Below are 144,179 nucleotides of genomic sequence, written 5' to 3'. Positions count from 1 at the left end.
TTTGAAACCATAAATCTATCTGTAAACCAAGTTACAAAAAAATCCTCATCATTTATGGCTGATATAGATTCTAGCTAGATTTATAGTCATTCTCCAGAACTTAATATGAATGACACATTTGTTAGGAAACAATCTCAGGTATACATATTTCAGGATAGGTGAGTCTTTTCTGTTTTCCTACAAAACCTGGCTTATCTTTCTCCTTACTATATCATAATCAATTTTACTCACTGTTCTTCTCACTCATTAGACTGCCAGCTCTTGTGCGGCATCAGAAATGCTGTCCTGTCACTAGTTAGGACCAAGTCACAACTTAAGAGCACAATGAATAACTCTTTAATGAATGCATAATGGAACGAGTGGTTGAAGGAAAATATTTGAAATTCTATTTGAAAGGGAATATAATATCTTCTTGTATGATTTGGAGACAATAGAAGTGTCCATGTTCTGAGAGGATTTGGAAGGATAGGGAGTGAGAAAATTGTATTCATTTATGCTGGTGAATAATTTGATGTCTTACAGACCTCTGGCTGTTATCCCAGACTGTTAAAAAACAAGTTTTTTTTTTCCTTTTCTTTTTCCAGTTTGCTAATGTGTTTTCAATGGTAGCATTGCTTTTATACTTAGTATTTAGAATCTGAAAAAATATTTTATAAAAATAATCTATTTAAAAATAATCCCCTAAATTGAGATAATATAGTAGAAGAAATAAGAAAGGAAAAAAACTTCATAATAAAAAATACTCTGTCCAGTCACACAACTAGATATCTTACAGTAAGACTTCTTACACCCCTGACAGGATGATTCTATCATTGCATTTTTATTTATTTATTTTATTTTGTTTTAGTTTAGTTTCCTGTGGTTTTGTATTGATTGTAAAATGAGGTCTCTGAGTAAGTGCCTGCATGCAGACGAGGGACACAGAAAAATAACATGAAGTCTGCAGATGCAGATACAAAATCTTGCAATTTCTGTAGAAATTTTGCTTTTTCCCAGTTATTGTATGATACTTAAAATGTGTCACTTCTCTCCCTACAGTAATGTGTGAGGAAGGAAAACATAGCTCTTCATGTTTTAAAGATACGGAAACAGGGGTTAAGTGAATTGTCCAAATTCATGTAGTTAGCATAGAGTAAAAACTTCTACAACCGTAGTGCTTTTCACTTCATCGCCTGCCTCTTCCCTCTGGTTCCCGCCAATCCAACTTGATTAACCTGGATGCGCGTCTCCTCTTCCCTGTTATCGTTCGGATGAATGCGTAGCTGCCTTTGTGGATCTTCTTGTATGATGAGGCATCTGGTGGTGGCCCTGAAGCTTCTGGCACTCTGGTGAGTTTGCCCCACAGCTCCGTGCAGATGGCCGAATTATTGATGGAAATGATGGCCTCCTGTGTGAGTGGCTGCCGCAAGGACAGCTTCTGCCCTTGTGTTTCTAGCACCAAACCCCACTCTTACTCATGGGAACAGTGGTTGTTTACGAGGCAGCCACTGGGTGGGGCAAAAGTGCATCCTTTGTAAGAGGACATTGACTCAATGGACAAGGATGATAGAGATAAATTAAAAGTGTTTCCCCCAGTTCATCTTTTGAAGCACATTGGAAGGTTCAAATTCAGATTCTAAGTGAAGGTCTGAGTTCTCATTATCTAGCATACCTTCTCTACAATGTTGTGTTAAGAGAATATAGCTTTGGTCACATTACAGAGAATGTGTCACACCCGTGCATACACGCTACACAGTCCAAGGACTAAACATAATCATTAATTCATATAACAGAAGGTAGAATACCAAGTCATCATGGACATTGATGATAAAATTTTCTTTCTAATGGATCTTATTTGCTGGGCATTTTCGGTCTGAGTATGTATGTGATAATTCTGCTTCAGCGTGGCAATTTTTTAAAAATGATAGTTTATTGCATTTTTCTCCTAGCTTCTGTTGCTTTGTGATTGTTGGAGTTACATTCATCAAACAGCACATTCATATGCAGCAACGTAATTGTGGCCGTTTAGTATCTATAATCACTTAAAGAGAATGAGTGGGGATTAGCCCTTAGCTGGAGTGTTTAAAGAGGGAAAGAGGGAGCTTTAGTGTGTAAAAACAGATGAGCCATTTTCTACCTCCAGATTTCTTGCAGGATTTGTGCCTAGTCTGATTTTCTTTAGATTGAGGAAAATGCTTGTATCTGTGAAGAATTTAAATGAGTACCTTATACAAATGTTATATTCAGGTGGAATGTAGTAGTGTATGGTAGTCTATGTTAGGGAGTCAATGCCTGGAAATCCAGCACAATGAAAAGTTCCATTCGCTCAGACTTTTGTGTTTTATAGATGTGAAAAAATTGCTTTAAACATGCATTCCACGTATAAGAGGAGGCTCCGCCTTTTTCATGGATGTTTGGAAAAGTGTGGAAATAACAAGTAAAAATGATAATACCACAAACATGTCAACATCGGATTATAATTAGATGACATTCTAATGAAGAAACATCAGTTAGTGATATTTCTAAATTTTTTAGTGTGTGTGTGTGTGTGTGTGGTTTTTTTTTTTTTTTTTTTTTTTTTTTTTCCATCAGAGAGGCAAGACTCTCTTTTCAACGTGAGGAGAGGCGTGCAGAGATATTGGAGTATCTGATTTGGAAAAAAAGAAGAGGTCAATGTTGAATGCTATTTTTTTTTCTTTTTAAATTGTTCTTCTCATTTGTTTATTGTCAAGAATGCCAGCTTTAAGATGAAGTATTTCAGGAGAAAATCCCTCTGCTTTCTTTTTTAAATTCTTTTGTTTATGGTATAGGATTTATCAATAACGATAAGCTTAGGGAGCAAATAAGATATTCAGCTTTTCCATATGTATCTCCTTTTGCTTAAGTGTGTTATAAACAGTGTTGGGAAAGAGGTGAAAATTGCATTCAGCAATCAAATGCTATATTCAACATGTCCACTATTCTACTGGGACTGAGTGGGTAAAGCAACATCATAGCTTGGTTCTTCCTCTGCCTCATTTATGGTCACTGAGTAATTCTACAGGATGGCTCCGTAATAGCTTTGTGAGTCAAGATGCCGCAATTCTAAAACAGGGACAAAATGACCCGTCCAAATATATCATGGAAATGCGGCAAGTATCAAGACATGAATAGGGGGGCGCCTGGGCGGCACAGCGGTAAACGTCTGCCTTTGGCTCAGGGCGTGATCCCGGCGTTCTGGGATCGAGCCCCACATCAGGCTCCTCTGCTATGAGCCTGCTTCTTCCTCTCCCGCTCCCCCTGCATGTGTTCCCTCTCTCGCTGACTGTCTCTCTCTCTGTCGAATAAATAAATAAAATCTTAAAAAAAAAAAAAGACATGAATAGGAAAAACCAGAAAATAAAAGAGGCTTTAGGGAAATAATAATCATCATCATCATCCTACTTATTTATTAAACTATGTGCCTGTTCCTATACTATAAGATTCATATCCCTTAACTTTACTCCCCATAATTCTGCAATAAAGTTTTATTTTTTCAGCAGATGGAAAAGCAGCATAGTGAGGAAATGCACCTTGGCTAAGATTACCCTGAAACAGAGTGACAGAAAGGAGGTTCCTGAGTGCGTTTATTATGACTATGAAATTGAACGTAAGGAAAGGTAGATATTTGTTCAATGCCCTACAGTTACCAAGTGCCATCACACCACCATTTGATCCTTTCAGGAGCTCTAGGATATACAGATATTATTACCCCAGTTGTACAGATGAATACATAAATATTAAAATAATAATAATCACATGCCTAATAAGGCACCAAGCCTAAGGTAGGAAAGGCTTTAGTGTTCTATCAAGTCGAACCAGTTGGCTTGGAGAACTGATTGAAAGTAAAGAATATAGATATATAGAGGGAAGAAAGATATACATGCTGGAGGCCAATTCAGATGAGAATTCATGGATTTTTGTATTTATTCTTGTTCTACAGGTTACTAGAAAAAATGTGCCTGGAGGGTAACCATGGGGAGAAAAAATATTTGAGGAAATAAAGGTGGCTTACAAAGGCTTTCTGTGTTGGCAGAGTTCTGGAAGGACTAAATCCACCTGCAGTTAAGGGAGGCTATGAGATATGAGGAAAAGAGCGCTGGGTCTGAAGACAGCTGCTGTGGGTTCCAGGCCAGGCTCAGACACTCAGAAGCTGAAAGATCTTGGGGGGGGGGAGGGGGTCACATAACTTCTCACGGACTTATTTTCCCCGCTTATAAGATGAGAGGTTTGAGTTACATGATGTCTAATGGACTTACCAACAAAAAAGTTTTGACCCTAGAGTTTTATTATATTTCAAGCCTCATTAGGAAGCTATCACTGATAAGCGGACAGCTCAGTGGGCTCTCCAGAGAAGGAAGAAGCCCCAGACTATCTCCCACCTGCTATCATGGTGCCTCCATCTAGACATCAGCTTCAAAACAGGCAGCAATAGGATTAGCCTGCTACTTTGTCTCTACTTGTCTTCCTTGCAATTCATTCAGGTGAAAAGGGGAAGATTCTGAGGAAGTAGAAAGATCAAAGAAAAAGAAAATAGGTTGCAAAAGACTCCCCTTGATTTTTTAACTCCCAGTTAGAGGATTATCTGCAGGACTGCTTTAATGCTAGACTATAGATTTGAAGAAACAAACAAGTAACAGCATATTCTTTAAGGCAAACGAACCACATTTTTGGACATTATGTGTTCTTCCCAAATTTTCTGATTATCCTAACTCCAGGAGACCTCCATTCTCTCTATTCAAGGGCTGATCAGCTACCTCTCTGCTCTTAAATACAACAAAAGAGAGGACACTCTGTTTTTGAGACTAATTATTAGTCACTTTGTTTCTTCTGAACGCATCACAAAAGGCCAGGGATAGATTTTCTGGGTCCCAAAAAAGACAATCCCTCCACCCTTCCAAAATGCATCTAAATCTTATCATTTTCGGTGTAGGCACTTTGGACATTGGTAAGAGCAGTTTTGCCCCACCCTAACCATTTACATACTGAAACAGACATTATTTTAGTATAAATTGCTTTTTATGTCTCATTTATTTTTCTGTTGGAACATCATATTGATTTTTTTTTAGTTATAAGTGTATAGGTTGGTTTACTATCTATGAATTTCATTTCAGGATATTAAATGACCATTATAAAGCATTTATTCTGGAAGAAATCATTGGGTCTTACAGGAGCCAGGCTCACTGGCATAAAATAACTCACATTATTAACTGGGAGGAGGCCCCTTTCCAGTTTGGGCACGTGATGCCTCCCCAGCTCCCGTGTTTCTTTAACAGCCTTGATTAGCCTGCTTTCTCATTTCCTACGTTTAGCCCGTCATCTGATTTTTTTGATTGTTCATATACAGAACAGGAGCACATGGGCAAAAAAGTCTAAAATCTGCTGCTACCTCTCCAAACCTTGTAATAATCCGCTCAGCTAATATTTACTGAAAACATACGTTGTGAGAAACTAAATGTTCAAAGGATACACATGGCCACTATCTCAAGAAGGTAATGCTTATGGTTGTTAGGGAAGAAAGAGACATGTGAGCATAAGTCGGAAAGTCATAGGTGTAGTATTAGCAAACAAATAACATGTTACAGAATTGCAGGAGAAACAATTCTTACAACAGTGTTCAGAGTAGGTTTTATGAAAGAAATAACATTTGAATAGAGGCTTAAGGGTCGAATGAGGTTTTGATATAGTAGGAGAGCAAACAGTCTGAACAAAGTTAATTGCCATAAAAATGTGGCCATGTTCAGGGAATAATAAACAGTCAATATGAGCACTGAAGTGTGCTTCCAGATGGAGCTGACGGGCAGGATATGGCCAGACCCTGGGCAGTTCTTAATACCACACTTAAGAATTTTAACCTGTCCCTTTGGACAATAAGGAGACCCTACATGTTTTGGGGAGAAGGCGCTGGCATCATCCAGATGAGTTTAAGGAAATGACTGGCAGCACCGTAAGGGATAAAAAGGGGAGCAACTAAAAAGAAAAGGGACAGGGAGACTGATGAGGAGTTTCTTCCATAATCCTATGGTGAGTTGACACGGCAGGACTGAAGTCAGGCAAGAATGGGAAGGAGGAAGGCAGATAGGAGAGAAAACGGTATTTCCTGACTGTGGGTGTAGGGGGCAAGGAACAAGGAAAATCAAAGAGGAGAAGATGGCTCCAAGCCTCCTCATATGGATGCTATTAATAAGTGAAGGAGAGGGGCGCCTGGGTGGCTCGTTTGGTTAAGCAGCTGACTCTTGATTTCAGCTCAGGTCATGATCTCAGGGTTGTGAGATCAAGCCAGGCACCAGGCTCTGTGCTGGGGTGTGGAACCTGATTAAGATTCTCTCTCTCCCTCTGCCCCTAAAATAAATAAATAAATCTTTAAAAAAATAAGTGAAGGTGAGAGCATCACTCCAGAGGACCGAATGTTTAGAGAGAGGACAATGAATTTGGTCGGAACACACTGAATAGAGGTGATATCAGCATTAAAAGCAAATCCTCCTCCCCCACCCCTGTGCCCAGTCAATACTAACTTGTTTTCATGGCACAGTTCTGGCTGGTTTAAAAGTCATTCAAAATATAAAGGTGGTTCTATTATGATTTACAGAAGAGGAAATTGAATCACAGAGGTATTAGTATTATCGGTGGAGTTTATTAGCAAATACAAAAAAAAAGTTCTTGAGTGAATGCTACCATTTAAAAAATGTATCGTGTACATCAGCTCCAGAAATCACACAGCTGTTCGCAATACTTCATGTATGATAGGGTGTGACCCTGTGTGTGACACTCTACGGAGCACTAAAACGGATTCACACCAATAGGGCAGATACTAATACGCAGGCACATTCCCACATCACTTTCAAGAAGCCACTTGTTCTGCTCACTCTGATGATAATCTGACATCAAGTTTTTCACCAAGTGTTAATATTTTCCTTTTCTACTGTGTTCCTCAGGAGCAGTCAGGTGTCCCTCACTCAGACACCAAGACTTGTTCCCGTGTGATAGCCTGATTCTAAATTCTGTAATTATTGGCTGCTTATATAACAAGTGACCTACCATTTCTTCATTGCACAATCACTGGGAAACGTTTCTGCTCAGGGTTCTGACACTGCTCTGGGTAGGGGGAGTAGGGAAAGAAGGACTTCAGAACACGGGAGACTCCCCTCCAAGTACTTGATGGCTTGAATTAGACTTCAGTGAAGCATTTTAAAGAGAAGACAAGAACAGCCAGATAAGACAGGGCTTGGGAAAACGAAACAACACTGGTTGCTCTATCTAGAAAAGTAAAGTCTTAATATGAAAAAGAGGTTAGTCAGAAATAGGAGCACAGTAATAAATAATAAGCTATTGGGTTAGATGTGCATGAGTCTCTTTTATCCAGACATCTTTATACTTTTAAATCACATAACTAACAATCCTCACTCGACTTCATGCTCACAAAGTAGCAGCCTGAGAATCATGTGGCTTCCGTGTGGCACGGCTACAGGTGGAGTGCCCGGTTGCCTCTCCAATTAGATGGCTCATTATAAATTGATAAACTGGTGTACATCATTCCTTTTGAGCTGGGATAACCCAAGCTCACTCCTGCTTCTGGTAAGCCACCTAGACTTAGAGCCAGTCCTTGAACCATAATGACCTTAATGCTGCCCCCTATGAAACTTCTTTGGAGACAGAAATGTCTTCCTTTAGGGCACCCAACATCTCATTGAGCAAAACTTTTCGGAATTAAATTTTAATAATTGTCAGTATTGGCAGATTGAAGGTCAGGATTAGAGAAACTACACAGTAGCATGGTGGACCTAGAACTGTCCTGTAGCCAGAGTGGGCATGTGATTTAGAGTTTAATAGCAGATCAAATTTGAGAATGCAAAGGAGCACTCACCAAATTTGAGAACAGAATTTTTTTAAAAAGTTTTCAAAGAGGGCTCTCCTAAGAAAACCATGGTACATGGCCACCCTACTCAACTTAAGTTGCTAGACCAATCTTGAGATTGAGCTTGAGATTTTCATTACGATTCTTTTGTGCACCTATAATGAACCAGTACCAAAAGGTTCAGCTTTTTCTCTGTCATCCAAGCATAGAACCCTCTCAGAACTTCCTGGGACAGCTCCCTTGGGTTTCTGCACTTGTCATTCCACAGCTCAAGCAAACTTTACCCTTTAGGATGACCTCCAGACCTGGTGACCTCAGTTGTGCATAGATCGTTCTCTATCTCCTGTGTTTTAGCTGAGGAAATCTATTCCCTAGGGAGGAAAAAAATGAAGTTTAGGTCTGTACAAAATTGTCAGAGATTTAAAAGTGGTTTTCTTTGGAGAGAGGGCATGGGAATCAGAACGAAGGAGAAACATTTACTTTTTACTTATAATTTTGTACTATTTGAATTTTCTTGAATTCATTTGATTTTGAATGATAGTCTTTTTTAAAAAAATCATCTTACCCCTTCTCAAATTCTTTCAGGCTTGTGTACCTGTGCAAAGAAGACCCCTATTGGAGGCCCATGTGCTTCTGAGGAAAGCAGAAATATTACATTTTTTTGAGTATCACAGGGGCTTACACAAGGTTCTAGTAGAGAGAAAAATACATGTTTTAGAAAATATGTGTAACACAATACTAATATGTGTTATATACAGAATTTTATTTATTTTATTAATTAATTATAGAAATGTATATATATCTATATATTTTATCTCTATCTATTATATATAACATATAGTGTATGTGTGTGTGTGTGTGTGTGTGTGTGTGTACACATAATCAGAGTTCCTACCTCCTACTGTGTAATTTCTACACTGGATTTCCCTTTCTCTCCTGATTGTCTTTAGTTCAGGTTTATCACTGAGAACAGTCATGCTGAAGTCCCCATGGCATGTAAAGTGAGATGTGTGGGTACAGACTTCATTTGCTGAAAAAGATTCCTCTGAGCACACTTTACAGATGCAGACAGCTGCTATAAATCATGTGGAATTAAATAGTACATTTTAAATTTCTTAAAATGAAATTAATTAAAATTAAAACATAAACATATGAGTGAATAAATATAGAAAAACAATTTAAAACTCAACAGCAAATTTTTATTGCTTAAAATCAGCTCCATGTTTAAGGTTGCTTTCTGTTACAATATCAATGATTGTATAAAATACATTATTATTAAGATTGAATCCAAAGAGAAAGCCCCAGTGTAAGTGGCTCCAACAATGTAAATCATAGACATCATAGCCAAGAAATAAGCTGCATATACGTCTTCCTGGCTTCTAATTTAGATACTACAATTTCTGTGAAACGAATGGTCTTCCAAGCTTATTGACTTTCAATATATGCCCGATCCTAGAGAGTTTGTGATGAGGTTAAGAGCACCTCAGTCTAGCAGCCGCAAAAGAAGGGGAAGGACTTTAAAAGGGATGTACTAGAAACAAAATGGGTAGGATATATTTAAATTTAACATGTTACATGTATTTAATACATTTTTTAAATATTACATTTAGCAAGTAAATAATTGTACTTGTATTATGCCAACGGTTAGAGATTCTGAATTCCTGTGACAGAAAAACAGAACATGTGAAAATGAAAATGTTAATGCATTAAGGTAGGTAAACTGATGATGGAAAGCACCCAAAAGCCATGGATCAAAAAGATAGAAGGTTATTTGTCTTTCAGGTAATGTTTAGGGAAGATAAGCAGGTTCCGAGCAACAAAACCAGCCAGCGAAATAGGCTGACAGTGGCTCGGCCATATTTACCACATAGCTTCCAATGCCACTCTGGACATAGTCCTTTCAGACAATGGGAAGGGGAAGAACAGAAGAGCAGGGGGAGGGATTTCCTCATATGCAAGAGAAATGGACGTTGCACAGATCAGTCTTACTCACCTTCCATTCAGCAGAACTTGGGCTCCTGACCTTGTGCAGTTCAAGGCAGGTTGAAAAACATACCCCATTCAAATGCTTACTATAAGAGAACGATTAGTATTGCTGAGGAATTGCCAGTCTTAGCCACATAAGCATGGTGGACGTTTTTCATCCTTCCCTGTATGATTATTATTTATTCAATAAAGACAAATAAAAATTCAGTAATAATTGGGAACTATTTCCAAAATAACCCACCATTTGTTCCTTTGGATGTTCAGCGGAAACTCAAAATTCTTTAGGCGTTGAAGAGTTGGTGGTGACATGAGAGTAAAGATTATATGACTTCAATGGGCATAAAGCAATCCTTGTGTGAGAGAAAATACGAGTTACCATCCTGAGCAGACAGAGAGTGCATCTCGTCTGGTGGCCGATACCAGATGTTTCAGGAAGAGGGATACACCTCCCATAATATACTTAATTTCACAATATTATACCATGGGGGGGGAATATCTTCCTGACCCATCTGGTGAGCAGCTTCTGCCCTCAAGCCTGAGGACTGATAGCTGGTGTAATTCTAGCCTAGCTAGCGTACCGTAACTGCAGATGCCACTCTTCCTCATATGAATCTCTAATTATCTTTAGGATCATTTTCTCTCATTCACATCCAGTTGCCTAGAGTTACACAGGTTAAAAATGTTGTTAATCCTGGAAAGTTATTCTAAAAAAAAAAAAAAAAGCCCTACTTATGAATGTTTAATACATTGTTCTGTCTTGTTTCACTAGCTACAGGTCACCTGCTTTTTTTGAAAAACTGTTCTATTTATATTTCATATTGCCCCCAGTGATTTGAGAGGTGCATTGATAAAGTAATATTTCTCAAAGTATATCATCGTCTCCATTTCTCCTATGCCAAATGTCTTTGTTTATTTTCCATGACAATTTATAGTCATGAACTAACTTCCTTGCTGCTAATTTCACTGTAAATTTCATTGTGTTACCAGATACCCTCTGCACTCAACTCTAACAGATCAATACACTGAATTTATATTTGGTATGGAGCTATTAGCACCAGTATCAGCAGGGTAATTAACTTCCCAAACAGAGATATCATTCCCCATCTTCATTATTAATAGTGTGTATATCTTGAAGAAATACTTCTATTTGCATCTAACACACATCAAGAGAACTTGTGGCTAAATTCCAATGTCCATGTGAATTCTGGACTTTAGGGACATAATTTCCTGGCATAAGATAATTTTAAGATCTATTAGGAAAGGAGCAAGCTGAAGAATATAGAAATTGCCAATCATGAAAAGAGGTACACAGAGAAACAAAATATAGAAGCCACGTGGAAGAATGAACTCAATATTAAACACTACTCAGTATCTAGATCATCCTTTCAGAAATAATGGAGTCAATCCCTATTTAAATGACCACGAAATTTACTTGAAGGTCAGCATTCACGTTAGTAAAGCAAAGACCAATGACTTCTCACTGACGAAAATAATTTGTCCCTCAATTTAAGAGGTAACTACCTTGGTTGAAAAATACGTTATATGCTTAATGACCATTAAAAAATGTGCAATGTCTTTCATATAGTTGAATTGGTTTATTTTGGTGATGTTACTGTATCCTAAAGTGGTTTACTATATAGACATAATTCATTCACTGACTGAGTGGCATATGCTATGCAAGATTCTCTACTGAGTTCTTTAAATATGAACAGGCAATATTACCCATCCTCAATAACTGTAATTCTAGTGGGGATAGGAAGAACACTATTCTGAGGTGAAAGTTCTAACATATAAAAATTTCACCACTATCTATAGATGGGAGATCTGGGATTGAATAGGGCTCATGGAATAATTACTCTGAACTTTAAACACAATAATAAATGTTGGAAACTGAAAAGTGTGGAATTGACAATATTAATTTAAGGAATATACTTCCATCAAAAAAGAAAAGAATCTCACTTATGCTTAGATAATATTTGCCTAATGAATGGATCAGGGACATTTTATTTTAAAAGTAAATATAAGATCTTTGAAACATGTCCTCTTAAAAGTTCCTTTTTTTTAACCATTTCAAAAGCCCTGATTTAAAATGATAGTGCCATTTAAATCAATTTATGCTGATTTTAGTAATTAATTTCTGTTATTATTTGACAATACTTGCCTTTACTCTCTGTTTTTAGAATAGATCCATCTTATTACTCCTATGCTTAAGTTGGGAGACAATCTGTCCAACCTTGCCTAACCGTCCCTTCGTTTAAAATCACTTCCTGCTTTATGGATTTTTTTTCTTTATAAATGTCTTCAGCCTTCTGTATGTGTCATGTGCACCTAAAGGGTTTGTTATCTATCTAGTGACGGTGAGAATTCCTTGGGTGTCATGAAGACACAGAAATACAAGGTGTTTGATAATTAGGTGTAACTTAATAAATGCCCAAGGACGGTTTTTTCCTTATTGTCATTCATATAAACATCTTGTAGTTTCTTATGTCATTATGGCCTACTTTTCAATATGACCATGTCTTAATATCCAGTGTATCAAATCTAATCCTACGGTTCATTGTGGGCAACCCTGGTTGGTCTGTTCTGAGCTTTTCCTCCCTTCTGAGTGAATGGGAGTTATACTTATGCCCTGCTGGTGGCTTGAATCACCTCAATTTGTTCTGGCAATCAGAGGCAGCTGCTTCATGTGAAAGGCGTGAGGACCACTGAACACCACATTAGGATTGACCTCAAGCTGAATGTAAAAGGCTCAGTCCTTTCTGCCGGGCCAGCAGAGCGTGTGCAAACAGATTTGCTCAAGTGCAAAATGGTCCAATGATTTAAAGCAAGGGTTGGTCTCTTTTCTCCGTCTCATTCTCTCTCTCTCTCTCTCTCTCTCTCTCTCTCTCTCATTCTTCCTTTAAAAATGAAACAAGATAGTAGACAGGCTGGTATAATCTTAGCAACATCTGTTCCTTTCACAAGGGTCTTAGCTAAGGACAATGAGTTTCCAAAGGGGACTGAGTTCCTGTTGACAGGGTAGTATAAAAGTTCTCCGGTAAAGGGAGTATGTGGACATGTTTCCCCACATAGTTGAGCCCTTTTGTACCTTCTGTCCCAATGAGTATGGAGAAACTTTTCTTCCTCTTTTTTTTTTTTTTTTCTGATGAAATTGCCAGGAAAAAAAAAAAAATCCTTCCCAAATAGTGCTTAATGGACTTAAAGAACTGTAGAAAAGTTACATTTCCCCCTCCTTGCTTTTATTCTCAATACCTCAATCTTAAACTCAGTTAATCAGGAGTGTGAAGGAATTTATGCTTTGCATTCTTTCACATCTGTTACTTCTGAGCTTTTTTTAAATTTATTTTTATACTATGTCCAGAAAGTTTAGAGAACAATTGTTAGGCTCTTTTTTTTTTTTTTTTTTTTTTGCCAAAATGAGTATTTCACACTGATTATTTTTTCCTTTGATTTTGATGTATTCATCTTACTCCAATAATGTTGGGCATTGAATTTAGATAATTTAGATAGTAACACTAACCTGATTTTTTTTTTTGCAAGGTATTTTTCATAAGCAATTTTGTTCACTCCAACCATGGCATCCTTTCATATAAGTGAGGAAAGACACAGCTGTTAGGTGTATAACTCCTGCAGCCTTCTGTTTCTTAAAACAAACAAAGCAAACAAACCAAAGTCAATTCCAAAATCTATACTTCTATTGACCTGCTGTATGTTTTAGGACCCTTCATATTAATTTTGAAAAAAAAAAAAAAGATAAAAATCGTCCTCAAGTTCAATCACACTTTATAATAAGAAATTACAGCCTAGCTTGGTCAGAATTCTGATATATAAAAGAGAAGTTGGAAATCGAGAATTGCATGCATAATCTGCCAATAACAAATACTGGAAGATACATTAAAACAAAACAAAACTAAACTAAACCAAAAAAAAACCCTCTATGTGAGCCTAACTTGTGTGGAGACTGGGTATAATCAGAGGACCACTTAGTTGGTACACCTTGGTTAAACAAATTAAAACATCTAAAACATTACTGGTCTTGCTTCTTTTTGTATTCACTCAAACAGGAGACTCGATCTAGGCAAATTTTCAAGGTCAGCTAAGGAGCTGATTTTTGGAAATTTAGAAATATATATTTTGTTTTGATCAATAGGGGAATGCTTGAATGGTTAAAGGTATCTAATAATTTTCTACAAAGTCATGAAGTGGGGCACGTGGGTGGCACAGCCGTTAGGCGTCTGCCTTTGGCTCAGGGTGTGATCCCTGTGTTGTGGGATCGAGCCCCACATCAGGCTCTTCTGCTGTGAGCCTGATTCTTCCTCTCCCACTCCCCCTGCTTGTGTTCCCTCTCTCGCTGGCTGTCTCTGTCAAATAAATAAGACTTAAAAAAAAAAAAGTCATGAAGCTATTTTTATTCATAGCTATATTTTTAATAAATTTATTTAGTTTTTTTTAAATTAGTTAACTTTTGTGTGGAAACTAGTATTTCATATGATAAAGGAACGGAATTGTGGACCAATATGGATTCTAAAAAGCAAATGGCTTCCTTGCCATGAAGTATTCCATTGCCTTTTTAGTCCTCCAAAATACAGGCATTTTACCCTAAAGCAAGTGACTCATTAAATTCTTATTCTCCTAAGAATATAAGAATTATGATTTATATTAGTATTTAAGTTAAATTTTAAGGTGCGATGGAGAGCCATGTCAACAAAATTATAACATACATTCCATTTTTATAATTATAAAGTCAATACAGTCCGAGCTGTAAAAACTATCACATTAAGGGGCACCAGGATCACTTAGTCGGTTAAGCCAGCGTCTCTTGATTTTGGCTTAGGTCATAATCTCAGGGGCATGAGATCCCACCCCACATAGGGCTCTGCATTCAGCAGGGAGTCTGCTTGAGATTCTTTCTCTCCCTCTCCGTCTGCCCCTCCCCTTGCTTGTGCAGGCTCTTGCTCTCTCTTCCTCTCTCTCTCTCAAATAAATAAATCTTTTTTTGAAATATCATATTAAACATGAGAAAGGTTACAACCAAATTATTTTTCTATTGTTTAGAAAAGCTATGAAACTTAAAAAATCCTTCTTGGTATTTGAAATGCAAAATATCAAATAATTAAGTCCGAATATCTAGGAGCTTTAACAATCTTGCTTTGGATATAGCAGTATGGAACAATCAGCATGCTTTTATTACTGGGTTTTGATTCTTATTCCCATACCTGAAATGTACCATAAGAGTATGAAGCAATCTCGTTCTCTCTCTGAATTTCAGTTTCATCATTGATAAAATAAGGGGAGTACGCTTAAATGTCTTCAAAGGTGTCTTATGTAGGTCATTTCATGCATAAGGTATTGAGTCCAATTACCCTCAGTGACTAGTGGTAATTTAGTGGCTTGCCAAGGCTCATTAACCCTTTCAGAGCAGTATTTGTATCCACAGATATATCTGCAAGGAAATCTTTAAGTTACTTACTACAACATTTTTTCTGTCACTATTAAGTGTGAAAAGCCCTAGCGAATAAAAATGGCATAATGAGTACTCATTTCAACCCCAACTATTCTCACACAAACACAAGAATGCATGAGGAAGTGGTGTGCCTTATTTTGTCGATGAAGTCTGTTTTTATTATGTTAGTCCTGAGATAATTGTGCCAGTCTGAATCGAGTTCGTTCTTTATTTGATCTTTTGCAGGAAGGGGCCCTCCCTTAAATCGGAGTTCAGAGTAACCATTTTGTTAGATGGGGGGTGAAACAAAGGAGAGATGCTCGTTCTATCCATTTTTTATCATTCAGCCCTAAAAGCGGAAAGTGGAACCATTTGCCGTTCACAAAGACAATGAGGGCTTCCGATTTCTCCTTTGTGCATGAAGTAGTTCAAGTTCATAAAAAGACTACTGCTCTTCTTAACTCTAAGTATCTTGTAGGGTGGTGGTTCTTCAATACTTTATTAAGCACGCTTGCCTTCTTAAAAATTCACCTTCGAAGAAACTGGCTCATTTCATCTCCTCTTTCTTCCTATGGTATATAGTCGCTCACATTTTCTCCTCCTGGATTTTCCTTCTGAACAGGAGTTTAGCCTCAAAGTCACGTAGCTCCATGCAGCTGCTAGAAGTAGGGTCATTCCTACATGCACATTTTATGTGTGTTAAGAGAGCACTAAATATAACTGAGTGGCACCAGCTATAAAACCTGCAGAACCCAGGGCACGCCCGCTCTCGGGATCTCCATGCAGGGAACAATCACGTTAGTGTTGCTCAGAGGAGCTCAGTGGGCACGGGAGGAGCAACAGTGTCCCAAATACAAGAGTAACAGCTGAATGCATGCTGAGGGAGCCCTCTTTCTGCCTAGGTGAACAGGGGATTATGTATAAAAATCGAATTTTATCTGAAAAAAAAATTCCCCCATTAAATCCCTTCGCTCCTGGGAGATTATTTAAAATCCTGTGAATAGTCTCCTGATTTTCTGCTATATCCTACTGTCTCTGTACTTGTCATACCCTAGACCCAAGTGAAACGTCATACTGGTTTATGCTTTTAGGACTCTCCAATAGCAACTATTATCGTCCTCCTTTCAATCTGGTACCTCACTGAGCTCTGATCTCTTACAGAGTTTAGCCTCATCTCTCCCTTTTTTATAGTTATGCGCCTGGAATATTCCGTGGGGTCGTGGCCTTACTTTCCTTTATGGCTTCTGCAATTTGTGGCATTAAACCTAGTACACAGCTCGCACTCAATAAAGATTTTTGAAATGAGTTTATTGAGAAAATCCACATTTTTCAAAAGATTCTATAGCTTATCAGAGAATGATAGTGCAATGTTCAGCAGAAATTTGCATTGTTGCTTTTTTTCTCTAAAGGTTTTAGAAAGCTTTTATGGAACAACTATAATTCAAGAGACAGCACAGGCCTAGCTATATTATTTCTGACAATTTTGATTTGAGCTGCTTTTTAAAAAGTAATTTGTGTTCCAACTATTCTGAACCCAGAGATACAATTGCACATCAGTAATATCATATGCTATTTAAATAAGTGTTCCCTTGCTTTGGCATTTAATACCAAATCCAAATCAGATGTTTATCTGTTTGAGTTTGTTCTTCAGAAAGAAAATGCTGAGAAATTTGACATGTAGAAGGAGAAAATTCTATTTCTACTTTCGAATAACGACCACTGACTCACAACAGCTCAGGTAGTCTCAAGCCTTGAGAAGAAGTCCCGAATATCTGGGGGAAGCTAGAATAATAGTCTGGACCACCTCTTTTGCTTAGATGAGGGGAAACGTGAATTCTTTACTTTTGGGTTCTGGTCCCACTATGTCATTTTGTTCCCATTTTCTTTCTGTGGGTTTCTTGTAAGTGGTTTGCTTGACGAGTTAGCTTCCTGCAATCTCAGGGCCAATGCAGAATCTTGGGCAGCACAAGCTGAGTGTCTTAGAGAAAACGTCCCTGTAGATTTTCACTCGCTTCTCTCCTGACCATGGATCACCGAGCATTCTGCATTCTTCTTTTTTTTTTAAGATTTTATTTATTTAGTTGAGAGAGACCTAGACAGCGAGAGATAGCAGAAACAGGGAGGAGAGGGAGAAGCAGACTCCTTGCCGAGCCTGGAGCCTGATGCGGGACTCGATCCTAGAACCCTGGGACCATGAGCTGAGCCAAAGGCAGACGCCTAACCGACTGAGCCACCCAGGTGCCCAGCATCCTGCATTCTTAAGGATTGAGGCTTCTGTAAGCCCCGATGCCCTCTTCTTCACACAGACAAACTTTAAGGAACGACTTCTTTGCATTTTCTAAATAATTCTGTACTGACGTAGCAGTTCTCTTGTCTGTGAATATCTTCAGGGCCCTTCAACTGAGTAGTATGCTCTGCAAGCATTCACTTTTGAACAAACTGACTTTCTGGATAATGAAACGGAGCCCTGGCGAACATCCTAAGCAACAAAATTATTGTATTAGCTCAGACTTTGGATTCTTCCAGTCCAGTACTCTGTGAGGGATACAGTCATCAATGGGATGTGGCTGGGGGGTGATTCCATGATGCTGATTGTAGGCTCGCATCCACCTTCTTTTAGTGTTCATTTACGCTCCCTTGTTGATAACTGGTGTCACAAGAAATCATCAAAGATGATAGATAGATAGATATACAGAAATAGATAGATTTTCTGATCACATCCAAGAGATTTTCACACATTAGTGCCACAAGTAGAGTTCAGGCCAAGATGTTTCTTATCTGGATTTCTGGAATAATTTCCTAAACATTTTCTCACCTCCCGTCCAAGAATGGCTTAAAAAGGCTGCCAGGTCTTCCTTTTTCTACTGAAATTATGATAATGATTCTCCTTCATAAAACTCCTTGTGAAGCCCCATTGCCCTCATGGTGCATTCCAAACATTTTCTCTCCCCGTTCAAGACTTTCTGTCATGTGGCCACTTTTATGTGCTCCCACACTTGATGTTTATTTATACTTCATCCCCATGTTTATCAAGGTGTATGGAGATGGACGCATCTCCTTATTTTCACCATAGGTTGGAAGGTTCCTAAGGATAGGAACTACATCTTAAATTCATCTTTGTAGCCCATCATCTAGAAGGGGGTCAATTAATAATTACCCAATTAGCAAATGAGTATAGTGAGCTAGAATCTCTCTTACTAAGATCTTCATTCTGTAGAAGATGGAAGCATGCCTAATTAGACAAATTGAAGAACATAGACATCCTCAGGAAAATGCTAAGCATGACATAATGAAAAAATATTTTAGGGGCACCTGGGTGGCTCATCAGTTAAGTGACTGTCTTTGGCTCAGGTCATGATCTCTGGGTCGTGGGATTGAGCCCTGAGTCAGGGTCCCCGCTTGGCAGGGAGCCTGCTTCTCCCTCCTCCTCTGTCTGCTGCTCCCCTGCTTGTGCTCTTTCTCTCTGTGTCAAATAAATAATGAAATCTTTAAAAAATATACCTTATCATCCACAAAGTTATATTGAAAAAAAAACCAACCCTATAAATGGCCCCACTTTTCGACAGTTTGCCTTATATGGATAGGTGTTTCTTATCTCCTGTCATATCTGTTTTCCTACCAAAGCCCCTGATTTTTAAAACTACTTTGTTCTCAAAGGTTAGCTCTCTTCTCTTAGCTCCAAGATCCTTGAGACTCATCTTTGGCTTTAGGGTAAGTTCAGGATGGAATGAATATGAACATAACCTAATTAGCAATCTCATCAGAACTTTCCTACTTTACCCAATCTGCTTTGAGAGTTAAAACATGTAGGGAAATACCGCCCCTGCTGACAGAAAGCACGGCAGAGTTCTACCTTTTCTAAATTTTCCTTTTCCAAAGTATAGTTCTCATACAGCTGATTTAATTGATTTAATCAAGAGTAAACAGGGATTGAAAGGAGGGTTTTTAAAAAAGACTTATTTATTTATTTGCGAGAGAGGAAGAGAGGGAGTGGGGGGGGGGGGAGAGAAGCAGACTCCTTGCTGAGTGCGGAGCCCAACACAAGGCTTGATCTCAGGACTCTGAGATCATGACCTGAGCCAAAATCAACAGTCAAATGCTTAACTGACTGAGCCACCCAGGCGTCCCAGGAGAGTTTTTTTTAACAGAGAAGAAAAGGGGACATTTATCAAATTTGTGCACAGCATTATATGACACTGAAGAAATAAAACCTTCGACTGAGGGGATTTGAAAAAGATTATTATATATAAGAATTGAAATATTAAAGCATAAATTTGAGAATTACATGGAAACCCTATGAAATTTCATAAGTGAACATATGCTGTTGTGACTTAACATTCGTATTTCACGGAATCTTAAACATTCCGCAGCACCTTAGGATTTATCTAGTATAGTAAATTTTTATTTGTGTTTCTCAGGAAACTAGGTTTTCTAATCAGCCAGAGTTATAGGAAAAGAAAGGGCGGGGGGGGGAAGAAGTATCTAAAAAAACAAGTCTTGTCCCTAGACTTGACCACAGCCTAAACCTGTGGAGCTCTTGTTATATTTGCCATTCCTAATGTTGGGCTTCCTCCTGAGAATAAAATAACAAACACCTTTCAGGGACTTAGAAGGCCCTGCAAATTTGTCCCTGGCCCAACACTCCAGCTTATTCCATCTTGACTTTCTCCTTCCTACAGCACTCCAGGTTTCTCGAACACACCCAACTCTTGCCTTCTGCAGAGATTTGTCCTTTTTTATTCTGTCCCGGTTATTTTCCCTTCGGATCTTCACAAATGCCACTCATTCTCATCATCAGCTCTCAGCTTGAGTGTCACCTCTGCAGAGAGGGCATCCTTGAAGTCCTAGGTAAACAATGTCCCTCAGTTCTTATCTGAATCACCCCATTCTTAATCTTGTCCTCCAGGTAGAGAAGCACATAGTCCCTCCTCTAGGATGAATGTCTTGTGACTGTGAGAACCAGAACTAGTATTCTGGTTAACTGAACCCATTTTACCCCTCTTAGAATCCCTGTAAAAGTTATGGTTTAAGGAAATTTTTTTAAAAAGAAGGCAATTCACGTGGAAACGTGGTTCAGGATGGAAGGCAAATTTGTGATCAATATTTATGGGGAAGCACAAGATAAGAAAAGGATAAATTGTGGAAAAACACCTTAAAAAAATGTTCTCCAATTTTTTTTTTTCTTTCTGGGTGGTCCTTTGATTAAAACAAATATGGTGCAGTACTTGTTTCCTCATAGGATCTCATAGATGAAAGAGCCAGACAGTCAATGAGCAGTTTACAAATACCATGGTGTCCTCAGATTTGTATTAATTGCTGGATGAGATACAAGCATTTGCTTCTTCATTTAACAGATATTTACTATGGCCCAAATATGTGCCGGGTCTCGATCACATGTAATATCAATCTTTGTCTTCCTGAAGCTTTTAGTCCGGAACAATTATAAGAATTGATCTCATCCCAGCAATGCGTTCATTGGACAAAGCTAGGTGACTGCATGTAAGGCCATCAGAAAAATGTAAAATTGTAGATTGTAGGATATTAGCCAGAATAACTAAGGATTTTATTTTATTTTTTTAGAGATTTTATTTATTTCAGAGAAAGAGCGTCCATGGGGGGGGGGGCAGCGAGGAGGGCTGGCACAGAGGGAGAGGGAGCAGCAACTTCCCCGCTGAGTAGGGAGTTCATGTGGGGCTGGATCCCAGGATCCCCATCAGGACTTGAGCAGAAGGCAGAGGCTTAACCAACTGAGCCACCCAGGTGCCCCCATTAAGGACTTTAATACAGAAAAACATGTTAAAGGTCTCAAAGATGAAGCTAAGGTTTAATGTCTGGGTTACCTGGAGAATGATAGTGTCCCTGACAGAAAAGAGAATACTGGGGAAATCCAAGGTGATATCCAAGAAGAGATAGGTCTGTTCTGAACGTCCTGAGTTTGGGCGATGACAGTTGAGTGCAAGCGGAATCCGATATGGCCATCCAAGCAGGCCTGGATTGGGGAGGTTTGGGGTTGGAGATAGAACTTTAAAAATGAAGCAACGTTAAGTAAACAGCGTTGCTAGATATCTGAAACTTAGCAGGAGTTCCAAAAATATTTGCTGTTAGAATTATGAGCATGCAACTCAGTTTTAAATACTAACTACATGAGAGGAAAAATGCAAGCTAAATGGGCAGGACGGACTGGATGGGGAGGGCAAGTGTGTTTGAAAGAACGGAGAAGCGGAGGTGCTGACACGGACAAGCCTCACGCCCTCATAACTGGTATACAGGGAATCGCTGTTAAGGATGGAGAAGAGAAGCAGGGCAAGTTCCACCGACAGAATAAGAAAAATGAAAACGAACGTACTTGGAATTCACCTTCCTAACCCTCACGACAGAACACCTAACCATCAGGTTAAATCAAGCACCTGAGCGGGAGGAGGGGGAAGCGTGCTCAACTCAACCGGCTGCAGCGCGTTCTCAAAGACCGGATCCCCTTCCCCACATCGCGAGGGTCTAGCACCCTGCGCGTAAATCATACACCTCAGAACTTTTGCATTAGAGAACCCAGCAGGGGAGAAAATTTTCTGCAAGTAAAGAAAGTAGAACTAGGGCAGTCCGAGGAGATTGAAAGGGCAAAACTATCACGCAAGAAAACTGTAAGTTCTGATTAGTTTTATGACTTTGCCTTCATGCCTCAGGAGCTCAATTGATCACGGCTTCTACGACAGGTTGGGGGTGGGAGGGGAGGGCGCTTGAAAAAAAATTCTCAAAACTCTCCTCCAGCTTCGCGCTTTCAGATGCAAATACCTGGCGGAGAGATGGATGGGCTGCAGCCCCTCCTACTTTCCCCGCTCCCCTTGATTTCCCTGCGAAGGACTCCATCTGTACGGATCTGTCAGGAGGGCGCTGGAGGAGGGGTGCGCGTGTGTGCGCGCGCGTGTGTGTGCGCGTGGCGGCTGAGCGGCTTCCTTTCCAAAGCCCTCACTGGGTCTCCAGGAGGTGCCCAAGTCTCGGTGGCTTCCCGGGCCGGTGTCGCCTGGCGCCAACAGCAGGCATTCGTCGCCGCCGACCACCCTCACCTTCTCCGCTCCTTCCTGCCCCAGCCCGGCGCCCTCTTTCCTTCTCTAGGGCGCTCGCCCTCTCGCCCTCGCTCCGGACGCGCGCTCCCGCTCGCTCCGGACCTGGCGTCTGAGCCGCGCGGGAGAGCCGGCCGGCCCCTTGGAGCAGGCGGAGGCGGCGGGCCGGGGGCGCCCGCGGCCGGGGCAGCGGCCCCGCGCCCCGCGCCCCGCGGAGAGGGCTGTGATTGGAGCAGGAGCCCGCGCCCGACCGGCCGCAGAGGGTGCGGAGCGAGCGCCGCCAGTCCGCCCCGAGCACCGAGCTGCGCGCACTGGGTCCCGAAGCGCCCGCGAGAGCCCGGCTGCTGAGCGCGCGCCCTTTCGGATGCAAACACCCGTGTCGCCAGCGCCGGACGCCGCCGGGAGGGCAGCGAGGCCCCAGGTGAGTGCTTCTGCCTGCTTGGGGTTGGGGCAGGCGCCGCTGGGCAGAAGCGCGCCCTCGCCGTGCGCCTCTGAGGCCGGACTCATCAGTGAGCCGAAAGCGGGCGGGGGGATCCGTGTGGAGTTTCCCTTGGTGTCCCCAAGTTTCTGCTGTGTGGCCGTGAGACGTAGCTCGGCAGGGCAGGACAGACGTGCGTACCGAGCTGAGGGCGCTCGGCCCCGAGAGACCGTGCTGGCAGACACCAGGTGCGGCGAGTGTTGGCGAGTTCAGGGAGAGAGCAGATCCCAGCACGCTCCAGATGAAGTGGGAAACCCAGACTCTGGACCGCTGTCCTCAAAGAGGAACACGAGTGGGCCCCCGTTGACCTGGGAGGGACGGGGGCAGAACTCCGCGCCGGCTGGGCCGCCAGCTTCTGCAGCGGTCTGAGACTGGAAGGGGGTGTGTGCCTGCGTGTACAGGAGTCCTTTTAACCGTCCGCACTAGACTCCTTTTACCTTTGGAGAAGGTGGAACTCATCTAAGGGTGTTTTGCTTGTTCCGGTAATTAGTATTCTGCTGCTACAGTGCATCCGCAGGGCTTGCCTCTGCTCAGCGCCCTGCTTCCCCTCAGCCTGGCTGTACCTTAGGTTTGCGTTGGGAAAAGGGCGCCCTGTTTTCTCTGAATGCACGGTGGACTTCTTCGTGGGTGCACCTGCTACATGGCTAGTTGCTGGTATTCAACCTCCGAGAGTGGATTAATGAGAAAGGACCTATTGCTGCATTGCCTTCACGTTTTAGATCGTTAACCTTACGGATTTCTTAGCTATAGTTCAGGTGAGTGAAGATTGGCAGTGAGTTCGCCCAGCAGTGGGCATTTGGGAACCTGTGAAGAAATAACCAAGGAGTGGGTGTCTCAAGGCTTTTGGAGATCTGCAAATTGAACCATGATATACTTAAAACGCCTTTTATGTTGCAAGAAATACCTTCCTTCCCTTTAGTAGATCATTTAAGTGAAATAGTTTTAAGGAGGACTCGTCCTTCATAATTCCTGTAACCAGACAGGTGTTCAGGTCACTTTCCATACAGAAATAAACAGAACTTTATGGGGGGAAAATAGAAAAATGTAAGTAACATGTGAGAATATGACTGGTACTAAGTGACAAGTATACATTTAAAAATCAGATTAACAGCACAAAAGCATACATTTTAAAAGAGTTTTGGGGCAGTAGCACCACCCCCCTTTTAAAGAAAAGTTTGCATTGATAGGCTGCCAGCAAGATCTAAATAGTTTTAAGTGTGTCTTTGTAAAGACAAGTTGACAATTGGGGGGGAGAGCTAAGGAAAGAAGTAATTACATTGGAAGCTTTCAGTAACTCACCAGAAATTACTTTTTCCCCAAAGAACTGGTTAGACTTTATATTTACCCAAGCTCTTGTTACTATATGTTAAAGGAAAATACATTCAGAATCCTTTTCTTCATTTTTAGGGATATTTGGAATAGTATGAATAAAAATGCAAAAGAATTGAGGCAAGTAGTGAAACTGACAAGTTTTGAAAGTCTTGCTTTTATGTTAACGTGTTTGATATGGGGTGCAGTGGCAGAAACAATTAGGTAGCATTCAGTGTTAATAGTCTTACCTGGTAAAGTCTGTGGTTAGAAAAATAAAACAATCAGTAGTGCGGACCATCACCCTGCTGAAAGCTATTACGGTTTGTTGCTTTAGTAAAAGGGCATTGTGCGCTTACAACGTGAGATATTATTGTAATTAAGGGCTGCAATAGGTCATTAGAATTGTGTTAACAATCAGCTGACAGACTCACAACTGTTAAGTCTACTTTTTATATAATAGCACAGAGATATTCCTTTTTTTTTTTTTTATAAAAAGGTAATTGTAAAGCATTTGTATTACTGCAGTTTACCCTTGAATTGACTCTAGTTTTTAGTGTCCAATGAAAAAGAGAGGGTAGGGAGCATACTGAGTTTTGGCTACTGTTCAGCCTTCCTAGATCTAAAAATCAACCCACTGTATCTCCTCAGGCGTGATGTCTACCTCTCATTCAGCATTTTAGTTGTTTTGATGGCAAAGCTGTTATAAACTTCTCAGAATGTATACTGATATGAGGAAATGAATACATCTTCGTGTAGAGTGAAACACTTTGTCAGATCTTTTAGAAATCTTTTATAAAGTACCGAGCCCATAAATTTTTCAGTATTGTGAATATTTATGCTTGAGTGATCTTAACCTTCCCTGATTTTGTAAGGTTTTGCATTTATTGTGTTAGTGGTTTGTAGCATATCACGGTTCTCTTTCACACATAAATGTTCTTCTTCTTCTTCTTCTTTTTTTTTAACTTGGTTAGAAAGCTTCAAAGCCTTAGTTTAAAATGGGAGTTTCAGAAACTTCTAAAATAACTAATGCACATTAGTGTATTGCAAAGGAATTGTGATGGAAGCTTTTCTCCTTGGCGTGAAGGAATCAGTTGCTTCTAAATGGGGTGATAAAGGGGAGCTGAGGACAAGGAAAAAGGACATGTGATCAGAGTCCTGCGTGTGACCATCTTCTCAGCCTCTGACAAGCAGAGCAGATCTAGCTGTAACCAGCAATACTCGAGTGCCTCCTCTGGGGATTTGCTGGTTTTGCAGAAAGCTACCCCTGCAAACATTTCCCCCTTGTCGTTCTGCAAGATCCCTCACTGACAAAATTATCAGTGCAAATGACTATGCAGACATCTGTCCACATATTCATCTCTGATGATACTCTAGATTTTCATTCTGGTAGAATTTCTTTTAGGTTCTTTTGCAGAATGTTTATTGAAACATAATTCCTTTTATTGAAGTCACATGAATCATACCTGGCTCAATGTAAAAGCTAAGGTAAATTAAAAATTAAAATTGATATAGCTGAGAGATGTAGAAGGATAAAGGAAAACACGTTAAATGTGATTTTACTAAGTGTTCATATATATGTATAGTACATATATTATATAAAATACTGCATATGATATATATAAATAGCTCAGATGGATGTGGTTTGTCATTTTTGTTTTCTTTTTCACTTACATGGGCTTCTTCCAGTTACTCTTGCTAAACTCTTGCTCCTCTTTCTTTTTCATTCCTTTTACCCATGACAGAAGTTATTTGTGCTTAGTTGAAATTGACTCTGTAATCCACCTAGAGAAGTTTTCATCCCATGTCTGATAGCCAGATGCACACTACAGGCTGTGTGATTCATTTCCAGGGCCCCTGCCTGAATATTTAGGCCAGTTAACGGTAGGAGGCTGTGGTCTGTGGTTGTAATGTTATCTGGCCCAGGGAGCTAATGGATTTGATCACAGTTTCTTTACGTGAGAAGTCACATATCACAGAGGGTCCCCAGCCTCACTAATTAAAATGTAAAAAATTATACCTTCTAAGTAAAAAAGAAGAGGGCTCTTTCATCAGTATTAACATTATTGAAGCTAATACTAAACTTTCAATGGTATACAGATAAAAGAATTTAAATGGTAGTATATTTTATAGTAGAAGCTAAAGATGGCAATATTAAATCTAGAATGATTATAGTAAGTTAGGAATCGACAGTACTTTCAAAATACAGGATTTGTAGCAACAGCCAAATAACCCTACATAAACATCCTTATGTCTTAAGATATTTTTTTGAGTTGGCACCCTGTTTCTAAAACAATGAGCTATTGTTTACATTTCAGTGGAAATAGTTACTGTAGTGTCACAGCCCAGTAGGTATTCTTTGATCACTCACCAGATTTAAAAGGGAGAGGCGATTTTAAAGTTGGATCCTCTCACAGTGCTTTTTGTGTAACATACAAATTACAATCCTAAACAACCGATCACTTCACCCCCATTCTCACTCTGCACTCCTGACCCTTCTGGAGAGGAATCCTGATGATCTAATTGGAGAATTCAAACTCATGGTCTTATAGAAATTTGAAGTAGGAGTAAATTTACTTTTCTTGGCTTTTGGACACTATGATAAATTAAAAAAAAGATCTTTAGTGTCAGAATGAGAAGTGTTAACAAACATTTTCAGTTTTCTGTTATAACCAGTGATGCCCAGTGCCATCAGTAACTTGCTGTGTGTCCTTGGGCATTTCACTAGAATTCTGTAGATTTTGGTTTTCTTGGCAGAGAAAGAAGAGACTGCCTTACCTTAGATTTTTCTTATGTCTGTTCCAGTTCTGTGGTTCTACCACTCAAGGAATCTTCAAACATCAGAAGCAGCGGGTTTAGGGACTTCTTTACATTGTTTTGGTTTTTTTTGTTTTTTTTTTGTTTTTTTTGTTTTTTTGTTTTTTTCTTTTCCCAACATGAACCCTCAGGAGAACCAAGTGATTACGTTCTTCAGCACTGACGTGACATTTCTCTATCCCATAAACATTATTCTTTTAAAAGCTCTGCTTGTATGTGGTGGTTGGAAAAAAAAAAAAAAAAAAAGTGTGGCCACAGCTCTTGAAATACTCCTTGTCCTGGATTACTTCTTCTCTATTGTGGAGTTATGACATCTGCTCATTCATGAATGGGAGATTAGAATATCTTTTCTCTCTTTTGCATTGCCCAAATGTATTAAGTGGGTCTACTTTAAAAATAAATAAAAGCAACAATGGACAAGTATTATCCTTGTTACAAAGCAGACTCCTCTAACTTTGTGTACAGGGATAAATCACAGTGAGGACCTCAGTGGTGACAGGTGGCTGCTGTCCTGGGGAAAACAAGGACAAATGAAAGTCTTTAAAGAAGGCATTGGATGAAGCAGGAGGAGTCTTTCCATTGACTTTAAATAATGCTATTAAATACTCAAGGAGTATTCTAAAAAGGCATCTTTTGTCAAACTGTACAAAAGAACTAATACATGGAAGGTTGTTCTTAAAGCAATGGTAATATTGTCATTGTGCCCTCTAGCTACTGCTGTGAAATGGTATCATTTCCACTTTTGAACATGTATATTGTTCTCCCTTCAAAGGGTCCATTAAAAATGCGTTGCTTGTCAAAATGTAGTTCAACTTTAAAGCAGTCTTAGAAATGACAGTCTCTTCCCAAAAGGCCAACAGCAAGATTTTTTGTTTTGTCTTGCTTTTGTTACAACTGTGATTTTTTGGTACTATTATGTTTTATAAATTAGTGAGCAAAACATCTTAGGGAGTATCAGTTAGATGCTAGACATGTTTGGCAGTCATCCATTATGGATTTTCACATTCCTCATTGATTATTTTCTATCAAGTACACTGACTCCTCATGTCATTCTTACAGTTGTTTTTCTAGAAAATGCAAATGACGGAATGTATTTTGGGGATATCACGTTCCACATGATTGTGAATTGTACTTATTTTTTAAAAGGCGAGGCACAACTTCTTCAAATCTTCTTTAAATTGCCAGTAGATAATAAACCATGTGTTAGTGTGGTACACATTAAGTATATTTCAGAACAGTTTCAGTCCTGTATCTGATGCAACTCCAGACACAGAGAGCATAAGCATCTGTCCCTTGCCTGTCATTTAGAGAAACTGTGTTGATAGTCTTTAACTGAGATAAGTCACCGGTTATTTCTATTGGACTGCAAAGAAAATGCTCTGCTTTACCTTTGCCACAAGATCTAAAATAGCAATATATTTCCTTTTAACATAATCGATAATCATATTTTATAGCTCACGTTATTTCTAGAAGGCATTTAGCACTTTTAAAGAAGCAGTTTAGCATTTATAAATTAATTGGTAATTAGGCATGTGTTTAAAACTACTCTTATGGTTCTATATTTATGTGACTGGCTGAATATGATACATTTCATGCTACTTGTCATGTGTTTAGCATGTTGCCTTTGGTTTAGATGGAACAGGCTCTACAACATTTATGCTTTGCTGGTTAGCCATTGGCATGCTGATGCCTAAAAAATATTTTTTGTTATTAAGGGAATTTTAGCCATTGTTTTTAGGTATGAACAGAAAATTGTATTAAGATTATGATAGTCACTTGATCTGATTTTTTAAAAGTGGTTTCACAGAGCTGTTAAGTGGAGCAGAAAATCCAAGAAAATTTTATAATAATGAATTCGTTTGGGTAAAATAATATTAGCTATTAAGGTTAAATGAATAATGAACTATCTACTTGGAAATAATTGTTTGCCACTTAGTTGAACAAAAATAATTGGAACAAAAAAGTAGCATGGTGAAGTGATTTCAGGTCAAACAAATGATGTTGATTTAGTAAATACTGTTTGACTGATTCTCGTCACCACCCCTATTCTTTCCATTTTGCTTCAAACCACTTAAAATTCTTTTTTGAGGATTCATTTTGTACTCTCTGGATTAAGGTGTGTTGTGCTGATCACAGTATTCGTTGTGATTTTCATGTATCTTTAGTTTGGCAAAAATAAATGTTATATGTTTAAAAATGTGTTTTATTTTTTGATAGGAATTGCATTCAATGTGTATGTAGATTGCTTTGGGTAGTATAGATATTTTAACAATATTGTTCTTCTAATCCATTAGCATGGGTTGTTTTTCCATTTCTTTGTGTCATCTTCAATTCCTTTCATCAGTGTTTTATGGTTTTCAGAGTACAGGTGTTTTACCTCTTTGGTTAGGTTTATTCCTACGTAGCTGATGGTTTTTGGTTCAGTTGTAAATGAGATTGAGTCCCTATAAGTTTTAGCTTTACGATATCAGCGAAAGAACATTTTAAGTCTTACTCAGATATATAATATATATATTTTTAAATTTTAGGTTATTAATCCAGTAGCAGCCACCACAGTCTTTCAAACATCTGGTTGGCTCCCATTTAGTTCTTTTCTCCTCAGATAGAACCTATGCCTCTTGTTTTTCTCCTCAAAGCTATAATGCTACACATTTGTAACTGTCTAGAAGTTGGCTTAGATCTGTTGAAGTTACCCAAACTGTCTACCAACACATCGTTGTTCTGTACTGTCTTGTTTTCTGAGCCAGCAACGGTGAACAGGTCAGCTCTCCAGCCGTCCAGTGGGTCACCTCCGTTAGCTTCCCACAGAGGACACAATGACACGTGACACCGCTTGGATGCAGGGGTGTCTGCTTGTTTGATGTGACTTGCCCCTTATTAATCCCTGTCTATAAAACTTGGGAGGCAGAAGAAAGGGAGAAGATAAGCAATATGGGAGCCTAACAGGAAAGGCTGCAGCGCTTGGCTTTGGGGCACAGACTGGGGAGTCAGTATTTGACCCATTGTGAAAAAATGACAACAATTGGGATTGGTTTTGTGCTCAAGTTCACTTATGTGTAAAAAATGTTATTGCGGTGCCTTGATATGGGAAGATATCAAGCCTCCTTGAAGCAGGAAATCTCAAGTTCACATTCTGATGACCTCTCTTTGAAGACCACAAATAACTGAAGATTTTTCATAATGCGTCAGGGCCCTTCATTTCTTTCATGCTCTCTAAACTCAGGTCAGGATGAGTTGGGCTGAACTGTTGTACTGGTCTTTACTTTGGAAACCAGATCTGCTTGTGAAGGAAAGCAAGGGTTTCGGGAAGCCTGATGAAGGGCCACCTGCCCGGTGACTCTCCCCGCCCCCCTCCCCCCCCCCCCCCCCCCCCGCTGTATCAGGTGTTCATTCCTGGCAGAGTTAGTCGCTATCAAAAATGTTGATGAACACATACAAAACCTCCCCTACTCCAATCACAGTCATTCACATGTGTTTCTGATTTTCTAAGTGCATCCTACAATGTGCATTATAGAATCATGTATCTGCCACATAAAAGAGAATTTTATCCTCCAATAATGTACACAAAACCAGTTAAAGTATCCTTGTACACTCTTAAAGACCTTCAAGAAAGGTAAAGAAAATCTGGCTCAAGAGCCTGGCAAGTACTTCAAATACTGCAGAGAAATATAACAGAATTTTTTTCAAAGTGATTGTGACCCATAAACATGGAAGAGCTACCAAGAATTTATATATTGACTTACATGGTTAATTTACCATGTTAAAAAAAATAAGCATAATGAAAAGAAACATTTTGTAAATGTGTTCCAAAAGTCAATTGTGTATCTGCTTCTGTTTTAGATACTATGATACAAAGACAGGGTGGACATTCCTGTTCATCAAGGTTTATATTAATAATAGCTGCTTTTAAAACACTTCATTTAAATAGGAAAGTATAGAACCCTCTGGTGTCTTTCACAAATACTAAGTCATTGACTGTAAAATAATCCATAGTGTGTTCTGTGTCTGATTTCTCTTATATGTTCTGGCTGGTTTGAGAACTTCACAATCTCCTGTGGAAGAGAAATGATCTTCAAGAAGCAAGAGTAATTTAAACATCTCATGTTAGAATTCATGCTAAATTTCATAAATGTGAAAAATGCTTCTTTTACATTCCTATGATTTTTTAAAAATCTCTCCACCCTTTAATTATTAACAATATGCACTTTTTCACAATCTGAAAAAAGCCAACAAAAACAATTCTATATAATTGTCAAAAGTAGACAAGTTACAAGTTACAAAAAAATAAGATTTTATAATTTAGCTCATCTCCCTCATTTTGCAAATGTGGAAAATGAAATCCCAGAGGAATCCAAGGTCATATAGCAAATGAAGGGGTTTTTAGAGCAAAGACTCCTCTGATCCTATTCCTGGTCCAGATTATATTTCTTTTTCTTATTAGTGAACATTTTGAGTGACCTCAAATCTCTCCAACTCTGATGCCAGTCTTCGACATAAAAATCACAGAGGACATGTCTTTAGGAAAGAATTACATTCTCTCTCTCTCTTTTTTTTTAGTATTTTGGTGCCATTGTTTATATTCATCTAGAATTTGGGGTCATGATCCATATAGTTCCCTGGCACTGAGACTAGAACCATCAAGAATGTTTTCATTCAGTGCAAGAGTTGTCTAAAACATTTTCCTATAAATAACACTAAAATGAAAACCTCACAAACTAACATAACTAGAAAATATCATGATAACCCCAACAGCTTTTTTTTTTTTTTTAATTTTTAGGGTGTTTAGCTGTGTCAGGCACCATCCTTTGTTTTTCATGATTTGTTTATTTAATCCTATGAAGTAGATGCAATTATTACCATCTTTGTTTTGTAGAGGTTTAAGGCTTCATCTCTGTAATTTATCTTAGAATTTAAGTCACGTGTCCAAGAAGGCATTGCTAAGACAGGACAGAGTCAGCATTTCAATCTTTATCTGATGCAGGGGCCTACAGTTTTTCCCAGTGTATAATTTGATAACTCCCCAAATTTTGAATTCCAAAAGTCCGTTACTTTGTTTCTTAGAAGTTGGATGCATTTCGTGTAACAGTGTTATCACGTAACAATGTTATCAAGTGCACTTGAACCATAAAGTAGCTTAAATAATGTAACCATATCACGTTTAAAAAGAATTGTCTTAGGGACCAAACTATCGCCTTGTTTTTATGAGAAAACACATTCTCTCTTGAGGAAGTAGAGCAGTAAAACTGAAATGTTCTTTGGCCACAGGTCTCATGCTAGAGAGTCCTGTCAGTACAACTCTAAGTCCTCCCTCTCCATCCCTGGGAACACGGTTTGCCACTGTCATGTAGGGAACCACATGATCTTGGCCCTCCACATGCTGTCAGCCATTCCTAGAAAGGCCACTCACCATGAGTTCCTGGCCATGACTTCTAGCTCATTATAGACTAGTCTATACTAGTCTCTGTTTCCTAGTCTAAGCACCTACTTGCCTTCTTTAACTACAGGTAACCTGCCTTCTCAGGTAGGTTAGCTCAGACCTCCCTGCAAGGAACTTACAACCTAATGGAGGGGCCTACATTGGAATACAAAGATATGACCCCAAGTTACTTCTTGTTTATAATTCTAAGTCTTAGAATAGCTAATCCTTCCAGAGTGATTTCTAAATGGACCAAATTCATTTTCGATGCTTAGATGAGAGATTTGGATTTTAGGAGAAGGTGTCCATTGCACAGACTGTAATAATATGCTCCGATAATAGTTTACTATTCTGGTGGTTCTCAGCATATGTCAGTTAGCTGTACATTGGATTATTCTGGAATGCCCTCTGGAATTTCAGAACTTGATAGGGGTATTTTTAACATGAATATGTTCATTTGAATAGAGCTCCAAGTCAGTGCAACCTGTTTCTGAACAGTTGAGTCGACTATTTTAACATATTTAATACGTTTCATTTTTCTTTTATTAGATAAGGCATTCTCCATAAGCAACTTTACTGTCAGAAATCATCTAACGAGTCACAGACACTCTTGTTACAGGAGAGACAGGAAGATGGGAAAGCTTATGATATAAAGACAGTGTATTTGCTACTTTGATAGGGAGCTGTCTTTTGGCTTCAAGTTCTTAAAACTGTATTTTTCCTCCCCCCCCCCAAAAGAGCAAATATGAACCCTCACCTTAATTATCCTATTGTTGATTTATTTATAGTTGGTCAAATGAATTTATAAACCAAAGTACAGCATAGTGATTTAAACAAGCTTTTTGCCATAAATTCTCAGTCCTCTGTGTTTTGGGGTATGTTTGGAAGTTTGTTTTGTAACCGATTTTGTATCTCTTGCATAAACAAGAATTCTGTATCTGAAATAAGTGGACTTTAGAGTAAAAGTTGTTTTGTTTTCGTGCCGCTGCCGAAGCATTCTGGGTGCACACTCACTGTGAACGGAGCTCGCAAATACAGTTGAGTTTTCACGCCTCCCTAGTGATCTATTCAATTCCATAAATATTCAGGGAAGAAGGCCCTACTAAGCACAAGCCAAGCTGTAAGACGTTCAATAAATATTTGTGCTGTAGCGTGACCTAACGTGTTACACAGCAGACATGACAATAGGTTTGAAGGGTGGAAAATGGAAACTACTGAGCTTTGCAGCTGATCACAATCAAATCAGAACACATCAAAACAGCTGGTGTTCTGTGACTCAGAATCAATCAACCGGTTTTGAATCACCTCATACTTCTTTATTTCTCTTTACAGTTTCACAGAAGAGATTTAAACCAGCATATGTCCTTCCCATTTGGTTAAATCCCTGCTTTAGCTGCTTTGCTTTCATATTCTAATACCAATGAATGAAACTGACTGTAATATAAAAGAAAAAATAATAAAGGCTAGCATTAAAATGATTTTTTAACTGATGTCGCTCCATTTGTATTAAGTAAACCATATGCTCAAATAGAATGCCTAGAAGAAATACAAAGTTTTAAGGTTGTGTTATGGAATGAGGATAATTCTGCATCAGCAGTATTTATGTGATTTATAAATGTGGCAACAGTTAGTGTAAAGGTATAAGTTTATAATTAATAATTTAATGATTATGCAAATAATGATATCTTGGGAAAATCAATAGTAAGTTAGTAAATGAAAGTTGAAAGTTATGATGTGTTTTGGTTTCTGACACTAGCTCTTCTTTTTGTTCTGCTAGGCACCTATTACACCATTCTTTGGCGAAGGTTATTCAGCAGTGGTGACCCCTTGCAATCGAACACTCTACAAATTATTATCTCTGGACTTGCAGCTGACACCCTGCCGGAGGCAAGAGCTACTAAGCCAACTGGAACTGTGCCTTTTCTCTTGTCAAGGTTTTTTTCTTACACAGGAAAAAGAAAGAAAAAAAAAAGATGAAGTTGGGCAAAGTGGAGTTCTGCCATTTTCTGCAGCTAATAGCGCTTTTCCTGTGTTTCTCTGGGATGAGTCAAGCAGAGCTCTCCAGGTCCGGCTCAAAGCCCTATTTCCAATCAGGGAGGTCCCGGACCAAGCGCAGCTGGGTGTGGAATCAGTTCTTTGTGCTGGAGGAATACATGGGTTCAGACCCACTCTATGTAGGAAAGGTAGGGCATTTGGCCTTTCAAAGTCACAAATGGTTATTGTGAATGTCTGTGGTTGGATGGAGAACTGCTATTTTTGCTTTGGGGATGGAAACCATAAACTATGACTCCTGTGCAATAGTTGATGAAGTTTTCGGCATTAGCCGCTCTGAAATTATAGTCCAGGTTGTTATCCATACACTGAAGCCATACCTTAGGGAGTGATGTTTATTTCTAGAAACAGAGGAGGAGTCTACAGATGCCTGGTTTACCATGATTGTGGCACACTAGTAAAATGTTTATTTCCAAAATTAGAACAAGAATGTTCACTAGTCAATGAAGAGTAGTGGGTGCTTATAGGCGGTTGGGTTTTTAGCCGCTTTTTTTTGGGGGGGGAGTACTCTATAATGATGCACATACTAACTTTATGCTTATATATCCTTTTCTGATACTTGCCATTTAAAGACTACAAAGTGAAGTTATTGAGCCTGTTGTCCCTCAGTGAGGAGCAGTTCTAACCCACTTTTCTTAGTGGTGGTCTTGTTTTGATGGATCTATTGTTTTGTTTTGTTAGATTTTCCTTTTGGTTAAAAATGAATGGGAACAGAAGACAGTTTCTAATTGATATCAGACGAAAAGTCGCCAGTTTGTGGTGCGTGTTTGGGGGCCAAGTGGTAGCCAAATTGGGAGTCTTTTTTTCTGCAGTTTCTTTCTGACTGAATATTTAGGCAGAGGATTTCCATTCAAGTGCTTTCTGAACTGAAGGGCCCTTCGAGAGAGCATGGTCCTCTCTTCCTCCTATCATGTTCCCAGTCTCTAATTACTGCAGGTTTGCTGATGTAAAGATTTCCTAAACTTCCGAGTTTGATGCCAAGTACTGGTAAAGAGTTTCTAAGTAGCACCTGCCGGCAAGATATCCGTACGTCTGCATTTCTGCTCCTTACTTGGCCGGGGTTACGCGTCTCTTTCTGATAAAATGAAGGACCCCAAACTGACGTGAACTTTCCACTTTGAATGACTGAGGAAGAATCTTTGCTATTTATTCCACAGGTCATTGTTTCATTTGAACACATCTTAAGAGTGAAAAATCTGGTTTTTGTCGATGGGTATCTACATAAGTCAAAGTAATCTTTATTATTATATTCCTTTGATGCGTCTATATTTTACAAATACCGACTGATACTGTATTGTAAAGTAAGAGGACCTGAACAAGTTAGGAGTTTCTAGGTATGTGGATTAGGACTTTTTTGTGGCGCGGTGGTAGCATTTTTCTGCCCTAAGAAAGGATATGTAAGTACACGAGGGGTTTTGTTCATCTATTTCTTAGAGCCATCGTACCCTTATCAATAGTGCCGTGACATAGACTGTGCATTGACTGCAGCTCTCTTTCAATCTCTCTCATTCATTTTCTTGTCAACAAAGTGAGAGCGATAATCATTATGCCGTGTTATTGACCAGGAAGCTGGCCCTTAATTTCATTCATTTTTAATGCATATTTAACAGATTCATCAAACTTTTTTCAGTAGATAGGTATATAATATTCAACGAATTCATGAAGAGTCAGTAGTTATTAGGTGAAATCACACTTTTATGGGAATGTAAATTTTTCTAAAGGCAACTGAAATATTCCCGTTAATTTAGTTTTAAGTAGAGTTGCCCGGATGAGGTTGACATTTTGAAATAAACATAATTTAAAATTTTAAAAACACCCTTGTTTTAAATTTTAAAATTTTCACATCTTAATTGAGAACGCTTATATCGAAATAATCCCTGGAAGGCCATTTAGAATTACAAAAATGCATACCCCTAGGTGACTTAAATTCCAAATGCATATAAAGCTACTGAGAAATGCTATTGTTATTTTTCTAAGAGAAATGGTGTGGTTTCTTGATTAGTAAAAGAGATATTCTGTGCTTTCCTTTCAATTAATCAGAGACCATCGCTTAGCGATTTTATGTGACAGGAAACAAGTTTGTGCTTATCTCTTGGCAGGCTGTATATTGGAAGTTCAATACTGTCATTCATAATAAAAGGATGTCCAGGATGGTAAATAGGTTAAAAACAAAACAAAACCAAAAACAAAGCCTTGATTGACAGAAACAGACAAGTCCAGAAAAAGGACAATAAAATAATTTGAGATGGAAAGGGAATTTGTAGACACAGAAAGCTTCAAAGGAGCAATTTACATTTGCTGGGAAGGAGATGGCAGAGAATTTGAATACTTTAGATTGTATATATGAGATGATGAAATGATTCTCCTTAGGTTGGCGGTCTGAATAAATAGTTATAATAATGACTTTGACCTCAGTACATTTTCGATCACTTGGGTTATGTAGAATAAATATATTTTCCTTTTTTTTTTTTTTTTCAATTGAGGGAGGTAATGGCTATGACCAAAAGTTTTCACAAGACCTGGAAAATGAAAAAAAAAAAATTGTAGATGAGGATGTGGGAAAATGGAGAGGCAGACGTTCATGGGAAGAAAAGAAGGAATGCAATCATTACTTTTTACAGGCATGTATTTAAACCTATACTAATTAGATGGTAGGACTCTTAGTTTTCCAGACAAAATCCTGTTACTTGATTTGGAAATATAGTGTCCTTGATAAACTTGATAGCTTAATTTGATCACATAATGGATATTACAGTGTCTGTTAAATGGACTGCAGTTTCATTGTGGACTCTACCACCTCCTACTAGTTGTAGAATTTGGGTTAAATTACGAGATATTGATAAAATTTAGCTTCCTCATCTCTAAAATGGGAACGATGATACCTATAACTGAAGTCTCTCTCTGAGAATAAATGAGATCAAAATATTTGGAACATGCATTCATTTAACCTAGACATTCTGTTTATCTACTTTACTATATATTGTTTATAAAATGACCGCATATGGATGATCTGCTGTGTTTTATGTCCAGTGTTGTATTTGTGATCCTTCAGGTGAAAACAGGAATTATTTTGTGTACTAAGTAGTATTTAAACTTATTGCAGTTATTTAGAATGGTCTGTGTTGGGTGTGCTTGGGCATACAGCGTATTTTTATATTTGTATATGATTAGACTATGGCAATAATATGATTAGGAAGCAGGTGATTCTATCTTGAATTCTAATGTCAGAGAATTTTTTAACTGTAATTTTTAAGACCTTTGAATTTAGAGATCATATTTATGGCTGGCAGGCAACACGATCAGTAATGACTCTGCAGTAAATAAAATATGGTCTTTAGGACATTGAGGATACTGAGGTCAGAAGATGCTGAGACCTTATTATTGTAGCCAATTTACAGGGTTTGTCTAACATAAGAAGTCAAGATCAAAGCAGAACAGTCTGTTGAAGGGGACCAGGAGGTCTTCTAGAACCCTCACCGAGAGACCTTCATGGTATGCACTTCTGGGCTGTGTTAGAATCTGACATTTCTCATTAGCACCCCACCTTATTCTTGTGATACCAACTAATAAACTGCTGAATCTAAATGTATAGACTTTAGGAAATAATCACTAGACTTCACTGTGGCAGAACTTTTTTTTTTTTTATTGAGGCATAATTGACATAGAACATTGTTCTAGTTGTAGGCATACAACATAATGGTTCAATATTTGTGTGTATCGTGAAATGTTCACTACAATAAGGCTAGGCAACATCTGTCACCTTACACTTACATTTTTACAATTTTATTTTTTCTTGCAATGAGAACTTATGATCTCTTCCCTTAGGAATTTTCAGATATGCAGTAGAAGATTATGAACTATAGTCGCCATGCTTAATAGACTTAAAGAGTAATAGTGCACCATTCCCTAAGAGTATTTCTTAATTACCGTCATGCCTGTTTTCTTGTCCTTTCACAGGGAGAATGAGGTGGAAGGTCCTTTCTTTTCCCCCTGTGACTTAATGCCTCCTGAATTGGCTGCTTGAAGTACATAGGAAGTAGCAGTTCTAGCCATCTCATTGCATCACAATGCGCTTTTCTAGATTAGTCTTCTCCTCACTTTTCCTCACTTAATGTTCTCTAACCATCTGACCAAAAAAAAAAAAAAAAAAAAAAAAAAAATTGTCTGCAGAACCACAGGGCCTCTGTTCCAGGTATTAAGTGTTTTTCATCTCTCCTATCATAATGGGCTGCCGGCCGATCCCTGCGCTCTGGGCTGTTACTTTCACTGAAATGTGTGTTTCGTGCCTCTTCCTAGCTTCTCCAGCTGTTAACATCACTCTTGCATTTTCTGCTACTCCACTTTCTTCCCTCCTCATTCAGGGAGAATTTATACCTGTTACTCCAGTCAAAATCAAATGTATAGAAATGCACTGTGGGATTCACTCTGCTTTAAATCTAAGCTTGCTGGGGGGAAAAAAAAAAGCTTGCTGGAAAGTGTTGGTGAGCATTTTCGGTGCATTTAATTACACCTCAGCAATATCTCCTACCAAGAGATTCTCTGTCTCCTGATAACTGAAGCTATGCTCAGTGTTCCAGAAAAGAAAATTTCTTCATTTTTAAAAAAGATTTTATTTATTTATGAGAGATAGAGAAAGAGAGAAGGAACATGAGTGGGGGGAGGGGCAAAAGGAGAGGGAGAAGCATGCTACCCACTGAGCAGGGAGCCCAATACGGGACTTGATCCCAGGACCCTGGGATCACGACCAGAGCCAAAGGCAGATCCTTAACTGACAGAGCCACGCAGGTGCCCCCAGAAATTTTCATCTTGAAAATCGGTTGTGTTTAAAAATTGAATATTGAGTTAAGTTCCTTAACTAGGTAAATTTATATTAAATACACAAAAAGAAAATAATCACAAATATTAATTACTTAGGGAGGAGAATGTTCATCATGGTAACATTTCTATTTTGTAGATTTGGGAGGGGAAAATGCAAAAGTGTCCCCCAAATATGTAGATTACTTAAAGTTGGCTCCAGTCTTAGAAGAAAGCAAATAGTTTGTTTTCCTTCTGTTTATATGGAAAACCCATTTTCATACTATTTTTATAACCAGAGTGAATTAAGAAGACCCTTGTTCTTTTTGTTTCTTTACTGATAGAAATGTGGAACTCTTGAGGCTTCGAAAGGAATTTGCACGTGGATCAGTTCTATGGGATACCAAGAAGTTCAGATTTTTAGAAATACTCCTTTGGCAGTTATTTTTAGTTCTTATAATACTCCAGCGTGACTATAAAGTATTGAGTGCATTTTCTTCACACAAAATCAATAACTCAGAGTCTTTGTTTATTTCCTTTAAACTATGATGGAAATAAAACATGTCAGATTTTGCCGCTAAAATGAAAAAAAACCCTACTATTAATTCAGTTTGCTCATTTTCTCTTCAAAGTTATCTTAGGTTAGAAATGAAGGTTATAATTACCGAAGGCTTTATCAGGTGACTACACAGCTTATGATGGGGAAGAGGGAGCTTACAGGTATCAGCCTAATTACAGTCAAACTAGATAGTCTAGATTAGCCCTAACTTTTCTGATTATGTTGATCAAAGTCATTTAAAAATGCTGTCATCTTTAACATGTGTTTTTGTTTGTACATATTTTACTTGTCATACATCTGGTTGTGGGAAAAGCAAGAATTAAAATAATGTTCCTTGTATAGCATTATGTTTTCACATCGTATGCATGCTCTGTTTTTAAGTGCAAAAGACAAGAGATAACCTAAAATGATGATATCGGGCCTTTCTGTAGTAAGTGCACTGTAATTGTTTGACAAGCTTTATATGCAGGGCTCATTGGTACAGTCACAGAAATTGCAGCAGTCTCTGTAACTCACCAAGATAAATGACAGATGAATAGCAGGACAGTCACCGAGCCTTTGCTGGTTCAAGCGTATATAGATAAGAACCATATTGGAAGAAATTTCATCCTAATCATTTTGCATTGATTATCTGTCATAGTGATTATGATCAGCAGGGAGAAACCGTAGTTTGTAGAAATATGCTTAACGTTATATCCCCCAAATTCTCTTTGGCATGCTTTAAAGCTGTTTTGTGTTCTCTCCCTTTCTTTTCTCTCTCTTTTCTTCTCCAAATACTTATCAAGGACCTATTCTATGATAGGTATTGTGCTAGATAGGAGAGTTTAAGAAACAAACAAACAAAACCCCTTTTTCCTTCATAAAATTTAATCTGTTTGATAAGCCAAGCAGGTAGCCAGATGGCATTGGGAAGTAGTAAATTCTACAGGTTATCTACAGCTGTGGAGGTGGGAAAGACAGAGGAACTCATTCATGGATCCATGAACAAACGCTTGTATGAGGATACCTGTCATACCTCTGTGATTTCATAATCCTTTTATGCAATCTTCAAATCAAAGCAAAAAAAATCACTTTCTTTGACAGTAGAACAGAGTCTTTTAAAACTGTATTGGGGGAAACGTTATGTAGTAGAAATATCAGTAAATAGAAACCCGAGGTTATACTTACAAGTTTCTCATTTTGAGCAATGCTCGAAAGCATAATAAAATTTTATCCTCACCCTGGAAAATGGAGATCAAGGAGGTAAACATTTAAGACATTTTATTTTTAAATAATTTCAGACTTCCAAAAAGTTGCTAAGTACTGTTCCCAAACGCAGCTTCTCCGAATGTTAGTATCGTTACATGATGACACCTGCTACTTAAACCAGGAAATGAACGTTGGTATAATACTATTTATTCATCAACAAATTGTATTCAGCATTTTCCATTTGTTACAATACTTCTTCTGATAGGAGCCTACCCAGGATCACATCTTCCATTTATCTTGTCTCCTTAGTCTTGTCCAGTCTGGGATAGTTCTTCGGTCTTTCATTGTCATTCTTGACCATTTGATAGCGTGTTTTACAATCTGGCTTAGTTTCATGTTTCTTCCTAATGGAGACATTTTAGGTGATGTCGTTTTGCCAAGGATGGCACAGAAGGGATGCTGTGCCCTTCCCGGTGCGTTCTGTCAGGAGATACAGATGTTGATATATTCATTAGCGGTGATATTGACTTTGGTTGCTTGGTTAAGGTGGTGTCTGCTAGATTCTTCTGAAAATACATGTGAATGTTTTGAAATCTTGAAGGAGGTATAAAACTAAGCTGTCACTGTGAATTGGAATAAATACTACAACTCATTTGAAGGCGGGCTTATTGACTGATGGTCCATTGTCCATTTTTAGAGGTGAGGGAGTGGATTCATCTGAAACGTGGTTCAAGTTTAAATCTATAATACCATCAGGTAATGTTCATAATTTTATATAGTAATTGATCTTATTTCTCAAAAGCACATCAATTTAGTATGTTTCAGGGAAATTGATTTTTTTTGAACCAGGCAATAATCTCTACAGTCCAGGATTCCAAGAAGATGTTTACTGGTATAGAGTTACAACAAGAGCTTTTTCCTCCATTGTTTAGAAAATATAATGAACCATTTTACACTGGAAGGTGTGCCAAAAATTCTTAAACCTCATAATTGTACATAAACATTGTTTTAGAAAATAATAGATACTCAGAGTTCACTAATGTAGAGTAGCTCAAGAGAATGCAATCGAATGTCGTACATTTTAATATAGTCACAGGAGAATTGAAATCTAAACAATGAATAGAATTATATTTAATGTTTGAAAAGATTCAGTAATGACAACTTCTCCTAATGATCCCTTTTAGAGGCTATAAAATTTCTGTTTCGTGGTCAATGCTGATTAAATCTTCAGAGTTAGAAAGGAGCCATTCTCCTATTAGAAATGAGGTTATTGATACATTTGGAAGTAAAATAAGTAGAGTAAGGGAACAATCATTAGAGCTGTAATTCAGAAGAGTTAGGAAGCAAATCTGGATGCTTATGTCAATTCTGAGAAGTAAATTTCTGGAAAAATGTTAATAAGGTGTTTTAGGTCTCCAAAAATATTTTGTTTTCTTGCAAAATATCAGATTCCATTGTGTTACTGCTAAGCTCTTCTAACATGGGTTTTGAAACCTTTACCTTTAAAATGGCATGTATTCAAGAAGGAACAAATACATATACATGCTCTCAAATCATCTCATACTACTTACTAAAATTTAACAAGTCTTGAAACTGAATATGGTTAAAATAATAAGCAGTGGTAATAATGCAGAGATTAAATGGTGTTTAGCCAGGACACGGAAATATTAAAAATGAACCGTAGAACCGAAAATTTCAGAATAGGGTGTGCAAAAAAGAACAAACTATTGAGAGTCTGGGAAGAAAGTATTTAGGACTTTCATTCCATTTTTTAAAAACTGTCATCCTTTAAAAATTCTCACCTTTGGTATATGAAATATACAATATACTTAAGGAGTTTTAACTGATAAAAGTACCCTTTCAAACAAGTGGGATGACCAATAGCCCATCCCAGAGGGAGATATAAAAGAGATAAAGGAGTTTTGTAACTAACTGGCCCTACCCTGCAGTGCGGTATTCTATTGAGTTGGTGTGGGCCCATGGAGCATTTGTTAGGTAGGCCTGGAGCAAGATAGGCTCCAAAGTCAGTGGAGCTTACTATTTCAGTATAAGGGAAGGTCTGAACACATCCCAATAAGTGGCATCTGGAGAAAAGGAAATGGCCAGGAAAATACTCATGTTGGACTCAGCCAGCCTTAGGTCTTCTTGGGCCAAAAGCCTGGGAGTTATCTTTAGAGCTGTCACTACACAAGCAAAAGAGCAAACGAGAGAGACATGGAGCCCAAAAGATATGTGTGTGTGTTGGGGTAGGAGTACGGGAACAAGATAGAACCGTGAGGCCATCTACGTTTCTAGCCAAGTTAGAATCCTTGTCTTCTGTAAGATAAATGCAGAAGACGGATTTCTCAGGATGGGGCTGTGTTACCGGAATGGTAATTACAAGAACCAAAATGATAAACATGATTGCAGCAAGTTTTGTGTGTAAACAGTGTGCAATTATCTGATAAGAATGCTTCCCTTAGAATATTTACTTATCTTCTTAGTTAAAATGCTGACATGTTTTAAGGTATTTAACTGAAAACACACAATCAAGATTTGGACAACACATACATAATGCTCAACAGATGTGAGTTTGAAAGATTTGTGATGATCACTGGTGAAATTAGTCAAACCCTACTTAAATTAGATTTTTCTGATTTGTGAGTCATTTAAGGGTCCACATTGGAGCAGCATGTGTGTGGAGAGTAAAAGATTACACATTCTGCACTTGGTTGGAAATGGAGGAGAAATAAAAGTCAGCATTTTCCTTTTCATAACATATTTGAGAAACTCAGTTCTGTATCTCACACCCACTCTATCCTTGACAGAGTTTATATAATTTTCTCCACTGAATCATAACAGAGCTGAATTTAGGCGGCTAATTTTGCTTATTCAGGAGAAGCAGATACTGGTGAGTTATGGCATTGGGATTCAGTGTAATTCTATATAAGAAAAGTGAGGCTATCAACAGTTAAGAATGATTGCTAAGGAAGGAGGTGAGGAATAGCACATGGCTGTAGCACATGCAGAGAGCTTACTTGTCATGCTAGTCCCACATGGAGTCTATAAAGAGATAAAGAACCACATCTAAAATAAAGTAACTCGAATTGTACAGCAGATACCCAACCTTGGAAACGTGCTTTCTATGAAGATAGTATCAAATGATGGGATGATATTATAAAGCTTGACACTGAAATTAGAAATACAAGCTTTATTGCCAAGGATAAGTTATCTTTTTGGTTGATCATTATTAACATTGCAAATAGACTTTTACCTGTGCCATGACAGCTATGTTCAGTGAATTTGGGAGAGCAGTTGTGGAGTGTAATGATCTGAAACAAGACTGTTTTTCCCATCGATTCGTGCATTTGTTGGAAACGTGAGTCCACTTGATGGTGGAAAATATATACAAATGAATGAGGACTCGGGGTTAGGGTCAGAAGGAGGTGTGGTGCATTCTGTATCAGATCCAATTAAGATTTCACAGTGGAATTTATGATGAAAAACATAGGGAATTAATATCCCAATTATTAATCTCTTGTAATACATGTATTTTTTAGTGCTACTCTCTTCACGCTCTCTGTGGTTTCTGACTATGTTTAAGTTTGATTCTTCTGTAAACTCTGGGCACACTGACGAAGTCTAGTTTTTCACAGTGCCTCATTTTTAACTTTCTACCCAGAGCTGAAGGATGTGTGGGAGAAACTGAAGCTTTAAGGAGGAAGGAGTTGAAGCTACTTCAGAGGATAGCTCTTTTTATTATTTTTTCAAGCAATGACCTCTCTTGGAATTTAGCAAAAACAAATTTTGTGCAATTTTGGTTATGAAATATGCATTATCACAAAGATTTTTTTTTGCAAATCACGTTTCCTTAATGATGAAATCTAATCTGTAAATATCAAATATTTTCATCAAAAAGAAAATATATTCTTTTTAAAAAACTTAATATTAGAGCCACCTGAGCTTTAAAGGTCATTCACTATAATCTCTTTCTGAATTGAGAAATTCTTATGCAGTATCTCTGATGGGTGGTCAGGTAGCCCCAGGTCTGTTTTAGTTGGGGGAGAAATGGTGGTGGAAACACACGTTACAGTCATGTGAGCTGGGTTTGAGGACTGGCTCCACCACTTGAGAATGGTGTGACTTTGAGCAAATAACTTATTTTCTCATCCATTCACTTATAAAATAGGAACAACAATACTAACCTCACAAGGTTGACGTAGCATAAAAAGAAAGAATTAATATGAAAGCATGAAGTATGAAAGTGAGAGAATGTATATCCAAAAGTGATTGAGCTTCCTGAGGAAAGAGGTCTTGTCCACTACAAACTTGGTGCCTGGATGAACTGGATTGGCAGCTGTTAAATGCACAGGGAGCTCACAGAATTGGGATGCACTGGAAGTGTGGTGAGAAGAGCTTTAGGACAACAAATAATAGTTTTAGGACAACTCTTATTTTTAGGAACTTGAATTATATTTGGGTATTAAAATATTTGAAGGCAGAGGCACCTGGGCGGCTCAGTCAGTTAAGCATCTGACTCCAGGTTTCAGCTCAGGTCATGATCTCAAGGTTCTGGGACAGAGCCCCGCATCAAGTTCTATACTCACTGGGGATTCTGCTCAAGATTCTCTCTCTTCCTCTGTCCCTCCCCCTACTTGCACCCATTCTCTCTCTGTCTCTCAAATAAATAAATAAATAGGGGCGCCTGGGTGGCGCAGTCGTTAAAGCGTCTGCCTTCGGCTCAGGGCATGATCCTGGCGTGCCGGGATCGAGTCCCACATCGGGCTCCTCCGCTGGGAGCCTGCTTCTTCCTCTCCCACTCCCCCTGCTGTGTTCCCTCTCTCGCTGGCTGTCTCTCTGTCACATAAATAAATAAATAAAATCTTTAAAAAATAAATAAATAAATCTTTAAGAAAATAAAATATTTGAAGGCACGTATTTTGCACCCCCCAATTTTAAATAATGCTTGAAAAGATTAAGTAACATTATCTCAAGCATTTATGACATGATTTCCAGAATTTTCCTCATACTTAGCTCTGCTTGTTTCTTTGTCTCAAAATATGACAATCAGGATTAAACTTGACCAATTTATAACTGATTCAGTCATTTCAAAACAAGAAAAATTGAGATTTTTATTTCCCTCCGGATAAATTCTGCTGTTAACACAAGCCATGACTACATTACTTATTATTGCTAGTATTGTTATTAACATTATTATCATCTCCTGAAGAAAACAATGCAAAAAAATTGAGGTTTGAAACTAAATCTATATAATCGTAAAGTAGTGAATATGCAAAAGGAAGTTGTAATAAAATTGAATGTTAACTGGGAAAGCCAAAATTGCTCTCTCCAAATATTGTTTTCCTCAGAAAAATGTTAAAGGAGAAGGTAACTCTTCTTCCAGAGCACCCTGTGAAAACTTCCTCACAGATGCCCATATTGGCTTTCTCGTACCCTTCCCTTCAGGTGTCTCTGCATTCGTCTTTGGTTTTATAAGTTAAAGCAATCTCTTTCATAAATTCCAGGCAGAGACAGCCTATTGCATCGTTGATGCTCCCCACAGCTGTGGGGCCAGGACTTGGGATTTTTTAAAACAATCTGTAGTCTAAGGAGAAAACAAAGATAAACCTACACAGGATTCATTGCATTGTCATACTTTGTGACCACAGACAGTCCTTTAAATTACCTCTCCTTATTCTTTTACCTATCATGAGGGGATAGATAGAGTCAAAACCTCCAATGGGTGATATCTGTTTAAGTGCTTTGAAATATATACATTATTAAGCTTCGAAGTTATTTCTAATGGGAAGAATACTTGTTATATTTATAAAATATTAGGGTAGGAACAGAATTTGCAACTCATTTTTTTTTTTTTTGATGATTATTGAAAAGTGATACCTTGACACGTACCATTAAAAATGCTTTCAGGATTTGGCTGTTGTTTTAAATATCATACACTCAGGATCAAATCAGATTTAAAATTACATAAGACAACTTTTCAAACCACACGTTTGCAGGTAGGGCAGAGCACACACACGCGCACACAGAGGATTGCTTTATTCTCAAACACTTTCCAAATCCAGAAAGCTAATGACATCTTTGAGAGTTTCCAAGGAGCCAGGAGATTCCAGTATCATTAGGATTCCACTGAGTAACAGTGATGCTTAATAGAACTAGATAAATGAGATCGCTTGTTAATTTCTGCTATTTTTTTTTCAAGACTGTAGCTTAGGTCTGAACTTCATTTTTATTCGGTCTGAAGTTTGGCTCAAACCTATTACTTGGGTTTACCTGTTCTATACCCATTGAGTTCTGATTTCAGAAACTGAATTTGACTAATTCATTTTAGTTCTGAAAATGGAACTATTTTTAAGTATCTCCAGCCTAAGGATTGAGAATTAGTGCTGTTTGCAGAACATTTTTGGAGTAGTAAAATTCTGACACTTTGAGAGAACCTCTTGATATAGTTTGAATATTTGTATAAACAGGTATTTTTTCTCTTTATGTCATTTGATAAATAACGAGAAACCAAATAGTGTACAATTCTAATAGTTTCACCAAAGCACAAGGGGTGGGACAGAGAGTGTTCATATTGGGAAATACTGCCAGCTTTTAGGAATTGCCATTGCAAAGGAGTCTGTTCGGGCAGGCAGGTGTTCTAGAATATAATTAAAGAGGACTTGGAGAAAGAAGGCCAGGAGGTTATTTTTCCCTTTTTTTATAAATTAAAAAAAAAATGAAAGACAAGATATTGAAGTAAATCGTCCAAAGACTATGTGATACAAAGGGAGAAGGGTGTCCTTAAATACAGTTCTACAATATAAAGCTGAGGAAATGCTTCTGTAGCTAAGTATTTTTTTCATGTACAAAAATAATCATGTCTGTTCACTACATCCGAATGAAAGCCATGTGAGGTTTAGGGCAAATTCTATAGAATTTGACCGTGAAAAACCTCAAGGTTTCTAGATAAAATGAATGCTAAACCCGCCCAAGAGCTCATAGGAGGCTTATTGTATGATGTTTGCAGTGAGGCTAGCTTATAGGTGAAAAGAAACACTTCTCAGGCTGGAGAAAATGTATCCATTCAGATGAATAAGTTTGTTTTATCCATCCAAATACAGGCATCTAGATCACTGGAGAGAATAAATATCCTGGCTTCACAAAGTCTTCACTACAGCTTGACCCCATACCTTAGGGTAATTTCTTTTTTCTTTATCCCCTGCCATATATGATGTGAGAATTTGAATAAATCATACCCTGTTCCGAAACGCCACCAGAATATAACAAGTATCAACTTAAAAATAAGTACATAAAGCATGACACGTTAATGTAAAAACAGACGTACACAAGACTATTCAAGTGTCCCTTTTGTTGGGTTTGTAACAGTGTCTGCTTAGAGAAACAATTCTTTACTCATGTTTGTTTTACTTTCGATTATATCTCATTGAAAGGTGTCATCAGCCATTCAGTGATTTTAATCAGTATTTTTCAGGGAGTCAATGACTTTTCCTTTGTATTTACTTTATGCTAATCTACAATAAAATGCTATAGCTAAGTGTTTATCATTTTTATCAAGCACTGGTGCTGGGCTGATTCAATAGCATATTACGTGGAATTAATATAGACCTGCGCAGAGAAAGTTGGTTTAATTTGGTTCCCAGGAATATGTATCATTCTTTGTTTTTTTTTTATTCTATTCAACAGAAATCGTGTGAATGAGAGTGAGCACCTCTTTAAATGTTGTGCCCTCAGTGCCTCGTCCTTAGGAAGGGTCTTGCTGTCAGGGAAACAAAGGGCAGGCTTAGTACTTGCCTAAAACTGAGAGTGAGTTTGTCCTTAAATCGTGTGTCCTTAACTGCCTTACTTGCTTCCCTTTAGGCACAGCCTTTTGGCAGAGAGGCAAATGAGAGGACTTTCCTCTCTGTCTCTAATACTGATTCAGTTGCACTAGTACGGTCCCCCTTTGAGTCCCATGTGGTCCTCACCAATGCTTTTGGAAGTCAGTGGAGCTATAAAGTACAAGCAAAGAACTGCTTAAGATGTGATAGAATTGGAAGAATTGACAGCCTCTTTCAGTGTTCTGGAAGGAACATCTGCCAAGCTTTAATTCTGACTCAGGGCTACACTATTGAAATTTTATCAGAGAATTGACATTGAATCCTCAGATTTGATGGTGGTACTTGGTGCCCTTTACTTAGATTGGCCCTGTTCAACCCTTTGTTTTCTTATATATTTCAGATGTTCTGAATTTTATGGCAATGACAGTTAGTAGATGATAAAAAAAATAATTGAGAAGAGAAACATTGATTTAGGTAAGAAATCAGGTTAATAACATTTAAATTTTTCTCTAAAACAGCCTAATATAATCTGACCATACATACAAATTTTATGTAAATATATGCAAATGTGCATATAACTATTTTTACTGTAAGCATTTTATGTACTCCTTGAATGTGGTTTCTTGGTACAAGTTTAGAGCTATTTCACAGGAGAAAAAATAATTTTGTGTTTACAAGTCAACCTTTCAGACGTTTTAAAAGGCGATGTTTTCACAAAGAAATACAAAATAGAATATGCAATTCAAGCTCTTTTTTACTTTTACCTTTCCCATTGCTTTTCTCTCTTCCCTCTATTCCTCTTTTCCTTACACTTCCTCTACCACACTTTCATATCTGACACTTAAGAGGAGGAGCTACTTTCTTAAATAGGGCAAAGGAACTTTTTTCCTATTCTCTTGGTTGATTTTTATCTGTAGGTAGAAATTGAATTTAAGGATAACAGAAGTTTTAAAGTGGAACAGAATTTTCTGTTGGATGAGCAGTTATGCATGTTCACTTAATTCTTATTATTTATGGTAATTATGTTCTATAAAATTGCCATGAATGCTGAATTAGAAAATACTAAGCCAATGCTCCTGGGGGAAATTTAGGGTTAGCTTCTTGTGAGCCTCTGGTCACATTTTCATCCTGTGATCAATGCATAGCTTTGTTTTATGTGTTTTTGTTTGAAGACATCTAGATAGATCGATGATCCATTAGGATTGAACACCTGGCCAATGGCACTGTAACTCACGCCTTAACAAAGTTTAACTAACACATATTTTTTTCCCTACGGCACCTTAGCCTTCTTGCTAACACTAGATAGCACTTCAACAATACACAGGGCGGTGGGGAGTGGGTGTATTTTCAACAGCAAAAGCACCAATAAAAAGCATAAAAATATGAACATATGGCATTGCGTAGTCTTGGAAAAGTGCATTTTACAATATGAGAGCTGAAACAGGAAGGCAGAATGTTGGGCATGGATGAACAAGGAGACTCAAATTTTTTGCTGCTCTGCACATGTCCATGAATGATCAAAACAAATACATTTTAGTGAGTAGGCAGGTTCACAAATATGGATCTGGGATATTGAAGGTCCACTGTATCTACTTTAGCAAAGAGGATATGCATGAGTCCTAATTTGAGCATTTAGAGAAACAATGCATGAACAGTTTAATATTAAGTTATTAGGCAACTAATCCCTGCAAGTAAATAAACCAGAGGAAAAGTAAATTGATAATGATGAAGATAAATTAAGAGTAAGAAAATTATGGAATGAGTAGCAATAGTTGAATATTCTGAAAAGCTCAAAACGTCACTGACAATATAGCATCCTTTCTGAAAATGGTATGATTTTCAGTTGACTGAATGTGCAAAATGGCACAAGAGGCTGGCAAAAACATTGTGCTGTTTCATGGCAACCATGTTTCCCATAGAATGCTGAGTTAGAATCCATAAATGATAATTGCATCCTAACTTTGGTTTATAAATACCAAATTTATTTAGGTATTAGTACTCATCCTTAGTGGTGCAAAATTCTATGGACAATTTAATGGTACAGGAATTTCTATGGAAATTATGACCCATCTCTTTGTGGCCACCCAAAAGCACACTGGTGGGCTGAAGAAAACACCTTGAGGATCACTAACTTAGACATTGCAAAGAGTGCTCACAGATGTCTGATGTCATATTTTATCAGTTTGGTCTTTTTGATGGAAATCCTGAGCAGAATAAGTTAGGCAACAGTGGTAAAAGCTGAAATTGCAGATGGAGAAAGACACCAAGGGTATAATGGAGCTCACACCTAGTAGGGGACACAGGCAAAATGAAATAAATTAAAATAAAGAGTGTGGAAAAAACGGATACATCATGTAGAGAAAAATAAGGGGATGGGAGTAAAGAGTATCAATAGAGAGGTTATACATTTTTAAAAGGGTGGTCAGCTTTACAAAAAATGACATTTTTACAAAGTCCAAGGGGAGATGCAGAATGAACCCAGCGGACACCCAGGGAAAGTAAATTCCAAACAGAAAACAGCAAGAATAGAGACTCTTAGCTGAATGGCTGCTACGTTTGTGGAAATAAAAATGATCAATGTGGCTGATTGGAGTGAGCAGCATGTGACAGCAGAGAAGAAAGGGGAATCGGATTATCCGGCCGGGTGTATAATCCCTGTTAGGTGTTCTTTGGTATAACAACAATGAACCACAGGTCGAGTGTACTATGAGAAAATAAGTCCTAGGAAACCCATCTCTGTGTCTGCTGTAAAGAGATTATCTTGACCTGCCAGAGTGCTCAGAACTTGATTTGTTCTCAAGTTTTGGTAGCATCTTTTGACTCCTTATTACTTAATCTTTTGGGGGGTACATTTGGTATTCTAATGCTGCCCTTGCTCTTCGTTTATGCTATCTCATTGTATCTCCTCTCTTTATGAGTCACCATAAGTCTCTTCTAGAACAGAGTACTTAGTATATAGACAGGTAGAGAAATAGATAATAAGGAAATTGAACTTGTGTTCTTTTACGATATATGCAGCAACTGCAGTTTGATTAATGGCTTTTGGATTGATCTTTGGTTAACTAGAATTTGGTTAATTTATTATAGCGATTCAATTGCAAAGCAACCCATTTAAACTATGATTTGACTGAATCTATTATGTTGTATGTGATCTAATTTTTGTGAAACTGATTATTAGAGAACACTGAGTACATTCAAAATAAGCCTATGTGTCATATATATGTCATTTAAAAATATATATATTTATATTGGACCAAAGGAACATTTATAGTTCTCTATAGAAACAGCGTGAAAACTGGATCGTCTCCTTAAGGTATGCTGCCAGTCTGGTAGAGAATATTATATTCTGTCTTTAGTTCAATTTAGTTAAAATATGTTTGGTTAAAGTGATAGCATGAAATTCACTATGTTTGGTTAAAATTAGTTAAAATATGTTGCCAGTCTGGTAGAGAATATTATATTCTGTCTTTAGTTCAATTTAGTTAAAATATGTTTGGTTAAAGTGATAGCATGAAATTCACTATCGCATTGTTGAGGCAAAATCTGGTCGTTTAATAACCACATTCTCTAACTCAAAATACGTATTTGTAGAAAATTCAACAGAAAATTCTTAGCCAGCATTTTAAGACAACTGTACCCAATGTAGTCGATATTATATATAGGAGAAAATATAAAACCTTTGGGGGAGGGGAACAAATGACAAAACTTAATGAGAAAATATCTAATGGTTTAGGGAACTTATTATATATCATTTTCCTAGTGGCATTAATTTTAGAGTTCATTGTATACATTATGGGTGGAGTACTTATTAATTTTATTCTGATGTTGATACTGTCTAAGAAAACATGAAAATTATGATGGTGAACTACTGTGGTTTAGAAGGAGATTTATTTCTGGGGCGTATGGGTGGCTCAGTCGTTTAAGCATCTGACTCTTGATTTCATCTCAGGTCATGTTCTCAGGGTCCTGAGATAGAGCCACGCATTGGGCTCCGCCCTGGGCATGGAGCCAGCTTAAGATTCTCTCTCTCTCTCCCCCTCTCCCTCTGCCCCTCCCCACCCAGCTCATGTGCTCTCTCTTTCTCTCTCTAAAAAAATTTTTAAAATAAGAGATTTATTTCCTACACGAGGAACCAGGACAAAGATTACAACAAAAATTAACTTTTAAATATGCAAAATAAAATTTGTAATCATAAAGAGAGTGACAAAAATTTTAAATACCATATTATAGTAAGATACTGAACATTCACTTTAAAATGTGCTATAAATAATTGGAGTGTTCATTGCAACTACAAGTTTCTCCTCCATCGGCATGCAAAATCTTTGGTTCCCTAGGTCCAGAGATATGACCTAGCATAAAGTAAATGATGGTCGTTAATCTGAGTTAAAGCTGCCCATCAATATGGTTATAACATGAATAGGTAATGATGAAATTTTCACTGTAACGTTTAACACATATTCAGGCTTGTGTTTCTACAGTGAATGTACCTGATTGTATAATGGAGATTGATGAGGAAATAATTTTCAAGCTAAACATTTTGATATGACCTATGACATTTCAGGAGTGTACCTAACATTGAAAACCAAGTGATAACCAGGAGAAAGATACGAGTTTTGTGGGTTCTAAAGCTTTATAAGGAAAAAAAAAATATATATATATATATATATATACACACACATACACACACAAACACACACAAACACACACACATATATATGTATTGCTTTTGGATATTTTACAAAATTGTGATTGCATTGCTGTGCCAACTTCCCCCCAGTGTCTGCGTCTTGGGCATGGCTTGTACAAGTACAGAGCCCTGAATCTTAAGGTGCATTAGCTTCAGAATAAATCCACCTTTGCATAGCAAACCATAAATCTCTACTGAAAATGTTTAATTGAATATATTAATATATGTCTGTGAAGGGACTGGTTTCTTGTTCAAAACGATGTTGTAAAAGGATAGTTTTAAGGATTGATACCTCTCTGGGCCAGATAATTTCCATGGTTTCCTGCCCATCAATGAAAACCTATTATTTCTGACCCAAGACTGTCGTATTTTGTTTTTGCTAAAACAAAGTAAGGGTCATTATCATAAGCAACATTTTTTTGACAATGCAGGTCAAGAGTCATGCATTAAATACTTAGGTATATATTATTTTGATAATTTTTATCAAAAATTATTTTTAATTTTAGTAGAGATTTGATATATATACATATATATGTATATATAAATATGTAGAAAGAAAGAACTTTTCTGGCAAAAGATTTTGTGTAATTGATGTTTTGAATTAATTGAATTCTGCCACATATATTTAGGTGCCTAGGGGTCTAAGAAGGATTACTGAAACTTGGATTTAAGCAGCATTATCGACTGTTCTGCATTTCTGTGGCTGCTGGGGCTGTTACCACCGCGGCTGCTGCCGCCGCCGCCAATGGTAGAGGTGGTTTTGGTGTCAGTTCAACGTAACTTAGTAAGAATTTACAGAGTCTTTGCCATTCCTTCTATAAGATATACAGAAGATGGAGAGGAGTTTTCAAATATCAGTAACACATTTTAAGAAATTCGTAGTCTGCATTTCAGGAGATTTGGGGTAAGTGATCAGGATATAGACAGAAGAATAAAATTAGACCTGCTTTAGTTTCGAATTCTGTGCCGTGAAAGACTGCATACGCTGTCCAGATATATAAGGCAGGAACACCAGTGTTATAAGGCAGAGCTATAATTACCTGTTTCTTGGGCTGGCTCTTCTCTTGGATGAACTCTTCGAGGGAGGATCTGTGTCTTTCATTTTTTGCATTCTCAGCACTGAGCAGATGGTCTGATGTAAGTATTTTTAAAATACATTACACAGATGAATATAGCTAAGAAACTACAGTTTCTAAGTAGACTGAGACTAATAGGACTGTGCACTCAGGAGATATATAGGTAATATATTTCCTGAATAACTTGGTGAAATTCAAGGCAAAAGAAGTAAGCAGTTAGTGTGAAAAATGGAAGAGAGTAAATCACGTTTGGTTTTTAGCAGGATACATCTTGGGAAGACAAAAATACTGAAATCGTGCATTAAAATTAAGCAAGAAGAAAGGCAGATATTAGCTGTAAGATTTTGGGTTTTTTTCAATATTTTTACTGAACTCTGTCCTTTTGAACACACTGAAAATAAGCTTGTATGATCAGGAATTGATCCAGATTCATTAAGTGGACGGTGCATTAAAGTTGAACCATCTGGGCAACGGCTGGTTAGGTGCAGAGGCTCAGCTAAAACAGGCACCCAGCTAATGGGTGGTTATTTCAGTAAACGTTTATTAAGTACTACTAATGCACACAGTCCTACCCCTCAAAAATCCTTGAACACGGTGGAAATTTTTATTACTTACAGCTATTTCTACCATGTGCCAAATTCTACATTATTGGCTCAAACCATTAAAGAGGCTTAAAGACCAAAAAGCCGTAAAAACAGGAAACTGCTTGGGATCATGATCACTTCATACCTGGCTTTTGGGTGCTTTATGGAATCCATTCATCCTATATGGCACATATAGTATCTGAAATTAAAGAAAGCTGGCAGCGGAGGGGAGAGAGAAAGAAAGAAAGAGGAGGGGAGGGAGGGAAGGAGGAATGACCGAGGAAACCCTATCTGTTGCATTATATGTAAAGTTAATTTGTGTAGCTGTAAGCCATATTGTGTGGTATGAGCAGGTATGTGTATAAACGCTCCAGTTCAGAACTCACAGGGGCCATATGCCTTCTGCTCAACTAATACAAAAGCTCGAGTTTCTAGTGGCTCACAGCCTCCTGACGTCACCACCTCACTGACCAGCTAGACTTTTCACATCATGCCACTTGCAAGACACTTGTGCAATCCAGAGACTAGCATAGTGAAGGCTATTTATGTGTGTCCTGAAATGGGAAGGAAGAGAGTTGGACCCGCTTTCACTAAGATGAAAGTCTTAGTCTAAGATAGTCAGGAAGTGAGAGTCAGAGTCTTCAATAAGAATCTACTCAGGACAGTTTCACCCTATCCAAGTTTAGATTTTACCTGTAGCTAAGAGAGTTTGCCTGTTGAAAACCAAACTTACAGGATAAGGAAATATAAAAAAAGAAAGAAAAGAAGGGAAGGAGGGAGGGAGGAAGGAAGGAAGGAAGGAATCCATGGTTGTAATGGTCCTATAAGAACTCATCATGAGATTTTTCAGGGTATGCATTAATTTGCTCTTTGATCAAACATTTGTACGTGGGCTGAGCACCCATGTAGCTATATACTGGGGACCCAAATATACAAAGATTCTTGTCCTTTCTGCAGGCCACAATAACATGAGGAAACTTACACATAACTTCAGTGTTGTCTGATAGTGGATTTTATAAATGTGCAATGAAAGATTAAAGGCGAGAACACAAAAATCAGCCTGGGGAGATCAGGCAAAATCTTTAAAGAGAAGATAATATTTCCGCTGAGCCTTAAAGGATGAGAAAGTGGTCCCTAAATAAATGGGATAAGAGAAAAAGATGTTCCTGTTCCAAAGGAGTAGTTTGCGCAAGGCATGGCTTTGTGAGATAATATGATTTCTTTAGGGGTCTGTGATTCAGGTGCCAAAGAGGACAAAGGAAAGGTGGCATCCGTGAATCGAGAGCCACACCATGAAACGTTAACGTACTTGCTAAGGAATTTATTTGTTTGTTTTCTTTTTGTTCTTGTTTGTCTTTTGGTACATTTGAAGGTTGGTTTTGAGCCAACTGGAATTTCGGAAAGGCCCACTGTGCCAGTGTTAAAGGCTTTTAAATTGATGGAGGCAAGATGGGAGGCAGAAGACTGAAGGCTTCAATTCAATAATGATTAAATATTCCTGGCAAGAGATGGTGGGGACTGAAATATGGTCGAATGAGGATAGAAAGGATAAAATGAATAACAGTTATTTGGGAAGTGGAGTAGGTCTGATGCCGATTATAAATGTGGAGCTGAGGACGTCTGGAGGGATACAGAAGGGCAGAAGAGGGTTGCCTGCCTTGTCACAACTGCATGAACAACATCGGCAAAGTGACCTTCCACCTAGTGTTATACGGTGAACTGGAAATCCGTGTTTCTGGCTCAAGACAGGAAGTACCAGATTAAGTTGCAGTTTGACATTGTTGAATTTGAAGTTGCCTGAGGGATATCTACATGGAGATGTTCATTAATGACACCTTCAAATCCCTACACGTAGAAGGTAGGCGAGAAAAACAACTTCTTGAACCTGGCGGATGGTGAAGCATGTAGGATTGACGACTTAGTGAAGGAGAACTGACTTTTACGATTGGTCATAAAAGGGCCCTCTGGGAGCGAAGGGTAAAGGCAAGTACTCTACAATATGCTGATCTTTTACATTCTCTCGCTTTTCTTCAGCCTCTTTTCCTGTTCAACCAAGTAGTCAGAAGTACTTGTGTTTTTTTTTTTTTTGTTTAATACTGCATTAAATGATCTTAGTATGATTTTAGAAAAGCCACTGTTATGGACTATTTGTGAAAGGTGATTGATTAGTTCAAAACACATCCACTGAATTATGAAGTACATACTATAGTGAGTGACTGTGTGTAATATAGTGTATTATTTAGACGCCTTGAACAGATAACTCTATTTACAAAAGTACATTCAGAACTATGAAAAAGTTTAAAATCTCATTAATGTTCTTGCTTTTTGAGGCAATGATCTTATAAATTTGTGAACTGCTTCAAGAAGAATCTAATCTGAAAACTAGGAATGAAACATCTTTAGTCTACCCAGATCTTTAGTCCTTATCTCCATTTGAAACATAAAGTATCTATGAGTTTATGTGTGAGTGTGTATGTGTATATTTATATGCATATATTTATATTTGCATGTGGATATTTCAGTATTACACTTCTAATCAGTTTTTTGCATTCAAATACACACACACACACACACACACACACACACACACACAATGCCACACATACACAAATTGGTAAGATATTTTGGTCCTGAGGCACTGTCCTTTCTACATGGAGTTCTTAAATAGCACTAACATAACAAAAACTGCTATTTATTAACTATTTTGTAGTTTGTAAGTCATATTCTTTTGAGCACATTATCTCACTTGAGTCTTACAAAAAGTCTTCGAGGTTGGGGGAAAACATTATCACTAGTTAACTTCCTTATATGAGAAAATTAAAGCTGAAAGTTGCATGCATAGCGAATAGGTGATGGGAGTCAAGCCTTGGCCCCAAGCATTCTTATCACAAAGTTCTCCTTTCTGTTGTCCGTCACTATCTATTTAGACTAATGCCAGATGTTCCACTAGAATTCTTAGGGGCTGTGTTAAATGATATAATATGTAATAATAATTTAATGTTCGCTCTTTGAGTCTATCCAGTAAATCCTATCACTAGTTTTGTAATTTGTTTAGAATATGACAGAATTATTGGGAAAACACATACAAGTTGACTAGTCTGGATTCCTTCTGCCCCAGTAGTTGAATGAATTCTCCAGTCTTCCTTTTCTTCATCTGTTTCTCTTTGGCCTTTATTTTAAATTGATATCTCTGGCTTTTAATTAAATGACATTTGACTAAATAACCTTTCTCTGTTTAGCATGCTGATTTGTTTATATGGTACTTGGATATTGAGGTTTGAGGAGGACATTAACTGTTTATTTTATGGTAGTATGTTACATATTTTTCTGAAGTACCCCGAAGGCTGACATTCTCTGCACTAAAAAATGGTTCTTAGAAATTCTAGCTGTGCTTTATGGAGCCCCAGCATGGCTGCTGCGGCCAGTGTTTTCTGAAGAGTGGAGAAGTGTACGGAAGACCTCTTAGAGAATTTGGAGGAGAGACGAAAAGGAAAAGGAGGGCTTTCTGGGTTTTGTACTCCCAGGCACTGAATCGATGTGCCCTCTAGGGCTCAAAAGGAGGTCAGTGTCTGTTGAGTACAAGTGAAGAACCAAATGCCTAAGCCTTGAAAGAGCTCCATTGTCATCCCCTTCGCAGAAGCTTGTAGGTGGAGCAGCGGGCAGGATTCCACTCTAGGGCTGTGTTAGCCATCTTACGTTTCAATTCTCTGGCCTTATATTATAAAAACAAATGGACAGTACAGGCTGGAGAATATGTCTCTCTTCTTCCCAAGGTAAATAGCATATGAATAATATAATATCATATTTTAGAATAACACATTTTTTAGCTTTTTTCTTTTTTTCTTTTCACGTGGCTGCAGAGTTGCGTCGTACTGTAGCTTTGGGCCCCTAGAACAGCTGACGGGAGAGGGGCTCTCTTCACTGTGTCCGTTGCCACTCGGTTTCCAGGACACATCTCATGCATGCAACCTGATTTTGTTTGGCCTGCCTCAAAACTCAGCTCTTCATTAACAGCCATCCAAAAAAAAAAAAAAAAAAAATCCTACAACAGTTAAAGAAAAATCATTTTTAAAGTTAAGTGAGGCCATGGAGAGTGCCGTATCGCATTGCTCTTAACAGATCCCCCTCATGTGACTTTCCGTCCCTGCCTCTGCCATCTTTGAGACGCTGACAACAGGCTTGAATGGCTGTTCTGCTTCCTTCCTCCATGGATCATCCTGCTATGATTTCTCCTTCTCTTTTATTTGTATTAAAGGTATTAGTAATTATTCTTTACAACTGGAGTGTTTGTGAGAAAGGGGTGGATGTCTCAGTCTCTTTCCCACAAATGTTTTAAGACCTTTCTTCTACATAAGAGATGTATGAAAAATTCCAGTGAATTCGCTTATTTCCAGGTCATTACAAAACAAACATTTTCACTGGATTAAAAGCCCATATAATAGTATTATCACAGTCCATTCTATAGATTGGTACCCCAGAAATCAGATCGGTTTTTTCGTTAATGGTGGTAACTGTAAATTGCTTACCACATCACATCACACGGTACTTGTCACGGAAGTACACTGTCACTCAGCGTGATTGCAATGGAGACTTGATTTTGTAAAGAAAATAAAAATAAGATTATCTTAAAAGATGTTCTAGAGAAAACGCATGCTGTGGCAGTCCTGAACAAAATGCTGTCATTTATTGAAGCTGTTGTCATTACGTTTCTTTGAACAACATATAATATTCTGTGCTTCGTGTGCTCTTTTCACTTTTACTTGGCTTTCCTTGATTTTCATGTTAGATAAATGTAAAATATGGGTAATTTTGGCATGGAATCCGATGGGTTTGATTGTAGAAAGCCTTAGGCAATGTATTCTTGCTTTTGCAAAGCCTGTTGCATTTCAGAAGGGGGATGTAGAAGAAGATTATGGGAGAGTTAGACGTGGGAAGTAAGAGATAAAAACCAAAAGGCAACACGTTCTGCCTGTTATACCTGCATTTTCTTTTCACATTTTGCGCTCAAAAATTGGGATGCCAGGTACAATTAATGGCATCTTAAAATTGTAATATGTCTTTTTTTGTGCGTTGGAATATATGATTATCGTGCATATCACAGTTGTTGAGGTCATGCCACTGGAGATACTGAATGCTAAGCTGATCTTTAGTATGGAAAGTTGTAGGGAGCCATCCATAACTCTGAGCTGGAGAGCAATAAAATGAGTGTGGTGTAGTAAGGTGCATAGATATGACAGCCATGTAATACTCTGTGTTAGAGATGTTTAAGGAGGGCAGAACAGTTGAAAGTCCTCAAGTTTTTCATAAAATCGAATTTCTGTGGTGTTAATGTATATAAGAAATAACAAAATCCAATTCAGGGCAGTGATGGGCAGAGTAGTGACAAAATGACAAAGTTGGCAGACTTTTGAGGTGGAATATTGGAAGTGGGCAACTGGGGGAGGGGGCAAAGGACAAGGAGAGATCAGAAACAAAAACTGGAAATTTCCATCGCTATAAAGTCACATTTTGACTCACTGATGGCTGGATTTTTCATACGGGGGAGTGCAAGAATCCAGATTCTTCCAGGTCGTTCTGCTCTCATAAGAGGAGATGGGCAAGCACAGTGCAGTATAAGTAAAAATGGGTAGAATCCAGACTTTGTTGTTAGTCTGACCTCGATCAAGTCTGAGACATTATTCTGTGAGCTTGGGCAGAGTATTTAATCCTGTTAAAACATAGTTTCCTCATGTATAGAATTAGGCCAGTAATGCCTACCACAGACGGTTGTCGAGAGAATTAAAGGCCCCTTTACCACACTGTCTGGCACATAATTACACTCAATAAATATTAGTTCTCACTATTAGCTATTTGAATAAGAGAGCTATAAAACAATATGGGAAGCAGGGTGGATAAAAGTCAGGATTGCAAACATAAAGCAAAGAAATAAAAGGCTACAGAAAGGAATAGAGGAACTATGTTCTTTAACAGGAGTGATGGGATTTTGAGTTAGACTGGATGAAGCCTGCAGGAAAATTTTGTTACAACTTTATGTTTAAATTGGTCCCATTTCACATACTATTGCAGTCCGGACTCAGCTGGTCATAGTGATTACTGTTTTATATTTGATGTGACGACACATGCCTATTCCGTTACGGGATTCTTCATTTATTTAAATCACAAGTAGTTGAAATGAAGGCAATTCAGTCAGCATTCTTTTTCTTCTTCTTCTTTTTTTGGGGTCCACAGTGAAGGATGTTTTAGCTAATAGAAGCAGCATAGAAGGCAAGGGGTGAAATAAGCACCCACAAAGATGCCCTCCAGGAAGGCTTCTCTGCATTAGTATCCATCCGTGGCAGGCTTCTACCAGGAAACCATCGTCACAGTACAGTCTTGTGCTCTTTCAAACTGAAATATAATAATACATCTGAACCATGTGTCTGTAATGTGACAGGATGAAGTACAGAGAAAATGTATAACATTGTAAATCTCAGGGAAAGGAAGAACAAGTGGGTTTCCTTCGTGTCTATATTTGTAAGTGATACTAATTGAATTTTGTGCATGTCAGACAAATTACAAGTAAGTACCATGAATATTTCCTTTTAAATAAGTGCACTTGTCCAAACAGTTGTGTTTAGGTAGCATGTTATTTTGACATACCCTTTAAAGATACCTTGTGTATGTTCTTAACATAGATTTTTAAATTAAAAACTAATTCTGTTGAATTATTTTTAACCAAATTGTGAGCCGTGATACATACGCAAAACAGATCCTCCCAAGTGCCCAGAAATAAATGTCTTAATACCTTTCCCCCCCATGAGCCACTATAAAACAGACATTTTTGAAATTATAGAAAAGAAGCTTATAAATCTATGGGATTTTTCTGAGGATACAATAGTCTGAACATGTTCTGAGATACTCCCCACTTTCCCAAGGTGGCATAACTACACAATTCTTATATGTGATTTTATAAAGTAGTTTCAGCTGAGGCATTGTCATACACCGAAAACCTGGCCCTCAACGTCGGATGCTGTTCCTGGAGTAAGACAGGATATAGCAGGAATCTGCATGGATAGCTGTGGTTCCCCCATGTTTACTTAAAGGAGATGTGTAGAGTTCTAGGGATAAAAGGGAAGCTTTTAAGGCTTCCTAGTTCAATCCATTTTGTAAATGAATGAACTAAAATACGAAGAAGGTCCCAGTTCTTTAGGGTTGTCCAACATGGGAGCCATGTCCACGTCCCCCGTTTCCCTGGTTCTTGTCCGGTCCCTGTGCCCAGGTGCTTAATACAGACGTGAATCGGTTTCAGTATGATTCTTATTCACTTTAGCAATTGTGATTGTGCTGCCAAAGAGCTTATTTTATTCATTTTAAATCCCAGTTCTGTGAATTAATGGATAGCCGAGTAGAGTTCTAATATTTAATACTCTTTTGAGAAGAAGGGACGGAGTCACACTATGAAATAAATGTGCTGTTCAGAAAGTACTCAGATAACATTACATTTTCAAAATTAGAACGTCATCAGTTTAAAAGCTAAACAGAATTGCAGAAATCATTCTTAAGCAATATAGTCACTCATCTTCCTTTGCCTGCACCTTAGCAGGGGGAATGTGACCATTTCTGTCTCTGATACTCTTGGACTCCTGCTGCTAATACCAGAACAGCCTATATACAAAGCCAGATCATGAGCAGTTCTCCTGGGAAAACCAATGGTGCCGTTCTGGGCTCTGCAAGATGAGAGCTATTTGAGGATGTCTCACTCTTGTATCAACCAGTTACTGACTTTGCTTTATTGCTGCCCGTCCCTTCCACTTCACTGTCTTGCTCCCTTTTCCCCTCTATTCTTCTTCTAGCTTTACTAATTGTATTGCATTTGTTTGTGGAAACTTTTATCCTTAGGGCATTTAAACACTGCAATCAAGATGCTCAGTGGTAGGAAGCCTGGGTTTTGCAGTCACTTGTGGTTGTGTTGGGCACTAGCTAAGAAGGCTCAGAAGGAACTTTGTTTTTCTCATTTATTTCTAAGTGATATCTTGCTTTAGAGAAGAAAACATGGCTTAGCTCTTCTTAGGTCACCTGAGCCAGAATATGGTCTTTTTATTTCTTAAACCTGCTATATTTTAGATGAGGCAATTACATATCCCGTGGAGAGTCCTGTCATGTGAAACAGGTTTATTTTTTCATTTAGGAAGCTTCTGTGTTTATTGAAATTCTGCCAGGGATTTTTTTTTGAGGTATGATTTTAAAATCTGCACCCTTTAAGCAAATTATTGGCTAAGCTCCATAGGCATGCTTATTCTCTCTCTCTCTCTCTTTTTAAGCTAGCTAATAAACCTATTTTTTCTCTGTCCTTCAAAGTGATATTATCAGTAAAGTGCAAGAACACTTCCATCAGGTTCTTCTCTCTTTCTTTCTTTTAGGCCAGTGATTCTTAACATTGGGTATATAATAGTATGACCTTTGTTTTAAAACAAAAAAACAAAAAACAAAAAAACAAAATGCTGAGCCCGTGGACTCATATTCTGATTGAACAATTGTGTAGTAGGGCTGGGCATCATACCCCTTGAGTGAACATAAGACACTCACCCTGAGTGTGGAGAACAAGGGTGTCCTATGAGGAGAAATGCATGCAGACTTAGCTCTGGGCTCACTGCGTGAAGAGCATTTTGCTTCTTCCTCTTCTCAAATGAAAACACACAGTGAATTCTCCTCTCTCCGGTGACTGGATCACGCACAGGATTAAGTTTCTAGGAATCAAAGCGGTTGGGAGCATGGAAAAAAAATAAGAGTATATCAGGTGTGGACCGAAAGAAACAAGCAGCGCTCTGCCCAGGTTTATGTCTTTTATGAGTGTTGTCACCCTGCAGCTTCTTCAGCGGCTGCGGCTTCTGATCTACAAGGACACACCTCTCACCAAATTATGTAAATGTGCTTCTCACTCTCCTAGGCCCCTGTAGGAGACCGCGTGATGTGCGTGAGGACAGATGTCCGCAGAGAGCCAAGCTCTGCCACTCGTTAGTTACTGATCGCTCGTTACCTGTATGCGTGCTGCTGGCAAGGTCCACAAAAACAGACTCTGAGACAGGGATTTGCCTGTAGGGTATTAATTGCAGTGCATTCTTGGAATTAAGGCTTGGGAGGGAGGGAGGGCAGCAGGATCTGGCAGATTTCAAGTACTGAACATGCAATCAGTTGTAACCTAGAGGTGGCTAAGCTTTGGGGAGCTGTGGAGCTGGAAAGGTTCTTCGCAGTTTTCCTGAATTAGGGGAGAAGGAGGAGCTTTAAAGCCCTGCATCAGCTACTTTGGATGTGGGATGCCCCCAAGAAAGAAGTTACCTTTGGCAAAGTGGCTCTTTTTGGCAGTTTCGCAACTCGCCAAATTTGTAAATGTCTCAGAAGTGACAATCTGGGGAAAACTTAGCCGAGAAATGTCAGCCACCAACACTTCCAGTGTTTCACTGGTTCGGGAAAGGAGTGGACCTGAGAGGCTGCCTTGACATTCCCTAGAGGCCCCCTCCCCTGCCCCACTAATATCCCTTCACTTCATGTAATCCATTCGGAGATCAGCTTCTATGGAAACCTCTTTTCTTGGAGGAATTTTCAGTGCAGCCCCTGTTGTTGCCGCTGATTTTCAGATTACAACTGATGCTCACCAGTTTTCCTCTATCCACCCAGCCTGCCTCAGGCTGGGGTCTTGCTCTTGCCCACTTACCATCAAAATGGAGCAAGGGAGTATCCAGAGACTCCCAAGTGTCCAGCAGCAAAACCTATTCTTCCCCACTGTGTGGGAGAAGCCCACCTCCTCCTGGTGAGCAAGGCCAATTACACCTACGGGGATGGTGGTCCCTTGGTGCTGGGAGTTCAGAGACAAGGAGAGAGCATGAACCGGGTGCAGTCGCCTGCTCTAGGACTGGGAGGCACACAGTCCACAAGTGGGGCAAGAGAAGGGACAGATAACTTGAACATGCCCACTCTACCCTTTTATTTCCTGCTCCTGGATACTCTACCTATCCTGGGAGGCTCTATGACATTAGATGAGGCATTTCTCTCCCGTGCAGAGCAAGTTTTCACAAAGCAAGTGGGCATGAGAACCGGAGGATTCCGGCACCCCCTGCAGTGGAGGAAGTGTTTCAGCCCTCGGGGTGAAAGTGGGGTGGGGCAGGGGTGCCACACCACAGATGCCTAGAGGAACAACCTCTGAGGTTTGAGATTATACATATTTTCTTTCTATTATCGGTTTCTTTGTTTGCTCTAACATATCCAACCTTTTAGTAAACATACCATAGTCTAAACTATTAATTTTTTTGAGCAGACATGAAGTATTTCTTTAGGAAAAAATAAAGTATACCCCCCAGAATGTCTGATTCCAACCAAGGTAAACATGTAAAATATAAACAGGATATTTTCGTTACTCTTAGTTTATCTTTCTGGCCCCAGAGGGATTCCCAGAACCTAAGATCATTTCCGCATCTCGATAATATAATATGTATCACAGGGTATATGATGGATACAGAAATCTATACTGTTTACTTTTCCCTTATAACTTTGGGTAGAGAAGGGACAGTTCCCTTTTGGGTAAAATATATAAACAAATCAACACACAAAATTTTATTCAATAAGCTTATGTAGAATAAATTATAACTACAAATTAATTGAAAGTGCTGAACAGTTTAAAGCCATGACATTGGTCTAAAGAGGTTTGTATGTGAGGTGTTGTATTTGTTAGACCAGAATTTTCTGTCTGGGATGCTGGCTGAAAATTCATATTCCTGGTTCCAACTCAAAGAGATTCTCATTCTGTGCACTTAAGACCAAACCCAGAAACTGGCATTTTTAACCAACATCTCAGGTAATGTCAATGCAGGAAACCTACATTCTGAGCTTCAGTCAATAACTTCAGTAGCCACCCAGTGGGTTAAGATCAGTGAACTGTTCTGTAGTCTTTAAAAAAGAATCTATTTAAACAGACGTTTACAGAATATAGATTGTGATATATTTCCACTATAAAGCCTCTTTTTGTATGTCATATATAAAACGTAGTCTCTATTGTAAATTAGTGCATCCTGTGTATTACTGAGTCTGAAGATTCCTAGAACGGCATTTATTCCATCCTCAGTCAAGTGCCTTCCTGGAAATCAAGTTCTGCCTTTCATCGTCAGACCGTTTCTTAGTAATAGGTTTCTTGTCTCAACTTAAATATCATTTCTTTAAAAAGCACTTCCCTGAACCTCTGAACTCGGTTTGATTTTCCTGTCAGATGATTTCTTGGCATTCCGTGGGTGCTTTTTTTATGGTCATCAGAATTGCAATCGTTTGTTCAACCTGGTCCACTGACAGCCTGCTGCGTGGACGGCCTTTCTCTCCACGAGCTCATGAAAATGGGCACTGCTTGGCCCCGTGCCGTAGGCTGCCCCTCGCTACTCTCCCTCTCTCGTCTTCATTCATACGCACCCATCCGCCTGGCCTACAGGAGATACTCCGTACTCACTTATAATAGATGATTAATATATGTTGAGTTTCTAGATGGAGACAGAAGCAGACCTGATCCAATCTCTGTTTTTCCAGGACAATCCAGCTTGGGCACAAGGATGATGTTAATTGTATCCCTTTAGTTGAGGTGTAATAGGTGAAGTAGTATTTCTCACCTGGCACTTTTAATAACAGCTGAAGGGATACTTGTGATTTTATAAAGATGTCAGAACGGATTAGCTAGACAAACATTAAATACTTAGTGACAATATTTGAAGCCAAGTTTACCAAATAGATATCACAAATTACAAATAATGTATATACTTAACTGTTTACTGTTAAAGTTAAACCAGCAGCTGCCCTTAGTAAGATCTTATTAATAAGTGTAAGAATAACCAGTTACTGTCTGTTCTTCTCTTGGACTAGCTCCTTTTCTCTCTTCACCCTCCTCCTTCCATGTTATCTCTGAAATTCTGTGTCTCCCCGTATCTTCTATCTTCGTCCACTCACTGGCCCCTGTCAGGTCACACTGGACATACAGAATCCTTGTCTCAGAACTGATAAGATAGTGTACAGTAATTCTCTTGTTTAAATTATACAAGCATCAAAGTTTTCTCCCCGAAACATAGACTCCAGAATCATACTTCTATTAACCATTATTGTTTGTATTTTTGAATACACAAGGCAATACAGTGCAACTGACTGCAGGAAGTTTTTGGCAAACATGCTATGCTCTTGCCCTCCGCAACATGGACCTGAATGCCTTCTCCAAATGCCATGTACAGAATATCTGTGCAAGTCTTAGAGATGGCTTCTTCAATTGCCCTGTGCCTCCCTGGTAGTTAGTAGCCTCATGTCTTGCCTAATGTTAGGACAGGAAAAGAGTTTTGGACTGATTATTGCCTAGAAGCATTCAAGAGATTTCACACAGGTTTTATCCACTGGCCCAGTGCTTCTCAACTCATCGGCGTGAAGGGTCCAGTTTGTCTTGTTTACTTGCAAACTTACTGGTTTTTAAAGATCATAGAACATACGTTTTTTATAACCTCCTAATAATTTTGTAGCTATATTAAAAATGACTACTTAGAAAATTCAGTCCTCATTTTTTCCATTATTATTGGCTCAACAGACATTAAATTGCTCCATAAAATAACTATGAAAATTGCTAAGCCTTTCCTCTCAATTTTCTGTACTTACCTAGATTTGGACAGATGGCACCAGTCCTTGGACCCCACATTGAGTCGTACTGTGTTAACCTCCTGCAACATGTTCTGCTCAACCTGCCCCCGTTTAAAAAGCAAGATTGAAATTTATCCTCTTGAGCAAAAAGCTTGATGTTTCCAGAGGTTTGCTTTTTATATGCTTTTGCTTGACTACTTGGAGTTTAGAAGTAAGTGAGCAACGTACTACAGGGGAGCCCTGAAGTAGAGAACAGGATGGGCTCACAATTACACTGGATGAGGAGGAGTCGGACGAGGAGGAGTTTGATCAGGAGGAGTTTTGATCAGTTACAATTTGACTCAAGGTGGATTTCCTAGGTTGTTTGAAAGTTCTGGATGTGGCCTGGAGACAGCAATCAGAGAGAGGATGAGATGAGCGCCGTGGAGATTTCTTTAGGGAGGCACGTGTAGCTGTGTGGAATAGAGAATGCTTCTCTGCGTTGTTATCACTGGGTCCCTGATGACAAAGATGCAGCTCTTAGCGTGAAGTTCTGAGTAACCACGCCATAGGCATAAATGTAGAACCGTTGCAAATAAAAGCAAGATTCTCCCCCTAAGGGATGCAGATGATTCTATTGTGCTGCTAGAGGTGAACTTATAAATATGGATAGAAAGTTGTATTTTACAAAATACTTCCAAATGCATTACTTCATTTTATCCTCACTTCAACACGCAAGGCCAGCTGTACCTTTATGGATACTGATCTATAACAGATGAATGACCTGTGATTTAAGGGTGATCAAGGCATCACAATAAAGGGCAGAGTAGAGATTCAGGAGCCATGCTTTGGCTCCTTTGCCCTGGTGACCTAGCAATTGTACCTCTCAACTACTAAGTTAGTGAACAAAGACCTTAGAATGCGTGTTCATTGCCAATGGATGAGTGTGAACTTTTTCTGAGGGGAAAAAAAAAATCAAAGCCATCTGACTAGTACCTCCTTTTTACCCATCGTTGGCTAAGAAAAAAATAATAAAGAAATGAGACCTTTTTTTGACAGTTTTAACCTTACCTAAGCACGTCCTGGATTGCATCCCTTTTCTGTATTACTCTATGTGTCGTAATTAATACCTTAACTTTTTAAACCATGCTGCTTCATCAGAGATGCATCACAAGTAAATTGTGTTTCATTACCCTGGACCACAATGATAATTATAAATTAGAAATACTTCAACCAGAAAGAAATGACTCATACCCTTGTTTTCGTCTATAATATTTCTTCAACAACTTGATAATTACATGGTATCCAGTGGCATGTGGAAAATATCTATTACAAAGCATAATGAGAAAAGAAAACTTGCATGGAATGTGTATACATGAGCGGTTGTATTTCTACCAGCTATTGTTTAAATCTGCCCTCTATACTTCCAGTTTTAGCCTGGGGAAGTTTAGTCAATCACATGAGTTTCAACAATCTGTAATGTATTTTTAAACTTTAAAAAATCGCGAGTCTGTAATAAGTAAGCTAATGGTAGGAAAGTCACCTTAGAAATCCTTTGCTAATATTCAATATAAATCATTCTCAGATTGATTAACGTGCTGCTCGGCCATCATTACCCCATTTCTGTACACAGATGTAGCACTAGTGTGAACTTTTATATTTTTGTAATAATGACTTTTTGCATTTTTCTTACTCAAATGTTCATTACAAGGAAAACTGAATATAAACTAATTATTTCCATCTTCACTGTATGTAGGTCAGTGAAGATCACAGAGACCTTTGTTGACTTGAGTTTTATTTTTTAGTGTCGAAGCTTTCATGATAAACATTATCTCTTTCCATATAGTATCATCTTACGTCTAGATTTAATCCTCTTTTTGTCACATGAATATTTGTATGTTACATTACAAAGTACAATTGTGGTTATTATAGTGCTTTACCTTAATGAATTGTGTTCTACTCTGTCACCTCAAGTAGTTGTCACAATTGTTCAGTGAAGTCCCAGTACAGGTATTTTTTACTTCCGTTTTGCAGGGAAGGTGACTAAAAGACAAGGTCATCAGTACGATCGAACAACATGCAAAATTTAAGATGTTCACGGAAGAAAAGTTGATCAACATAGTGACTTGATTTTTTTTTTTTTTACCTTAGTCTTTACTAAACAGATTTATTCACCATATTCAGACTTTAAGCAGATAGATTGATGGTACTAGACCAGGTAGTTCGTATCAGGCCCTAGTTAATTAAATAGATGTAAGAAAATTGTCAGAACTGCAATGCATCGATCTGTTTTTAGTTTTGGTCTTTATAATCTTTTTTTTTTTTTAAAGATTTTATTTATTTATTTAACAGAGATAGAGACAGCCAGCGAGAAAGGGAACACAAGCAGGGGGAGTGGGAGAGGAAGAAGCAGGCTCATAGCAGAAGAGCCTGATGTGGGGCTTGATCCCATAACGCCGGGATCACGCCCTGAGCCGAAGGCAGACGCTTAACTGCTGTGCCACCCAGGCGCCCCTGGTCTTTATAATCTTAAATTAAAAACTAAATAGTAGATAAGTTAATCAAGGACATGGAGATTCTTTCATCCAAGGGCATCCAAAGGTCTATAAAACCCTCCACCAGCACCTGTGTGTGTGTGTGTGTGTGTGTATGTGTGTGTATGTGTGTGTGCACTACTGCATAAGACTCGGGAAACAGGAATAAGAAAGCCTGTCTGCCCCTCCAGGGTTCTGTCTCCTGGGGAACACAGATATGTAAATATGCAAGTTCGGAGTAATTGCCAAATGTTACAACGGACATAGAAAATGGGGTATCTGAGCTCTGTCTAGGCAGATCAGAGGATTAGGGAGAACAACCCTGAGATACAAGATGTTTTTTGTTTGTTTTCTTTTTGCCTAATGCTATTAAAACTTAAAAGGATAGAAATTAAAGTAAAACAATAGAACTGCTATTTTACAAAATGGATTATAAATTTACTAAATTTAAGACAATGAACTGTTTATTGAGAATGTGGAATATGGTGATAAAAAAGAACCCAGCTCTTAAGGAGTTTATACATTAAAGAAAGGGTTGGATGAAAACAAATAAACCAGATTTTCAATATGAAGCAGAATTAAATGCCTCCTAACAGAGAAAGGCGAACAGCATGCCGTGGGAGAAAAATAGGAAGATTGTTAAGACGTCAGTGAAAGGGAGCTTGCATTAAGCTGAGCTGAATGTCGGTTGGCGGCAAGATGAAGGACTTGTGTTGAAAAAGATGGCACAGCTTGCTTGGTTTGGGCAGTGTGGTCCTCAGCCAACGTGGCTGGAGCACGGAGTGCCTTCTGAGACGTGATGGAAAAGAGAGACGAAAGAGCTAGCATAGGGCTGCATGGAGCCCCATGCTTAGAAATTGGGGTAAATCCCTAGACCATGGAGAGCCATTAAAAGTATTTGATGAGGGTGTGATATAATTCAGTGTGCATTTTAGAGACATAATTTCTGACACACAGAAAATGGAGAAGAACTGGAGAGTTTTATAATAGCCCTAGTGAAAGATTTTAAGATTCCAAATTAGGGCTCTTGTGAAAGACTGAAAAAGAAAAAAAGAGTTGCTCTATTAGAGGTAATGAGTAGGTATTCTGTCAAGCAGGGAGTGAGAGAGCCATAGTGGGTTACTAAACATACTACAGGGGCGCCTAGGTGGCTCTGTCAGTTAATTGTCTGCTTTTGGCTCAGGTCATTATCCCAGTGTCCTGGGATCGAGCCCCATGTCGAGTCCCATGTTGGGCTCCCTGCTCAGCAGAGAGCCTGCTTCACCCTCCCCCTCTATGGTCTCCGCCTCCTTATGCTCTCTCTCTCTCTCTGTCTAATAAATAATTAAAATCTTAAAAAAAATAAACATACTACATTTTAGGGTGCATGTAAAGGGTGCTTTCCATTCCTGGCCTGTGTACTGATGAAGAGTCCAACACAGTGATATTCCTTACGCTGTTACCATACATGGTGCTGTCATAGTGACATAGAGGAAATGCAGAATGATTGTATCTCCTTCTCTCCTGATTCTTTTGTCTTGAGCTAGACCCAGCTAAGAGGCATGTGTGTGCTCCTCACTGTTTGTGTTTATTAGCAAAATAATAATAATGATGATGATGATGATGATGATGTAGTAAACATTTACCTTGGAGTCACAACAAATATTTTGAATAGGATTTAGGAATCTATGCAGTAAAGGTGAGTTTTGTATGGTGATTAATGAATCAAGGTTTTGTTGTTACTGTTTAGGTGACTCATAAGACCACATTTATAAGGGTATTTGTGAATGAAATAGACATAACATTGTAAGTTCTACTCTGCCCAAATATTTGTTTTCAATTGTATATTTTATTGTTTATTCATTTGCCATATGGTGGGACCATAGAACGCTTGTTTATTTTTCACTGCACAGAAGTTTTTGCTGTGGAGAATAGTGTTTCTCCGCTCTGTCATCGTCATTCACAAAGACGGTGTGTACCTGCGTATGTGTGTGCGCACGCGGGCGCCTACACAGACGTGTTTTACTTAAGGTCGCTATTAGGTAGTTCTGCACTTGCAAGTTTTTCTATGCTGAGCATTTTCTTTAAAGCAGAGGAGTATAATAGTTTTTCGCTAACAGCATGGGTTTTACTCTGCCTATTAAGATTAGAGTATTAGTGCACATGGCCTCAGATTAAATGTCTGACTGCATCTGATAATTAGGAGTCCATCTTAGCATCTCAGAGTTGGTCATCCACTTTTAAATACAGATGCTTGCACTAACCTTGCAAGGACACTCAAAGCAATTTTCTGCTTGTGAATTCTAGCGGTGATTACAAGCCTAGTGATGGTCGTAGCTGGTAGAAAAGTGTCAGTGATGGAAGGATGAAGAAATGCAGGGCTCCGGAGACAGAGGGCAGTGTGTGTGTATGTTTGTGTGTGTGTGGGGGGGGGCTAGAAAAGAAGCCTGATCCTCAGATGATTGGAGAAACAAGCAATATGAACCTTTTTTTTTTTTTTTTCCTTTGAGCCCTTATGCCGTCAGTGATGGAGAACAATTAACAATACCACGAATGTGAAATACAGTGTCAGAGCTCAGGCTGAAGATCAGCTCAGGATTTAATGTGTGTTGTGTATTGAAAAGGAATGTGTCCTCTCTCCCTTACCTGGGTACTACGGGAGCATTGTATCACCACGCAATGGAAACAGCAGTTAGGGTGCCTGGGTGACTTGGTTGGTTCAGGTCATGATTCCAGGGTGCTGGGATCTAGCCTCACAGCGGGCTCTCTGCTCAGCGGGGAGCCTGATTCTCCCTCTGCCTCTCTCTCTCTGTCTCTCATGAATAAATAAAGAAAATCTTAAAAAAAAAAAAAAAAGAAACAGCAATTAGCTGACAGGAATTAGTTAAATGAATCATAAGGACTGGTTCTAAAAATGGTAGTCCCTAATGAGACTGAGAAGACATAGCAAGCCTTTGATTAAAGACACAAGGTGTATGTCACTTAAGTGTTTCTGTGGTCATCGGATCGTCCTCTAATGTTTCACACCAAGGTCAGTGGTAGTGTGAGACTCTTCTAACGCTGAGAGGCATGGATGGGGTGAGGAAGGGTGAGGAGAGTAGCCGTGAGGAGTGTGTGGAGGGGTGGGCGTCCTTGAGATGTCAGCAGCTTAAAACAACTTGTTTTCATCCATCATCTGCACTTGTCTCAGGAGTCGTTTTTTGCTCTGTGCTGTTGAAGGTGGCGGAGTGTTTTGCTGTTGTGTAATGCCAAGAAAGGGCCCTTCTGTCAAGTCATAAAATGTGTTGATGGAAACCACTCAAAGCACCAAGCTTCTTTGAGACTTGGGGGTGATCGGAGGTGGGGGTGCATGCGCCCTTCCTTCTCTGAATTTTCCTCTGCTGCAGCTTTTCATGTCCGCACCTCACCGGACCACACACGTCTCCCGAGGCAGGATCTTGTTGCCGGCAGTGGAGATTGAGCGTTCTAGCAGTCCCCGTTTTTCGTAATCCTGGTGCAGCCACAGAGCGCTGGTCATGTGACCTCAGGCGAGGCACTCAGCCTTTCTTTACCTTAGTTTCCTTATCTGTTAATAGGGATAATGAATTCATTCAATGTGAGCATGAGCTGAGTTACTATATAGAGAACATTAGGAACAGTGCCTGACACACAGGAATCTCAGTAATCCAAACTGTAGTGATTTTCAGCTTGCTTGCTTCCTCGAGGGAGCTATCGAAGCAACAGTAACCCTGAGAGTGACTTAAGAAAATTAGGCAATTCACCATATTTCAAGAATTCAGCCCTTCCAGATGGGTGGGTCAACATGCGGCACAGTGATCCCCTAGATAATTCCACACCGAACAAATCTACATTATAACTTGTGCCAGTAATTAATTTCTTGTATTACTGAGCCTGATAAAAACTACAGAAACTAAAGGAGAAATCAGGTCCTGGAGTGTTCTGGAGCAGAGCATAAACACAGCTGTGACGGTGAGGGGGAAGAACCGCTTACAGAAACCGTGGTGTGGAAAGCGGTACCCCCTCCCCCCCACCTCCCACAGGACGAAGGTAGCGTCCTACGGCACACCTCCCCTAGTCGTGTCCCATATTTCATGTTTGTAGCACCTCGTCTTTTAAAGAATGCAAACCTAGTTCTGTAGGACGGTGTGGAGCCTCTATCGTTTGGTAAATTGGGTTTTGCATTCGTCTCACTCCAAGTCCAGATGATGGCGGTTGTAGGGGATGAAAGATTGTGGAGACGACAGATGGAGTCCTGTGTTTTTAGGTTATGAAGTTCAGGAAAATGTGTAATTATGTCTAAGTTTCCTTAGGTTCCTCTGTTCAACATAACGTGCTGACATACAGCAGGGGACAGTTCCAGATACGAAATGCAAATCAGTAGGTGCTGGCCCTGCTGCCGATTGCCGGGGTCAATCATGCAAATCTAATGCAGTTCTTGGTATTTCAAGAAAGGTTTGAGTTGAAGTCTCAGGCACATACTGATTTAAAATTCCTACTTCAGAGAGCAGTGTAATTTTTCTCGGCTTCACGTTTTAAAATACAGAACAGGATTTGGGGGCGGATTTAGTGACTGGACATCCATCCATACTTGTTACTCTTGAGAGGGGGTGGGAGGGAAGGGTGTCCTTAAAGAATGTGGGAGTTTCTAAGCATATTAAATGCTTTATTAGATCTAAATTTGCCAATGTTCTATAGCAAGTCCCTTTGCTTGGAATAAGATCAAATCAACCGATTATACGTGTTTACTGAATGCTCTGTTCCAAGAAGATGGCTAAAACTGGCAAGGACAGACCAGATAAAAATTAACACCACCACAAGTTCCTAACTTTGGGAATGATAGAAAATACCTTTGGAAATGAGACTGTTTACAGGAAGAAATGAAATTGTCTTGCTCACAAGTGCAAGCTGACACATTCTAATAGCCTTTCTGCTGTGCGCAATAAGCATCAGCTTATCTTTCCAAGAACAATAAAAGTCCGGGTACTGCTGCCTGACATAAGAATTATTTTTACATATCTCCATATCGCTGACTCTCTTGTAAGTTAATCTCATCTCACATGAATTTTTCACCAGCTTCACTCTGATGTTGATAAAGGAGATGGTTCCATCAAATACATCTTGTCAGGCGAAGGGGCAAGTTCCATTTTCATTATTGATGAGAACACTGGGGATATTCATGCTACCAAGAGGCTGGATCGGGAGGAGCAGGCCTACTACACGCTCCGAGCCCAGGCACTGGACAGGCTCACCAACAAGCCTGTGGAGCCTGAGTCCGAGTTTGTCATCAAGATTCAGGATATCAACGACAACGAACCCAAATTCTTGGATGGCCCATACACGGCGGGAGTTCCCGAAATGTCTCCTGTGGGTAAGTAAAGAACATGCTGCTTTGGCAGGGTCTGAATTTAGGGGCTCCGTGTTTAAAAGTAGATCATCGTACCGGAAAAAAAAAAATCACATTAGTGTTGGCACGGCAATTCCTAGGGAGGATGAGGGGAAAGTTTGAGATGCCTTAAGAGCCCGTGTCTAAATCTAGTTATTGAAATCGTTCTTCTATTTCTACAGAAAATTAGGAAAAATTTCCTTTTCCATGGGGCTCTCAATGTCTTTAGTACATTGCTCATGTCTTACATTCTTGTTTCAATGTAATATTTAATTTAAAAAATGATTAAAAGTACCCCTAAGAAGTTAAAAAAGAAAATCCTTGCAGACACTGGCCTATGGTCATCTCTTCTTTCTCCTGAGTAGGATTAATGATTCCCTCTTCTAAGAATGTTTCTGTGGCCAAGGTTATCAGGGAGCCCATCTAACATTTAGATCAGTGGGTCTGTTTGCTTGTAGAGTAGGCGTGAACCCACAAAGTCCCTTCATATGCCACCACTAATCTTTGTGTAATTTCTCCAGAAACTTAGATGCGTGAAAATTTATATTGAATTGATAATAATGGTAAGGTGATACTCCATTTGAGATATAAAAAAGAGTCATGAAGACCTTTATTTAGAGGGTTTTTCACATTGCCCCATTACTGGAAAACAAGAAAGTAAAGTACTTCTGGTATATTCTTTATTTCTATCAAATGATGAAAACTCAGTTTTAAACAATTGATTCTTTGGAATAATTTTTAGCCAGTATGCAATTTTAGGTGATCTTACGAAACAATAATAAAAAAAAATATATGGGGCTTAAATAGACCAGTTGATTTATATATTTATTTCCTGTCATTTTTAGTCTTGAAGTAAGACAGTTATTTAAAGTAATAATTGAATTTGTATTTTAACAGGTGAATATTTTACCTAATGTGATTTGTTTTATATTAAATAAAGGTCACTTCACTCATTCCAGCTTTCAGCCAACAGATCGACTACGTTAGGAAGTGGAATTGCAAAGATATGTATTATGTGTACCCTTTAGGGGAACCACAGTTTAGTGACCCCAAGTTTCTAACAGATGGGAGAGTGAAAATTATTTGGGCACCACTGCTCTGGCTGCTAAAGAAATACAAACAGAAAACGAACCAGAAGAGCGGGTGCTCGTGGTCTGGAAAAATTCAGAGCCACGGAGGCAGCATTTTCTACTGTAGTTAGCTTTGAAGTGAGCATTTCTTTGACCAAACAGGCTTATTCACACTTTCTCAACACTGCCTCCATCTTCAGTGTTGCTTGCTGTTGCTTAACAACAACTAGGACCACAGCAGCCCCAACAAGATTTGCAGGTTTTAGAGAAAAGAGAAGGCACTTTGTCCTCCCCAAAGTAGTAGTGTTTAGAAAAACAGGAAGCTTTGAGGTGTGTTTGAGCAAGTCAGCTCGACTCTATAATTTTCATGTGGGCGTGATGGGCATTCTTCATTGGCTTGCTACGGTGTTTCCTTTGCTACGTAGAATGGAGCCATGCAAATTGGATTAATGTGAACTGTGTTCTTTCAGAGGCTAAATAATGCACTGTCGTTTTGGTTTCAGTGGTACCACTCCGTTATCAAGCGGCATGATTATTATGCACGCATGCAAGTTATTTGAGTTATTCGATCAATTGCAGCTGGTTCAGAACTTTTCCGAAGATGATTTTCAAGTGCCTTCAGGATTTAATTGACATTGAGAATTCTGAAATAATATCGAAATTTGAACTAAGAACAATGGATGTCTACATTAAATATGTGGATTTATAGTGAGTTGTAGTTTAATAAGGTTTAATTCTGACCAAATAGTTTTAATAGCCACTAAATAGTAGCTGTAGTTTAAAAGGGTTTAATTCTGACCAAATAGTTTTAATAGCTACTAAACAGTATGGCGTATACAACACAAGCATTCAGTATTTAATATTCAGGGCTGTGTTTTTCATTGGATGCTAACCGCAAGATTGAAAACCCACTAATAAGCCCTGGGATAGTTCATTCATTTCCAGGAGAGCATAGATAAGCACGGACAGTTTAGAGTGGTTTAAAAATATGTGTGCATGTGTGTTGTGTGTATGTGTATGTATATATAAAGTAAATTTCTTAGTGAACACTTTAGAAAAAAATTATGTACAACCAAATTTACTAAAGTAGTTTTGATTATTTTGTTTAAAGCACTTTCCTTTTCAAATGAAGTAGGAAATCAATACTTAAGCATGTCACCAGAGTAAATATTCCTGTAAAGATGGTGCATGGTGGAGAAAACAGAGAATATCAATGCCATTAATTCTAACATTTTTAATTAAAATAATCAAAATTTAATTTGTAAAAATATTCTTAAATATGCATCATTTGCTGTTTGGTCCTACCAGGCATCTACAGGGCACAATCAATCAAGTCCGTTGAATTAAAAAAAAAAAAATCAGAATTTTAAAAAAGTGCCAAATACATAGGTTCATAATACACACCCATTTTTAAAGAAAATGGCACGGGTGAGGAAAATCGTAGTGTGGAAAAGACAATAGATTTGTAACAAAATGGACATTAATGACTTATTTAAAGGACTTAGGGAAATCCCTTTAGAAATATATTGAAATGAGATGTTAGATTAAAATTATTTTTGATAAATTACTAGAAACAAATTAAAGCCTTAGAAGAATACAAAAAAGGAGACTTGTTCCATTCCCATCAATAGGACATAAATGATAAAATAGCATGTGCTTAAATATGTAAACTAAGTAAATGTAACATTTTTAAGATTCTGCTCCAAATGGAAATAAAAAGAACACATCACAATAAATGCTTTCCATGTGGAAAACAAAGAAGCAGTGGGACATTCTATCACATGAAATATAGAAATATAGAAAATATAGAAAAAAAATAAAATATAGAAAATATAGAAAAACAACTAATAATGCAATTTTTACAGTTGCCATGCTTTCTTTCCATTGGGGGGATGGTTTAAATTTTCATTTTATGCTTTTATTTTTAAATCAATTCATAGAAACAAATGAAAACTAAAACTATCCCTGAAGAGATACCACCTAATATCCAGTTAAGTGGATCCATCGGATACTTTTTATTCGGTTAATGAAGCTTCATTTTCTGTCTGGCTCGACTCCGCTATAATAGTGAGATCCCCTCAGTGACTTGGGTGTCAAGATGCTGTGACTTGTCACACTGCCTTTTGGACAGTAATTGAGACTTCTAGAGATGGCTCTTGATAAAAACTTGTTACCTGACCCTGATGGATGAGATGCCGAAAATTTGAGTCCCTTCCAATTCTGAATCTCCTTCTAATGTGCATCGTCCATCTTATTTTTCCCCTAACATATTTTTGTATCCCTTAAATCTTTCTGAGGGCTTCATTAGCATTCGTCTTCATTTTGGGTTTGTCTTTTACAGAAAATACGTCGATTTTTCATATGCCTTGAAACATGAAAAAAGAAAGTAATTAAAAACAACTGTAGCATGTTCAGCATTCTGTGAATCGTTATGTTTTGTGGCATTTGGAAGTTTTTAATTCATTGGTTTTTGGCTTGGCACGTAGGGACCTCAGTGGTACAAGTGACAGCAACCGATGCGGATGATCCTACGTATGGCAACAGCGCCCGAGTGGTCTACAGCATTCTGCAGGGACAGCCGTACTTCTCGGTGGAACCAAAAACAGGTAAACGGTGAAATGGGACTCTTCTTGTAATGTCCTCGTTTATATCTTGGCACAGAATTCATATTAGTTATTTTTATTTGATATGGTTGGCACTGATCACAGGCACTACGTGGCTATTGTGCTTCTCTCAATATGTGAACCGTGCTGATAAACAGCATATTATTTATAGAGGCGTTAGTATCCTCCAAGACTATTTTATTACATTTATCTGAATTTCTATCAAAGTTAAAGTATCGTATGTTAAGAAAGTATTTCAGCGGCTCTCTCCTGACTAGATAAGAAAATATTGATTAGTTACATCAAGTTTTCTTTTGGTCTTGCTTTCTTTAACTAATTCACGTAGGAATCACACACAGTTAAATTTCAATGTCAAGCAAAACCCTGGCTGCCATGCAACAGAATAGGTAGTAGGTCCAGCTTACCCTTTCAGAGTCTGGTTTACTTAGGAGAACTAGTTTAAACGTAAAAATTAGGATGATGATCTGCTAAGTCAAAAACTAAATTGATTTTTTTTTAATGTTAGAAGAAAACAACATATTTTTTATGAGTTGCCTGACTGCCTGGATAGACTGTGTGGTTGGTTGGCTCGATGTTCTGTTTTGCTTTTAAGCTGAACTAGTTTACATTAAGTAAGACTCTAATTTGGAGCACTGTTGTCGTGGTTATAAAATAACATTTTATCTATTCTGCTTTTCTGGCTCTGAGTGGAGGAAGGCGGGGCGAGTGTGGAGATGGATAGTTTGTGCCACTGGTCTTCCTCACCATGAAATCAAAAATTTCTCTATGTTGTAATAATTTTGTCTTTATCGTGAAGAAAATTATTCTTCGACGTGCCAAGTTTATGATTATTGGATAGTACCTGTGACCTTAAATGATTATTTTAATGGTACTTACGCTGTTTTCCATATAAATGGTAATATTAATTCATTTTCAAATCGCTATGGAGGATAAATATTTTAAGTGTCTTTTGAAAATGATAGTTGTAATGTGCATGAGTGGAAAAATAAATTCAATCCTAGCTCACCATTAGAGATTTTACAGAGACTGCTTTGCGTAATTTATACCAATATAGTGGTAGAGTCTGGAAGCCACCTGGAAAGTCTAACAGAGAAGAAACAGTTCTGATTAAGCAAGTATTGAAGGAGAAGTAAACAAAAGTATTTGATTTATGATATGAATCCTATGAATGTGGAACGTGTGCTTGTGGTTGATTTAGTGATAGATCTGAGAAGCCTAAATTCAAACACCCACCCATTCCCTTATAAATCTACTCTTTACAGCCTACAGAGACATTGACAAGTTTCTGACAATTTGCTCACAAATTATACACTCCTGCATTATATAACCTGTCCAGAAATAGCATGCACTAATCCCCAGGGTTAAATATTTTGCTGGTACTAATGATTGGCTTGTGATTTTAGCTTTGTGGTAGGATGATCATTTTTGCTTAAGTCCTGTGGAGGTGAGGCCTGTGATTGAGAAAGTGGACAGTAGTCTGTATCATGAGATCACAGTTATTAGTACTTCAAATTAATTCTAATTTCAGAATCTCGAGGATTGTGTATTGTAGGAGATGAAGAGGCTTAATTTTGTTTTGTTTAAAGTTTTTCATACTGTAATTATAGCAATCATTGGGACTTCTCTTTCTAGAGTCATTAGTGCAGAGATATCCTGGGAATTTTTGTCCCCTGCTAATTTATAATGTGGATAGTGTATTCTTTGCAAAAAAAAAATCTATTTTTTCACCAAAATGGAAAGTTTTCAATCCTTAAAGCCATGGATATCTGTGAATCAAGTTCAACTTTAGTCTTCATGGTTGGTGTCAGTCTGATTTTTATCTATGTGAGAAATAACATCAATTTCTAAATCTTTAAATCTAAGAGTTTTTGAGACGAAAGTAAAATTTTTGATAGGAAAAATACTGAAAATATGCTAAATCAAGATCTTGTAAAAATAGGCACAGGGAATCACTGTTAGGTGCATTTCTATAAGTTTAACTTCTGGTTTTTTTCTCATATTAATAATACCCATTGCCATTTATTAATCCCACATCATGAACCTAGCATGGCTAAAACCTCCAGTCACATTACACCTGTAATACTACTCACAGGCCAAATGGCCAGAGGGTAACTATATTTTCCACCTTCATTTCTCCATCCATAAAACAAGAATGTGAGTAGCTGCAAAAGCCAATGCTAAGAATTTGCTCTAATAAGCAAACAGAATGGCACTAGAAGCACTATAAGGCAACATTAAAAGGACTGCAGAGGTTCCCATCCCTTATCTCCATAATGACCACAAGCTGCTGGGAGGCTGGTGGTGGGTTACTCTAAGGTGTTCGTCTACTCTGTGACCTGTAAGCAAATAGACCCATGTTTCAGTCTATTTGATACATGGCAGGACTGGCTACGTAATTTGCAGTTCAAAATGGAAATGCAGGCCCTGTCTTCTAAAATTACTAGGATTTCGAGATATTATCAACAGAACAAGAAACTGAGCATGGGACCTGTGTGCCTGCACAAGTCATATGGCCATGAAGTTGGCCCTGAAAAATGGATTGAATGATAAAACACCACTTGTCATTTACGAGTTCCTTCTTAAACATAAGAGGTGTGGCTGCACGATACCTGCATCATATATTACATACCCACTTGTTACATCGTAATTTTATGTAAGTAATATAGTCATAACAAAGACCCCCCCCCCATAAGCCCTTCAAATGCATTCCATTCTGTGGAGTGGCTTATGGTGTGGAGGACCCTCACTCCTCTTGGGCTTGCTGAGGATGTCCTCTCAGAGGTTACAGGAGTACCTTCCTCAGGGACTCTTCATTGATGACAACTCTGAAATTGTTTAGTGTTCTAGAAGCTTCCATGTTTGCTATCATTGGTCCTCCTCTGACTTTATGATTCTATTATATGTTTCACCTACAGGGAGACAACCAAATATAAACACGGCTTCGATCCAAAATTTAGAAAGAAATATAAATGAATAGGAAGAGATTCACCATGTACTCTAATGTGTCTCAGATCCACATGGCATGAAGCTTTGTAGCCCTGTGTTACCTGGGTCATGTGGTTGCCTGGACCCCTAGACCAGTCCAAGACCTGAGTGTGTAGATACCAGGCCTCAATGGTTGTTTGGTTCCCTAAACTGGGGTGGATTTTAGAGCCAGCTCTTATCCATTACATTTAGTACATATATACGTCTTAAGAAATTCCATGGTAAAAAAAAAAAAACATATTAAAAAAAATCATCAATGGCTGTTAGGAAATTAAAGAATCATCTGAAAATTTATTCCTAGACTTAAAACCAGACAGCTGTTGAGCAATAGTGTTGATAAATTTATGTTTCATATGCACAGTACTTTTTGTGATCATGGATTATAAATAAACGGAAAATTCTGGGTTATTGGGTCAGATGATACATCTATAGAAAAATTATTATTCAGAAAGCTTAAAATCTGAGCTAATCTCTTTTCTAAAGAGCTATAGGAAATATTCTTCTCATCATAAGTGGCTTAAAATGACTGATATTGAAATTAAATAATGTTGTTGTCTTCCATGAAAATCTCACAGAACTGTGGGGCTCTGTCTAGACAAAACTGGCCTTTACTACTTCAGAGATGTAGTGTTAGCAATTTGCTGTATGTGTGTTTCTCCATAATATACAGCAAAATGCAAATCAAATCCAGTGCATGAGAACTCTTTTTCCAAATGTAGACAAATGTGGACAGTTTTACTTAAAAGTAAAGAGCTAGCAAAAGTCATGGGACTGGAAATCTATTATTTTTGAATATCCTTATTTAAATTCACTTCTCTCCTAATTATTCCATTCTTGTCAAAAATATGTTTAATATTTGAGGTATTTGGAAATTACCTTTGCCACCCGGTTACTTTGCAAACGTTGTGATCATTTTTACTTTGGAAAAGTGCTATTTATAGGGTCACTTGTAAAGAAACAATTAGAGGCGTGAAAAATAAGTGAGTAACTTTGACTACCAGACTTCTTTCTTAATAATGTTGTATTTCCTTACAAAAATAGTGCCACCAAGCAAAACCATGAGAGGATGAGGCAACAGTGTTTTCCTTGCTGATTAGTTGAGATATTAAGGCCTCTCCCCATCATTATAAAGGTGCAAAGATGAAAGCTCACTTGTGCCTATTGATATTGGAAGGAAAAATAAGAGATGCACGGAGTTAAAAAAAGAAAAGAAACAATGAATAGGAACTGATTCTAAACATAACTCATTAATATTTTGTCATCTAATGATACGCTTAATGATCAAATATTCAAGACAGCCAATCCTCAGCTTATTAAAAAAAAAAAGGAGTTACAAATAAATAAAGGATGATGAACATCTGAAACCAAAGAAAGGAAAATGATGGAGAGATGTAAGTCCCAGAGCTCCTAGACAAAGACTGTTTATGCTCAGTAATGTTGTTACTGAGATCAGCACTTGTTGTATTATGGAGTTAACAGAAATATTGAAGAACAAATATGAAATACACATGGAATCATTATGACACTAAGAAGAATATGTATTAGACACTGATCAAACCAGATTACTATGTGACTGTTTCTTATGATTTTCATGTTCCTTTAATATTTCACATATTAACTATAAGCAGTGTGTAGATAGCCAAAAGAATTCAGGGAAGGAGTTACTTAAACTGACCTTGTATTGCTGTGCTTGTAGCAACACTGCCCGATAGGAAAAGTGGTCAATGTTTAAAAACAACAGAACTGTCTTAACTCAAAGAAGCATAATTTAAACACTTAAAATACTGATGTGTCGTTGATGTGTATATGGGTGTGTTTGTGTTTGATGGCTAGTGCTCAGACTAAACAAAAATAGATTACTTAAGACAGTATGAGTGTTGTTTAACTTGGAATCTTGGGAACTAATAACAACTTGCTTAAATTTTTCCTATGCTATTGAAAAGATTTTCTCATCCGTTTCCCACCCCTAGAACAGTTACCAAACTGTAGAATATTATGAAGTATAAGGCGGGCCTTGTATAGTTTCCCCTAGGCTTATGCTTGGTGCTGAAATATAACATACACTATAAATAAAATATAACACACATTATATATATTATATATTATACATAAGACCATTATTACATGTGTACATCAAGCCAACAGTCTTTAAACAATTTAAATTGGCAGCTTTTAAAAAATTATAAAATTATAAATTTGGAGGATATAACATTTTTATGCTAAGCACGAGGAAAGAAAGAACCTTCATCCCAATTTAAACAATTCTTTGCAATTATTTTATTCCTGAAGAACCATTCTCTTCCAAGCAACCCGGTTTTGCTGTTTTGCTACTGAGAAGTCCATAATACCAAGTTTCTCTTCCTCAGGTCTGAGTCAATGAGGATTTAAGTCCTGACTTCCCCATAAAAAGTAGAATCTGTTTAATAAAATAGATTAGACTTCTTTCAGGCTATAGTCCTAGGTGGATAGGTAAGACATAGTCTTTGTTGGAAAAGATGAAATTGCAAGAAATAATTGAGTAGGATTCTGAACTCTTTATATTTAATTAGTAAAGATGACCTCATATTGCTAGTTCAAGGTCTTATATAGATCAATATTAATTACGTTTTTATTTGATATCACCTCTATGTACATATACTAAGTATATTAGGTATATACATCATTTATATATTTGCATATAACATTAAACTAAATTTCATCCCATAATTAAATATTATTGCCTAATATACTTAGGCAGTAATTAAATAGTTATAAAACAACTATTTTACTGTACCAATGATTATTCTGTCAAGTTTCCCCATCGAGCAAAATGAAACTCTGAAATCAATTTCTTATACATATAAAGTCTTAAGGGCGATCAATATTCAATGCAATTGATTAGAAACAACAACTAAACACATGAATGTTTTCAGTGTTGCTGATTTATATTAACATAGTCATTCTCATCTTTAGTACTTTTTCTCAGATCTTTTGATACCGCATAAGATCATCCTGCATCATGACCACATCCACAACCATAGCCATAGTTTGAAATCGTGTTTTTCTTGTTAAACATAAATCACTCTCATTTTTTTCTTGTAGACTCTTTCAGCCATTTTGCTCAAAGAGAGGTAATAAGAACCATAACTGAAAGGTTATAGTGATTTCACATCACCTGGGAGTTAAGTGGTTAGAGAGGGTGAAAGAGAAGAAAAGGAGAGTTTCATTGTCATGTACCTTTACAGGTTACTGCCCATTATTTTAGATGAGGAGTTCATGTTATTTATTTGTAAGCTGGTATTTCCGAAACATATTTTCATAAAACCGAAAGATAATCCTCTCTATCCAATATTGAGAAGCTCTGCTTTTCCATGTCACATCAGTGTCCATGTTTTGTAATATTGTATATAACTATTATGTCCCTTTGGTCTTTAATAGGCAGTAAGATTATTTAAAATAAAACAACAAAAGGCCACAACTCAGGAGGGACTTGCTACCTGTATCAGTGTTCTTCGCTAATATAAATGCAATGATTCATGATGCGTTTTACTGGGATTTGAAATTTTACAGGAGTCATCAAGACCGCCCTTCCAAACATGGATAGAGAGGCTAAAGACCAGTATTTGCTTGTTATTCAGGCAAAGGATATGGTTGGTCAAAATGGAGGACTGTCAGGAACTACGTCGGTCACCGTGACCCTGACTGATGTCAACGATAACCCACCGCGCTTTCCTCGAAGTAAGCTGCTTTGCTAAATGCTGCAAGTGCCCTAACTTTCCTTGCCAGTCTGTAAAAATGTCTTTTAAAAAGGAATCTTTCCAAATACTTTCTCAAAACTTCTCTTCCTACATTCTCCCACAATCTCGTTTTATCAGGGGCATGGTTTTAATTCAGAAGTGTGGAATAATAAGGGTATTGAAAATGAAGAGGCAATCATATCTTTGTATTACTTCTGTCTTCAATATAATATGGTTTTTCTTTGGTTCACATTGTTAATGCCAACAGTTATTAAGTTTATTTATATATTCATCTTTTCATTCTAAGATATTCTTTGTACACGTTCTGTAAGTTATAAGGTTGTTGCCTATTGTAACATTCAAGATAACATTTCATGCATTCTATACACTAAAGGTATTGATTTATCTGTAAAGATAAAAATTGAAGAGCACTAAACTTTTTCATTTTTTACTCCACACTTTTTTTTTTTTACCACTTCATGCACATTAAACATTCCTTTAGCAGTTCTACCATCTCTTTCTTGTGCAAACATTCAGTGTTTCAAAAGAAGTCAATTCAAAGAACCAGAAAACCACATGCCCTCAATTTAGTTTCTATGACCAAAGTGGCTTTTGACTTAGCCAAGAAGAAGGGGGAAAAAATTCTAGGTAGAAATGTCTTGATTATAGAAAAGCATTTCATCTCACTCTCTTGTAGTTTTTTTTTTTTTGTTGTTCTGTAAGTGTGTGTGGTATTTCTTTACAACGCTCAGGAAAATAAGGAAATTGTATAGACTATGATGTCTTTAAAATGTTTGATAGACACGAATAATGAAGCTCCCTTACAAAAACAGATCTTAGAAGCGAACAATGTCAAGGAAGCTTTCTCTGCAAACATGAAAGTCACTGTGTTTTCCTGCAAATACTCCATCTTTGGATCTTTCATTTTTATTTTACATATTTTTAATATGTAATATTATTTTATGATATTGTTATACAACAGATATTTTAATACCTCCTAACAATATAAAGTGAAATGACTCCAAGTTTACCACTCATAAAAAATGAACTCATCCTTGATTTTGTCCTTGATAGCTTATAATGGGAGACGAGAGGAAGGTTGTAGAATAAGCAAAACCATAATGGAATTATATTTGGCTCATAATCAAATTAACTATTTTTCTTTAAGCCTAGAGTGGTAAGAATTGATACTTAGAAGTTTTGTTATTTCAGTTGTCATGATTTGATAAGACACAGTACAGGGTTTCTAGCTCACTAGATACTCACTTACCTGCTTATTAAAGTGAGGGAAGCCAAGGATATGTCATTAGGTTTTTCATTTTTTCTGGGATTCTCTCTACCATGTGTCATTAATATTCTATCCTTAAAATTTCTGGATTTTACTAACCATACTCGTGGATATGTGAAAGGGGTCACTCAAAAGTCATCAGCATATCTTGTAATTATTTTTTTTAAATCAGTGACTGTTCACAAAATTTAGAAAATTGCTAACAATAATAATTCTGAGCTGAAAATGTGGTCCCTTCATATGGATACATTTTCCTTCTTCAGTTCCTTTGAAGGGAATCTTTCTTTTTCTCTTCCTAAGAAAGTGAAAATACACCACATTTAACAACCAGAAGGGAATGGAATAGGTGGAGAAAGCAGGAAAAAACAGGTGATTAGAGAAAAATGGTTCTGAGGAGTTTTCTAGTTTTGAAGGGATGACTCATGGTCATCTGCTTTCCAAACTTTTTTTTTTTTTCCCCTTGATTTGCAGGATGGTGAAGAGGAATTTTTACAAAAGAAAGTTAAAAAGCTTCTCTATTATACCCTTCTTTCCTTGGATTCAAATAATATCGCCTCTGCTCTTGTGCCATTGTGTCCCAAATCAGTTCCACATCCAACCCACAGAGATAACTCTTATTCCTAATAAATTTATGAGCTAAAACAAGGCTAATGTGGTCTTTCATTAATGTCCTTGTCCAGTTGTCTGAAACTTTCTTAGTAAAAGACACTCTTATGTAAATCCTAACAATAAGTAATCAGATTTATTTAGGCTTGTATTTGCCCATTTGTAGCCTAAGCTGTACTGTTTTTATTGTTTAATACTTATATTAATTATATTTTAATTATTTAGATTCAGTGGTTACATGTTAATCTTATGTTTAATTATTTTAAATCTATTCTATTATTAAAAATAGCTTATTTCTCACCACTAGAAATACAGGAATGGAGACTCTTATCATGTCTTCCTCAGGCTGTTTCTGCTGTCACGTATTAATTATTATTAGATCAGCACCAAGAAATGTCTTGAGTCTATGTGAAACTTGTCATTTATCTCCTATTGACTTAGCATCTTTTTTAGTAAAACAAATTAAGCAAAGATGTTGCAAAACAGCCAAATAGTCAAGTATGTATTGGTTAGCTTTTGTGTAGTTTGTTCATTCCTTGATGTGACTTTCACAGGGTCCTACCAGTATAACGTCCCAGAGTCATTGCCAGTGGCCTCCGTTGTGGCTAGAATCAAGGCAGCTGATGCAGACATAGGCGCTAATGCTGAAATGGAATACAAAATCGTGGATGGTGACGGACTGGGGATTTTCAAGATTTCTGTTGACAAAGACACCCAGGAAGGAATCATTACTATACAGAAGGTAACATTTCCTTTATTTTTATTTTCTGTGAAGGTAACACCGCAGGGCATACTAAGAAGCCATATTTGCTTTGATGGAAGAATGTGTTAGACAAAATAAATGACCGTGTGAAACTATTATTATTTTCACTTTAGGAAGAAAAGCTATGCGTTTATTTTTAGGTGTCAGAATCAGAGAGAATTGTGAATGACATTTGGAATCATGCCCTAACTGGTTCCAGAGTGATCCCACAGCCCTTCTCTGTAGCTCTGTGACGGTGGGCACACTGGCAAACGTACTGTTTTAAATGACCTACGTGGAGAGAGGACCATGTTTCTTTGTTGACCATTCCAGGCCTGAAACCCCTAAAATCAACTAAGAGTCTTTGTTAGCAAACTAGACAAACACCCCACATATGTGAAAGCAGGTGCAAAGTTGGAAATAGAAACCAAAACGTTGAAGACTTGCTACATTATCAATTATTCCTTTTTACAGTTTATACTAATTGAAGTGTTTGAAGAATTCATACACAGCATGAAAAGTTGTGAAGCTTATCATAATCCCCTAAATATAAGTGCAGAGGAGATAGAAAATCCCTATAATCCAAACTAAATACTCTGTCATGGTATATTTAAATTAGCTCCCAACACTGATTAGATATGGGGAGGAATGAGCTATTTATCCCCTCTGCTTTGTATAGACATGATCTTTGAGAAATGTTAAATTAAAAAAAAGAATTATTGCAGAATATAATCTTACTTTCTCAACGATTTGAAATACTAAAAATTAAAATATGTGACAATCCCCACCCCCCAAATAATGGAATTTTATGCCAGTCTGACAATCCAGGTGTATATAACTCTGTAATTAACACTCCTCAATAATTAACACATGTCAATAAAGAAAGTTGTATTTTAGTTGTTACAGGAAAACATATGTTTGATTTCAGGCCAATGGGCAAAACATTTCTGCAATTATTTCCAGTGGACAGCTGCTATTTTAGCTCAGCTGGTAACAATCTGTATAAAAAAGTTTTAATAACTAAGGCCAACTGTTGGCAAAATGTTTTGTTTTGTTGTCTAAAATAAAAGGAATGCAATAAGGTACAATGCTGCTCAAAGATTTCAAAGATTCATCTGAAATCAGTCTGTTCATATTGTAGGATTTTAAATATATATTGAAATTATTTTTATTGAACACCTACATTTCATATATTATAAAGAGCATAAAGCATTGAAGAAACATATACACAAATATATATATTTGATATATTAGTTCAGTAATACAATTTATCTTCAATTTCTTAATATTATTTTTTAAGGTTTTAGGGAATTGTTAATTCTGGTTATAGTCAAATAGCACACTTTTTTTTTTTTAAGTTTAGAGCTTTGAAGTAATTTCTAGCTTCTCGCTCCTCCTTGATCCATAATAGCTCTTGGCTGTATGTTTTTTCTTTTCTCTCTAGCATTATCCGAAGGTTGGTTATCATTGCTCACTCCAAAACGATTTTAATAGCTTCTGAGTCCACAACCTGTTTCTAGCTTCTCAAATCCATCCGTTCTTTAAATTTCTGTTCAAAATTCAAAAATACTTTTTACTAGTCCAACTAGATTGAAAGCAATCTACTTTATACCAAGGGAATAAGAGAGAGGGGTACAACAAATTGAAAGGAAGCAGTAAAATAAGCATTAATGAGGTTATATACTTAGAAATTCCAAAGGAATTCACTGAAGGATTGTGAGAATTAAGAGTTTTCAATAATGATAGCTACAAAAGTGAGTTAAAAATCAGTAGCTTTATGGTAGCTCATAAGAACTGTTGTGTGAACTTTCATCTTCAGTCCAAGGACAGTGGCTTCTACTCATGAAAAGTAGAATATCCGTACTTAGCCCACTACCCCTAAAACCCTTCCTCTTAAAGCGGTGTAGTCGGCAAGCCTCATAAGGGCAGTCTTTAACCCCAAATCCAGGTCTTTTTCCATCATGAAGCCGACAGGATCTTGAGTCTCTATTTCAGAAGAGTGTTTTTGCTTAATATTTTTAAAAAAAATTTAGTCTCTTTAAAGTTTTTTATTTTTTTCCCCCCAGAATGAAGCAGTTCTGTCCTTAAGATTTTCTGATTCTCCCTGTCAGAACTAACAACTGCATACGGTCCTCAAGGACAGAATTTTGATTTTCAGTCACGATTTCAGTGAAATGGGGTTCTGTATTTCATTCCAGGTAAAATGCTTCCAGGGGCTCCTCACAGTGAGTGGAGTCAGCAAAAACATGTATGAGTCCCATAAATTCAGTATTCTTTTTGTACTGGGGAATAGTGGAATCATCTATGAAATCTAGAATGGATTTTGAATCTGAATCACAAGGGCATTCTTACTAAAACCAAGAAATTCTGAAAGAAAACAAATGAAGCATTCTTCCATTGTTCTTAGAATATTTTTAAATTTTCATTTAGATATACAGTAGAATGCTATGAGCAGTCAAAAAAAAAAAAAAAAAAACGACCCATTTTTTGATGGGTTTTCTAGTCTCTCCTAACTATAGGAAAACATTTACAACCAGGCACTGCTAGGATGTTGACAAATGTATTTGTTCTGATGATCGTGAATGTCTCTAAATATTATTCACATTTGGATAACAGAGTTCCGCTGTTTATTTATATCTTCATTTCTCTTGGAAAATGGGTATTTTTTACCTGTGGACCATGCTTGATAATCATGTGAACTTATTTTCTCTCTCCTCTATAGTATAATAAAAGTTTAGTTCATTGGTTTGTCATCAACAATGCACTGTCATGGTTATAATGAGATTTATTCCAGTTTGAGCAAACCGTTATCATATTTTGAAACATTTACATATGTTATACTTTGCATAGAGTGAACCTCAGAGCAGAGAGAGAACAAGAAAGCAATCTTTTTAAAGATGTGTTAGAGAAAGAAAAATAAGTACAGAATTGTGAAAGATTACTTTCACTTTTTGGAGCTATTGCTCCAAAGTCTTTTTTTTTTTTTTTTTTTAAAGAATTTATTTATTCGACAGAGATAGAGACAGCCAGTGAGAGAGGGAACACAAGCACGGGGAGTGGGAGAGGAAGAAGCAGGCTCATAGCGGAAGAGCCCGATGTGGGGCTCAATCCCATAACGCCGGGATCACGCCCTGAGCCGAAGGCAGACGCTTAACTGCTGTGCCACCCAGGCGCCCCTTTTGCTCCAAAGTCTTATACAAAAAATGTTTATAAATATGACCAAATAGGTGGAATCCCTAAGGCTAAAGGTTTTTGTAGGTATTATCACAGAATTATAAACATGATTCTGTAGTTTAAATATTGTTGCAAATTATGATGACAATACAGTGTTTCACAGTTAAAGCAAAGTACAAGCTGTTGCTTTGGCCATTTATGAATGATTGAATGATACCTTCTACAGCCAGTTACACAGTTTACACAAAGTGTAAACACAAGTATTATCCCATGTGAGTGAAAACTGTCTTTCCACCCAGACTTTTTTCTACTTATATTTTTGCATCATAATTTACAATGTGGGAACTTTAGTTTCCTATTTTTCCTTTGAGATATGACAATCTTTCCTCTAATGTACTTTAGTTTTCAATATAAGACCTCAGTAGGGATTAAATATGGGATTTTGCTTTTATAAAATACATTACTGTGGAGTTACACTACAGTAAAAAATGAGCATTTTCAAGATGCATTTCCTGTGAAGGATAAGTACACATTCATCTCTGGCATATGGATGGTGTTTGGAGGCTTACACAGTCACTGTCAACTAGTGTGTGGAAGCTTTTCCGGGCCGATTCTATGCTATCTTCGTAATCTTCTTCTACTCATACCTTTAAAAATTCTGAATGAAACCAAAGGCATCAAATAATAGAGCATTATTGTTGAAGTGGGGGTAAGGTGGCCCACACCCCTTCCCTGTGACGGAGGCAGGGGTAGAATGTAGTTTCCTTGCAGCCTTCAACTCTGCCCAGAGGCTTTCTAAGCTCTGGGGTTTACTGTCTTGTTATTGAAATGTGTCCTTTGTCTACTCCTTGCAGTAATGAGGGGCTCATTCCCAGAGTCAAGTATGTATTTCAGCATTTTGTAAAATGCTGCTGATTGGTGGAGGTATGTCAACCCGACAACATTTCCAATTTATTTTTCTTCTTATCATTACGTTTTTCTTTCAAAAGATTTTATTCAATTAATCCTGGTGCTGTAGAGGCACATTTCTCAAAATGGAACAAAATATTTCTCTCATTGGACTGTGAAAAGGCATACATTTTGGATTATTTTAGTTTTAAAGGCTGACTGTGATAAGATTAATACAGTAACTCTAGTTAACTTATGAATTTCAAACTATATTTTCCAATTTGTTCAACCCATTGTTACTGTGTATATTTAAATAGATCCTTACATCGTTTTCATCATTATGCTCAGGTATGCATATATATATAGGCTATCTGCTTATTAAGGTATAAACTTAGCCGTGTTTGAATAGCCAAGATTAGGGATGCATTTAGGGGCTTAAAAAGGAAATAATAAATTGACACTCTGAAGGAAGTTGGTAGTAATGTAAATGTCAACACATGATAGTCTTGATCAAAGAGGCAAAGGCCATGTTTGCTTAGGAGTATTTTCTGTTTGCTTTGATGTGGACAGTTATCAGAGCAGTGTTCTTGGAATATGTGGATGTCAAGGACATTTTCAGTGAGTCCATCTTCTTTTTTTTTTTTTTTTTTGCTTAGTACAAGTCACAGATGATGTACAATTTTTTCCTTACTTCTGTCTTTTTTCCATTGTGTGTTGTTTCCTAAATTAGTTTCAATGGGTAGGCTTCCAAGAAAGACATATTTAAGAAAGAGATAAGATTTAGTGATTGTATAAGAAAATTGGAGAGAGAATTTAAGGACAAAACTTAATGTTTCTAGTATGAGTAACTCGGTGAATAATTGTGTCATTCCTTTAGAATGGGAGTGTGCAGATGATTAGTATGGTTTGGAATACATGTCAGGTGCCTGTGATATCTGGGTAGGAGGTCGTGAATAAGGATTAGAAGCTCCAGGCAGAGGTCTTGAGTACAAATTTACGTCTGGGAAGCCTTACCATATGCGTGATAATTAAAATTAAAGGGACACTCGAGAATATCACTAAAGCATTGATATAAAGTCAGGGAAGGGGTACCTGGCTGGCTCAGTCAGTGGAGTCTGCAATTCTTGATCTCGTGGTCATGAGTTCAAGCCCCACCTTGGGCATAGAGATTACTTTAAAAAATATAACAAAGTGAGGGAAAGAATGCTTTAGACATTACTCGGTGAAACTGAAAAATTTAAGTTAGCAGGGCAGGGAAAGATTCAGAGAAGGGAAGTTGCTTTATTCTTTTAGGATTGAGGTATTTTAAGAGAGTTTATAAATAACTGATCAACAAAGCAAACTTAAAATATAAATTTATTTGGATAAATAAAAGAAAAGGAATTGCATATATTATCAGTAGAGGAGCGAACTGATGGATCCTAGAATCTTTTTTAGATAATAAAGACAGAATATAAACCAATAAGGAAATGATTAGACGAGGCAAGGGCCTGGAATTCAAGGAAATTCACATGTCTACATATGACCTTTCTCTCGCTGTTTCTCTTGGTCATTTCAAAGCATTTTGGTTCAGTTTCAATGGATATGCTGCCGTCACATGTCAAAAACTGAAGCCACCAACCTTGATTCTTCTCTCCACAGCTGTGTCAATTATTCATTGCTACTTAGCAAATCACCCCCCAAATGGACTATTTTAAACAACACTATTTCTTTACGTCATGATTTTGTGGGTGAGCAGTTTGGGGGGCTTCAGCTGGCTGATTTTCCTGCTGGCCTTAGGTAGGCTCACACATGTATCAGTGGTCAGCTCCTGCTCGGCTTGGTGGCTCTGTCTCTATGGAGGTGGCTGTCTATCTGCTGGAACAAGGGGGACTGGAGATGTGTCTCATGGCATCCAGTTGGTAACTTGGGTTTGTTCAAAGAATGGTAAGAACAGAAGCTACAGGGTCTCTTGAAGCTGATATCCAGAATTGGCACATCACTGCTGCCACATTACATTCACCAAAGCAAGAGAGGCCAGCCCAGATTTGAGGACTGAGTGGAAAAAGCACATGAAAAGAGAGGAGCTATACAATACTGTGGATGCTGGGAAAGTAGAAAAAAGATTTTGAGTTCTAGCTGTGCTCCAAAGAAACTAAAAAATCTTCAGGTTATGCATATATGAAATGGCAAAAGTAAGACAGACTCTCAGGTCAGCTGACTTATACTGTAGTCTTCTCTCCTGTTTCAGCATTACTCACAAAATAATTGTGTGGATCAAAATAAACCAGTATTTGCTGCCATTTGATAAAGGCTCCCAGGAAAATATAAGCTAAAGTGCCTTTGGGTCATAATCTGGATTCAGCCTGCCTGAAAATGTGTGAGACCCTTCCCCAGGAAGTCACTGGGTCTAGTCAGTGGCGCATGCTGGGAAATAGGGACCTCTGCCTGAGCTGGTGTGTGAACGACAATTTAGACGCTGGGCAGGAATATAGTCATTTGTAAGACTTGTTTTCTATTTTCTGCATATGAAATCTAAAAAGCCTACGGAATGCACAGGGGAAGGTGGTGGTACACAGAATGGTGTGCCCCCTCCCCCGTCCTAATCTCTGGAACATGTGAGTAGTTTACCTTACATGACAAAAGGAATTTTGCAGATATGATTAAGTTAAGGGGCTTGAGATGCAGAGATTATCATGGATGATCTCACTGGGCTCAGGGTAATCACAAGGTCCTTCCTTATGTGAGGGATGCGGGAGGATTCAGTCAGAAGAGAAGAGATGCGGTAACAGAACCAGAGGAAGAAGTGATGCATTTTAAAGATGGAAGAAGGGACTATGAGCCAAGAATACATGTGGCTTCCAGAAGCTGGAATGAGTCTTCCCTGAAGCCTTGAGAAAGGGACACAGCCCTGTCAACACCTTGATTTAGACCTCTGAACTCCAAAATGGTAAAACAATAAATCGATGTTTTTGAAGCCACTACATTTGTGGTGGTTTGCCGCTGCAGCAGTAGGAAATTAATACAGAAGTCATAGTGGAACATTTCTGTGAGTGGAAAAACTAATCCGGACAACAGAACATAAAAGAGAAAGCCAGACATTAATTAACTAGGTATGGATAAGAATCTGGGCAATTCCTCATTGAGGCATTCTGTGCTCAAGTTGAAATAATATGTGATGGCAGTGGACATTTTGGTGATAACAGCCCTCAGTCTCTCTCTCACCGCTGCAGCATGGACTGCTTGTTTTCTGCACCACTTTTATATGGTTTATCCCACCTCCTTCCTTTGTCATCATTCTGAGATTCACTACTACTCTTTTTGTTTGTTTTAGATTATCGGATTCATACTTCCAATTCATTCTGGTTTTTTTTTTTTAGTCTGTGGGGAAAAAAGACACTGGGGCCACCCTGTGTGATTATAAGCAAGGAACTCAATCTGTGCTTGGCTTAGTTTCCAGATTCGCCAGAAAGATCCGTTAAGAGCTCTATTATCTTACAGTACTATCTTGTGAGAACCAATGAGTGTGAGCAGTTAATTAATATTATAAAACTCATAGAATGATAACCTGTATATGGGAAGGACCATATCTATGTGCATTGTTAATGAGGAATACATTTAACAGTTTATGGTTCAACCTCTTTGTAGATAAGTTCAACTAAAAATCTGAAACACATGCATTTAGTTGATGGTCTTAGATTTTTTTTAAGTTAGAAAATGGAGATGTGTTATGTCTGCTTAATTGCTTCCTTTTTCTAGTATCTAGGGTAAGAGATGTTAATTTAAGTACTCATGGAAGCCAGAGGACACTGGTGTGGCTAGATAATGGAAATAATTATTCCTGATATTTCTATCCTGACTTTATTCTTAATATGTTGACATAACTTAATGTTTCAGGCTTAAACATTTCTGCAATTATTCATATCTTTGCTAGGGTCCCAATTTACCTATAGAGCACCAGATATTTTCTGTGTAATGATAATAGTCTATTTACAAAATGTGAATATTTGTATCAAGTCCCTGATAAAAAGTTGCGTTGGAGTATAATTTTTTGAAAAGTTAAAATAATGACTCTCATTGAAATATAAACAAGACATGGAGGTACCCAGTAATCTTTTTTTGCTTATTCCAAATTTGCTTATACTTATTTTGCTTTTTTAGATGAGTTGTTTGTCCTTAGATTTTTTTTAATGCATCAATATGATGCATCCAAATATAGATCATATATACATTACAACTTGGAACATATCTTTCCTTTCTCTTATCCTCTATAAAAATATCTTCTTGCCCAAATCTGGATATAGATGTACAGAAAATTGTGATTGAAGGTTAGTTTTTTCCATAGGTATGGCCTCATTTAAGCCCGTTTACTTAGGGGAAAAAGATTGATATTGGTTTAATCAACAAGGAGGGAAGATATTGAAAGCAACAGAATATGCGTTGATCCAAAAGATAGCTGGAATCTCTAGAAAAAGCAGTGTTTTTAAAAATGACAAACCATCTTAGTGCTTTTGTACAAAATCAACATGAACCATAGACGCTAAATAGGCACGTGTGTGTATGTACAAATATGCTCTCCCTCTCTCTCTCTCTCATCAGCCCTGTTGGTACCATGCCATGTTTAGAAGAGCAGAATGAACAATTTCCAAAAGAAGAGTTTAACTTGGATCAATTCCTAAACGTCAACTCCAGCGTTGCCCAAAAGTGCAAGATCTAAAAGGAGGCCACTGAGCTTAATGAGAGTACTTTTGGCTATAGACCAGAAGCCAAGCTATATGGAGAAAGAAAAATGCAGAGCAGTGATTTTATTAAATGGATTCAAGATTATGTTGTAACTTAGGTTTTACTATTGAAAAGGCTAAAAATAGCAGGGGGAACTATTCAGACCCCACTATTAATGATAGTTTTGTTTTGTTTTGTTTTTAAGTCAAGCCACCATATTATAAACTGACTTTACTGAAGATGTAGGCCTAGTGTCACAGGGGAAACATAGAGGAGGAAAGCATGGTTTTAACTTCCATTTGATTTGCTTATAATCTAGCAGGAAATAATGGCACTAAGAATAATATAATAGTAACAAAGCGAATGTTTATACAGCAATTACTCAGTGTCAATATTCTAAGTGTTTTAAATTAAGGAATACTTTACAGCAAACCTATAAGGTTGGTGAGGTGGCCAGGTGCCTAAGTGTGATAATGCCATACAATAAGAGACCCTAATTGCTCTTGGAGCCTGCTTTTTATAGCAGGAAGGAAATAGGTGGTGGGTGGACATGACCTTGACTTCACATAGTGTGTCTTCCCCCTGTTCACATGTAACTTTGGACTTGCACTGGAACTCTCCGCTGTTTGGTTTTCACATCAATTAATAATACCAGGCTTGCATCTTTTTAAATGCATGTTAAAGATGTATATAAAAGCTCTTGTTTATGGTTAGCTTTCCATATAAAGACGTTTTATTCATTAGGTAAGGAGATTATGGGAACTTTAATAAAGAAGGGGATAGCGGGTCTCCATGAGATTTCAATAAGAGAAATGGAAGACAAAATTATGTGAAAGAAGGACCAACAGGTGATACGAACTGAAAGACACAAAGTGTGCTGCTTATGAATAGTTCATTTTAATTGGGGTAAAAGTGATGGGAGGAAGAAGGGTGGGCATCTACTCTGGAAAAATAAGTTTATTATCTTGGGCTCCTTACATCAGGGGTTGACAAACAACTGCCTGTCTGTTTCTGTACAGCTCAGGGACTGCGGATGGTTTTATATTTTTAAATGATTGAGAAAAATGGAAGGAAGATGGATGTTGTGTGATACGTGAAAGTTATATAGAATTTCTGTTTCATTGCCTGAGAATGAAGCATTATTGGCACGTGGCCACACTAATTCATATTTACAGGCGGCAGAGAATGTACAGCCTGCAAAGCCTAATTATTTAGTATTGTTTCCTTACAGGAAAAGGTTGTTCACCCCTGCCTTGGTTATAATGCTTATTTTTTAATTGTTTTATTTGAATTCCAGTGTAGTTAAAGTAGCATTATATTAGTTTCAGGTGCACAATATAGTGATTCAACTATATTGTCCTATGTCCTAGTCCTGTGCATTACTCAGTGCTCATCAAGATAAGTGTCCTCTCCATCCCATTTACCTGTTTCCCCCATCCCGCACCCACCTCCCCTTTGCTAACCATCAGTTTGTTCTCTGTAGGTGTTTTTTTTTTTTTTTTAATCCTGCAGTTCATCATCTCTGATAGCAAAAAATGTAAACAGCCCTATTTTACAGTCTAGGAAATAATATACCAAGCAAGCTGCTTCTCTCTTTCAGTGTCTCTGACATACATGTCACTTGACAAATGAAAGCACAGCTTCTATGGGTCCCAGAATGGTTCTGTGGCATCACTGGCTTGGGGCTGCGTGACTCCCGTTTGAATCCAAGTTCTTATTCACCCTACATATTGCTTGCTATTGGGGGCCACAGTGTGAGCAGTGTTTTGGTTTAATTTCCAATTAGATATAGTCTCCAGTGATATGTAATTCCAATATTGGATAGAATCTGCTTAGACATTACCTTTATCTGCTTCCTTTTACTTTGTGTTTCCTCAGTGGTTATTTTAACTTTTTTTCCCCCCAAGTAAGACCCTGTTCATTATGGGACGCATTGCTTAGATAGAAGTCAATAAGAAAGAGAAATAGGAATTAAAATTTGACTGCAAAAGCTTTCTCTTCTATGTGTTTAACAACCCTATCTATCACACCACACCCCTCTTTGAACACGAGATGTCTGGCTGAGTAGCAATTTCTTTTGTCTGTAATCTTGATTCATAGCCTTTCATATGAATTCCTTTATTGCTCTATTTTCATAATAGCTCTTAGGCAACCAATCATCATGGGTGATACTGTGTTTCGTTATGACTCAGTGGCATCCAGATGTCTATACCTCGTGTTGTTGCCTTTTAGACACATTAAAAAAAAAAAAAGTTGCTATAGAATAATCGCATTCATTTGTGCAGTAAATTTTAAATTTTTCTTCATATGCCAGTCAAACTTTTACTTGAATACAGAAATACTTGTTATCCCTTTTGATAGAGCTGAATGAATATCTTAAAAGTGGCTGTGGTTTTGAATTGATTTAAAAGGAGACGGTAAACAGGATTTTTAAGATACTTTCTGTCATACATAGACACACACTATATATAAATAAGATTTCTCTCATTATTTGTCAGTTTTCTAAGTAATATAAGAACAAAGTACACAGGTTAATATCCAAGCTATTTGAGAGTCTGTTTAGAGTAAGTAAATGCATTTAGGTAAACAATTTTTTATTCTTAGCACTACCCAAATTAAATAGTGGATTACACGTATGGGCACAAGACAATGCAGAGGTCAGCCTTCTTACAAGAGGCTTTGCCTCACAATTACCCAGTGAGCCTTTTAAAAATCCATATGGTTTTGCTTCATCCTGGATCTGCTGAATCAAAATCTTTGAAGGGGCCACACGTCAGAAAACTCTCCTGGGTGGTTCTGAGCCTCACATTTGGTTGAGAACCATTGGGCTGGACATATTTTTAGGTAATAGGCAAAAAAGGTAACATCATCAGAATATCACTGAATTTGTTAATAAGGTGGTGTTTAGGGTACTGTGTACCACATGCCCCTGCATTTTCATATGAAAGCTCAGAAAGAATTAAAACTGCATTTTCCTGTAGCAATTCGAAGAAGCGCTTTGTGATAAAGAAAACCAATATGCCTCACTGTTCCTCCCCCCACCCCCTCCGTTTGGCTATCAGGATTCCCTGGGGCAAAGGTATAGTTCAATTTTAAGGCTCTGTGTCCTGGATATCTGTGGTCTAGTTTTTCTAATTCAACAAGAATGTATTGAGCCCCTTTTATGAACTGAATTCATAATAGGCCCTGGGAATGTTAGTAATTAACAAAACAGTCTGGAGCTTGCAATCCATTGGGTGAGACAGATGTGAAGCCAGTAAACCTTTCAGTAAGTGCTCCCTGATTTAGATATTGTAAACCTATTTTTGAGTATTGATTTATATATTTTTCCCTCAGTATTAACCAGAGATGAGCCATGGAAACGTTTTATGTAACATATATCTTATGTAACATATATCTGCCAATACACATCTGTATTTTTATATTTTGTATGTACATGGGTTTGTGTGTGTACGTATTATGTTTTATATAAACAGTACATCTGTTTGTCCTGAAGACATACTATAGCGTATATGTACATACAGTGTGTCTATATATATATATATCTCCTATTTTCTATTTATAGGACTACATTGTTTTGTTTATCTTAGCATCACACCTTTGGGGACGGGTTGTCATATATGCGTTCCTACATCTGTGCACACATGGGCCCATGCACATGAGATGAAGTTGGATTACAATTCTCCACATTACATTTTAGTCCTTTTCCCCTAATACTTTTTTTTGTTACATAACCATTAGGTTAAAAAATACAGTTAAGTAAATCATGCTTTATATTTGGTAGCATTTCGGTCCATTTCTTTACTTTTTAAAAAATTATTTCTCTCTCATTGGATGTAAGGAATATTTGGGGACAGTTTTTCAGTGGTGAGATTGAGATCAAAAGTCATAAAAATCTGTGACTGTATTTGAGAATAGAGAGCATTTCTCTTTCTCTTCTCTTCTCCCTAAAAAAGAGAAGCATTTTATTGTCACAAACAACTTCAGCATATTGTGTATATAATTCTTTTTTTTCACAGATGGTGCTTTCCTAGGACAACATTTAATTGCCCTTACAACTTTCTAAAGCTACCAAATGGTCTAACTTGGGTCACTATTTTTGAGTAAAGTGTTGGCATGCTAATCCTCTTGGAAAGTTGCAGAACTGAGATTTTGGAATATAACTCTCAACCATCAGATACAAACAGAGACACAGTGTATACTGGCAGAGGAATTGTGGAGAAAAAAACAACGGGTTCTTCATCGAGAATTGGCTTTGTTTTCAGACGGCACAAACTCAACATCCCACCTATGCTGCACGGCTGCCTTTGGAGCACCTAAAAGCTCAGGATTGTAATGGAGTCCCTGAAATCAATAAAGATGACCTTTTAAATGAGAAATCCAGTGGAAATTTATATTTTTCTTTCTTTTTAATGTGCACCCCTGGATAGTGCTGTTAAATTACATGGTTGAAGGACATTATATTGATGTCCCTGTTGGAAAGAGTTTTCAATCTTATCAGTTGTCTTTCAAATAATATTCTAAAGACTTGCATTTGCCCATGCAACGCACGGCAGCAGAGTGGATTAAGTTAGCTCCAAAGCACTTGCTGTTGTCCATGAACCAGAAAAGCAGCAAGGATTCTGATTGGCATTATTATTTATTATTTGTGAATGCTGATGGTGCCTTTTCGTGGCTGAGTCCTTTCTATGCTTATTGACATTCATAAATGAAAAGGCTCTGCTTAGCTGACTATTTAATTGGTAATTTAATGTCCCTAATAACTTTCTTTACAGGACCTGGATTTTGAAGCCAAAACAAGTTACACACTCCGGATAGAAGCTGCAAACAAAGATGCCGACCCTCGCTTTTTAAGCTTGGGGCCATTCAGCGACACGACAACGGTGAAGATAATTGTGGAAGATGTGGACGAGCCCCCTGTGTTTTCCTCACCTTTGTACCCCATGGAGGTGTCAGAAGCTACCCAAGTTGGGAATATCATTGGCACTGTGGCAGCTCATGACCCAGATTCTTCCAACAGCCCCGTGAGGTAAAAGCTCATTGCTCTTCTTTCCTGCAGTTTACTACAATGTTTCTCTATTTTGACGCTTTTGGTTCGTAGCAAATGAAGACCGGTTTTGTGTATGTGTTGAGCCGTAGCAGCAGAAGTGAAACAGGATCAGAACAACTCGGCATTTTACTAATTTAAAAATGTTTCACCTGATTATCCAAGGCCATTATTATGTAGCAATATTCTTAGGCATTCATTATCATCCACAAGCCATAGCTGATGTTCCTATTGAAGCAATTATCCTGAGCTCTTTCAAAGCAAACTGTGTTCAAAGATGAAGTGATGCATGTCCTAGTTGTAGGATACGGACATATATTAGAAAACTAATTTTATAAACAAAATTAGGGATCAACTTTTAAACAAATCACTTTTTTACGTACTGGACTATTTGGATAGCATATTTTTTTAGTTTATTGTTTCCACTTATAAAAAATTAAGTAATACTGTGTCTATATATAAGGACTGTTTTTCGAATGTTCTATCAAGAGTCCTGTATCGAGACTAGACACATGGCTCTAGGCAACTGATCTCTTTACGACTTAACAGAATGATGATAGGTAAGCCGTTGAGAATACCGCAACATTCAACTTCATACTTTTTACTTCCAATTTACAACCTGAGATCTACATGTATGTTTTCGTGTATACATGTGTTAGTATGTGTGTGCATATGATACATCTTTTTAGGTGAATATTCTACAGAGAATACACTTGAAATTACTTTGTATTACATGTCTTAGTTTGCATTCATAAGTAAAACTTTTTAATGTGACATTTTGGACTTTGATTACAAAGTCTAATAAAATACAAAGATCAGTGAATGTTTTGTATTCAGATATATTCGGCTTATAAGCTAACCACAGCCTTTTAGATTTAACTGCTATCTGGCAGTGCTAAGTGCTTTTGAGCTAACTTCTGAGCTAAGTTTGGACATTGACGACAAAGTGTCATGAAAAATTTCTGTAATTTAGACAATGATTCTTAGTTAAGAAAAGCATAATCTTTTACCTCCCTAAAATAATAAGCTTATTTAGGCACATATAACTGCTCTCCTTTCCTTCTCTTTTATCTGACATTAATATCATAGTCTAAGGAAGAATTCGCATAAAATAATTGTTCAAAATGAAGTCATACTCATCATTTCCCTATCTCTACGATAAGTTCAGGCTATATGAATGGCTATATTATTTTCAACACTGTGATCATAAACTATTCCTAAGAATATAATCTTCTGTGTAATAGAACATTTGAAAGTCACCAATTTACCAGATAGAGTAAGCCTTCCTCTTCTTCCTATAATAGCCCAGCCTTCATTGTCAAAACAGTTTCCTAACTTAAGCTCAGCTCCATCCCCCAAGTCTTGCTGACTTGCGCACCCTGGAGTTTGGGTTTGTTATAGCATGGAATCTCTTCCGGAAATACGTAAGTCTCCTCCCGTTACGATCAGACACAATGTGACTGTAGGTATAGATCAGCTACTTGGAATAGTCTGACTTCTGCTAAAATCATTTAATTTCATGGGGAGAAAGAGGATGCTTTCATGAAGTTGGGGGTATACAAAAAAGAGACACTAACACATAACATAATTCAGAACTGGAATGAGAGAAGTTAAGAAATCTTGTTTCTTCTTTTTCCTTTACCCATTTCCTTGTGTACCATCCTGTTAAAGCCTCTCCACATAAATATTTCACTTTTTATGAAAAAAATGCATCATTATATAATGATTTGGGGAAGAAGGAAGAGTAGAACCAAGTGGGAAGTGACTTGAGTTAGAGATGAAATGACCTCTAGGTCTCCTCCCTGAAGCACAGAGAGAGAAAGGGTCAGAAGGAAAACCTTGTTGATTTTGAAGGTAAAGATCTCTGTGGCTTTCACCAATGAAAGAGTCTGGTCAGGAATTTATTTTTACCTCATTTTCATTTTCTTAAGGCTAATGAAAGTGACCTAAAAGTTCAGGTTAGTACTTATATCAGTTTTTGAACACCTAAATCTCACAACAATTAAAGAGATACAGCCTTTGTTCAAAGTGGACTAAAATGTTGTTGGGGTGTGCGTGTATGTCTTTCGCTTTTGTAAAATTAATTTCTTGACTTAATATTTACTATTTATATTCTTGAAACATCTTTTATACTATTTATTTATAAGGCTGCTCAGTCATTCATAGCTGGGTTTTTTTTTTTTTTCTGGGTTTTTGTTTGATATATTTCTCCTCTCCTATTTCTTTGTGATATCCTTTAAGAGGCCAGGTGCCTCATCTTGCAGTTCGATGAGTAGGTGTGTACTCCTGTGGATTAAGACTGGTTCTCTTCTCAGCACTGCTATTTGCCGAATGACCTAGGGGATGCCACTTAGCCCCCTAAGTTTCTGTATGCCCAGTGAAAAGGAGAAGCAAACCCTATCCCTGCTTTATCCCAAGTTTTTTGAAGATTAAGTAACAAAGGAACTGATGATTTTAAACTGAGAATTATGACTTAAATATTAGAAAGTATTATCATTGTGCACTGCTATTATTATAGTTTATTGTGTTTCCATCCCATTTTTGTTTCAAGGTCAGGAAGTCAGCGGAAGGAGACATACTTTACAAGCAACTGTATTGGTGATCTGTATTGTGTTTTGTATCCACATATGTTCCAATATATAGATGATATTATGTAGTTTAATGGACATAAATATGTGTTTGCACTGGGCACTCAAGTGCCTGTCAAAGTGTCAGCCCTCCTTCAACAAATGCCAGTGGATGGGCAGGGGGCATGGTCTGCTGAGATCCTAGGATAAGTGAATTTCCAGATTGAGATAGAACCTGAAGAGTCTTAGGGTTGTGAGTTTTGTGCTCACACCTTTAGAAATATTGTGGTTCTTAGAGGAACGGAAAAGTAGTATTTGTTTCATTGTAATTAGGCCAATAGTATTTGAATCGTAAACCAGGATGGGAAGTTGGATTATTAGTATTTAAATTTATTGACACTTTTTTTAGTATAATACTAAAATCTAGCATATGCTATTTATATTTGGAATATTTACCAATATGTGGAGTGAGAGACTAGAATTCTAGAAGGAAATACATTTACTTTCCTCCAGCAAGGCAGAATTGAGAGCCTCTTCTCACATGATCCCTGCCTTGCTCAGCACTTTCTATTTTTACCTACTGTTGACACCAACCGAAGCTATGAGTAACTCTTCTCTGTGCATCTGCCCTTTCTTTAAAAGAGGACTAAGGCACCTACATCATCATAAAGTATTTTGGCCATCTAGAAGTATAGTAGCAATAGGTGGAAAGATTAAACGGACTCAGAGCCCAGTGCTTAGCCAGAGTATAACACCATCGTGAGCTGTTATATCTTCGTTATAGCTTGTCTCGCATCCAGGTATGTTACCTCCCCCACCATGTCAAGTATACATTGTCTTCCTCTTCCCGTATGGAAACTAGAAGCCAAAAGTGGAAATTAGATGATAGTTGAGATTACTTAGAAAAACAAAACAAAACAAAAACAAAAAACAGAAAGGAAGAAGCATTCTCAAAAGCAGAAGTAGATAATTGAGGTCTAGCATACTTCTGGCTCGTTATATTTTTGTAGTTGCTTACTATTTTGTGTAAATGTTTGCCCCGAATACCAAATACCAGGGTTTATCTGTTGAAGTTGGAAGGACAGGTCATGTTCTGCTGCTGATTTTGATCGTCTTTCTGAATGGTAGAGACTTCACTTCTGTGTTTCTCCTCAGTGAGATGGTAGGCACTGTCAGAGCAGCCTCGAGTCTAGAGCACTCTTCAGTCTTCGCGTCCGCACTGGGAGACGGAGCAGTGCATCCACACACATTTATTAAGAACCTGCTGCATGCACAGTACTGGGGAGAACACTGACAGGAGAAACAGATGAGTAAAACATTTCCTCTGACCTCAAGGAACTTACAATCTGGCTGAAGACATAAGATCCCATAAAAGTTAAACAAAACGAGGGGAGAAAGTGTCAGAACTGTAACATGGCCAATTGTGAGATAAATTGTAATCACTCTGAGCTCACCGGACAGGAGGCTTCATTTGAAGGAGTGATAGCATCAGCAGGGCTCTGAGGGATGGCGGGATTTGGACAAACTGAGAAAACATTATGCAAAGTCTGTTTATGTTTTATTTAGTTATATCCTAAGAGTCTAGTGCTGTTTTATGAAATCAGCAGATTTACTTCCAGAGGCAGCACAAGCCCAAAGTCCCTATGCTAAAAATAGCCAATGGATTAAAGCATGATATTATTACAAATAAGATCAGATGTGAGGAGGGTTTCATAAAAATTAATGGGGATTATTTTCAGCATTTCTAACAATTTAAATACAGAACATTTGTATTTATGCTCAAGGATATTGCGATAATAATACTTACCTGGAGGCTCTTTTGGCATTCCTGTTATTATATGTTCTCAGATCAAAGGTGATAAAATGGTATCAGATATTACATTATGTAGTGTGACTAGTATGAACACATTTGGGGTGTTTGAATAATTCAGTGTGTAGTTTTTTAAGGAGCTTGTATGCATACATATATTTGTACATATTATTTTAATCTAAATTATTTGTTACTATCTGATTTTCTAAGAAACTTAGCCAGTGACATACAGAAAAATAGCGATTCATGTGAACAGTAGCAGAAATTAAATCTGTCAGGAAAACATGAGATGTTATCCATTTCAAAATGCTGCCTAATTTAATATAACTATCACTAAAAATGAAAATATGTATATATCTACATATATATATGGTGAAAATTTAAAAAAATGCTTTTGTTATGTAATATACTTAATATCCAGAGATAATTTTCAAAATGTGTGAAGTAGGAAATCCCTAATCTATGTGATCCGTTTTTCCATCTTTTATTATATTTTTCTGAAATTAGAACTCTGCTCAGAGCAAAGGTCTTCTGAGTTAGCTTTTTTGAAGACTCCGGGTAAAATGAATTTATTGAAGATTACGTTTCTCTTGATTTGTCCCTTATAGTATTTTCTCCATTTAAAATGCTTATTGAAAAGCGTGATGAATAGAAGAATACAAAATCCATAATGTTTTTGGTGTGAGTCCTTGGGAACTGTACATAAGGCGGAAAGATTAAGGAGCTATATTTACCTTGAACTGTACTGTTAGCATTCTTTAACAGAAATCGGCATTGGTAACTGAAAAAAAAGGAAAAGGATGTTATTGAAATAATAGGGGATAGCTCACAGAGTTAAAGGAAAAATTGAGTAGCCGGTCTTCAGAGAAGAGAGGAGTAAGGTTTTTCTATAAATATGAGAGCAAGAGTGAACAAATCGTTTTTTGAGTATGCGGCAGTGGGACGAACCCGTGCCAACCCTTTTCTTTTCTCGTGGCCCTCTGTTCAAGGTTCACGGTTTCTTGGAAAGTTTTTTGGCCTGTCTTAGGACGTGTGTCCCGTCTCTTACCCAGGAAGTTCTGGGCATCTTGATTGTGAGTACCATCAAGATTGCATGAGATTGGGAAGGTTTAAATCACCGAAGGAATATTGAGTTGCCATTATCAGAAGGGGGTGAGAATGCAAACAGTGGCATCACTAAGTACTGAACTCCATAGTTTAGCTTGAAGAAATTTCTTGTTAAAGTCCTATAAGGCAAGCATTATCATCCCTTTGTTATAATAAATCTGCCCCCGAGTCACACAGTTAGAAAATGTGGTCCCAAGATTTTAGCAAGGTCTGTATCAGAGCCTGTCTACTCCTTGCAACAACAACAACAACAACAACAACAACAACACACACACACACACATACACACATATTTCCTAAGAGATCAAGGTTTCAACCCAAATCATTCAGCTATTTCTATTGTTCAGATTTGTCCGTGTTTTTCACGTTATCTTTTGCCATTTGGGGAGTGGCGGTGGTACATTGGTGTTAATCGAGCTCGCTCACCCACATGTCCTACTTTAGAGCATTGGCGTGCATATCAATAGCTGGGCAATAAGAATGCTACTGGGAAGAGACTTTGGATTGATCTCCATAGCTTATGGGACAGCAGCAATGATAATAACAGGAGTTTATTAAGGAATTCATTTTACAGCAGATACGGATATACGGATATTTAAGATGTGGTCCCAGCCCTCCTGTTATCTAGCTGTAGAAGATATTGTATGCAAAAACTTATTTTAAAAAATCTAACGTTAAGTCTGGAAATGAGAAATCATCTCGTAAAACCTTCTCATTTTGCAGCTAAAGAAACAGAAGAGTGATGGTGAATGGAAAAAGCTCAAATAAGTACAGTAGGGTAGTGGTGGGGTCGTGGCTATAAATTTTGTCCTTTCATTCCTACTATGTGGTTTGTGGTCGTGAGCACAGAGTCCACAGATCCTGCATACCGCCAGGTTTCTTAAAAAGGCACAATTTGTAAATTGTTTTTGCTTTAGTTTTTGAGTTTAAATTAAAATAAAATAATTTTTTAAAAAAGTTATAAGATCTAAGGAACAGGGAGATCCAAATATGTGTCCTCCAACTGTTCGCTACATTAAACATTAAAGAATTTTAGTGACAGCCTGTATTCCTTATACAAACCAAGAAAGGCCAATTATGGATTATATGTGTTTGGTATATTTTTAAAACAGAATGGCTTTAATGAACTAAACTCTAGGGATTTTTGCTTTGACTAAGAATTTTTTTTTTTTTCTTGGCAGTATACTATAGGCACATCCTTTATTTCCCTGTACTAAGTGCCCTAATTTTTGGTTTGATCTTAGGGAAATTACAGTTACAAAAATATGCAGTGACTATCTGTGATAATGTAGGACAATTGCTAAGATCAGACACGTACAAAATTTTGGAGATCTCTATTTCAACTCACTTTACTGATTAATAAATTTGAGCGGGGGGGTTAAATGACTGGTAGTTCCCACAGGTAGTCAGATCGAGCTTGGTGCTAATATTATCCCAGGGTCTCCTGACTTCAAATCCTGGGGTGCCATAGTCACATCACATCATACTACATTATTTTTTATGATATTTTCCAAAATTTTTGCTGGTGTGATATGAGAAACTTGATACTGTGGGGGGAGGGGGGAACAGGAGGTGTGTGAATTGAGGGTGAAGAAACCTGTTGGGTTGACAAAAATTTAAAAATCGTAGCTTTTAGGTATAAATCTTTCTGCTTTCTGATACTATTCTTGGGCTTTCTTTCTAAAGCCATTACCTATTTTCTTCAAAATGATGTATGGCGGTACCCTGTCCCATGAGCCTTCCTTTTCCTCACAAATCAACCAACCACATTCTGAACCATTTGCTCTTCTCCAGAAGCAAAGCCCGAAAACTCTGAGGCCTGAGGGTCTCTGATTTTAGGCAGGAGTGCAGTTCCCAAGGATGGCAATTAGGTCTCAGGTGTGAGGGCTCTGAGGGCATTCAAAAATGGGAAAGACGGGGATGAGTTAGAGAAGGCAAGACAACCCCTCTGTGCCTCCGCCATATTCAGGGCCTTGGAGACTCCCTGAGTACCAAACACAAAAAAAGAAAAAAAAAAAACAAAACAAAAAAGCCTTTTTTTCCTTAATGTAATCGGAAAGGCTTGTTGCCTTAATGCTAGAGGACTGTCTTCAAGGAACACAGAATTAAAATAATTGGAAAGGAGGAAAAATGGAGTACAGGAGGACCAACATGAGGAAAGGCATTGAAATGGAGATACACATGATCTTTTTATTAATCCGTTAAAACATCAGTTTGACTGACTTACGGTTTTAGATTGGAGAGCATTGGGAAAAAGCGAAAAGAAGCTGAATTGTAGAGTTGTAAGTGGCAGGGACTAAAAGCTTGTTTATAGGTAATGTGGTATATATTGGAAAGATGGTTCAGATGACATGGTTCTGACTCTTGGCTCCATCGACAACCAACTGTGAGACTTTAGTATCCAATACTGAAATACCATAATAATAGTACCTGCTCGCCCTAGTTAGCAATTGTGCTTGGCTAGTAGCAACAAAGCTTAACACTAATGACTTACTAATGAGAAGTCTGGAGCTATACACCCAAGGACTGACAATTTGGCAGTATAATGTCATCAAGGGCCTTGGCTTCTCATATCAAGCACTCATCACCTCATATTTACAAGATGGCATTTGGATCGCTTCCCATTGTGTTCATGTCCCAGGTGAGATGGAGGGGAAGGGGCAGAAATCAAACGCCAGCTGAATAGCAGCTCTGTCCTATCATTTAAGGAGCTTTTCAGTGACACTTGACTCAACAACTTTTATCTCATTTGCTAAAACCTCAGTATAAGGACACCAATACCACATCTACATAGGAGACTAGCAAATGTCATTGTTCACCTGACACATGGCTGCCTCTAAACAAAAGCAGGGTTCTATTAACAAGACTTAAGGGCAAATGAATATGAGATATGTAAATAGAAGTCTTTGTCACGCATGACCTTTCATGGTTGAGGATTCAGAAAAAAATGTAAACTATGCTTTAAATACTCAACTCATTCGGAAAATGGGAAAGTTCTGAAGGAGGGATGGTTTGGGGGAAAGGCTGATAAATCTGCTTTCAGATATACTGAGACTGAGTTTGAGCTGAAGATGTTGCAGGTACCTGGAGCTGTTCACAACTCTCGGGAAAAGGATGGAGGCGGCATATTAAGATTTTGAGCTGTCTGACTAGTAAAGGAATAGACCAGAAGCTTTAATTACTGTAGCAACAAAAATACAGAGGTGATGTCTCTAATTGGTTACTCCAACATCTATTGAAAGAGGCCAAGGTTTTTTTAGGCTGTAATTTGCAGAAACTAGAGGGATCATTGTGAGTCCGCACACCACTAACAGCACCAGAAGATGCACTGACGTTCACTTTGGCATGTGATTAGAGAAACACCATTCCTCTTCCTTTCTGCTCAGCCTCTAGTTGACTCAGGCCATCAGACATCTCAATGCCAAGGCCGGTGGGTGCAGAACTGCAAAGAGTGTGCTCCTCCAAACTTCATTTTTTTTTTTTAGAGAATTATTTATTTATTTATTCGACAGAGGGAGTGAGAGAGAGCAAGTGTGCACAAGAAGGGGGAGAGGCAGAGGGAGAAGCAGGCTCCCTGCTGAGCAGGAAGCCCATTGTGGAGCTCGATCCCAGGACCCTGGGATCATGACCTGAGCTGAAGGCAGATGCTTAACCAACTGAGCCACCCAGGCGCCCCTCCTCCAAACTTCTTTAGAGTCTTCCTTTTCTTTTGGCTCAGTCAGCTCTCCTGAGAGACATGTGGTACCTCTCACTAGAAAGAGTGCCCATATTTTCTTTATTTTTCTTGACTGAGGGATTGCTTTTCCCAGGTAACTTTATACAACAGTGAATGCCTCATATATAAAATCTAGTTTTTTGTATATCTAGAGGGAATGGTAGAAAATAGGGAACTCCTTTAATCCTGGGTGATCCCAAGTCCTCAGGATTAAGAAGCATAACCTCCATCCAGAATGTTCTAGACAGTTTGTGTCCTCCGTGTCCTTCCCAAGATCTTCCATCTCTTCTAAAGCCAACAGCTCATTCTCTCCCTACATCTCTTCTGACTCTCTTTATCCTAGTTTAGGAGACCAATTTGTTGCAGTTTTCTCCTATGTATGTTGATAAGGAATAAAATAATGTAAAATCTGGGCTACAATGTGTGGTCATTGGAAGTTGCTGAGAAACTGGATGTAAAAGTAAGAGAAAAGTCACCAACCAATTCTAGATTTTTGATTTGAGCAATCAAGTGATGGGTGGTATCGTTTACTTGGAAGGGAAATTCGAGTGGGGGAGGTGAGGGCTTGGGAGATGGTAGGAGTTAGAACATCAATTGGGACATGTTACATTTCAGTTCATGTTGTATATCCATGTGGTGAAATTAAGCAGGCAATTCAATATATAAGTCTGGTGGGCCAAGGAGATTTTATGTAAATTTGGAAGTAATGAAAAGTATAGAAGTTACTTAAGCCATGGGACTGTATACATTTCAAAGGAATAACATTTTATATAAAGAAGAGTAGAGGACCCACAGGAGAGTTTTCAGAGAGTTTAAGAGAAGTCATGAAGAGGAAACTGAACTAGCCAAGGTGACTGCAAAGGGGCAGATAGTGAGGTAGGGAAAACACAGAGAATATGTGGTATTAATAAAGGCAAATGGAGAATGTGTTTTAAGGAAGAGTCAGTAGTCAATCATAATATATTTGAGAGAGAGAGAGAGCAAGAAAAGAACAGAGAGGCAAACAACTTGACAATATGAAGGCCAACAATGAACTGGACACACATGGAGGAAATTTGTTTTTTAAAGTAGAAAACATACTTGCTTTCAATTCAAATAAAGTACAGAGGGAAAATATCTTATTCCAAGGAAGAACATTTTTGAGAAGGTCAGAGCGGATGGGATGTGCAGAATAAGTGGAACAGTTTGATTTTGATACAAATAAAAACAAGCTATAATAGAAGGATGGTAAGGAAGAGGGTATGGAGAAACCCAAGCAAGATTATTTATTTTTCTCATATCCCATGTACCATAGATCTCAGAAGTCTGAGTACATTTTGTTTATTGCCATTATCATTTCAAACAATGTAATTTTCCTTTTCCTTCAAAGCCCTCAACTCTTCTGTGGAATGCATCATCAGACTTAGAATCTTCTGTGTTGCTATCAACCACCAAATATATAGTAATCACACTAATTCATGGAGGATTTTAGTCCCTGGATCATTGTATCCCTTTCCATAATAACTCCTAGCATGATGATTGGTAACTGATTAAATTACACCAATGACTAACTAAATATGTTGGCCTTTCACTTTCTTGGTCTTCTTGACTCCAGGGATCTGTTCTTGTGCCTTGATTTAGCCATAGATTTTTATAAACGTACTCTTGACTTTTCAGCCCTCATATATATTGCTACTATTGAAAATCTACTTCAAGGATCTCATTCCCTGTCCACCACCTCCCACTCTAGCAATTCTGCAACCTGATGCTCTCAGAATCTTCTCAATATCAGTCTACCTTCCCTTATTTCCTTAGTTCTTCCTTACGAACGTCTGTACCATCGGCCTTCATTGTTATCACTCCTGTGTACATGCCCCTATCATCCGCACCCTCCTCTCTCCTTCCATTGTCCATGACTAGTTAAACCCAACCCCATGCTCTTTGTGCACCTTCAAATACATAGATGACAACAGAACGAGACACCAGGATAACTAGTCTCACATTAAACTGATGAACATAAATCTCAAAGCGGCAATCCACAATGTTTAGCCATTCCGTTATACATTCCTTAGTCTGTGCGTGTGTATTTATATTTATATATATTTCTGTCCCTTTTAAAATGACTTCTCTCTCCTTCTCAAACTGCCTTCTCTTCTTTGCTCCCTTAGCTGATAATCATGTTTCATAGGCCATCAAAAAAAAAAAAAAAGAAAGAAACTATCAGAAAATAAGTTCCTAATATTCTCAACACCTAAACACCTATTACTGGACAAAGACAGTATTTGTTGGTTTATGGTTAATTTTCTATATTTTCTGATGCCTCCTCTTTCCTTGCTATGTTTGCTATGTGTCTAGCATTTTATAATACAGCAGACTAGAAGTAGATGATTTTATTTAATTATAGAAGTTGGAGAACTATGGAAACATAAAATACGTTCTTAAATTGGGTATGTGTTTGCTTATCTTTTCTTTTGTTTGTTTTTAAATGAGATTCCTTCACTCAGCTAGAACCACTGGGGGTGGGGGCATGGTGTTTGAAAATAGTCATTAATTGGAGGTGGGTGAATTTTGTGTATGGAACTAATAACAGCATAATGGAATTAGAATACAGGTGGAACAGTCACTTTTCACTAATATTTGGATAGCAAATATTTTCAGAAAATGCTTCAACACCCAAAATATTCATGTAATTTTAGGGGTTCTACCTTGAAACATATCTATGGAATCCTGGTCAAGATCCGGAGAGAGATTTTTTAAAAGTTGAGGGGATTAAGATCAGGCTGATGTTGTCAAGACAAAGGATGTTAGTAAGCGTATGTGAATGGGCAAGACGTCTATATCTGTTTCATTTTAGAGGGACCTATAACCGTGACAGGGACTACTAAATCTATTGTAAATGACTTGGGGGAGCCAAAATAATAATAAAATAAATTTGAAGTTTATTCAACAATCCACTGTGAAGATATCTACATTAGGGTGTTTATTTTTTACTGACAGAAAAGCAGAAAGATTACTGACAAGCAGTTATGAACCAAGTATAATATTGGTGAAGTTTTAAACTAAGCATGTATTTATGTTACTGATATGACAGATTGTGGAGTCAGCAGGATTTGGTGGTTGGCTATGCAATTAATGAAATTAATTTAGCAAACTGTAATCAAACAAATATTGGAGGTTTTTTTCCTTTCTTTTTTAATGTTCAATTAGGTATTCAATTGACAGAAACACAGACTTGGAGAGATACTTCAATATTGATGCCAATAGTGGAGTTATTACAACGGCCAAATCTTTGGATCGAGAGACAAATGCTGTTCATAATATCACAGTTCTTGCCATGGAGAGCCGTAAGTCGTAAGGTTTAACATTAAATTAGGATGGAGGACATTGAAAGTAGAGAGTGGGTTGTCATGAGGTGATAATTTCTCCTTGAGTTATATTATGTGCTTATTTGAATTGAGCAAAATCTTGAAAATCCCTAATTTCAAGCTGCGAATATATTTATATTCATTAACTTTATTTGCTAATATTCACAAAGTTAATGGAAAGACATTACAATAAAATAATGGGCCTGAGTTACCTTCAGAGGGCTTCCTCTTATTTCATAGTCTTATTTCATAAGCTGCATTTATGCTGATATAGAGTTGGTCCAGTAGCTTACAAAAAGTAATAACTTGATCTCTAACCAATACACACAGATTGCATATTGGTATTGAACTAGCCCCTGATAAGAAAAATATTGAAAGAATGATGCATAATTATACATTATGCATATTATCTACATATATATGTGCATAGATAATATGTATATAATATATACATATAGTCATATAAATCTGTACTCTAGCTTCAAAGAATGATATCGATATTGATATTGAACTAGCCCCGATAAGAAAAATATTGAAAGAACAATGCATAATTATGTTATGCATATTATCTATAAACATGTGCATAGATAATATGTATATAATATATACGTATAGTCATATAAATCTGTACTCTAGCTTCAAAGAATATTGAAATTCATGGTTTATTGGTCCTTCTTTCAATGATTTTCTCATCAGGGACTCAAATTCACACATGTACTATACATATATATGACATTTGGATCAAATTTTTTCTTGCTCCTTTTGAAGTCTATAGTGTTACGTATCTAGATTTCATTCAGGGTTTGGTCATTTTCTTATTAGAATCGTGATTTAGAGAGGCAAACCATTTTGATTGATTCTAATTGTTTCTAATAGGAGTTGCTTGAGTAAAACGGCAATGGCATGATAGCTTTATTCTCAGAGTAAATAATAAGACATTGTCCTCTTTATTAGAGAATCCATCTCAAGTCGGAAGAGGCTATGTGGCCATCACTATACTCGACATCAATGATAACGCCCCCGAATTTGCTATGGACTATGAAACCACTGTGTGTGAAAATGCCCAGCCAGGGCAGGTAAGAGCTGTCAGCACACCAGGCTCCTCACTTGTGATTTCTTTAAAAATATCCAGCAGCCGTTGCCTTTGAAATTCTGCCAGCTTTAAGATAAAACATAATCAGCATGTCTCAGCAAAACTAACGCTTTGATGTGTAGCATAAACTAATATTGAAGGAACTTTAAAATTCTGGTTTAATTGGGATGATGAAATTTCTCAGGAAGAAAGGTAAACATTGTAAAAGTCATGGTAAGTGGTCGAGGGCTTTGACTCCTTTAAGGAGAAATCTAGCATAGGAAGCCTGATTGGGCTGTTCCCCGTTTTGCACGGCAGAGCTTGAACTTCTAAGAATTAAGCGTAGTTTAATTTCGGTGTGATTTGTTCTACTTGTCCATATTGTTCGGCGTTTTGTGATGTTTACTGAGATGGTGTCATCAGTTGGTATAGTTTTTTTTTTTTTCAGGTAAATGCAAACGTGAAATTTCAAAGGGACACGATTGGTTTTTCAGAGCTCTTTTTAGATTGGGTTCATATTAGTGCATCTGGTCCTTACCCCCAGGAGGATGGTATTTATTATAAGGTATACAATTGCTCTGTCCCGCCACACAAAACATAGCAGAGCACAGCAACGTGCTTTCATGTTTTCTAATTCTCCATCCCTAGGTTATCCAGAAGATCAGTGCTGTTGATAAAGATGAGCCATCCAATGGACACCAGTTTTATTTCAGCTTAACAACTGATGCAACAAATAACCACAACTTTTCATTGAAAGATAACAAAGGTAAGGTATTATTATTGTCGCCAGTAGAGGCAGCAGGTACAAACTCTCTAAGCAACTACTTTTTCTTGCTCGGGAATGCTGATTATGGAGATAACACACACACACACACACACACACACACACACACACGCTAGCAAAGACATTAATTAAAGGGCAATGAGCCCCTCAAGTAATTTTTATCTATGGATTTGCTGTCATGAAGCAGCAGCTGCTACTTAAATCATTTCAGTTCTAAATCCAAATAGGGGAGAAGCCAGATCCATCTCTCTCTGACTTTTCTTCTAGACCTTTGAGAGCCAGCTAAATGTATTAATAAGGCTATACTACGCCAGTATAACTTGAGACATTAGGAAAATAATTGGTATTTCCAGTTTGATATCAACCTAAATCAACTTTAATATTTTCGACAGTAGCATCAGGTATTTTTAACATAAAAATAGAAGTAATCCATGCGAAGAAATAAAAGATCTATTCCTGATACAAGGAAGTATAAAAAAAAGAACAAAATTTCCTGTCATCCTAAATCTCATTTCTCTGCTTCAAAGGTAAGCACTCTTATCAGTTCCCTAAGTGTCATTATAGAACCATTTTTACAAATACCTGTAAGTATATTCTGGTTTTGCCTAAAATATATATATATATATAAAATATATATTTATACACATTTTTGCTTAAAAAATATACACACAGGCACACATATATTTATTTTATAAATATATATAGACATAGGCATATATAAACAATTATATATATAGATTATAGTTGTCTATATGTCTATAATGATATATATATATAAGAACTTTTAAAGGAAGTAGAACCTATCCTCTAATTTTGAATTTATGTATTCACAGGTGTTTTTATTCAAGGTATTTATTTTCACAGAGGGGCATTTGCAACTGATAGAGAGTATTCCCCAACAAAACAGAAAATGTAATTCCTTTAGTTTGAATATGTGAATCAGGTTTCAGGAAAAAAAAAATGTAGAAATAGATTTGCAACACTGGCTCATCTAAAAAAGACTTACTCAGAAGGTGGACATTGTAAGTGCTTTTTTACCTGAAGCCACCATCTTCTTTAGTGCAGAAAATCTAACTTTGACCTCAAAAATTCAATCTGAAAATAATATTTTTCCTGATCCCACTCTCTGCTTAAATGAGAACACTATCTTGTCCCTTTAGTCATATAAATGGAAGAACATTCTCTATGTGGGTAATCCCAAACTCTCTGACTTAATCATATTTGGGACAATTCTCAGCACTTTGCTTCATCCAGCACAGGTGTCAAGAGGGGATTTTATGACCTCGACAAGAAAAGTCTATTTCCCCCATGTGTCATCATACAGTACCACCAGGATTGTTGGACAGTACATGCACTAAAATGTATGGATTTATAGGACATCCCCACTGCCCCACAATTGAAAGATTTCCCTAAGTCAAGACCAGAGCTCCATAGCATTTACCTTGGAGGAAAGCATGTAGAAATAAGAAGATCAGTTCTTATATTGGCTTCCATCATAGGAACTGTATAGAGAACATGATGAATTTTATGATCTCCTTCCTAAGGATTGGGCTTTCTTTCACTTGGGCATTTATGCATGTGTTCCACAATCCATTGTGTGTGTGTGCATGTGTGCTATTTGATACTGTGCATGTTAAATTACAATTCAACAGCTCTGAAAAAACTTTGTGTATCAAATCATGAATACATAGATCTTAATGATTGGGAGGTAAAGAAATAGACGTGTGTGTTACTATTAAGTGTATAGAAACATACTGAAAACAATATCCTTCAACAACTCCATGTGTAGATTTTTAATGAACACCTCAAATTCATGTCTTAAAAGATTTGTTTATGTAAAAACTTACCAGATGGAACCTGAAAATCAAACAGTTTTATTCTTGCCACATCCAAAATTGGAGGTTATATGCTTCCTCCAGTCTTCTGTGAGCTTCCTTTGGATGGAACAGATTTCAGCTTGCTCTTTCATTAGAGCATTGTTAATTCTTTTATGATAAACACTGGATAAATCTTTTTGATAGCTTGGAAAGGAGATACATATTAAAGTACACTAGATGAAACTGTGATCCTATTTTCCTTCTTTATGTTTTAATTGCTGTAAATTTAAAGGATCACATAAATTCTCTAAGATGGGAGCTGGGTAAATTGCTAGTAGATAAAAAAATTATTTCTGATACAGAAATCAGTTATGTGATACAGACTTACTTATTGATCACTGGTGAAAGTTTCATAATTAAATGTTAGATAAAATAGAATATTGAACATAAGTTAAACACAAATGACCTATTTTATCACTGACAAATTGTTTATATACATGGGGTTTGGGTAACGTTATATACCAATATTGATTTTTTAAAACTACACAATAATTCCTCTCCTGAATATCTATGTATACCTAAAGCTGGATTGTCTTATTTTACTTGTTTCTATATTTGGAACTAGAGGATGGATTAGGATTTTTATTTATTTGTGCTGATGATGCTGCAAAAATATTTAATCTGTTAATTTGAATCATCCCCTTTGTAAGTGTATGGTTTGAAATTGAGGAGGAACGGGTGTATTCTATGTAATTTTTACAAAGTTGCAGTTAAGTGATGAATAAAACTTTTCAGTTTTACTTTACAACTCTTTCCTTTGGTCATAACTGTGTAGCATGATGTAAATACATTAAAATGTATTAAAATGAACCAATACTGGATAATAGAGCTGACAAAAGACACTAAACAGAATGACTTAAATCACATAAACGTGTGATAAACTTCTTCTAGAAATTTGTACTTATTAATCCCCTTCACCTATTTCGCCCATCCCCCCACCCCCTTACATCAGTTTGGCTGGACAGTCCATCAGAAATCCTGTGTTATGCGTTTGCTTTCTCCTAGACAACACAGCTTCCATTCTCACCAGGAGAAATGGCTTCCGAAGACAAGAACAATCTGTTTACTATCTGCCCATCTTCATCGTGGACAGTGGCTCGCCTTCCCTCAGCAGCACCAACACTCTCACCATCCGCGTCTGCGACTGTGATGCCGATGGGATCGCCCAGACCTGCAATGCGGAGGCCTACGTCCTACCAGCCGGCCTCAGTACCGGAGCCCTGATCGCGATCCTCGCCTGTGTCTTGACATTGCTGGGTAGGTACCGTTACCGGCGCCTGCGCTGTAAGAGCAGTCACACCAACCAAATACCATGACCTTTCTCTTTTCTTTTGCCTTTAGTACGTTTTTGAGAACATATGCAAGTATTCTGTTCCATCGTGTTTTGTTCAATGAGCAACCCGTGTTGCTGGCCACACTTTACGATAGCATATTTAAAATACAACTCAGAAAAAATATCAATTTCATTTTTAAAACAACAGTGAAGATAAATGACTGTTTAAACTTGATTTTTTTTTTCAAATTTACCATGTCCCATCTGTTTGTTTTAGAATACCCTACAGAGGAGATTAGACCAGAATCTTTTCTATGTTGTTTTGATAACGTGATTACTTCAGAAATTATGGCTTTATATCCCACCTTTTTTCAGAAAAGATTTAAGGTAGATTTTTAAATTATTCACGTATTTGAAAAGATTGCAATTTCAGCAATGCAAAGTTATAATTTCCAAAGAATTAACATATTTAATTATACTCTCCATGATTACTTTATTGCATGGTTGAATAAGATTTATAACGTATATTAGAATTAGTTTTATAAGAGATTATGCAGTACCGTTTTAAAAATTGGGAGACATCCAACATCAGCATTGGGTAATGGGTTTATTCCTCAGCTACATTGTCTTTCAGAGTAGAACTTCCTACATCAAGGACAACAAGCATTTAATATTGCATCTGAGACCGACCGTACTGTGTGTTTTCTTGGGGTCTAATAGAATTTGCAAACCCATTTATAATGCATTTTTGTAAAAGCTGAATTTGGCAATGTGAGTCATCATTGTGTAATGTTTAAAAACAAGATTTATGAAGTTAGGCAAACCTAGCTTTTATTACTCCTCCCAACATAACACTTGCTTTTCACCAGCTTTATTATAAAGCTGGCTACTTAATCTAGAAGGAGAAAATAATAGAAGTAGACTGTAAGGTTGTTGTAAAAATTAAATGAGATAATCAAATGGCTACCATAGAGTGGACATGCAATAACTTTTAAGTGTTACTGATAAAGTGAATTCTCAACCTATTCACCAAGCTAAGATCTAGTTACTAATACACTGTAAATGATGTCATACAAATGTAAATTACTGCCTTCAATAACTTCAGCTAACCAAATAAATCTAGAAAGGAAAAAACTTTTCTATTTTTCAAATAGCTTTACACAGGTGGCAGAAAGTCTCAGAAATTCGTTAGAAACGGTAAGTAATTCTCAGTTAAAGCCTGATTAAAATAGAATACAAAGGCCCAGAGTAAATTTTGAAAAAGATGGAACCATTGCAAAGGCATCTAGATGGTACATGCATGACTCTTTTTTAACTTGGCCAGTTTATCACAGACAATTTCGATTACGTCGTCTTCAAAAGAGTAAGATAAAATTATATTCCTCACAATTTAATCATACCCAACAATTAGATTTTTTTTTTAAGGCTGTGTATCTAATGAATCTTCATTGTTAGAACATACTTTTACCTTTGACCTAAGGATTCCTTGCAAGTTAGGTGGCTTGATGGTTCTAATTAAGAATCATTACCTAGCTGTCACTGAAAATACGTGAAATAGAGTTCTATAGATTTCATTCTTGTATCTGATACATAAGAGTGTGTGTGTGTATACATACGTCTCCAGGTAAGATTATAGGTTTCTGTGGATTTCATCAAAGTTTAAATTTGAGCATTTACCAGATACCAGACTCGGAATACCTCTTCCACTTCTTAGGATAAGGTGTTTGTCTTATATTTTACTCATTTCTTTAAAGTTTCTCCAAGTCTACAAAAACATAAGTCAAAACAGAGCCTATTGTACTGAAATTCATTTGGGAATTAATGGCTTTCATTTTTCAGTAAGGACTTGGCTCAGTAATCAGTATGTTCAAATACTGGTATTTCTGTTCAGAACTGAGTCTTTTTATGCCTTATTTCCTGAGTCTTTGGAAACAGATGATCAGGAGTTTGCGTATTCTTTTGGTTCCGTCTCCTCAATTACAGACTGTAGGTGTTCATACAACATGTGCCAAAGCCAACATGACTATTTGGGTGGGGGTGTTGTAGATGGGGTGCACAGCCTGGCACGGATCATGACTTCTAATGCACAAGGGACTCATACTTTATACCTCAAGAAGTGAGGTGGATTTTATTCCTAGACATTAGATACCAGGATTTGTAACTCAACCTTTTTAGTCTTCTAAATAAATATTGCTAGAAAAAAATCAAAGTAGGGGAGCCTGGGTGACTCAGTTGGTTAAGCGTCTGCTTTCAGCTCAGGTCATGATCTCAGGGTCCTGCGATTGAGCCTCACGTCTGCTCCCTGCTCAATGGGGAGTCTCTTCTCCCTCTCCCTCTGAATCTCCCCCCTGCTCATGCTCTGTCTCTCTCTCTCTCTCAAATAAATAATCTTTAAAAAATGGTTTTAAAAAAACAAGGTAAAGGGGTGGAAATAGGGGAGAACTAGTTGAGAATCTAGTTCAATCTATGGATGAAACTAGAGAAGCGCCTGGGCTTTTAACCCCTAAGAAAAGGTACGTCCCTGTATGCCAAGTTTGTGTTCCAGTGATGTTTCAAATTAAAGCTATTTGTAAGATGAGAGATAGGGATGCCCTGAAGTTTCCAGAATATTCATGCTGGAAGGCATCATAGAAATCAGTTGTAGCCCAAACCTCTGCACTTTGCAGAGGGGGAAAAGGAAGTACAGCTGGGTTCAAGGATTTCGGGAGTTCATTTAACAAGTTCATGGCCACTGTGTCATAAGATTCTAGGTCTCCTTAGTGCCAATCACTGCTTTTGGATTAAACTGCAAATACACCTTGAAAATGTTTTTTAAATTGTTCACATGTAGCCCTTTCTTTCTCAAAATTGGAAAGTCTTGTTGTCTGAAGTGGGTCATAGTGACTTCATGTTTGTGTCCTTCTAACTTTATGGGTGAACTCTTTCCTGAGTTTTCTGCCATCCCAACTTTCTTCTCACCCTTTCTAATTTATTTGTACCTGAATTCTCTAATTAAAGTGATAAAGTTATCAGTCAGATGCAATTATTTTGCAAGTAGGAACATTTCATCAGTGTATGGCAAGATACTTTAGTATTCTAATGCTTGACTAAATATTTTGCCATAACATCAATTTTTTAAGATATTTATTTAGAGAGAGAGAGAGCACACAAGCAGGGGGAGGGACAGAGGGAAAGAGAGAAAATGGTAAGCAGACTCCATGCTCATCTCAGAGCCTGATGAGGGGCTCCACCTCACGCCTCTGAGATCATGACCTGAGCCAAAAGCAAGAGTCAGAGGCTTAACAGACTGAGCCACCCAGGTGCCCTCCCCCAACACCAATTTTGTTATGCATTTTTATCATAAATTCATAATTATGGACATAGATGGTTATTTTTCAACCAAGCTGAATGCATTTTAGAAAAAAACAAATTTGAGGCACCTGAGTGGCTCAGTTGGTTAAGTGCCTCATGACCTCTGGTCCTGGACCAAGCCCCGTTGTAGTCAGGCTCCCTGCTGGGCAGGGAGTCTGTTTCTCCCTCTCTCTCCGTCCCTCCCCCCATTTGTGTGCTCTCTCTCTCAAATAAGTAACTTAAATCGTTAAAAAAATGTATGAATGACATTAAATTATTACTTCAGTGGATTTTGAGAAATGAGCAGAAAGAATTTCAGTTGTTTTGAAATGTTTCAATATTAAATATTGCACGTGTCCAGAGAAGATTATAGCTATTTTCTTTGTTAGTCTGCACTGTTAGTTTGTTAGCCTGTGCGTTTTCCTACACACTAAAATTGTCACTGAATTTACTATATTTTGTTTTTCCATATTTGGACCTTTAGGTCCAAGTAATTGAAGTCCTGTAACATCCCCTCTGGGTCCTTGCTCTTTAGCCACAACTGGAATTAGACTGGCCCAGCTTCCGGTTTAATAAGACATTTGTGGAAACCACTGTTCACTACGTGGAATTCGAGTTCTTTCAGTGTGTCCAGGAGGGCCAGCTAGGCATCTGCTGTCATGCGTCTTTTCACTATTCTTTCCTGATCTACTGCGTGCTGAATCATATTTGCTCCTCTGCTACTGTGGCCACTCATGATTTTGTTCAACCGGAAAATATTTTCCTAGTTTTATAAGTGATAGTACTACCTAAGTAAAATATATATATATATGATTGTGGAGAATATGATGGCACTACACAAAAGATTGGTCCCCATCATAATCTGTAACAATAGTCAATAGTCCTAATGATAATAAAGGACAGAAGTGGCTAGTTTATGGTGGCACATGTGTTCCTCTTTCAAACAAATGTAAGCATAGTAAAAATTAGTTACATTTAATAAGCTCCTACTAAGTGCTAGACGTTAGCTAGATGCTTTATGAGCATGGTCTAATTTAATTCTCACAACACATTTTCTAGGCAGGTATTAGTAAATAGTATTATGCCCACTTTGTATATTAGAAAACTGTAAATTAGGGGAGACATGCACAAAGTTATATGGTGTCACAGCCAGGACCCAAACATAGGTGGGACTGCCTTCTGGATGTCCTTTATAAGGTATTTTCCCCTATGTGTTTTCCAATAGGAGAGACTTGTGTGTCTCTGGGAAATGCCTGCAGATCTGTGCGTATCACAGCCCAGGTACTGTCGAATTGGAGCTATCAGAATCTTTGATCTGCTTTACAAAGCAGCTTTATCACTTCTTTGGTTAACTCTAATTTACGATATCCTCCAATTACTTCCAACCTTGAGAAAACACATCAGGAACTGTACATGAGAAATTTGAGATTATACTTCATTATAACCAAAATATATAGTAGACCAGTTGTCTTTGTACACAAAGTATTCATAGTACTTAGGTCAGTTTTATGTCTGTCTTGATACTCAAATCATTCTAACTAGCACATTTAATGGAGAGGAAGTCTGTGCTACTTTTTGGGGTGTAGGGGGAAGCTCAGTTTTGGTTGTAATGAGATGTTTCCCTGTCTCCAGACACGGAGAGCAGCATCTTTTCTGTACAGATGAGCCACAGAACTCCGGCTGGGCACATTCATCATTCCAACAGACTGCTGGCATTAGAAATTTGACTAGAATTATTAAATCCTGAACGATTTTCCTATATCCCTACCTCTCCTCCTGACTTAGTCCCTACTTCCATATGTTTAAAGGGGAGTCAATCAGCCTTTTCTCTTCCATCTCCCACCGCCAATCAGTGCCCCCAAAATATGAAACTTTACTTTGTTGATTCTTGAATCTATGCCATGCTCTCCCTTGGTGCTGCACCTGATTTTGCCCTGGGTCTCTCGTCACCCTCCTGAATTAAGGCAGTGACCTGTCTCTACCAGACCCAATCCACCAGCATCACAGGCAGACTAAGCTTTTGCAAAGCAAATGTGACTGTGACACACACCAGCTTAACATAAGATTTCCATGGCTCCAGTGGTCTACAGGTGAAAATCACAGACTTTCTATGGCCTAACTGCTCTCTACCATTTCAACCTTCAGCCAAATTGCAGAGCTGCTCTTTTTCAGACTCATCCTGCTTCGTCTTACCTGCTCTTACGTGACTTGCTCCTTCTGCCTGGAACAACTTTCTCCCTTCTTGCTTCGGAGTCGAGGTTGGGTGTTGTTCCTGTGTATCCCATAACACCTTGTGTATACCAGAGCTTATCCTTCGTGGCTGACTCACCTGTTTCATTAGTTTGTCTCTTTGTCTGTCTGCTCCCGTAGACTCCTGCTTTTAGAGGCAGGGGCTGAGTATTATTTTATCACTATGTATGTAGCCATAAAATGCTGATATGACATGTAGAGGGCATGCCATACCTGCATGCCGAATGAGACCATGAATGATTTGAATGTATTCATTAGTGGAAAAGAGGGTTTGATTTTATTGTTGTCCTTATCCATAGGTAGTTTCTCCAAGGGGCGCAGATTTTCCCATTTCCTAAGATTATATGATTTTAGGGCATTTTGTCTGAAATCCAGCCTGTCTCCTCATTTTTTTCCTATAAAGTGGATATGACACACACTCAAATTATATTTTTGGGTTAATAGCCCTGGAGATCTATAAGGGCTCAAGAAAAAAAATCTGAATATATGATTTTCTGAATCTATCCAAAGATAGAGAAAATACTGCAGTAGATATTTCAAGGATACCATATTTGTTGTTAAAATTCTGCTTAAGTTTTAGTTTAAAATGCTATCATTGATATCTAGTTTACCTCATTCACATGCTTGGATTTTATCAAATATAAATCTTCATTTATTCTTTGTGACTATAAATAATAGAGTAGGTTCATAAGTACAAGTTCAAATTCAGGCCTTCTGTGACTGAGGATCTGCATTTATCTCTTATTCCACAGCACACAGATCCAGACAAAATGACAAGTTGAATTCTCTCATCCTTTAGATCTTAGCTTAGTTGTCACTTCCAATGACCTCCGTCTTTGATCACCAGACTGCACTAGTACCCGTGTATTTTTCCTATCATTTCACTTTTTAAAACATAAATTATTTCTTTGCCTGAGACATTTCAGAAGCATCAAATGTACTTACATAAAATCCAAATGGTTCTCATGGCCCACAAAGCCAGACATGTTCTGACACCTGCTCACCTCTTGAAGGTATCAGGCCATCTAATCCTTCACTCATCCTGTAGGAAGAACCACACAGCTGCCTTTCCATTAGTTTCAAACATGCCACCCTGTTACTGAAAGATTTTTCCTAAATCCCTGTACCTTTTGGGCTCACACTACCCTTGATAACCAGCTTCAGTGTTTCCTTCTCAGGGGGGCAGTCTTAACCTAGTGATTAAATTAAGCATGGTTCACAAACATGATTCTTTGTCTTTTTAATTGAAGTATACTTGACATACAATATCCTATTAATTTCAGGTGTACATTCTAGTGATTCGATATTTTTATATGAAATGATCCCCATGATAAATCTAGTTACCATATATCACCATATAAAATTGTTACAAAATTATTGATTATATTCCCTATACATTACATTCCCACGTCTTGTCTTATAACTGAAGGACTGTACAACTTAGTCTCCTTTACCTATTTTGCCTATATAGTACACCTATATAGTCATTCTCTACTCTGGTAACCCACAGTTTGTTTCCTAGGAGTCTGTTTCAATTTGTTTTTTAGATTTCACATATAAATGAACTCACTCAGTATTTGTCTTTCTCTGAGATATTCTAGACGCATCCATGTTGTTGCAAATGACAAGATTTCATTCATTGTTGTGGCTGAGTAATATTTGTGTGTAGGTAGGTGTGTATATATACATATATGTATACATTATATGTATAATTATAATATATATATATATAATATATATAGAGAGAGAGAGAACATACAGTAGGGAGATTCCTCAAAGCATATCTCTTTGAATTGGTGCTTTCATTTTCTTTGGATAAACACCCAGAAGTGGAATTACTCGATCTTATGGTAGTTTTTACCTTTTGAGGGAACGCCATACTGTATTCTGTAGTGGCTATACCAATTCACATTCCCACCAACAGTGTGCAAGGGTTTTCTTTTCTCTACACCCGTGCCAACACTTATTTTTCGTCTTTTTGACAGTTGTCAGTCTGACAGGTGTGAGGTAACGTTATGGTTTTGAATGGCATTTCCCTAGTGATTAGTGATGTTAAGCATCTTTTCATGCTCATGTTGGCTATCTGTATGTCTTCTTTGGAAAAATTACTATTCAAGTTTTGTACCCATTTTTAATTGGGTTGTTTGCTTGTTTGTTTTTGATATTAAGGTAAGTTCTTTTTATATTTTGCATATTAACCCCTTATCAAATATATGATTTGCAAATATCTTCTCCCATTCAAAATGGTGCCCTTCACTGTGCCAAAACTTTGATGTATTCCCAGTTGCTTCCTTTAGCTTTTGTTACCCTGCCTGAGGAGACTGGTCCAAAAAATATTGCTAAGACCAATGTCAAGGAACTTACTATGTTTTCTTCTAGGAGATTTATGGTTTCAGGTCTTCCTTTCAAGTCTTTTAATCCATTTGGAGTTTCTTTTTGTTTATGGTGTAAGAAAGTGGTCAGGTTTTCCCAACACCATTTCCTGAAAAGACGGTCTTTTCCCTGTTGTATATTCATGCCTCCTTTGTCATATATTAATTGACTGTAATTGTGTATTTATTTCTGGCCTCTCTTATCTATTCCATTGATTTATGTGTCTGTTTTTGTGGCAGTACCATACTGTTTCGATTACGGTAGCTCTGTAGTATAGGTTGAAATCAGGGAGCATGACACCTCTAACTGTTCTCTCTCAGGATTGCTTTGGCTATTTGGGGTCTTTTGAGGTTCCATATACATTTTAGGATTCTTTGTAGTAATTGTGTAGAAAATGACATTGGTAATTTGAAGGGATTACATCGAACCTGTAGTTTGCTTTGGATAGTATGAACATTTTAAAATAATTTTTTTTTCCAATTCATAAACATGGTTTATCTCTTCTTTTAATTTGAGTCATCGTCAATTTCTTTCATCAGTGTCATAGTTTTCAGAATACAGGTCTTTCACTACCTTAGTTAAATTTATTCCTAGGTAATTTTTAAAAAGATTTTATCCATTTATTTTGAGAGAGAGACCAAGTTAGAGGGAAGGGTAGAGGGAGAGGAAGAAGCAGACTCCCTGCTGAGCTGGAGCCTGATGAGGGGCTCAATCCCAGGACCCTGGATCATGACCCAAGCTGAGGGTAGACGTTTAACCAACTGAGCCACCCAGGCACCCCCTTAAGTAATTTTTTTAATGAAGTTGTAAATGTGATTGCTTTCTTAATTTCTCCTTCTTGATAGCTTGTTATTAGTGTAGAGAAATGCAACCTATTTCTGTATGTTAATTTTGTATTGTGACTTTTACTAAATTCATTTATTCTGGTAGTTTTTGGTGGAGTCTGAGGTTTTCCATATACAGTATCATGTCATTTGCAAACAGTTTAATTCTTTTCCAATTTAGATGCCCCTTTTTTTTTCCCTTGCCTAATTGCTATGGCTAGGACTTCCTATACCATGTTGAATAAAAGTGGCAAGAGTGGATAGTATGGACATTTTAAATGTATTCCTGCCTTTTTCCTGATCTTAAAGGAAAAGCTTTTAGTTTTTTACCCTTGAGTATGATGTTAGCTGTGGGTTTGTGATATATGACCTTTCTAATGTTGAGGTGTGGTTCTTCTGTACTCACATTGTTGAATTTTTATCATAAGTGGATGTTGAATTCTGTCAGATGCTTTTTCTGCATTTATTGAGATGATATGATTTTTAAACTTTATTTTTGTTAATGTGGTATATAATGTTGATTAATTTGCAGATGTTGAAACATCCTTGGCATAAATTCCACATAATCATGGGGTATAATTCTTTTACATTTTTTAAGGTTTATTTATTTAGATAGTGAGCAGGGGGAGGGGCAGAGGGAAAGGGAGATAAGCAGACTCCACACTGAGCAGGGAGCCTGGGACTCGATCCCAGGACCCTAAGATCATGACCTGAGCCAAAAATCAAGAGTTGAACGCTTAACCAACTGAGCCACCCAGGTGGCCCATGGGGTATAGCTCTTTTAATGCAATGCTGAATTTCGTTTGCTAATAGTTTGTCAAGGATTTTTGCATCTATTTTCATCAGGGATATAGGCCTATAATTTTTTTTTAATGACTTTAGTTTTGATATCAGGGTAATGCTGGCCTTGTAAAAGGAGTTTGGAAGCATTCCTTCCTCTTCATTCTTTGGAGAGTTTTTTAATTACTAATCCACTATCGTTACTTGTAACAGCCTATTCAGATTTTCTGTTCATAATTCAATCTTGAAAGGTTGTGTTTCTAGGAATTTATTTTTTTCTAGGTTGTCCTATTTCTAGTGTATAATTATAGTAGTCTGCTAGGATCCTTTGTATTTCTATGGTATCAGTGTAACCTCTATTTCTGATTTATATGGGTCCTGTTTTTCTCTAGAAAACTCTGGCTAGAGGTTTATTGGTTTTGTTTCTTTTCAAAAAAAAAAAAACAGCTCTTAGTTGTGCATTGATCTTTACTATTTTTATGTCTCTATTTAATGTATTTATACTCAGATTGTTATCATTTCCTTCCTCTTCTAACTTTGGAATTTGTTCATTTACTACTTCTCTTAGATGTAAAGTTAGATGGTTTATCTGGGGTTTTGAGGTAGGCTTGTATCACGTGCTTTAGCTCTCCACATGTTTTATTTTTCTAGTTATCTTGTGATTGATTTCTAGTTTCACACTGTTGTGGTCAGAAAAGATACTTGATATAATTTCAATCTTCTTGAATTTATTGTAACTTGTTTTGCAGCTTAACGTGTGATCTAGCTTGGAGAATGTTCGATGTGCACTTGAAAAAAAAAAGTGTAGTCTGAAGTTTTTAGATGAAATGTTCTCTGTATATCTGTTAAGCCCATTTGGTCTAATGGGTTGTTTAAAGCCAATGTTTTCTTATTGATTTTTCAGTCTGGATGATCTATTCATTGATGCAAGTAGGGTGTTAAAGTCCCCTTACTATTTTGTATTACTGTCAATTTTTCCCTTTATGTCTGTTATAATTTGCTTTATATATTTACATGCTCATATGTTGGGTGCATAGATATTTACAAATGTTATATTTTCTTCTTGGAGTCAGTTCTTTTTAAAGTGTATTTCGTCTAATATGAGTACTTCTCCAGCTTTATGTGGATGGAATATCTTTAGATCTAAAGTGAGTCTTTCGTAAGCACCATATAAATGGGTCTTGTTTTTATCCATTCAGTCACCCTATGCCTTTTGATTGATTCATTTAGTCCAGTTACATTTAAAATGTATTGATAGGTATATGCTTGTTATTTTACTGTTTTTATAGTTCTTCTTCTCTTGATCTCTTGTGGTTTGATGGTTTTTGGATTGTTAGGTTCTTTTGTAGGTTTGGTTTTGGTTACCATGAGGTTTACATATACCAACATTATATACATATATATATAGTAGTCTGTTTTAAGCTGATAGTCAATTTCCAATGCATTCTAAAAGTACTATGTTTGTACTCTCCCCCACACACATTTTATGTCCTGATATCACACTTTACATCTTTTTCATTTAATTTTCATACGATTTTTAGGTGGCTGATCCATTGTCTTTATTTTTTAGTTAATGGCCTTTTCCACTTAAAGAGGACATTTTAACTTTTCTTGGAAGTCTGGTTTAGTGGTGATGAACTCCTTGTCTGGGAAGTAGGGATCTTGGGCACACTGTGCTGGGGCTTAGTGGGATGGCTAGAGCTAGACCAGGTTTGACCTGGGGGGGGGGGTTGCTGGGCACACCATGCTTGGGGCACCTTGGCCAGGGACGCCAAGGTATGTTCCCCCAACACCTGCAATTCTTTATCATGAAACCTGTGTATTTCTTTTGTGGCAGTTATCACGATTTGCTTTGCTCAAATTTAAGAACATCTTGAGAGTACTGATCTTAATTTTTCTTTTTTTAAACCAATGTATTCTTGGGGCCTAATGTAGGAAATGTAGGAGGAAAAATATTTTGGAATGAATTTGTAAATAGTATTTATCACATTCTGTTCATTTTCCTCTCTTTGCCCCATATTTTAAGCTTCTCTAGAATAGATTTGATATCTCTATTATATAATTCAAATTTTAGCAAGATCCAGAGGAATAGGGACTATATTAAGATTTTATTATAGAAATTTATCATATATGACCTGTTATTGTGCTTACTATACATATGTATTTTTAATTTTACAAATATAACTCAATCTTTATAAAATTACTATAAGATAGTTTCTATGAGTTAAGTTCTATTATCCCCATTTTGAAGAGGAGGAAATTGAGGCAGGGCAAAGTAAAATATCCTATCTAAGCCCACATATTCAGGAAATAGAGGCGAGGAGTCAGTGTAAATGTGGGTTTAGGCAAGGGATTTGAGGTACACTCCAGGAGTTACACTATATAATAATTGGTTCATTAAGGTAGTGAGATGAGCAAGAGGTAAATACAAGGAGAAAGTTAAGTTAGAATCCAAGATGACCTGGAAGTTTCTGGTTTGGGTATTCTTTTGAGAAAAGAACACAAGATAGAAACAGATTGTAGTTAATGGATTTAAATCTGCAAAGAGACATTTGGGCAGAAAGTGGTTAGAGTAAAATAATATATGGCAATTATAATTTTTAATTGTTACTAAGTATTTACTATATTCTAAGCAGTCCATATGTTTTTATTATCAGTAATTATGACTAGTCATTTATGAATATGGTCTGACTTTATTCAGAGAGATAGATGGGAGAGTTATATGTCAGAGACCTCACCAATTGCCATATATAGAAAATAGTTGAATTCCTGGGTTTTATTGAGCTCATGTTGAAAGAGTATTGGGTGAAAAAATTTGAGGAACATTTACCCTAGGTATTACCTAGAGAAGAGAGACCACCAGACCATAATTTGAAAGGAGAGAGTGAAATGTTTAATTTTAAAATTGTAAGAATTCCTGTAATAGTCCATTAATTCGAGAAAACTCACCCATATCATGTTTCCTGGTTGAAGTCCTGTGTCAAATATGATAGTCATGCCATGTAAACTAAGGGCTGACTGGTACCCATCGGATTGGGCAGATGTTAACAAGACCAGTGGTGATCTTAGTCTGACGGGAAAAAAAGAAAAACTCAGATTTAGTTTCAGGGCAATCAGGATATAAGCTACTTTTATAAAAAGAAAAGTCAGTAAAATTGAGTGTAGTTGAAGATAAATCATTGGAAAATTTTCAATGACCTGTTTTTTGGTGAAAGTATGGAACTCTGGTATAGCTCCAGGCATGGAGAAAGTGGTGGGAATTTGGAAGTGACACTGAAAGGAGTTGAGATGTTTCTCTATCATGGTTGTTTCTGATGTGAAGCCATCAAAGTTCAAGTTCAAAATTAAAATTCGTGAAAATTAGTGCCAAATGGAGAAAATGTAACAGTTTTAGTAATATTTATGCAAATCAACAGGATCAAAAGACAGTGAAGAGTTAAAAAGAAACAAAGTTACTGAAGAGCTAAGTTCTACTCCCACATGGATGTGGGTAATCACTTATAATAAATTGCTGAACTTGGATACAGATTGTACTAGCAGATTTTTCATTTAGAGTAGGTCATTTTTCAGTTACACCTAGTAGACACAGTAATAATTGTAGTTAATAGTTGTTTCACTGTTCAATATGTCATTTGGCAATAAAATTTTATAGTATACCTTAAGATCATACACAATTTAGATTTTCTAGTATTTTTGAATCTTTCATTTTGTCCAGAGAAATATATTATGATTTGCAAGTGTGAACCACATATGTAATTTTAAAATTTCACGTAGCCTCATTAGGAAAACTAAAAAGAAGCAACTGAAATAAATGCTAATAACATATTTAATGCATTAGCCAACTATTATAATTTTAACATGTAATCAGTAAAAATATAGTTTAACAATTTTCTTGAACATCATGTTTATTTTACACTAAAAGCACATCTCAGTTCATGTTTCAAGTAGGGATAGCCACACTTCAAATGCTCAATAGCCACATGTGGCTAGTAGCTACCATGTTGGATAGTGAAGATTTAGACAAACATTTTATTGACCAATAAATTCTGATTATTTATAGAGACCATAGAGAAAATAGGTGACAGTGGCTTATCCTTCAAGTCTTACCTCCATGTCATCTCTTGTGAGACTTTCTCTGAGCATCCTGGCCAAAGCATACCATCCCATACATATTTACCTAGCATGTGTTATATTGCTATATAATTATTGCATTATATAATAGTTACTTTTTCTTATATAAAATATTGAACTTCACAATGGCAAGAGTTATCTCCAACCCACACTTTATTTAAATCAACAAATAATTATTGAGTGCATATTTACTATCAAGTATTGCTTTTTGTGCTCAAGATATATCTATGGGGAATAAAATCACTGACCTTATAGGGATTACAGTTGCAGAAAATCAATGTCCAGTAAAAAATGTTGAATTAAAGGAAATTTAGGTTTTAATTTTTGGTGGGTCTCTAAACAATAGGTTAAACTTAAAGTGATGTTTAACAAGTATAAGGTCTTGCAATTTGATTTAAAGCAAGAACCTTTTTATAGAGTTTTAGGATGCTTCTGGCTTGATAATAGTTAACATGACTGAGTGGTTTTAAATGAATTGACTCAAAATTTGAAATAAGGGAAATAGTTTTTCTTTAATATAAGTAGGCTTATCTAGCAGTGGTACCAATTTATACCACATCTGCAGAATTCTGCCTGCTTCTGGGGACCAAAACTGAATATTGAGAATTCAGACATTTGCAAGCTTAGAAAATCCAGTGCAAGGGATTCAGGATGACAATGAGGTATTGAATTCAGCAGCTGAGAATACACTGTAAGTGCTTCTGGAGCAAACTTGGATGACTTTTAAAGTGTCTGCTGTCTTTAAGAAAATAAGATACTTGATGGTGGCAGTTCATTGGAGAGGGGGCTTCTTAATTGTGGGGACCAATAATGTTGTGGTTAATCTCCAGGAAGTATGTTAGGTGGGACTGAAGTACTTTCAAGATGATTAAGTAAAAATGGACATGTATCAGTCACAGACCACAGTGATGTGGAGAATATAGGGGTCCACTACTTTATGGGTTTTACACTTCTATATCTTTCTTTATCTTCCCTTTTATTTCTTTCAATTTGAGAGAATGGTGCTCTTCTGGTTTGCATGCTTCTTTGCACCTGTGTCTGTACTTTCTCACAGTGAATTGCATTATGTTTTATACTGTATTTATCTTTGTAGATATATAGCTACCAAGTTTGAGCTGCTTGGATGCAGGGATCCTGTTATGATTTTGCCAATAACTAGCACTATTGCCAAATAACTGGGATACTCAGAAAATGTTGAAGGTTAAAGAACTGAATTCTAAAACAGAAATTTAAGTTAACAGTGTGCTTTTGCTGCCGCAGTTGTATTCTAATTGCTTTCTTAACATCTTCGCTTCCCTTCTTCCTATCCTAAGTCCACTCAGAATGATTTAAAAATACATATATATATGATACCATGCAGTCCTTAAACCAAGAGGTTATCTCCCACCTCTTAAATGTATTCTATGTATTCTTAAAAATACATATATACATATGATCATATCATGCAGTCCTTACACCAAGGTGGTTATCTCCCACCTCTTTCTTTACCACCCAGCCTTGTCATCTTTGCTAACTGCTTGATTGTGCCAAGTATAATCTTCCATGACACCTCTCCACCCCCAGCCTAGCCTCAGCCTTCAGGGACATGTAAATCTGCCTTGTGTGGGTCTGTTTCTTCTCCTCTAGACCTTTAAAAGATCATGTTTCCTTCTTTTGGAATAATTATCACAGTTCTACTTTAACATTTAATTCTCATTATTTAATAGTCTGCCCATTTCATTATAAGTTCTATGAAGAACTGTGCTATGCTTTCGTCATACCTAACACACATTTGTTGACCATATGTAAATTCATGACCAACCAACACATTGTAAGTGCCACCTGTCTAATCTTTTCTGTCTCCACTCAGAAGTATCATCCGTATGACAGAAAAGACATATGAGAAAAACCTCTTAACCTATATAATCTTGTGCTTACTTAAGCAGAAAATATTCTTTTTAATACAGGGATTATCTCCATAGACCCTGAAGAGCACTTAACACTTGTTCTACGTAAAGGTTAAATTTTATTTTTTATATGTGCTCATGTAGTTAGAAATTAATATTCTCCTAAGTCATTGAAATGTTAAATTTTCTAACCTTCTAAAACACTTCATTTTTCTCAGCTTCAGGCAAGATTGAGAAATAAAATAAACTCTAAGATATTAATATCCTTAATAGGTACCGAACCTGTGTGCCGACACACCTGTGGGTTCTTTCATGTTTCACTTGTACTGAGCGCTATACTTGTCAAAAAGTAAGTTTATCGGTAACATGAAAATACATTTACAATAGAATATAAGAAATAACTGTTTTATATGTTAAACATAAAAACATAAAACAATCATATATATAATATATAATAAATGACAAGATTCATTTTAATTAGAGGAAGGAAAGAGATTTGAGAATTTTGAAATATTTTGCCTAAATACGGATTTAAATTAAAAGAGTATCTATTATGTAATCTCTTACTCCCTTTCTAGCCTCATTCACTTTCAGGCCCATTTCATTTCTTGCATCCTCTATGTACTCGTTTCGATATTTGCTCCCCCTCAATTCTGCTTCCAAGCTGGGTAACAGATTTCTCATATTCCTGCCTCCACCTGTCCACCCATCATGATTCTCTCTGACTTCTCAAGAAGTATTATTTGGCCCCTGTTTCTTTCTGTTGCAATTACTTTTATTTTGGGGAGAACTATGTAAAAAGTTTCGGAAGCTAAAATCATGAATCTAAAATGTTATTCATCTATATGTCTTAAAATTTACTGATGTGTCTGTCTTTCTCTAAACTAGCAAATATCACTTGCACTCTCAGCTTGTATCTCAATTACCTTCTATGGAAGCACTGGGCTCATAGTGTCCTAGAGAGTGCAAAGGTTTGGGGCAGATGGAAGTAGAGAAGACTTCATTCCCACCTATTGCATTTCATTTCAATGACCATAGGCAGGGCTTTTCACATGCCTAAGACCACCACCAAACAACAACACACGTACCCTAGAGAACTACCCTGAGCGCCGAATGATAGGTCCTATTTGCAGACATTCACTTTTCACCTTGCTGCCTTTTCTGTCTCATTTAATCTTTAGTGCACGTGCCTTGCCGTATATTTGCTACACCTTCTACTTTGCTTGTTAACCTAATTTCATTGGGTTAGAGGAGAAATTTTGAGTTCACGTTCTTGGTTGGCAGGAGGAAACAATGAAAATTTCTCTTTGGCGCACAAAGAAGTTCCTGCCACTCTACTAACTCTACTTACATTATGCCCCGATCTCTCCAATTTACCTTGGGAACATTTGTCTATAATCATCACATGTGGTTAGACTCCGTTAGTTCGAGTTACTTGCCCAAGATCACACAGCTAATATGTGAAAAGGCTGGACTTCTATCCAAGGCCATTTTTTTTTTTTAAGATTTTATTTATTTATTCGACAGAGATAGAGACAGCCAGCGAGAGAGGGAACACAAGCAGGGGGAGTGGGAGAGGAAGAAGCAGGCTCATAGTGGAGGAGCCTGATGTGGGGCTCGATCCCATAACGCCGGGATCACGCCCTGAGCCGAAGGCAGACGCTTAACTGCTGTGCCACCCAGGCGCCCCTATCCAAGGCCATTTTGACAACAAAGCTATATATTTTGTTTTCAAGGACCATGCCAGAACATTACAACAGAAAGGCTTTATTTAAGTAAGTACTTAGATTTTTTTTAAGCAGATTGAGGTAGAGGATGAGATATGTCCCATCTAGTCATTGCTTGTAATTATTCTGAATTACAGTGACGTCCTTCTTGGCTTTATATTTTTTATTTTCAGATGTATTCTTAATGCCAAACTAAGATACTTGAAATATAAATATTTCAAGTGTCTTTTAAAAAACAGGCTGAGAGTAATGGGCCCTTTGGGCCTTTTAGATCTTCAAGAAAAAAAAGTTGGCTGATGTAATACAAAGGTAATTAAATATAATTCTTTATGTTTTGAACCCCAAAATTCAAGAACACTTTTTTTTAAACTTAATTCAAGTGCCCATGAAATCTGATGTGTTTCCAATTCAGCTTTCAGTCACCCATAGCCTGAGTGAAGCAGAATCTTTCTTAGTAGCGTATACTTATTAAAAATACAAAGAGTGTATTCAGATGGTTTAAACCCAAATAATAGCCAGTGTATCTGGTTTCCTTTGCTTTCCAGTACAACCCTGTGCTTTATTATTTATTAATTTTGATAAATCTCTCTTTGGCTAAGCGGAAAATCTCACATCCTCTCTCTCCAGGTAGAATGTGTAAAGACCAAGTTCAGTATTTCATCCTGAAAGTGAGACTCAGTTTACCATAGAAAAGCTTTTACTCTTCATATATGGCCTGACATACTGGGTTTTATTTAACAGTGGAGTTTCTTAGACAAGTACTAGGCATTTCTTCAAAGAACCTGGCCAAATGCTAAAATCCATTTCCTTCTAAAATTGCAGTTGTTAAATTAGACCTAAAACATTTATGAATGTCACTTTGCCTTTCCAGCAATTAAGGAGTTCAAAAAAAAAAAAAAAAAACGCTGTGTTGCATAACTTTGAAATTATTATATTTATGCTGAACTGGCCCTTCAATTTGCTCTAGCAAATACTTCGGAGGTTGCCTTAAAGAGGGAGATATCAGTTCTGAACAGGTGTGGAAAAGGGTTTCTTGATGTATAAAAATGTCCTGTTTTAAAGGCATTTTAGCAATTTCAGCCCATCTGCTGTGATTCTGTCATGCAAGTAGATGGCCGACTCATTTCTCTTTAAAGGGCAGGAAATCTGTCAGTCAAGATCGCAGGCCTAATTTCACCATGATGGGGGGCAGTTGGTGATTTACTGGAACTGACCCTGTCTCCTTGTTTTAGTGTTGATCCTCCTCATCGTCACCATGAGAAGACGGAAAAAAGAGCCTCTCATTTTTGACGAGGAGCGAGATATCAGAGAAAATATCGTGAGATATGACGACGAAGGTGGGGGAGAGGAAGACACAGAAGCTTTCGACATGGCCGCACTAAGAAATCTCAATGTCATCAGAGATACCAAGACTCGGAGGGATGTGACTCCAGAAATTCAGTTCTTGAGTCGACCAACTTTTAAAAGCATCCCAGATAATGTCATTTTTCGAGAATTTATTTGGGAGAGACTGAAAGAAGCCGATGTGGATCCCTGTGCTCCCCCCTATGATTCCTTGCAGACGTATGCATTTGAAGGAAATGGCTCAGTGGCTGAATCACTCAGCTCCTTGGATTCCATCAGCTCAAACTCTGATCAGAATTACGACTACCTAAGTGACTGGGGGCCTCGCTTTAAACGACTCGCAGATATGTATGGAACCGGCCAGGAGAGTTTGTACTCATAGCCCCGGAACCTTAATTTGAAATGTACTGAAGAAAAAGTAAAAGCAAAAAAACAAAAACAAACACACCCACTACGTACAGAAAATGAGAACTCGACTTACTAGAAAAAACGGTTGTAAATATTTCTCCATTTTTAACTGTTTAGGTTTTTGCCTTGGTGAAGCATATCTTCATTAGACTTATCCAAGGGACTGCACTGACCACAGACGTTGAGCATTTGAAGGCTTTTTGATAAAACGAAATGCTCAGTGGTTTGTGAATAGATAGCAACTCTCAGATACCTGCAAAGCACCTAACCTTGATGAGTATGTAGTGCCCTGTGTTGTCCGTGAACCAAGCGTGGCCTGTACATACCTTCACGGTACTGCCGGTGAGAAGAACAGAACACGATGTGCCATTGAAAAGTCCTGGAACTTCTTGCATATCAAAACTTGGGACAAATTTAATTTACAGTGTTGTTTTTAGCTTGCTAGGTCATAGAATCCAGCAGAAGTTTATTGCTGTTGGTTGGCAAATATATTTCATTTAGCAATATATAAATTCTTAGAAAATCCTCCCCAATCCTTCAATACAAGCCAATAAAATTTGGTTTAAGGCAACATAAACCATTGTTTAGCAAATAAATTATGAAGTGTTCCAAATAAGAAAAAGGTAAATCATTCTTGAAGTCTGCAGTCGTTTTGAGATGCTTGTGTAGGTATGAAAAAAGTTGCTGTCTATTCATTGATTTTTATTATCTCTTCTGATTTATACAGGAGACTATCTTTCCTTTTTTTATCTGACACATGGTGTTCTATTTATTTTGGAGCTCCAATCTCCACTACATTCAGGTCCATCTGACTGCCTCATAGCATTAAGCTCATCAGAACATGCTGATTTTTCTCCAGTCTGAGCTACATGAGGGAAAGGAAGCATGGAAATGGAGAAAAAAATAGCAGAACAGTTGAGCCTTGCTGCAGTTCACATCTCCGAAAGGAGCACAGCGACCAGGACATATAAGTTGTTCATCTGAGCCATTAGAATGTACCAAACAGTGGAATAAAAGATTTGTATTTTAGAAAGAAAGATTTCAGAGAGAATTGAGATTTTTTTTTTTCTGATGCAAGAATTATTTTTGAAGGTCTATATGCTCCAAAGACTTTTGAGACTTTGTTTTCCCCAGCCTCTTTTGCTGTAAACATATTGAGTAAAAGACATTTTTTTACTATATCTTAATGTAACATTATAAATTTCAAAAATCCATCTTTAAATTCTGATGCAGATTTGTTCCTCAAGAATTTACCAAGCAATGTAGGATTTCTGTGCTGGTTTAGATGGGCAGAAGTGAGGAGAGCAATTTCCAGTGATCACATGTGTTTAAGTTTGCGATGGGCTTCTTAGAATTTTATGATTAAAATAATCTTTCCACCTCTCTTTTTCCTAGAATAGTACTAGTTTAATGTGCATCTATTTCAACAAGAATGGATTTTTTTTCTTTCATTTCTCCTTTTAAAAATTATTTATTGGGTTCCTAGTAAATCTACAGGAAGTGGATACTGTATAGGAAATTACATTTTAAAAGTGCTTCTTTCTGAAAGACACTGGAATCAGACTATCAATATTTGGATTACATGAGGAGAAACCAGGATTCTATAAACCTACAGCTCATCTCTAGAAATACAGTACATGAAAGTGGCCTTCAGCTTCATCAAAATAAATAATTCAATAAGTCTGATTATCTGCAAACAGTCCTTTCATTTGAATGGAGTTTTGTAAACATTGTTTCAGGACTAGATAGATATGCTTCTTGCTGGATTAATATACATATATATGAAAAACTCGTAACAGTAAAAGGTTCTGTTCATGACTTTTAGTCACATGTGTAAGCTTTTCAAATAAAAAAAAAAAAACACAGTACACTTACCCAATTCAATAAAAGCAGAGTGTGGTTCAGGAATTATATAGGTGTGAAATCAGCAAGGTGCTGAGAAAACAGTTTTGTAATAATCCCCTTGTTGTCTGCAGGAAGATAAAATAGTTTAGTACATTCGGATTATGATGTCAAAACTGCTGATTGTTGCACATATCACTAAATGGAGGTTTGAATGTATTTTAGAAAAGAAACATCACACCATTCACCTGGCTTTCTCTTGTTTTCAAGTATATATATATATATATATATATATATATATATATATATATATATAATAGTATATATATTTTTTTCTTGTTTTTTTTTCTTTTCATATTTGCCAGTCATAGATTGGGAAAAGAAAAGCTCAAATTTAAATAAAGATTTGAAATTCTTGCATATACCCATTTGCTCTTTTGTGTGTGGACAATTACATCAATACAGTATAAACTTGATTCAATGGTATTTTTAAAAAATGCTTGAGATAGCTGAAAGAATGCCCCTAATTCAGATGAAATTTATATGAAGTACTCTAGCTAAGCTTACCTGTAATGGGGGTGAATTGGTTATTTTAGTTTTCTTTTTTCTTTCGAAATCTAATGCTATGTATGATTATCTCCATAGTACTTGAGACACTGGAATAGTTGATTGATAAAATCAATGTTAAACCTTGGTAGAACATTCTCCAAAAACATTTATATAAACAGCTATTATCTAGTTACTAAAATTCAGTGGTGTGCTGGAACCAGCTAGAACCAACTCCCAAGAACCAACGATACACACCTCTTCTCAACCGTCCTTCCAGAGAGATCATTTCAGTGAATTGAATTAGCCATGGGGTAGTAGCTAGGCCACCATGGAAATCAGCCAACACTACCTGTTTTTCCTGGAGAGCCAGTTGTTAAATGTTTACCAACATTTCACTGCTTAAATTGCTTTATAAAGGAAACCTTATGATTGAAAATATAGCATGAATGTAGAGAATATCAGATAATGACATGAAGGAATTTATGCTCTATTGTTCTACTAAGTATAGATGCATGTGATAGTCCCTGGTAGGAAGTCCTTGGAGCTACAAGTAGAAAGGAAAGGATCCACTTCATTGTAGAAAATGATGGCTTAATAATTTCAAAGGCAGACAGCAGTCTGGGAAGCCAAGAAATTTAAATATTTTCCATTTGTCCATATGGGGGCACCATTAGAAACTCAAGATGCACAAAGTAATGCATATTTTTGACATTTACATTTCTTAAAAATGTTTGTATTTTACTCGTTACTGTCCATGTCAAGAGAATATGCCCAAGCCCCAATTCTGAATTATCATTGCATGATTTTAGGTCAGCAGAAAGAATATGAAAACTCTTATTAAGAAAGTGGGCTTTTGGGGCGCCTGGGTAGCGCAGTCGTTAAAGCGTCTGCCTTCGGCTCAGGGCGTGATCCCGGCGTGCCGGGATCGAGTCCCACATCGGGCTCCTCCGCTATGAGCCTGCTTCTTCCTTTCCCACTCCCCCTGCTGTGTTCCCTCTCTCACTGGCTGTCTCTCTGTCACATAAATAAATAAAATCTTTAAAAAAAAAAAAAAAAAAGTGGGCTTTTACAGATCAAGCCTAAATTATCATTCTGGATTCACCCATCAGTTTCTATGTTAAAGCAATACTCTAAGGAGACAGCAAGAAAAGATTACCTCTGTGAAGGCTATGAGTAGATCTTTCTATAAGCAGTTAGATGAAGCTGGTAAACTTCTTCCTTTGACCTGAAGCTTACACCTGAGGCTGACAGCAGCGTGGTCAGGTAGCTGCAGGACGCAGGACATAATCGTGTTAGGTAAGGATAGCTGACTTTTCACTCTGCCCTCTGAGAATGTTTTAAGTTATTTTATGGTATTTTTTATGGTATTATTTTATGGTATTACGCACAATTACATTTACTACACTAGATGATAAGCAGGCACTGGCAATTATTCTCATGTAAAAACCATAGTTACATAAGGTGTAATATTTGTGTCATGGCCCACATGCCCAAAGAACTCCGTGCAAATAGACTTGTTACTTATATCCAAATATACAATCTGAGGGAGCTTAAAATAAGTTCAAATATATTGCAAGAGGCAAAAACAATCTAAATATTTTAAAGTTTTTAAGTACTAGTTGTGAATATTAATCTTTAAACTTTCAATTTTGACATCAATTGACTTACAAACTGTTTTAATTAACCTAATTGTTTTTAAATCACTATTTAAAGGTTTATTTACTGTTGATCTAATTAAAGTTGGTTATAAGAAAGCTCCAACTTTTAACTCTTTCTTGTCAGGGATGGCTGGAGGCACATACGGTATATATGACAATTAATGGAGAAGGAAATTCATTTTGTTATTAATTATACAGTTTTTAAATTATTAATAATGTAGATTATGTGTATATAGGATGGTGTATGAACGTTTGGCAGGCAAAACTAATGCAGTATTGTTAGCTAATCAACAGAACCAAAAGAGCAAGAAAGAAAGAAGTAATAGCATTTACATTTTGTGTTTCAGAGGAGTGGGATAAGCCCTCAAGAAAAATGGGAGTTATTTGACTCTGATTTGGCAGCCATTGTAAAGTACAATTCTAGGGGTAATTTTTCAAGCAAAAACAAGGCAGCCAGTGTGTGTGGCATTCTGGCACTTTTTCATTGTTATGCTAGCTTGTACAGGCTCAAAGTTAAACTGCAAAAGGTCATGTGCCTTTGTGTGTGTGTGTGTGTGTGTGATGGGGAGGCATTGGGAAGTATGTCTGAAGCAACGTTAAAATAAATGGTCCAAAATTATCTTATTAATGCCAATATATTATTGTCATTTGGCAAATTCTTGACAAGCCATGAGACTAGAATATCTGATATTGACTGAAGGGAGCAATATTTTATTTGCTTTAAAATTTTAATTTAAGGAGAAGGATTTTGGTATTAAAGAGAAAACATTTAGCTGAACTATCTAAATAATTGCCTCATTTTATTTTTATTGTGTAGATGTGATCTCACTGTTCACACAGACTATGGAGTTTGAATTATTTATTATGGAATGTTACTGAGCTTTGGCCTTGACTCTCAGTGTGGTTACTACAAAGTAGCCCTGCTCTGTCGTTATAAAATCTGGGTCAGAAGCCAGTTCTAGCACATTTTTGCTATGCCCTGGATGCCATTCTAATTCTCTGAACCTTTATATCTTCATGATTAAAATTGAGTTAATTACTATCCTGTTGCAGAGGCTTGTGAGCTGATT

At 37.4% G+C, this 144,179-nt stretch overlaps 1 protein-coding gene across 1 annotated transcript; it reads left to right on the top strand.

Moving 5' to 3' along the window:
• Positions 1–34,165: 34,165 nt before the first annotated feature.
• Positions 34,166–139,556, top strand: CDH7 (cadherin 7). Its single transcript, XM_026496451.4, has 11 exons — positions 34,166–34,541; positions 75,308–75,602; positions 79,174–79,293; positions 85,846–86,013; positions 88,461–88,648; positions 102,187–102,440; positions 114,844–114,980; positions 115,956–116,077; positions 116,722–116,839; positions 119,740–119,991; positions 138,541–139,556. Exons 1-11 carry the CDS (start codon positions 34,332–34,334, stop codon positions 139,032–139,034), a joined length of 2,358 nt encoding a protein of 785 aa, XP_026352236.1. The 5' UTR covers positions 34,166–34,331; the 3' UTR covers positions 139,035–139,556.
• Positions 139,557–144,179: the final 4,623 nt, after the last annotated feature.

Source organism: Ursus arctos, unplaced genomic scaffold (assembly GCF_023065955.2).
Source record: "Ursus arctos isolate Adak ecotype North America unplaced genomic scaffold, UrsArc2.0 scaffold_17, whole genome shotgun sequence".
Classification (NCBI taxonomy): domain Eukaryota; kingdom Metazoa; phylum Chordata; class Mammalia; order Carnivora; family Ursidae; genus Ursus; species Ursus arctos.
Note: the sequence above shows the minus strand (reverse complement) of the source record. Positions and strands in the feature narration are given on the sequence as shown.

Bases quoted from the DNA above. Each gene is read 5' to 3' on its own strand.
- CDH7 (XM_026496451.4), top strand. From the start codon at position 34,332: ATGAAGTTGGGCAAAGTGGAGTTCTGCCATTTTCTGCAGCTAATAGCG. The intron at 86,014-88,460 runs GTAAGCTGCTTT...TGACTTTCACAG, and splicing joins CCCACCGCGCTTTCCTCGAA to GGTCCTACCAGTATAACGTC. The intron at 119,992-138,540 runs GTAGGTACCGTT...TCCTTGTTTTAG, and splicing joins CTGTGTCTTGACATTGCTGG to TGTTGATCCTCCTCATCGTC.